Genomic DNA, 144,179 nt, shown 5'->3' on the forward strand with positions numbered 1-144,179 from the left:
ATACCACGGTTTTTCAAAAATATTAATTAAAAAATACTTCGCGGTGTTTTTCCCTATACCACGTTTTTCCCTGCCCGATGACATCATATGTCATTGCCAAACTTTCGTCTGCCTTTAAAAAACATTTTTTAAGTAAACTTTAATAAATAAACATGGTGAGTAATAATCTAAATGGTTGCTAAGGTAATGGGAAATTGTAATTTAGGGGTTTAAAGTGTTAAGGGAAGGCTTGGGATACTGTTCATAGCCAAAAATAGTGTATTTACTTCCACATCTCTACTTCGCGGAAATTCGACTTTCGCAGGCAGTCTCGGAACACATCCCCTGCGAAAATCGAGGAAACACTGTACTACCATTCATGGCGGCATTGCAAAAAAAGCAAAAAACTACTGGGAAAAAATTAAACATTGGTTAGAACAAATGTTAGAAAGAAAAACCCGGAGCTCTTTTTACTGGGAATAAGACGTGAAAGGTTTGAAAAAAGACAGATACAGTATATCTAATCTTACATATAAAAACTGCAGCAAGAATCATATTTGTGCAATACTGTATTCCATTTTCTTTACGAAAGCATCTTATAAAAGTATTAACTGACTTCCATCAAATCTCTTTTTTGTCCTAAACCTTTTCGTACCTTATATAATTTCAGTTTTAGTTTTTACTCCAAATATAGTCCTGGGAACATGTAGCCCTTATCAAAGATTAGATGTATGTAATAAGGTCCAAATCCCAGTAAACAAGTAAATCTGGGCAAATAAATAGAGGACTATATTGCAAACTGGATTGCATTGCGAGCTGTTTCATCAGAGTTGCAGATTATTATTAAATCCTGTCTCTATTGTACCAAACAGTCATGTGTTAGGTTTTGTGATCATTCCCAGCATGATGACTTGTGAAGAGAAAGCCAGCAATTTACTTATTGGGTGAAAGGTATGTATTTCAAAATAAAATAATAAAATAAAAACAACACATGCATCCCCCTTGAAAATATTATTTTCATTACGATAATGGGATTTGGAACTGACCAGCTTTATATAATTAATAAAAGAAAATAATATTAAAAGTTTACTGTTCCCACATATTAGATTAGTTTAGTTTAGATTATTAGAGTTGGAAGGGACCTTGTAGGCAGGGGCTGGCTACCAATCCCAGCCCTACCGGAATGCGCCAGGAGCGCGTCCCTGCACATGTGCCCGTGCCTGGTGCATGATTCGGCTCCTGCGCATGCACAGAAGCCAAATTTCACACAAAGACATGCACGTGTGTGATTTCCAGGTTTTTTTAACTTCCATACATGCGCGGAAGCAACAACCCCCCCCCACGGAAATTGGAGAGAAGAGTTGCTGGTCTCAAGCAGCCGGCAAAACAAGGTCAGAGCTGTCAGCCCTTGCTGCGCCTCTCGTTCCCCCCGCCGCTTACCTTGCCACGCTGCTCACCCCTGCTTACCTGCATCACCTCCTGCAGGGGCTGTGGCACAGGGAGCAGACTGGGTAGCCCCAATTCTGGCCACATGGCCTGTTCTGTGCTCTCCTGCGCCACAGGCATCTCTCCTGTGGTCCGGGAGATCAAAGAGCAGGCCACACGGCCGGAGCTGGGGCAGGCTGCTTTTGCTGCTGGCGCCACTGCCGCTCGAGGCGTGGCAGTGAGATTTGGCTGCCACACATGTGCAGCAGCCGAAATCTTTTTCTGGCAGCAAAAATTGCCATTTTCTTTGCTTCCATGCATGTGCTACGCACTCCCTTATTGTCAACAGAACAGTGTTCCCGCCATTCCGCTTTGTAGCCCACCCCTGCTTGTAGGTCATCTAATCCAACCCCCAACCCCCCACTCAAACAGAAGTCCTTACACCATTTTGGACAAATGGCAGTCCAATCTCCGCAGGCAAGCTGTTCCACTAGTTGATCGCTCTCACCACCAGAAAAGTTCATCCTTATTTCCAGGTTGAATCTCTCTTGGGTCAGCTTCCATCCTGCCTTCTAATGCTTTGGAAAACAGCCCGACTCCCTCTTCTCTGTGGCAGCCCCTCAAGTATTGGAACACTGTTATTATTCACAGAGCCTCTAAATCTAATTAAAAGGAAAATTATATTAAAAGTAGTTTTTAAATTAAAAAATAATTTTAAAAAATGAACTATTGCTTGATGGGGTATGAAAACATCTTCATTTGTGGGAAAGTTCAAAACAAACAAAAGGAAACAAGGAATTGAATTTCCTAACTTAAAGCATTTCTAAGACTATTAAGTGTGACAAAGATATATTTTACCTCCAAAGGTACTTAACTCAATGTCTAGTTTATTATTATTATTATTTATTGGATTTGTATGCCGCCCCTCTCTGCAGACTCGGGGCGGCTAACAACAGCAGTAAAACAGTACAACAAAATCCAATACTAAAAAGCAGTTAAAAACCCATTATATAAAAACCAATCATACATACAAACATACCATACATAAAATTGTGAAGGCCTAGGGGGAAAGTGTATCTTAGTTCCCCCATGCCTGGCGGCAGAGGTGGGCTTTAAGCAGCTTATGAAAGGCAAGGAGGGTGGGGTCAATTCTAATCTCTGGGGGGAGTTGGTTCCAGAGGGTCGGGGCCGCCACAGAGAAGGCTCTTCCTCTGGGTCCCGCCAAGCGACATTGTTTGGTTGACGGGACCTGGAGAAGACCCACTCTGTGGGACCTAACTGGTCGCTGGTATTCGTGCGGCAGAAGGCAGTCCCTGAGATATAGTTCTTATGCTCTCCACACTGTCTCATACTGAGGGAATGTCAGAACAACTGCAATAAACAGTAATGGTGGAAAAAATTCAGGTAATTATTTATAATGATTAGTCCTTACTTTGAAGACTCCTTAAGCCAGGGATAGGCTTCTGGACACATTTGGATGTCTAACAGCATTTTTAGGTGTTCTCAAGCGGAAAATATTTTTATTCCGAAAGTGGCCCTCACTAAAGATTTGGCAAAATACAAAAATGCCAATTTATAAAAGGCTTTCTGGTACCTACTCACTACTCTGCTATTCTGAGTTCTCCCCATATACTTTACATTATGTCTTTATTTTTTATTCTTCATAGAGGGATCCAGTTTCAAACAATTTTCTAAAAATATCTATAAGGTCTATATGAAAACCAGCAGCATCTTAATAAAAAAAGATTATGCTATATATTGATCATTTGCAGCTCTCTATTTTCAAATTATTTACTTTTTAATTGCTATGTTTCAAAAAGCCATTTAAATTACTCGCTGTCTGCTCCCAAACATTTCAGCTGTCTTGTCTATATCCAATTCTATCCTATGTTACAGTTAAATATCTTGTTAAAATAAATTTTAAGTATAAAATAAATCAATTATGAAGAACTACAAGATAAATAAACAATCAAGTTGCAGTTGAATTCCAAAACCTCCATGATTGTATTTGTTGTGGATATTTCATTAGGACTTTTTGAAGATGTACAATAAATACGTATAGAAAAGGGTTTGGGTTGTATATTTTCTCCTAAATCAATGTTCTATGGATTACTTCTCGTAAACAACTACTTTTAATACCATAGAGAAGTTTTCTTTGCCAATCACGCCTTAGTATTTTTTAAAAGTACTCCTGCGTCCTTCTAAAGGAGGAGACTTCTGATATTCCATCATGTTAAAATTCAGAAAGGTCAGAGGAAGAACACACATTTGTTAGATTACTGCAACACTCTCTACATGGGGCTACCTTTGAAGAGTGTTCGGAAACTTCAGATCGTGCAGAATGTGGCCGCAAGAGCAATCGTGGGCCTCCCCAGATATGCCCATGTTTCAACAACACTCCGCAGCCTGCACTGGCTGCCGATCAATTTCCGGTCACAATTCAAAATGTTAGTTATGACCTACATGGCATCGGACCAGAATACCTCTGAGACCGCCTGCTGCCACATGAATCCCAGTGGCCGATTAGGTCCCACAGCGTTGGCCTTCTCCAGGTCCCATCAACTAAACAATGTCGTCTAGCAGGATCCAGGGGGAGAGTCTTCTCTGTGGTGGCCCCGGCCCTCTGAAACCAACTCTTCCCAGAGATTAGGACTGCCCCCACCCTCCTCGCCTTTCGTAAATTATTAAAAACTCATCGGTATCGCCAGATATGGGGAAACTAACACACACACCAATTGTCAAGGCTGGTGTATGGTTTGACTGGTTGTGTGATTATTTTATTTTATTATAAGTGTTTTAAATTGCATTTTAAAATTGGATTTGTACACTGTTTATGTTGTTGTGAGCCGCCCCGAGTCCTCGGAGAGGGGCGGCATACAAATCTAATAAATTATTATTATTATTATTATTATTATTATTATTATTATTATTATTATTATCATCATCATCATCATCTTTTTGGCCTCAACAGAGACAGCAAATGTTTTAAATAGAGGGCTTATTCTTGACAGATCAATGTAGAAAGCAAGTTGCCACTGGTTTGTGCCAAAAATCATACCTGATAATATACTGTAAGCAGGAGTACCTCAGAAGAGAAAGGAAAAGAAATTAATTGCTGGCTCAAACAACTAGAGCTTTTTGGAAATTCTATGGCTAAGCTAAAAACACTGAGCAGAAACCATTTTGAGAACAAGACTTCTCTAATCAGCTACTTTAAAGACTGAACTGAACCCTGACACAATACCCCACCCTGCAGAAGCACAAAATACTTCATATTTTTTTACTGTGACTGCAACTTTAAGAACAGTTTTTAACCATACTATGTAATTGGAAATACAACACACATTACTGGTTGACTCTTTTGTCCTGAGCATATCTGCATACTATTTAATGTGAATTAACGAAAAGTTGAAAAAAAAACCATCCTGGAAGAAAGAAGTAAACTACTATTACCAATATATTATTGCCATATTACTAGGAGTTTGAAACTACTGATCAAGAAGTAAATTGTTATTTTTATGTTTGTATATATAGCACAATGCAGATCTGGTTCAATTAAAGATGCTTAATGAAAAAACTGCAGGCAGAATCAATTGAAATGATCCACTTTATAGTATACCATACATCTCTCTTTATGTATGATTAATATTAATTAGATCAGTTGGGTTAATTTGCATACTCATTATGTATTCTGGAAAATAAAAAGTGACTGGGAGTAATAAGGAATTTGGACTTTGTGTGACCAGCTCAAACAATGGCATAAAATGTGATTCACTGGGATAATTTGTGAATTGTAGTGAGTCACACAATTTGGACTCAGTATATACTGCAAAGAAGCTGGAATTTATGTAATCGGCTGAAACTAGTCTAAAGTTAAGTTAATAAAACTAGTTCCTAGGTTGCTTGAGTAATTTGATAAGTAATTGTAATTACTATGGATGTTGGTTCGTGATGTGTTTTAGTTTTCATAAGGCATGTTTAATCTAATATATAGGTTTTCCTGTGGAGGTAGAAATAATTTTAAGAAATGTTCGTGAAATTTTCAATGATAAGGTCTTAGTATGGAAAGTCCATATATTGTAGTATGCTAGCAAGTTATACTTCACAGGTAGTATTCTGCTTTTTAAAATGATCTGCATGATGATGAATTTGATGAAATTTGTGAAAGATGCAAAATTGGGACGTCTAGTCAACAATATGTAGGATGATAGAATGAGATTGCAATGTTGTCTGCATAAATTGGAAGGCTACTGAGAATACAAGCCCATAGCTTGGAAACATCTGAGAAAGTTTTGGCTATGATCATTGCAAAGTTTTAACATGAGTCATCATAAGGGCTATTACAGTTTTGGCTGCATCAGAAGAAGCATTACATCAAGACACATATACCCGTTAGGCTTCTCTATATAGTGCTGGTGAGAACATACTTGGGACTGTTTTGTGCAGGTATGGAAACCACATTTCCAGAAAATTAGGGTTCAAAGGCATCTACAAAGATAAGTGAAGACATGCCCTAGGACAGGGGTCCTCAAAACTTTTTAAACAAAGGGCCAATTGATGGTACCCGACTGTTGGAGGAGCTGGACCGGTTGGGTGGGGCATAGCTAGATGGTCATGTGACTAGGTGGGCACGGCCAATTTAAGAGCCCATTAACTAATACACACAAATTAAACTTTAATTTATTTTGCTCAGGTGGTTTATTTGCTTTTCTGCATATTGCTCTTTTGTTGACTTTTCTTTTTATTACATCATTTTTTCAGTTGTTTAGGACAGTGATTTTCAACCTTTTATGAGCCGTGGCACATTTTTTACATTTACAAAATCCTGGGGCACACCACCAACCAAAATGACACTCTAACACAGTACATATTATACATATAGTACTATGTATAATAACTATATTATGGTTTCTAAATGTATCGATACTCACTTAGTGTGAAACCTGAACACAAAAGGGATGTCCTGGCAGGAATGGTAGTTTGGGGACCCATGTTTAATTTCCCCACGGCACACCTGACCATGTCTCACGGCATGCTAGTGTGCCATGGCACACTGGTTGAAAAACAGTGGTTTAGGAGTCTAGTGGTCCATTTCAGAAAACTCCGTTTTGCAACAATTCTTCTCAGTCTCAAGGAGCTTGAGAAATCAATCTCTCTCTCAGTCCCCCTCTGTCTCTTTTTCTCCCCCCCTCTAGCTTCTGGAGGGGGGGAGGTGAAAAGGTGTTTTTGTCCATTTTGGTATCTTTACGCACCACTTTTAACCTGCCCTACCTCCAGCAGCATCCTGCAGGCCAAAAACAGGCAAAAACAGCCTTACCTTTCGATTCCAGCCTGTGGGCCTTGCAAACTAAGTCTTGCACTCGGCAATGTAGATAGGGCAGCCCCGTAATTCTGCACAGGCCGGATTAATGGCTTCGGCAGGCCACATGCGATCCGTGGGCCATAGTTTGAGGACCCATGCCCTAAGAGGATAGCTGAAGGATCTTGGTATATTTTTAATTTGATGGAAAGCACCCATCTCTCATGTACAGATTTAACTGTTTTACCTATACATTGCCAAGAACTAAATCAGATGATCCATGCAGAATCATCCACCTTCACTATTCTGCCAGTTTTCTATAATTGTAAACTGTGGAAAATTTAGTTTTTTCTAGAATAGTTGCTAAAGATTCAACTAGAACAAAAAAGCCAATGTTTATTACTTATAAGCTAGAATCAAAGAAACTTAAAACCAGAATGGACTATTTCAGCTCAAACTCAAATGCAATCCTATGCCTGCTTAATGAGCCCTAATAAATCCAGAAGCCATGCCCACATGGTCCTACGCATTTTAATAGTAAGTTACTACCACTATATACTTTTATTAAATAAGCCCCTAGATGTTACTCAGCTGAACTTAGTTGATTTAAAAAAGACAAAAGAGCCAAACCTGGTTGGATGAGAAATACCAAGGGATGCTAAAATTGTAAGCTAAAACCAATCACATTTTAAAAGGCATTTTTCCAGAACATTTTTGCTAAGAAAAATAGAGTAGGAGTAGGAAGACCTAGGTTCTAAGACCTACATTTGAGACCTACATTCTCAAACATGGCACCTACTGGCTAACTTTTAGCCAGACAGCTCACTCCTCTTAGCCTACTCTACACCTTCTAGAATGGTTGATAAGAGCAGTGTTCCCTCTAATTTTTTGGGGGGGTGGGCGGAAAAGTATAGTGTCTGAGCGGCAGTCCCTTCGGGACTGGGCGGCACAGAAATAATAAATAAATAAATAAATAGATAGATAGATGAATGAATAGATAGATAGATAGATAGATAAACAAACAAACAAAAACCGCACCCTGTTTTGCCTCAGAGAATTTCAAAATAAAATACTGTAGTGTGTGTCTATAACAGCGATCTCATAATAGGGCAACTCTATCAATATCAAAATGCCACTTAAATAGTTGAGCTAGTTTCAAACTAGATTTTGATTTTCTTTCTCTTTTCCTTCCTCTCTTTTTTCTATCTGTTTCTCTCTCTTCCTCTCTCTCTCCTTCCCTCTCACTCTTTCCCTCTCGGTTTCTGGGCAGGTTTGGAAAACTCTGAGTTGATGATGATTTTTAAGTGAGCGATTGCTCACTGCTCAGCTTAGAGGGAACTATGGATAAGAGTTAAAAAGAAAAGTAGTATGCATGTGCTTTGAGCTCTGGGAATGAAAGGCACAATGTAAATAAAGCAAACTAAACACATGCTTGAAGTCCCAAGGAGCAGAGGTAAACTTGGGGGGATTGTATCTTAAGTTCTTACAACAGCATTGTCTACTTTCAAATAAACCATGTTCCTTGTTGTTCTAGCTGCAACTCAACTATACAAGCATTTCCTATTAGGATGCTCAACCGGGCATGACTTTGCCATCCATTTGCAAACACTACATGTTCAGGAGTTTTTTTAACACGCTTTTCCAAGGATCTCAAGGCTGTTACAAAGGGTTGCAAACATTTTTCTCTCTCTGCCTCTGCAAGGAGCCTTCTGCTGCATGGCGAGGGCCCAACCCAGAAACCCAAAAATAAAATAAAATAAAAATAATGTTGCTCCGCAAAAATGTTAGCACTTTAATTGAAAACACCATGAAGCACTGCAAAACTAAACTGTTTGTTGGGAATGAAAACTACGGATTTGTCAACATCAAAAAAGGATTTTTCCAACGAGACTCATTGTCACCATTGCTTTTTATCATTGCCATGATCCAAGATTGCAAACAATCTTACAAAAAACAAACCTTGGCTATCAAACATCCAAGAAATCTTGTTCGACTTGTGATATTGTGATACGAAATCCATCATATAAGCCTCATTTGCTGTGCATTCCTTTTTTTGTGAATAATAATAATAATAATAATAATAATAATAATAATAATAATAGTAATAAAAAAATTGTCAGTTGCACAAGGCCACTGTGCTCAGATCTGCGCAAATCATACAAAAATACATCACAGTCCTAGGCGCTTGGGAAGTATGCGACTTGTGATATTGTGATACGAAATCCATCATATAAATCTTGTTTGCTGTGCATTACTGTTTTTTGTGAATAATAAAAATAATGATAATGATGATAATAATAATAATAATAATAATAATAATAATAATAATAATAATAATAAATATGTCAGTTGCACAAGGCCACTGTACTCTGGATCTGTGCGCATCATACGTAAATACATCCCACAGTCCTAGAGGCTTGGGAAGTGTGTGGTTTGTAATATTGTGCTACAATATCCAGCATATAAATCTTGTTTGCCTTGCATTACTGTTTTTTGTTAATAATAATAATAATAATAATAATAATAATAATAATAATAATAATAATAAATCTGTCAGTTGTACAAGGCCACTGTACTCGGATCTGTGCGCATCATGCGAAATTACACCACACAGTCCTAGACACTTGGGAAGTGTGCGGCTTGTGATATTGTGATACGAAATCCAGCATATAAATCTTGTTTGCCTTGCATTACTGTTTTTTTGTTAATAATAATAATAATAATAATAATAATAATAATAATAATAATAATAAATCTGTCAGTTGTACAAGGCCACTGTACTCGGATCTGTGCGCATCATGCGAAATTACATCACACAGTCCTAGACACTTGGGAAGTGTGCGGCTTGTGATATTGTGATACGAAATCCAGCATATAAATCTTGTTTGCCTTGCATTACTGTTTTTTTGATAATAATAATAATAATAATAATAATAATAATAATAATAATGATGATGATGATGATGATGATGATGATGATGATAACAAGAACAATAATAATATAGGGTGCATTCGCTGCTTTCCCGACAAACTTCCTCCTCCGATTTCTCAAGAAAGCGAAGTCTTTAACACGAAATCACGAGAGGAGGGCGAAGTTTGCTCCCAGCAGTCGGCTACGCGGCTCTCTCGCGAGACGTGGCTGGCGGGTCTGTCTGTCGGTCGAGTGCGTGGCTTCCCTGCATAAATTGCCCGGGGCGGCAACGGAGCTGTGACAGTCTTTCGAGAGTTTAAAGTGCTGCGAGTGAGCTTGCTTGTGTACAGGTTTTGCTAGCTGCTCTGGTTTTTCCCAGGTGAGTAACTTACTTTGGGGAGGGAGAGGGGGGAAGGTGTCTGTTTTAAGTAAGCCGTGGGGAGGAGGGACTTTTCCGTTGTTTCCTCGGAGCGGAGGAGGTAGAGTAGAGAGATGAATTGACTCTACTCCTCGGTGGAAAGAACCGTTTGCTCTGCAAACGGGATTTCTCGTCCCATCAATTGGGAAAAGAGTGTTTTTCCCCCATAGGTTTTCTTGCATGCCCGTGCAAGAAAAAAAAAGAGGGGACTGTACACCTAACTTTACATTTGTAGAATTTTAGTACCTTTTGTTTCTCTTGGACTCGGCTTTAAAGCATCTCGGGTAAGAGGAGGTGTGTGTATTTGTGTGTGCGCGCAAAGGCTAAATAAATGCTTGGGTGACTTTACAGATGCGTCTTCCCCATAAATAATATATGGTAATACATTATAATGATATAAATAATATAGTAATATAAATAATATGTGGTGCATAAGCGTCCTACTATATATATTATATTATATTAAATAATATAAAAATAATATAAATAATATATGATGCATAAGCGTCCTACTATATATATTATATTGTATTAAATAATATAATAATATAAATAATATATGGTGCTTAAGCGTCCTATTGTCCTCTTTTATCGTTAGTTTTTACTTAGGATTATACAAACTACTACTACTATCCTATACATGTTTGAAAACTAAATAGATGCAGTTGTGTGATTGCAGAGGCTTCGTTTTGACACACCCCCTTAAAAAAACCCCCAAAATTAAACTCCGTGAATAAATGCACGGTGCAAAAGGATTGCGTTTGCCCTCGAGAGAAAACTTTGCAAGCGGTAGAAACGTTGCCAGGGAAAACTAATTCCCCTGCCTTCTCGATCAATGAAATTTGAGGGCTGCTGGAAAAAAAACCCCTGTTCAATCTCTTGCAGGTTTTTTTTTTTTTTTAGGATCAGGATGTAATTCTAGTCGGTGTTGAGTATTGGCCGCTAGCTGAAGCATTAGAAATACTTAACTGATGTACAGTACTGCCTTTGATTAAAAGCAAAAGCAAAAAAACCCCTCCCATCGAATCAACCCTTTTTCAGAATCGTAACAAAGCTCCTGCTACGGAAAAGAGACGGAAAAGTTTAAATATATGCATTTAAAAGCATGGCGGTCCTATTTATATTTATATATTTATAAGTAGAACTTGTTTCCTCGCTTACTTGAAAGCTCTCAATGTTTCAATTTGCTACAGGTCTTCTGTCCCAGGTATCTTTAAATATCCTATTGAAATACATAGTGAATACCCTAATCCGGTGTTTCCCAACCTTGGCAACTTGAAGATATTTGGACTTCAACTCCCAGAATTCCCCAGCCAGTGAATGCTGGCTGGGGAATTCTGGGAGTTGAAGTCCAAATATCTTCAAATTGCCATGGTTGGGAAACACTGCGGCCTAATCTACATCTAATTCTGAACCTTTAAAAATCCTGATATTTAATTTAAGATGGGTGAGGAACAACATGCATTGAGTCACAAGGTTCACTGCAATAGTGGGGTAGATCTATAGGGGTGAAGTATAAGTCATTTTTGACTCTTGGGATTGCCTGAATCCCTGCAATTTTATTGTAACCTTTTGAGAAGTGGGTTGCCATTGCCTCCTTCCTAGGGCTCAGACAGAGTGACTGGTCCAGCTACCAGCTGGTTTTGTGCTTTAACCACTAGACTACCCTGGTCTTTTTAGTCACTTAATTACATAGTAGTGACTGAAATTGGTGGAATATTGAATGGAATGTGTTTGAAGTTTCTTGAAAGGCAAAGCACAATATTCTCTATGCATACATTTCATAGAATAAATAATGCTGTTTTTTATATAACCTTGCCCCACTAAAAAAAGACTCTGGTAATAGTGAAGTTTGCACAATCCAGTGGGCCATTTTCATTGACCCTAATAAAAGATTACCAATAATGCTTGTTTGTCCTTTGTTTCATTAAGGATGTAAATGTTCTATCAATATTATTGGATAGTTTTGAGCTTCAATCATTTTGCTAATTGTATGGCCTTCAGATAAGTTCTTTTAAAAATGCTGGTTAGAATAGAAGGTAAATCTCATTTGTATATGCAAAGAAAGCCTGCTGTTGTATGCATAGTAGTCAAATGAATTAAAGCAGAAATTGACAGTTTTTTATGACTATACTCAAAATAATCTTTTCATAAACTAGGGTGATAATTTTAGAACATTTTAGTAAGATACATGCTGTTGTCATATCATGGTTTCAGAAGAATACTGCCACACCCAGCAGTGTTGAAGTCGAAAGTCAAATTGTCTTGAAATTATAACATACACTGAAATTATTTTATCAAAACCTTCTAGATGTTTTATGCCTTTTTCATGCTGTACTGAGTGTTGCTTAAAAAGCCTACATTTTGGCACTTTTGCACACTGTCCTGAAATATCTAGAAAATAGGTGATTTCCAATATTCAGACTTACAACATTCCCCTGAACAAAAAACATGTTTAGGAATTAATAAAAGGTATCAAATAGTTTGCCGTTGACAAAAGATTAATATTTATTTTAAAAATAATTCTTATTACAGTACTTCTAATCCTCTACCAGACTCTAAAACATTCAAGGCAAAAAGATGGCAGAGGTGTCGGCTGATGCCCAGCAGGTATGTCTCAATTAAATAAAGAATATTAGAGCACTTTTGAAGAAGAATTGTGAGTAAATCCTCTTGTGTTTCATATGTTTTTGCAGAACGTAGTTTCCAGGGTTGCTAGTTTGCCCCTGGTGAGTTCCACCTACGATATGGTCTCTTCTGCTTATGTCAACACAAAAGATAATTACCCTTATCTGAAATCTGTCTGTGAGATGGCAGAGAAAGGAGTGAAGACTATTACTGCTGTGGCCCTGACCAGTGCCCAACCCATCATTCAAAAGTTGGAGCCGCAAAGTAAGCCATAATACTACTTCTCCCCATCTTTTTGGACCTTCAGGAATTTAGTGTGGTTTTTGGGGGGGGGAGGGGGTGTTCTGTTTTTTAGCCTGAAAAGCATTTTCAACATCTTTTGCTTGTATTATACTCTTACATCAGAGGTGGATTACGCCCAGTTTGCACCGGTTCTATAGAATTGGTAGTAAAGCAGTGGTGACATCGCGGAGCTGATTCTGTTGGTTCTGGGCCGTGGATGCTGCCATCTTTTTATTTATTTATTAGAAATTTGCTTGTTTTTGCTTCCACGCATATGCCAAAGCTGAGGTTTTGGCACTGTACACGCACCACCATCTTGTTCACGTCCTTTTTCAAAAAATGCTTGTTTTTGTTTCTGCACATGCACAGAAGTTGAGTTTTCAGCACTGTGCATGTTTGCGCATGGCCACGCCGCATAGCAGGAAGTAAACCTGCGGATAGGTAATTAGAACCCACCCCTGCCTTACATCTCTGATATTCTGTAGTTCCTTAAAAGAATTTTAACAAAACTTGACACTGGAGTTTTGACAGCTTGAAAAGGGGTGTGAAAGGGGGTGGAATTAGAGATTACCGGTAAGTGAGATGAAGTGGCAGGAGGTCAGTTCCTCCTTTAAAAAAAAAATAAATTTTTTTTTCAGTTATTTACATTGAAAAAAAACAACAAACATAGACAAACATACAAACAAACCAAACAAAAGAATAACATTACATAATAAAGCATTGTGCTTTATTCAATAATTTACATTGGTATCAGAACTTAACAGCTATTTAGATGGACCTTGTTGTTTATTATTATTATTTTAATTATTATTTATAAGATTTGTATGCCGCCCCTCTCCGTGGACTGGGGTGGCTCACAACAATAACAAAGACAATGTAAGAACAAATCTAATAATTTAAAAAACACTAAAAACCCCATTATTAAAAGCAAGCATACACACAAACATACCATGTATAAACTGTATAGGCCCGGGGGAGATGTCTCAGTTCCCTCATGCCTGACGGCAGAGATGGGTTTTAAGAACTTTACGAGAGGCAAGGAGGATGGGGGCAGTTCTGATCTCCGGGGGGGAGCTGGTTCCAGAGGGTCGGGGCCGCCACAGAGAAGGCTCTTCTCCTGGGTCCCGCCAAACGACATTGTTTAGTCGACGGGACCCAGAGAAGGCCAACTCTGTGGGACCTAACCGGTCGCTGGGATTCGTACGGCAGAAGGCAGTCTTGGAGATATTCTGGTTTACAGCTTATTCATTTTCACCCATTTCATTTGCTAGTCTTTTTAAATTGTCTTATTTCTATCTCTCTATACTTCTTTTCCTTCCGTTGTGTTTATTCTGTGGATTAACGGTTCGTTATAAGAGGTCAGTTCCTCCTAATATGTTATATGCTGTTTGCTGCATATTATTTCCCTTTCTTTGAATGTGAGTGTGTCACTGGCTCCAACACCAGGGCCGAAATGTGTGCGTTCAAACACAACGTTTTCTCAACATGTCATTTGCTGGACCTACTTCAAATAATTCTTTAGAGAATGTTTACTAATGTCTGCAGCAAATCTAAGAGCTGCCATGGGTAAAGTTCCAGTTTTTAAAATTAAATAGGTTTAACCTCCAAGATTAAAATTCTAGTGACTTATGTGTCAGGAACTTGAAAGAACTTTGATTCATAAGCTGACACATAAATAAATATCTATTGCTCAAGCTTTCTCTGTCTTCGCTCTTCACCCACTTCCACCCAATGATTACCTTTCACCTACTTTCTAAATGCCTCAATGTCAGAAACTACAGTTTATATTTCATACTGTACTCTGTTGTGTGTGGGTGGTGACTCAGGGAAAATCTAATTTTGCAAAGTGGAAGCAGGCTGGGAAATACTTGGTCATTTTTTAAGACGGCTCTTTCAGCTTGCTATGGGGAACGCTACGCTCAACTTTGGCCTTAAAAGAGGAATTCAGCAGGGTTCCTGTTTTATGATGGCAAAAAAAAAAAAGCTGAACTAGCTTTTGATACTTCCTTAATTCGGAGGAGCCTGTTGGATCAGGCCAAAGGCCATTTCCATCATCGGTTGCCTTGGGTGAAAGTCAAAAACCAAGGCTGTTTTAATGTCCTTTCACTCCTGCTTGTAAAGAAGTCATAAATAATCTGTACTAACGACCCTTTCATGAATCTGTCCAGTTTTGTTTTAAAGAAACAAAACCACAGAACAGTTATTTGATGAAGAGCTTTGGCTGTTCCACATGCGGGTAGCAAATTCAGTTGTTTAACGATGCACTGGCACAGCCAGTTTGGTGCAGCAGTTAAGGCACTCAGGGCTAGAGACCAGAATATTAGGTTCTAGTCCCATGTTGGACACAGAGCCAGCTGGATTATTTTAGCCAACCATTCATTCTTAGCTTTAGGAAGAAAGCAATAGCCAATCACTTCCACAGGTCCTGTCAAGGTAACAGTTAGGGCTTGTATAGGCAACTGCCAAAGATCAAGGCTGATGTGAAGGGACCAATTTATGGTATTTACTGGGTGTGTATAAAAAAGTTTTCCCTACATTGGTTCTGAACCTGCATTTAGTTCCAGTAAAAGATCTTGATTTTTCATCATCCTATGAAAAGGGAGGAAAAACGTACCTCTTACCCACAATGTTAAAATACATTGTGTGTATGTTGTGTAACATATACCGTATTTTTTCAGAGTATAAGATGCATATAGGAAAATAGGGGGGGAAATCTGTTTACCAGATTTTCTTCTGGATAGCATCCTTAGTCTGGTCAGCTCCAGCACATTATCCCCTGGTTAGGGCTTATTAAAATCTTATTCGGAGCGAGTAACAGTGAAAGAGCTTTTGCAAGGCAGTAAGAGCTGAGAACATGGTTAGCACCAGGTTAGGGCTGGAAAGAAACATTTGGAGCAAGTGGAGCAATGAAAAAAAGCCTGCAGAGACAGGGTTTGGAAAACATTCTTTGGAGAGAGTAACAATGAAAGAGCTTACAAGGTAAGAGCTGGGAAGATCATTAGCACCTAGTTAGGGCTGGGGGAACAATATTTATTTTAAATAAAGAAATAAATAAATATAAAAGCTACACTCAGAGTATAAAACACATCCAAATTTTCAGCCTCTTGGAGAGAAAAAAGGTGCGTCTTACACTCCGAAAAAATACGGTACTTCTGCCATAGCTTTTCTTACACAGTTTAGCAGTCAGTTTAGTAGGCTACCATTACTCGCTTCAAAGAACAGCTATTTCTTTCAAGGAAAGTTTCATAAGAACTCCAATTTTATAGTATATCCAGATACTCGGAACATTTAGAAATAGAAGCAGGTTGATAGTATTTATTGCCACTGTCTGATCTAAAATCTTTACTTCTACAAAGCTAAGCATATGCATACCTATTTAGAAGTAAGTTGCAGAGGAATTTACCTCATTACAGATAGCCCTTGAGTTACAACCATTCATTCAGCAATGATTTAAGTTAACAATTGACAGTGCTGAACAAAGAGACTTTGAAATTCCAACCACACTCCTTGTATCTTCTTTCTTTGGCCTCTCTATCCTCGTGCATACACATGTACCCCACGTGCTTTTTCTCCTACTTCCCTGCACTCATACCCCCCCCTTTTTTTGGTCTCCCTATGCACACACACTCATGCACCCTGCACCCCCTTTCCCTAGTGTCCCTGAGCTCACACAAATGAATAGTGCCCTTTTTCCTTGCACTCGCCTGCAAATCTCTTTCCTGCCTTTCTGCATTTGCATGCACACACTTTGTGCCCTCTTGAACCACATGCACTTGCATGTACAGTGGTACCTCGACCTAAGAACGCCTCTACTTAAGAACTTTTCTGGCTAAGAACTGTGATTTTTTTGCCTCTTCTTAAGAACCATTTTCTACTTAAGAACCTGAGCCTGGAAAATTTTCCCCATGAAATTTGAGAGCGGCACGAAAGCCCAGCCAGTTTCGTGCCACTCCCCCTTTAATCCCGGCCATCTCGGGCTTTTCTGGGCTGCCAGAGGAATAAACCTCTGCCAGCACCCAGAGAAAAGAAACTCTCCCTTCGCTCTGGGCAGCCCAGAGCGAACGGAGCATTTCCCTTTCTCTGGGCGCTTGGAGAGGGAATAAACCACTTCGCTGTAGTGACTTCCTTGCGCTGCTTCCCATAAACCTGTCGCAAGGTTGCCTTCCGGAGTGTCTGGGTGCGGAAAGGGAAAAGGGGGCGCTTCGCCCCGGACGGATCGTCTCGGCTTCAGCCAAACTGAGGAGTCACCGCAGTGAAGGAAAGGCACCGGCTACAAAGTGAGCGAGTGAGAGGAAGGGGAAAGAACAGGTAGCAGCAGCAGGAGCGGGAGATTCCCCCTTCTCATCCGCCTGGGTTTCTCTCTCGGGCGCAGTGTATGGGAGGCAGCCTCGCATCAGGTGTATGGGAGGCGCGTGCTCCTCCTCTCCGCCTCAGAATCCCTCTTTCTTTTTTTAAGCCTTAAAAGTTTTGGATTTTTTTGATTCCCCTCACCTCACCTTCTTCCTTCGGCAGGGACTGTCCTCCTCCTCTTCTTCCTCCTCCTCCTCCTACCTAAATTCCGAGCTTTTATTTCTTTCCTAATGGGTTTGCACGCATTATTTGCTTTTACATTGATCCCTATGGGAAAAATTGCTTCTACTTCTAATAAACTTTTCTACTTAAGAACCTGGTCACGGAACAAATTAAGTTCTTAAGTAGAGGTACCACTGTATATACTCACCCTGTGCCCTTCTCCGTGCCCCCCACCGGCCTCCCTTTGCTCACATATAGAGTACCCCATGCTCTATTTCCTCAGCCTGCCTCAGCTCATGCCACACCCCCTCCCTACTCGTATGAAGCCTGATTGCACATATTTTGACATTTTAATCACAACCTCTGGTGTTTTTCCACTTGAAAGTCTTTACCTCATCCAGTTTACCTAGGCCAGTGTTTCCCAACCTTGGCAACTTGAAGATATCTGGACTTCAACTCCAGAATTCCCCAGCCAGCATTTGCTGGCTGGGGAATTCTGGGTGTTGAAGTCCAAATATCTTCAAGTTGCCACGGTTGGGAAAAACTGACTTAGGCATCATCTCTTGTTTTGAAAACCATATCTTACTGAATTTTTTTAAAAAGAAATCTCCATTGTGGTATTTTTCCATATGCTGTGGGTCTCATGCCATATTTGTCCATTCATAGCTTCACACATAAATCTTGTGCAGTGACACGTCTGTATTGCATATGTACACAAATGCACATGCCAAACATCTACAAATGTTTATTTTACTGTTTATTTAATTTTATTTCTATGCTGCCCAACTCCCTAGGGACTCAGGGCAGCTCACAACAAAAATAAAGACAGATCAATCTAAAAACAGTTAAAACAGTGACCAGTAAAAACAGTTCAATTTAATATAACTATAAAATAATAAAATAGTGTAGTACATCTGCGTATAGTAGCCCCACAGAGAGATAGATACAAACAAATAAATGACACTCCACAATCATATAATAATATTACTTGCTCTTATGGTACTTTTTCAAATATTGCAATATCAAATTATCTTACTTAAAGTGCCAGATCCACAACTATACACCATAGAATTGTGCAAAGGCATATCAACAATATCTGAACTCTGTCCTTAATTGTTGCAGTTGCAGTGGCTAATAACTATGCTTGTATGGGATTGGACAAAGTTGAAGAAAAATTGCCTATACTCTATCAACCAACTGGGAAGGTAGGTTGCTCGTGCATTTTAAAAAAAATGCTTTTAATCCCATTATCTTGTAATAGGGCTATGTTCAAATGATCTGGATTAGTACTTGTCATTTAGAGGGGTGATTAAATTGGATTAGATTTAAATCAATTTCTGGAATAGAATAGAATAGAATAGAATAGAATAGAATAGAATTTTATTGGCCAAGTGTGATTGGACACACAAGGAATTTGTCTTGGTGCATATGCTCTCAGCATCCATAAAAGAAAAAGATACATTTGTCAAGAATCATGTGGTACAACACTTAATGATTGTCATAATGTGCAATAAACCTGATGGTCTGACTATGATGTTGATTTAAAAAAAATAGGTTCGTTCATGAATTTGGCATCTATTGTTTCGTGTATAGATTAATTCAAAATCTCACACATAAAATATATAATCTTTCTAGGATAGGAGGTTTCATTTGTCAATAAAGCCTGTTTACACCTGGGGAATGTTCTATACTGTATAATCCCCGTAAATAAGTAAGGCACAAAATATTTGTACAGGTAGACCTTGACCAGGCAGGGTTTGCTACTTACCGCCACAACCAGTGCGCTTCATGTGGAGCTTTGCCTCCCCGGCACGTGTGCACATGTGTCTGTGTGAGATTTTGCTTCTGCGCGTGCGCAGGAAGCAAAATCTCATGAGGGGATGCGAGAGAGAGATTTTGGTGTTTTTTTTTGTTTCTGCGCATGCACAGAAGCAAAAAATTGCCAAAATCTTGCATGTACGCATCCCCTTGAAAGATTATGCTTCCTGCGCATGTGCAGAAGCAAAATTTCACTCGGATGTGCACACGCGCCAGGGACGCGGAGCTGCGCACACAGCTCCATTTTCCCTACCGGAGATATAGTGTGGCCCAGGGATCCCCAAACTTGGCAAGTTTAAGACTTGTGGACTTCAACTCCCAGAATTCTCCAGCCAGCTATGATGGCTGGAGAATCCTGGGAGTTGAAGTCCACAAGTCTTAAACTTGCCAAGTTTGGAGACCTCTGGTGTGGCCCATAGCGGCTACTGACCTTTACGTAGCGCAGTTCATTTATGGACCATTCAAAGTTACAACATCATTGAAAAATTGACTTAGGGCCATTTTCAACATGACCATTGTCAGCATCTCCACAGTCACGTTTTACATTTGGATGCTTGACAACTGACATTGATGATGATTGCAAGGTCATGGAGTCATGTGATCCCCTTTGGTGACCTTCTGACACCCAAAAGTCAATTGAGACACCAGATTTACCGTATTACTAATTTAACAACGGTAGTGATTCACTTGACAAATTTGGCATGAAAAGTCGTAAAATGGGGCAAACTTTCCTCACTTAGCAAGATAAATTTTGGGCTCATTTGTGGTTGAGGATCACCTGTACCTCTTTTTGGAGTTGCTTCAAATCACCTCCGCTAGCATCTAGAATGCAATTCATTTAGACCTGGAGACCTGAATGTATTTAGATTATCTTAACTTCTTTCAACAATGATGGCCAAGGGAGCTTTTGTTTTCTTCTAAGATAAGGCAGACATGAAGTACAAGTTTATACATTCTGCTTCTTCAATCCACATATTTTTTCCTTTACAACAAACCTACAACTTCTTTTTGATGTATCTGATACCTCTTGACACCACTGATCATTAAAGCAAATAGACTGTATGTTCTTTGAGCCCTTGGAGAAACACCTCTTAACTTCTTTTAGGTGGTTGCCAATGCTGTGGATGCAGTTGTTGGTGCAAAGGATGCCATAACAACCACTGTGACTGGTGCCAAGGATACAGTCACGCACACCCTGAGTGAAGTTGTTGACAAGACAAAGGGGGTGGTTCTGGACAGCGTGGAGCTCACTAAATACGCAGTCCACGGCAGCATTAACACTGTTCTGCAGAGTCGGATGGTGTGCCTAGTGGTCGTTGGGGTGGACACCGCACTCAGCAAGTCTGAAACGCTGGTTGATCAGTACCTTCCACATACCACAGAAGAGCTGGGTAAGCATCTGCTGCAAGATCCATGTTTCCTCGAAAATAAGACCTTTTCTTTTCTGTAATTTTTGCCACCAAAAAAATCACCAGGTCGTATTTTCAGGGGTGGGTGGGAGGGAATGTCGTCCACTGACTTGCCTCACTTGGCACGTCGACCACGGCCTCTTTTTCACTGTTGGAGGCCTTCAGGAAGTTTTTCGGTGGCCAGCAAGGCTTTCCTGAAGGTCTTCACAACCAATAACAGATGGCTCTTTTATTGGCTACAGACACCTTCAGGAATGCCTTGCCAGCTGTGGAAGAAATGGGCCAGCAAGGCAGGTTTCGGGGTGTCAGGCCTGGCTACAACTAGATAAGTAGTCCCAGACAGTCTCAAAATGGGTGAGCAGTGTGGTCGGGCAGTAGGAAAAGCAAGTAGGATGCTTGGCTGCATAGCTAGAGGTAAAACAAGCAGGAAGAGGGAGATTGTGATCCCCTTATATAGAGCGCTGGTGGGACCACATTTGGAATACTGTGTTCAGTTCTGGAGATCTCACCTACAAAAAGATATTGACAAAATTGAACGGGTCCAAAGACGGGCTACAAAAATGGTGGAAGGTCTTAAGCATAAAACGTATCAGGAAAGACTTAATGAACTCAATCTGTATAGTCTGGAGGACAGAAGTAAAAGGGGGGGACATGATCGAAACATTTAAATATGTTAAAGGGTTAAATAAGGTTCAGGAGGGAAGTGTTTTTAATAGGAAAGTGAACACAAGAACAAGGGGACACAATCTGAAGTTAGTTGGGGGAAAGATCAAAAGCAACGTGAGGAAATATTATTTCACTGAAAGAGAAGTAGGTCCTTGGAACAAACTTCCAGCAGATGTGGTTGGTAAATCCACAGTAACTGAATTTAAGCATGCCTGGGATAAATATATATCCATCCTAAGATAAAATACAGGAAATAGTATAAGGGCAGACTAGATGGACCATGAGGTCTTTTTCTGCCGTCAGTCTTCTATGTTTCTATGTTTCTAGTAGGGTACCTCCACCCCTCCCATCCCCAACCTAGCTGAATTTTTACCCGTGTACCCTGGAGTGGGTGGAGTCTAAGGGATTATTTTTTGGGGGGGGGGGTAGGGCTTATATTGGGAGGAGGTATGTTAAGCTAGGTCATATTTTCGGGGAAACACGGTAATACACGTGTGGGATTAGAAAGCTTACTGTTTTGATTTTATTAGTAGCTTTTGTTGCAGTGAGGAAGGTTCAATTTTTGCTTTATGCCAATGTTTATCCACCTTAGTAGTGTTAAAACGTCAAGTCCCAGAATTCTCCAACCAGCAATTCCTTATACTTTATTTATTTGGCCAAGTGTGGTTAGGCACACAATTTTTCTCCATTATAGAAGCACTTGGTGTACTTGCAAAACAAAATAACAACAACAACAACAATAAAATGTATAGCCAATAAAAGAGGGAAGTAAGAATTAATAAAGGGGATAATTCTGAGAACTGAAATCTGCATATCTTAAAATTGTCATAGATGAGACATTTGGCTGTATATAAATGCTGGTTTAGAGATTAGTTCTGATTGTACGTTTTCTAACGATAAAGGTCAGCTTGCAGTCCTCAACTGTCATGATTTTTTTCAAATAATTCATTTTTTTGCAACTATAAACTTTATTGTGTGATGACAGTAATTTTTCCTGACTTGAACCAGCCAATTTATCATTAAGGGGTAGTATGGACTTTTGGGATATGCATATTGTATGGCCCTTATGATAAGACTAATAGGTTTGTATTTTGACTCTGCAGAGAAAGAAGCTACCAACATTGAAGGATTTGAAACTGGAGACCAGAAGCTAAGTTACTATGTTAGATTAGGTTCTTTGTCTACAAAGTTCCGATCACGTGCCTATCAACAGGCTCTAAATGCATTTAGGGATGCTAAGCTCAGAAGTCAAGAGACAATTTCTCAGCTCAATTATACAGTTAACCTGGTAAGTATGACATTTTTCTTAAGTAGGTCATATATGTAATATTGTGGTCTCCTGAAGCAGGGATCTCCAACCATGGTAACTTTAACCCTGGAGGACTTTAACTCCCAGAATTCCCCAGCTGACTAGGGAATTCTGGGAGTTGAAGTCCTCCAGGCTTAAAGTTGCCAAGGTTGGAAACCATTGTCCTGAAGCATATGTTATTTTCTTTGCTCTTCCGAGCCTCTCCTGAAACCTTAAAAATTGAGGTGTTTAACTATCACCTGTGACTAGAGAATAAAGTAAGATGACCTGTCACAACATGTTTTTAATACAAAGGTGGTAATTTAAAAAGAAACCATGCTTGAGATATCTTCAAGCATCAATTCTGTTCCTTCCTCCAAAGGATTGTAGAACAAGTATCCCAAATGAAGCCTAGTTAATGATGATAGCAAGATTATGGAACATGCAAACTCCTTCAAGACTTTGCAACAAATTTAATCACTGCTTCAATTCTCCATGGATGTTTTAAAATCATGGTGGTTTAGACTTCATTGCTGAATTGGTTTTGTTACCAGGATCAGAGATGTGATACATGAAACAAGAGTCTAGAGCAGTGCTGGCGAACCTTTTTTTCTTCGGGTGCCGAAAGACTGTGGGCGTGCACTATCATGCATGTGCGAGTACCTAAACCCATAATTCAATGCCTAGGGAAGGCGAAACAGCTTCCTCTGCCCCCTGGAGGCCCTCAGAAGGCCAGCCTGTTTCCTAACTTCTGGTGGGCCCAGTAGGCTTGTGTTTTGCCCTCCACAGGCTCCAAAGGCTTCCTCGGAGCCAGAGGAGGGTAAAAACGCCCACCGCCACCCCCCCTGGAGGCTCTCTGGAAGCCAAAAATGCCCTCCCAGAGCCTCTGTGTAAGCCAAAAATCAGCTGGACAGCACATACCTGCATGTTGGAGCTGAGCTAGGGCAACAGCTCGCATGCCAGCAGATATGGCTCCGCATGCCATCTGTGGCACCTGTGCCATTGGTTAGCCATCACTGGCCTAGCACTTAAACAAAATACTTACCTTACACATGGGACACATTTTGCACATCACCCTAAGCTTGGCTTACTTTAACCACAAGTTGTTGAACATAACTATAGTGTCCTGCTTTCATGCAACACAAAGGCATAAATCGGATTTTACAAATCACAGTACAAAATGTGCTAAGCTGAATGGACATGTCTTCTTCATGCAGGGTGGGAATTGAATTCGGTAGCCAGTTCACAAAGCATCAGCTAGCAAGGATCACTATTGCTTCTTCTGAGCCAGATGGTCCAAAAGAGACCAAAGTTCCTTTTTTTAAAAGCACAGATATATCAGATTCTTAACATCATTCCCCCCTCCCTTTGAGGGCCAGTAGTTATAAATGATACATAAAGAAATGTTTGTCTAATTTTTTGGGAGTCATTTTTTTTGTCTTTATTTTAAAATAAAAAAAAATAGAGAGGTGTGTACGCTTTTGTAAAATTGGATATGTTGTGCATTCTAGCTGGAATATGCCAAAAAGAACATGACTAATGCTAACATGAAACTTCAAGATGCCCAACAGAAGTTATATAATTCCTGGGCAGAATGGAAGAAAAACGTGAGCCCAAATGGCGAGGTTGCTTCACACAGTGCTGAGGTAAGTAGAAAGGAATGCATGCTAAGGATACATCAACAAAGAACTAACTCCACTTAAAAGTGGTATCTTCCTGATTTATATTGCGTTAACAAGTTTTTCAATGTGTAATATAGGCAGCAGCATTTACAATTAAACCAGAAACATTGTAGTCAGGAGGTGACATCAGGTATATGACTTTGCTATCGCTGGATGACAGATTTTGCTTCCTGAATATTTTGAGGCTTATGTTATTGATTTATGGCTGCTAATCACAAAAATAACCTGTAATTTAACCTATCACACACTGTTCTAAAGAAACTTCCATTTTTAACACAATTCAATTCAATGCAATTTATTAGATTTGTATGCCGCCCCTCTCCGAAGACTCGGGGTGGCTCACAACAGTAATAAAAACAGTATAACAATGAAACAAATCTAATAATAAAATATATAAAAACCTCAACAATTAAAAACCATACAGCACATACACATCAAACATGAAATATAAGAAAGCCTGGGGGAGATGTCTTAGTTCCCCCATGCCTGGCGATATAGGTGGGTCTTAAGTAACTTGCGAAAGACAAGGAGGGTGGGGGCCGTTCTAATCTCCGGGGGGAGTTGATTCCAGAGGGCCGGGGTCGCCGCAGAGAAGGCTCTTCCCTGGGGCCTGCCAGACATTGTTTGTTCAACGGGACCCGGAGAAGGCCAACTCTGTGGGACCTTATTGGCCGCTGGGATTTGTGCAGTAGAAGGCGGTTCCGGAGGTATTCTGGTCCAATGCCATGTAGGGCTTTAAAGGTCATTACCTACACTTTGAATTGTGACCGGAAACTGATCGGCAGCCAGTGCAGGCCACGGAGTGTTGTAGAAACGTGGGTGAATCTAGGAAGCCCCACAATGGCTCTCGCGGCCGCATTCTGCACGATCTGAAGTTTCCGAACACTTTTCAAAGGTAGCCCCATGTAGAGAGCATTGCAGTAATCGAACCTCGAGGTGATACGGGCATGAGCGACTGTGAGCAATGACCCCCTGTCCAAGTAGGGCCGCAACTGATGCACCAGGCGAACCTGGGCAAACGTCCTCCTCGCCACAGCTGAGAGATGGGGTAAGGCAATAATATATGTATATTATTTTGAGCTGTACAGTCCATTGGAATTGGGCGGCATATAAATTTTACTAAATAAATAAACAAACAAATAAATAAATAAATATCCTTCAGTAACTGTTGGCATTATTGCACACATAAAAAAAGCATACGAAAACATGAAAATGTTGTTGAAGCACATTCAGTACACCAGGTCTGTGGAGATCTAAAAGTGTAGTGGTTGTGCTGCTTGGAATATACCAGTAGCTCAGATATACCAAGTCTTGCTCAGATCATATCACTGTTACTTATACAAATGGGACAACTCTGCAAAGGAGTGATTTTAATTAAAAAGATACAGCTATTCCAAAAGGACTTGATTCCAAGGCAAAAAAAGTCTGGCACATGAACCATTTTGACAAAAAAATGTCACATTTTCTGTCACATGAACCATTTGACAGGAAAAACTTTTCTGTCAAAAGATATTTTTGACTCCGCTTCACATACAACTCAAGATTGATGAAAAATGTTGTGAAAGCAATGAACAAGTAAGGTGAAGGTTTTTGTTATTTGAGACAGATGTTTCCAAGATTAATTGATGCCAAGATTAAGAAAGGCATTTTTGTTGGTCCACAAATTAGATATGTTATCAATGACAAAGCAGTTCAAAGATCTGTTAGTGGAACCAGACAAAATTGCCTGGAAAGCATTCAAGGATGTGTTGAGAATTTTCTTGGCAATTACAAAGCACTAAACTACATTCAGCTGCTTGGCAAACTTCTTACAGTGTGATGGACTACGAAGTGCAATATGTCACTTAAGATTCATTGTCTGCATTCACATTTGGCCTTCTTTCCCCAAAAGTCAGAGACTGTCAGAGACCCCTATGGTGGAAGGTTTCACCAGGACATTGCTATAATGGAATAATAGTGTGAGGTAAATTGAAATCCATCACTACTGTCTGACTATAGTTAGATATTAGAACGAAATGCATTTGATGCTGTGTATAAATGAAAATCAGCAGTAAAATGCTTTGGGCCCAGTATTAAGTTTAAGTTTAAGTTTAATCAGATTTGTATGCCGCCCCTCTCCGCGGACTCGGGGCGGCTCACAGCAATAGCAATACAATGTAAGACAAATCCAATATTTAAATTAATTTTTAAAACAAACACACCAAAAAACACCAAAAAAACCCACCCAAAAAAACACCAAAAAACCCCACCAAAAGTATTACAGTATTGGAAACATGCAGTGAAATCCTTAGAATTATTAAAAGTTAGTTTCGTATTTCTCAAGATCCCTAAGTGATAGTCATTCTGAAATTATATTTGCCTTCAATGTGAAGGGATCTTATCACAATCGCCTAAAGTTTTTCAGGGAGCAAAACTTTTGAAAAAACTTTTGAATCTCATAAAGAAACTAATGAAGAAATTGATGTAAGTAGACTAGAACACGAGGAAATCAACTGCTTCATTTCAATGCTGCATACTCAGACAATAGCAGTGTCTCCATTGCATTGATTATTTTGTCAGTAATTACTTTTTGTTTGGCTTCTATTTTCAAATGCTGAGTATCCCCAAAGCACTTAACAATAAAACGCCCCGAAAATTTCCTTAAAACTACTGCTATTATATTGTATTTAGGGATTAAATCACTCGCTTAAATTTTGTTCTTGTTTCTACTGTGCAGTAATCGCTTCCAAAAAGCTTTTATAGAAAATAATGAGCTATAAATGCAGTATTCCCCCCCTCCTTAAAAAGCTTTACAGGATACAAGCCAGCATAAGGGTCGGTGGAGTATAGCTGAAGTGTTCAGAACGCTAGATATTAAAAAAATATGAAGTGAAGAATGCAAGGGAGACTTTTAAAAAATCAATTCTACCATCGTTACAAATTCCCCTCCTGTTCTAGAGGATTGAAGACTTTCTTATACAGCATGAACATTTACGCTGCAGGTGGAAAGAAGGATTGGAAAACTATTTTGATTCTTGCTGCATCCTACAGGAGTGAAAATGGATCCATTCCATATTGTGTGGGTTAAAATCGGGTGAAATGCTCCCTGTTTGCTGATACCTTTCGTTTGTTGGACAGCTCGTTTGTCGGAGGCAACATGAGGCTCCCCCCCTGCCTCGACCCCACCATTTGGATTCTTTTACCCTCTGCACATGCACAAAGTGTTCTGAGCATGCGCAGAGGTTAAAAGAACTAAAATGGCAGTGTCAGGGTGGGTGGGTGGAGCCTCGTATTGTCTTCATGACCAGCTCTCCAACAACCAAATATGCCCATGTTACACCAACACTCCGCAGTCTGCATTGGTTGCCGATCAGTTTCCGGTCACAATTCAAAGTGGTGGTTATGACCTATAAAGCCCTTCATGGCACCGGACCAGATTATCTCAGGGACCGCCTTCTGCTGCACGAATCCCAGCAACCAGTTAGGTCCCACAGAGTGGGTCTTCTCCAGGTCCCGTCAACTAAACAATGTCGCTTGGTGGGACCCAGGGGAAGAGCCTTCTCTGTGGCGGCCCTGGCCCTCTGGAACCAACTCCCCCTAGAGATTAGAATTGCCCCCACCCTCCTTGCCTTTCATAAGCTGCTTAAAACCCACCTCTGCCGCCAGGCATGGGGGAATTGAGATACTCTTTCCCCTAGGTGTCTACAATTTTATGCATGGTATATCTGTATGTATGTTTGAATCTGAAGTTAGTTGGGGGAAAGATCAAAAGCAACGTGAGAAAATATTATTTCACTGAAAGAGTAGTAGATCCTTGGAACAAACTTCCAGCAGACGTTGTTGGTAAATCCACAGTAACTGAATTTAAACATGCCTGGGATAAACATATATCCATCCTAAGATAAAACACAGGAAATAGTATAAGGGCAGACTAGATGGACAATGAGGTCTTTTTCTGCCGTCAGTCTTCTATGTTTCTATGTTTGGTTTTTATAATAATGGGTTTTGAACTGTTTTTAGTATTGGATTATTATATGCTGTTTTATTACTGTTGTTAGCCGCCCCGAGTCTGCGGAGAGGGGCAGCATATAAATCCAATAAATAAATAAACCAATAGGCACGAACAAACTGAGCATTTCACCCCTGGTTGAAATAGCAGTAACATTTAGGTTTCTATACCACCCCATAATGCTTTAAAGGCACACTCTAGGCAGTATACAATGTAGAAGTGTTATTTGCATAATGCCCCCAATAATCTGAGTCCTCCTCTTACTGATCTCGGAACAATAGAAGGCTAAGTTAATTTTGAGCCCAAGTCAGAAAGAGTTTGCCTGCGATATTGCACTTTAACCACTGTGACACCAGGGTTCATAAATAAAGGTGGGATTTGATAAAATCATATTACAATGTCTCCGATAAATCCAATTTCGCTTTCAAAGTTGGGTATGTCCATGTGGGGAAGCACTTCCTCACATTATATCCCGGGGGTGAAATGCTACTGGATCGGCCTGGTTCGGGTGTACCGGCGCTGGCAGCAGGCACCAATGGTTTGGAGAACCAATAGCGGCGGCAACGTGAGGCTCTGCCCACCCACCTGGACGTCACCATTTTCTTGTTTTTAACCCTCTACCCAAAGCCTTCTGCACATGCACAGAAGGTAAAAACCCACATGCTTCCGAACCAGTAGGGAAAGTAAGTAGATTTCACTGCTGTTGTGACCTACTTAATAGGTTTTCCTACGTCCTTCACTAATGAAACATTGCAAAGTCACTGCGGAGTCTTCGGAGAGGGGCGGCATACAAATCTAATAAACAAACAAACAAACAAACAAACAAACAAACAAACAAAACTAATAAATAAACAAATAAATAAATAAAGATACTGTTTTAATTTGTGAAATTTAAAACACTGCAAAAGAACCATTCCTCTACTAAGAGCTGTTTTCTTTTTCAGCACATTGAATCACGCACTCTAACAATTGCACAGAACTTGAGTCAGCAGCTTCAGACAACCTGCCTCACGCTCGTGTCCAGCATACAGGGTTTGCCCCAGAACATTCAGGACCAGGTTCACCACGTTGGGGAAATGGCAGGAGACGTGTACAAGAGCTTCCGGTCAGCTACATCTTTCAGAGAAGTGTCTGACAACCTCCTTACCTCTAGCAAAGGGCAGCTGAAGAAAATGAAAGAATCGTTGGATGACGTGATGGATTATCTTGTTAACAACACGCCCCTCAACTGGCTGGTAGGTCCCTTTTACCCACAGTTGGCTGCCTCTCACAATGCGGAGCAGAAAGGTGAAGGGGATAAAAAAGCCAACCAGGAGAACAGACGGCCAGAAGAAAAGGAAGAATAAATTGCGGCGGGCAGATGTACACTTAGTGCCCTAACTAACCCGGTGGCTTAGCCAGTAGCAGAATTTTGTCCTATTTCCATTAGAGTTTTCTCTGTCGCGATGAAATAGTGTTGCATGTTTAAGTTGAATTGTATGTCCTTTACTTAAATGGACTGAAAAATGTGGGTGCCTTATGACTTCTAAACCTAAGCTGATTACATTGGAGACCACACCTTGTTCAACTGTTTAGCTACGAAGCTCCATCTTCATACGTTTAAGACAAAGCTTTTCAATGCATATTAGAAAACAAGGCAAACCACTTAATTGGGGGGGGGGGGGGGAACACTCTTGAAAAAATACACTTGAGTAGTGATGGCTAACCTTTTTCTCATAGGGTACCGAAAGCACGCACATGTGCCGGCACCTAATAATGCAATGCATGCGCAACAGTCCCCCCTGCACGCTCTGTCCCTTGTGCGCGCACACATGATCCCCCATGCTCAACCCACCCTCACATGTGCTCAGGTGCTCCACCTATCCCCGTGCATGCGTGTGAAACCCTCGGGCCTAGGAGGCTTCCCTGCAGCCTCCTGGGACTAAAAATAGGCTCCTCCAACCCCGTGCATGCGCACTCAACCCCCCCATACATGTCTTCCGCATGTGTCCCCCTTCCGCACATGCATGGCAGGCACCCCAAAATAAGCTGGCCAGTGGGAGGCGTGCACGCATGCGCAGTGGAGCTGAGCTGGGCAATGGCTTGCATGCCCGCAGACAGGGCCCAGCATGCCACAGGTTCACCATCACAGCATTAGGGTAATCAGAATATTGGTGCCTTTGCATTAATGCTATTTCTTAAAAACATTAAGCTCAATACTAAAAGAGCACTCTGATCAACTTCCCTGCTCTGTTTGAATGAAGTTTACGACTAACCGTTTCTCAGAGTTCCTTGTGTGTTGTCAACATTTATAGTATTTAACTTTCTAAGACTTTGTACCACTTAATCACTCCACCGGAAGCATTATGCACTCGGTTGAATTCATGCTCTGTGCAGACGGGTGTGTAGCTTGTCTTCAGTAGCACTTTGCCTTGTAATTCTCCATGTATACTCTTCAAGTAATAAATGCTTCAGCAGCCAAAGTCTGTCTCTTGAATTGTGTAAGCAACTATGGTTATAAATATTCTATATTGTGACTCAAATATTATTGAGCTGGGTTATATATTAAAACTGGGTGAATATAAACTGGTCCCTTAATCGGCATTTTACGCATTACATCTAAATTAGATGGGCTCAATGTTGCTGCCGCATTTGTTCCCTTCTGTGGTTCCCCATCCAGCTTTACTAACTATCTGCTGCTTTAAGCTTTAGTATTTCAGATTAATCTGAACGTACTTTCTGTTGCTTGATAGGGCTCTTTTTTTTTAAGCTACTGGGGTCCAGTTCAGACCACCTGTGGTCTTGGACAATCCATTGGATTGTGTAATAGTCCTTGACTCTTATAATTGAGAACTCATGAATATGAAAACATGTTTATCCCAAGCAGACATGTATGTCTTTTGTTTTATTGCTTGGTTGTATTAGACTAGCCGTTTCCAAAACTTCCAAAACACTGTGTGATAATAGTTTTGTCCAAATATAGAAGAAGTAGGCTGTAGAATGAGAGATGATATGTTCTCCCATATCTAAGAGTCTATTCAAGTTGATAAAATAGAATAAAACAGCAAGGGAGCTGTTTCTAGGTAACAGCAAATCACGAGTTAAGTGTGTTACTAAATTTCCTTCCTTAATGAAGTTACTGAACAGTGCTAATTAACTTTTCCGTAGCTTATTTTGGGTATATCACTTTAAACGGAATGTTTATTTCAGCAGCAATCTAACAAAATAATGCTGCTTAAGTTGCAGTGTGTTATCTCAATGACACAGAAAGGTAATTTAACCCATAAATTTGAGAACACCTGCTTGGATAGATGTGCATAACTGTTTTCTTCAGGCTGCACAATTCTATCACTGTGCATTGATTTCCTGCAGTAAAATAAAATGGCACAAGATATTCTAAATCATTTTGAAGATCAGACCTAAAAGCTAATTCTAGAATGAGGAGTATTCCTGTTTTGAATATGGGAAATTGATTTGGCGCACAATTTTGGCATTATATGAAAACAGCAAAGCACGCAGTTTTTTAACTTGGTTCAATTGTATGGACAAAAACACTCATAATATTCTTGGTTAGTATCATTGGCTTTCATAAAATAGTAAGGGCTGGTTTAAAAAAACATAGCAGACCCAAACTTGGTTTGAAGAAACAGTGGCAAGCAACCTTTCCCAGATCCAATTATATATTAGTAAGGCGGAATGAAAATTAAAGTAGAACCCTTAGAAACATATCATATGGCTGCCTTTCAAGAGCAAATTGAGATAGGGCATACTTCTGTGTAAACGAACTGCTAGAGCTTCAGGTTGTACATTACTTTGTGCAACCGGCTTAAGGTTTTCTCAAGGCTTCCATCCTTCCTTGATGGGTAAAATGAAAACCCAGATTGTTGGGGGCAATATGCTGACTCTGAAATTCACTTAGAGAGGGCTTTAAAGCACTATAAAAAGACGTATAAGTCTAACTGCTATTGCTCTAATGTACACTCCTCTGGTTACACTTTCTTGTACAAAAACATTTAATAGCTTATCTAAGCTCAGAAGACTATTTATTTGGATTTATATGCCGCCCTTCTCTGAGAACTCCGGGCGGCTTACAACATATGAAAAACAATGCAACATCCTAATCCAATTAATTTAAAACTAGTTAATTTAAAATCTCAATAGCATTAAAATCAATCACTGACATTCATACAACAAACATACATTAGTCGGGCAGGGCCTAGAGCTTAATGGCCCCAAGCCTGGCGGCATAGATCAAGGGAATGGAGCATCTCTCTTATGAAACCAGGTTGCAACGCCTTGGTCTCTTCAGCCTTGAAAGACGGTGTTTAAGGGGTGACTTGATTGAAGTGCATAAAATCATGCATGGGATAGAAAAGGTGGATAGAGAAAAATTCTTTTCTCTATCACACAATACTAGGACAAGGGGGCACTCCCTAAAGCTCATAGGTAAGAAAGTGAGGACAAATCAAGGGAAATATTTCTTCACCCAGAGGGTCGTTGGTTTATGGAATTTACTTCCAGAAGAGGTCGTGACAGCTGTCAGCCTTGATAGCTTCAAGGCAGGATTAGACAGATTCATGGATGCCAAGTGTATCGGTGGTTATTGAAACGGATGTCCATGTGCCGCCTCTATGTTGGTTGAGGCAGGCAGGATTCCCTTGAGTACCATTTGTTGGGGGTCAGGGGAAAGGGAGGGTCTTGCCTTCTCCTTCTGCTCAAGATCCCCAAGGACAATTGGTTGGCCACTGTGTGACGTAGAATGCTGGACTCGATGGGCTTTGGCCTGATTCAGCATGGCTCTTCTTATGTTCTTATAGATGAGTCTTGAAACTCCTGCAGAAGGTGAGGAGAGTGGGGGCAGTGTGAATCTCTGGGGGAAGCTGATTCCAGAGGGCCGGAGCCGCCATTTTCATAAAACGTCAGTAATAATCTTTCTCCAGCTACTAGACTAGGGTTGCTCCTGGTTCGGTCTGGTTCCATGAATCAGTAGGGGCGGTCAGTGTTCCCTCTAATTTTTTTTTGGGGGGGGGGGCGGAAAAGTATAGTGTCTGAGCGGCAGTCCCTTCGGGACTGGGCGGCACAGAAATAATAAATAAATAAACAAACAAACAAACAAACAAATTAAAAAACCCTGTTTTGCCTCAGAGAATTTCAAAATAAAATACTGTACTGTGTGTCTATAACAGTGAGCTCATAATAGGGCAACTCTATCAATATCAAAATGCCACTTAAATAGTTGAGCTAGTTTCAAACTAGATTTTGATTTTCTTTCTCTCTTCCTCACTCCCATTCTTTTTCTTTCTCTTTTCCTTCCTCTCTTTTTTCTATCTGTTTCTCTTCCTCTCTCCCTCTCTCTCTCCTTCCCTCTCACTCTTTCCCTCTCGGTTTCTGGGCAGGTTTGGAAAACTCTGAGTTGATGATGATTTTTAAGTGAGCGATTGTTCACTGCTCAGCTTAGAGGGAACTATGGTGGCGGTGGTGGGTGGCTCCGCCAACCCACCCAGGACACTTCTGAGCAGAAGTGTCATGCGCGTATGAGTGAACCAGTAGCAATGGGATTTATTACTGTACTAGACTCACTATAAAATACAGAAACAATGGTCAATGCTGTTTTCGAAAATAAAACCATCATCTGCTGTCTCAAAGATCAGAGGCCAGATTTTACAATTTGGGAAGTTTCATAAAATTAAATTAAGGACTCTGCCGTGTCAGTTCTTATTTTTTCCTATAAGAGAGCTGGAAGAAAGGTGATGGGGACTGACAATAGATTGGTTCTTTCATGAAGTAACGTTAGTGGTTTAAATACTCTACACTGCAGAGGACGTGATCTAGTTGATGCTGGCCTTGCAACAAACTTTGCAAAGGAAGTTTCAGAATATTTATCAGATTAAACAAAACTACAAATGATAAAAATAAATTAACATTTATTTATTAAATTTAAAGCTGCCTATTTGACTCTGCAAAATGGTTCTGGGTGACTTAAAATGAACATTAGGTACACAATAAAAAACAAGGCAGGAATGGTACATTTGTGACATCTTCCCTATTAAGTCAATTAACCCCTTCTAATAGAGTGCTCCCCATCAATACTTCCAAGCCATTGCCATTCCTTCCTAAAAGATATAAATAACAACTATAACAACTTCAGTATAGAAAATCTCAATTATATTTATTGTTTCCCAAATTGCATTGCAGGCCTGAGCCATGCAATCATATATTAATATGATTATCTTTGAAAATAACTTCATAGACCAAAATGCTTTGGCTTAAAAAAAAAATCTATCCCCAATTCAAACATGTACTAGCTGATTGGTAATGATGCTAGTAATATTTAAAGGCTGGAAGACTGGTAGTCTTCAAAAGCATTCTGAGATGCTTTGGCACAAAGTTGGATAATAGAGTAATTCCTTAAAGCACATGGTATCTCTACACAGTGCTTAGACAACAATGCTGAAAATATAAGTAAACACCTAAACATAAATAACATACACAAAAATAAACTTATAGACAGAAATGTCAATTGGTACCCGGCACTAATGTCAATTATTACTTGGTGCCCGGTAAGAAAGTGCCCTTAACTTCTGATCTGGTGAAGGATGCGCGTCACACAGCCCAGCCCCCCCCCCCCAACCTGCCATCCCCAAATTGCACCACTGCAAGATGTGCATCCTATCTGACACTTGTACTGGTACTTTCATCGTGTTCCTCGCCATTGTGCTCAAGGCAGCCAGTTCTAAAAGAAAATGTCTTGCGAGTTCGATAAGTTTGATTGAACTGGTGAGACATTTTCTTTAGATGTCGAGGAACGCAATGAAGGTACCGGTACAAGTGTCAGGACCCATGCCTCGCAGTGGGATGCAATTTGGAAGTGGCAGGTTGGGTTGGGTGGGGCAGGCCGCGAGATGGGCATCCTACCTGACACTTGTACCGTATCTCCGTCACGTTCCTTGATTTGTGTCCAGGGCAGCCCGTTCTAACAGAAAACATTTTGCAAGTTCAAACTCGTGAGATGTTTCCTTTTAGAACGGGCTGCCCTGGACACAACATTAAGGAATGTGACGGAGTTACCGGTATTAGCAGTGGTGGGCTATGAGCCAGAAGGCTAAATTTCACTCACTGCCATGGCTCGTAAGTTCTTGTGGGGCCAGCGTGATTTTGCTGCTGCACCTGTGGAGGAAGCAAAATTGTGCACGGAGCCGCAGGTGCGCCCGTGTTTTGGCATGCGCGGAAGCAAACAAACCTCGCCGAAACACGGGTGCACCTGCGGTTCTGTGTGCGATTTTGCTTCCTCCACAGATGCAGCAACAGAATCACGCTGGCCCTGCAAGAACCTACAAGCCACTGTGGCAAGCGAAATTTAGCGTTCCGGCTTGTACCCCTCCCCTGGGTATAAGTATCAGGTAGGATGCACGTCTCGTGGTGGGGTGCAATTTGGGGATTCTTTATAGTTGTAGCAAAGAGTTAAGGTGCAAAATGTTTACTTCTTCCGGGGTGTGGGTGTGTGCGTAACAGAAAGTAATTGAGAACAACTGCTTTAAAGAAAGAAGTACAACAGGGCAAAGCTGGCTGAGGAACTCTGGGACTTGAAGTCCACAAGTTGCCAATGTTGGAGACTCCTGCAACAGGGTATAAATTTTGGGCAAAAAGTTTTAAAACAAATTCATCTTTAAAATGCTGAAGCAGCATGTTTTTAGCCCTGTGCCTCTTTTCCAGGGACCCACATGAAGTATCATGTATTGGCCCAAGACCACTGATGTTGGGGATTTTTAAAAAAGGAAGCTTTGACAGGAACTGCAAATTACTGCAAAGTCTTTATGAATCACAGTCAGTGGTACTACCGGTTTGGATCGGTTTGCGTGAGCCAGTGGCAGGAATTTGGCCCCGTTCGCCAAACCGGTATTGATGGCCAGCTTGCCATGCCCCCAAAACGGTTCCCCGGTCGCCATTGCTTGAAAGCAGCTAGCAAATAATCCTCTGTGCATGCACAAAGACTTCTTTGATGTAACATGCACTTTCAACGCGATGTGCATACTTCTGAACTGGTAGGTAAGATAAGAGAAACCCACCTCTGATCCCAGTAGCATATAAGACCTAATCATTTCAATAAAATATTGCAAAGAAAGCTACAATACCAATTAGGAACGAAAATAATTATACAGAGGGAAAGGTTCTAACAACTTAATAAGCTATTAACTTAGAGGCTTAAAAGTAGGTATACAGTGATCCCCCGTTTATTGCGTCCCCAACCATTGCGAACAGGGTACTTCGCTATTTTTCAACCCGGAAGTCAAAATACCATCTACGCATGCGTGTATGGGCACGCATGCGTAGATGGCAACCGGGAGATCAGCTGCTGGGCGGCTTCCCTGAGTCTTCCCCCTCTTGCTGGCGTCAGCGAGGAGTTTCCCCACCGCCCACGCAAACTCCTCGCTGCCGCCCGCCCTTCGCCCGCCCACGCCGTTCATTCTCGCCGCTTTTGAGCTGAGTCCGGGAGCGAATTCGCTCCCGGACTCAGCTCAAAAGCGCCGATAGCAAGCGGCAAGGAACGGCTTGTCTCGGCGCTTTCGAGCTGAGTCCGGTCAGCTCGAAAGCGCCGAGACAAGCCGTTCCTTGCCGCTTGCTATCGGCGGTTTTGAGCTGAGTCCGGAAGCGAATTCGCTTCCGGACTCAGCTCAAAACCGCCGATAGCAAGCGGCAAGGAACGGCTTGTCTCGGCGCTTTCGAGCCAGCGCCCCCCGGACCCCCAACCCGGGTTTGGGGGGCTGCTAGGAAGCCCTCCATGCCGGCGGCAAACAGCCGCCCCGCCCCCAATCTTCGGCTCCTCGCTAGCGCTGTGGGAGTAAAAACACCATCTGCACATGCGCAGATGGTGTTTTTACTTCCGCAGCGCTACTTCGCGAAAACCCGCTCGTTGCGGGGGGTCCTGGAACGGAACCCTCGCAACGAGCGGGGGTCTACTGTATATCATTTAACTTAATTAGCAAAAAAAAATGATTTCAATATAAGCATGACATCTCCCAAAGATCCTAGGACTTCTAACCTTAATGAAATGTTGCATACACCCTTGCAGTCACATGACTATATTTTGGATACTTGGCAATAGATTCCCATTTATGTCTGGTTGTAGCAGGGGTGGGCTGCTGCCCAGATGGTGGGGGAACGCAGTGGGGTAGTGAAAATGGAGTTCCACCCCAGAGCACCCAATTTGCACTGAAAGATGTTGAAAGAAAATGCAGGGCGTCCTACATAAGCCACGCTCACAGTGTGGTAGTAAAAATTTTGGTAGCCCTTCACTGGGTTGTAGCATCCTAAAGTCATACAACAACGATTTGCAAATATTTTTTCTGATTTCTGCTGTTTTGTCCTGATTTCTGCAGTTTTCATTTAAAAAAACCTCTACCCCATTCTGAAGAATAAATTCAGACTTGAAATCATGCGATTCACTTAACAATTCCCATAAAAACAGTTGTAAAATCAGATGGTTATGTGGGTGCTTCGTCTTACACCCTTCATGATTTACAAATGAAATCCCAATCCTAAATACGAAGGGCTACCTGTAATTTCTTGTTCAGTTACTGATGTCCCCAATTTATGTAACAGTGTAAAAACACATAAAACCAGTGAATAGATTCTGAGTAAGTAAATAACTATTCATTGTTGACCTGAATAGGAACTTTTGTTGTTTTTAATAACCAAACAACAAATTACAGGTAGCCCTCTGCAATTAGGATTGGGATGTAAGGATGTAAGATGAGGCACCTGTGTGACTACACCTGATTTTACAACTGTTTTTTATGTGAGTCATTAAGTGAATCAGATGGTTGTACGTCTGAATCCATTCTCCAGAATGGGCTCTTCGCTCATCCTCCATAGTTTTGGATAGACATTTCAAAGGACAAAATATTGTGAAAACAGTTGCCTCGGTTTAAATCTTGGGGGCTCTAATTACTTAAGAATACATCTCTGGGATTTCTGGCAGGTGACAGAAGGAAATCTTTAATCATTTTTCCTCCTCTATAAAATCAGAATTTCTATATATTTTTTTCTTTTTGCTGATACAACTCTGATATCAACTACCCAGCTGGGTTGGGCCAGGGGTAGGCAAAATTGGCTCGTCTATGATTTGTGGACTTCAACTCCCAGAATTCCTGAGCCAATCATGTTAGCTCAGGAATTCTGGGAGTTGAAGTCCACATGTCATAGAAGAGGCAACTTTGCCTACCCATGGGTTGGGCCAAAAAGGCATCTCTCAACTCTGTCATTTACAGGGGTGGGATTCAGCTGGTTCGGACCGGTTCAGGTGAACTAGTACTTGCGACCTGTGGATTGGCCCGGCCACCTGTCCGGGTACAAACTCATCCTATATCACTGTGATTTTTGAGGCCGCATTGCATGTGCGGAGGGTGCACAAAGGAAATTGCTGTTTTTGACATAGTGTGCATGTGTGCAAGGCACGTGAGCGCGCTCACATTTTCAATTCTGGGTGGACCGCTTGATAAATTATGTGAAGCTCACCTCTGCTCTCTTGGTTTATACCAGCAATGACGAACCTTTTTTGTGTGTGTACCAAAAGGGTGTGTATGCATGTGCTAGCATGCACACACATGCCCACACCCATTCCCTCTCCATGCATGTGCATCCCTTCTCCCTGCACATGCTCACAGGCCTCACTGAGGCCTGGGACGGTGAAAAAACAGCCAAACAGGCAAACTTTAAATTTGGGAAAACAGACTTCTGGTTTGCACGTTGGGCTCTTTATCACACGCCAGGGCCTCAGTAAGTTTCCTTGAAACCTCTGGAGTGCAAAAAAACGGCAAAATGGGCAAACCGGAAGTCTATTTTTCCGAACTTCCAGTTTTCCCATTGGGTGGTTTTTTGCACTCCGGAGCTTCAGGGAGCTTCCCTGAAGTCTCTGGAGGGCGAAATGACCTTCCTCAAGGCCCAAAGTCAGCACACTGAAGCTGACATAGGACAACGCCTCATGTGCCCTCCGATATGTCTCCGTGTGCCACCTGTGGCACGTGTTATTATTATTATTATTATTATTATTATTTATTGGATTTGTATGCCGCCCCTCTCTGGAGACTCAAGGCGGCTAACAACAATAATAAGACAGCGTACAATAATAATCCAATACTAAAAATGATTAAAAACCCATTAATATAAAAACCAAACAAAAATACAGACATACCATGCATAAAATTGTAAAGGCCTAGGGGAAAAGAGCATCTCAATTCCCCCATGCCTGGCGGCAGAGGTGGGTTTTAAGTAGCTTATGAAAGGCAAGGAGGAAATTCTAATTTCTGGGGGGAGTTGGTTCCAGAGGGCTGGGGCCGCCACAGAGAAGGCTCTTCCCCTGGGTCCCGCCAAGCGACATTGTTTAGTTGACGGGACCCGGAGAAGACCCACTCTGTGGGACCTAACTGGTCGCTGGGATTCGTGCAGCAGAAGGCGGTCCCGGAGATAATCTGGTCCGGTGCCATGAAGGGCTTTATAGGTCATAACCAACACTTTGAATTGTGACCGGAAACTGATCGGCAACCAATGCAGACTGGTGTTGGTGTAACATGGGCATATTTGGAAAAGCCCATGATTGCTCTCGCAGCTGCATTCTGCACCATCTGAAGTTTCCAAACACTTTTCAAAGGTAGCCCCATGTAGAGAGCATTACAGTAGTCGAGCCTCGAGGTGATGAGGGCATGAGTGACTGTGAGCAGTGATTCCTGGTCCAAATAGGGCTGCAACTGGCGCACCAGGCGAACCTGGGCGAATGCCCCCCTCGCCACAGCTGAAAGATGGTTCTCTAATGTGAGCTGTGGATCGAGGAGGACACCCAAGTTGCGAACCCTCTCTGAGGGGGTCAATGATTCTCCCCCCAGGGTAATGGACGGACAGATGGGATTGTCCTTGGGAGGCAATACCTACAGCCACTCCGTCTTGTCTTGTGCCAATGAAGGGCTACTACCACACGGTGACTTATGTAGAACGCCCTGCATTTTCTTTCAACATCTTTCAGTGCAAATTGGGTGCTCTGGGGTAGAGTTCCATTTTCGCTATCCTACTGTGTCCCCCGCCCCCCCAATCCGGGCAGCAGCCCACCTCTGACGTGTGCCATAGGTTCGGCATCACGGGTTTATACAATTGGATGCTCTCGAACAGGAGATGAAAACATCCTTCTTTATTGTTGTTTCCTTGCAAGTAGTGTTAGGAGGCATGCCAACTGAAAAAAACTGTCTCCCATTTATTTATCCAACTCCCAGGCTAGTGATATCACCATGTTTTATAATAAGGATTCCACAAATTGATTAGGCACTAGCTGAAAAAGTACAGGTGGTCCTCGATGTATAAGCCCAAAATTTCTTTTGCTAAGTGAAACACTTATTAAGTCTATTTTGCCCATTTTGCGACCTTTCTTGCCACAGTGGATAAGTAAATCGCTGCAGTTCATAAATTAGTAACATGGTTGTTAATTAAGTCTGATTTCCCCGTTGCCTTTGCTTGCCAGTAGGTCACAAAAGATGATCACTTGACCCAAGGGCACTGCAACCATCATAAATAAGAATAAGTTACCAAGCATCTTAATATTGATCAGAGTCATGGGGATTTATTTATTTATTTATTTATTAGATTTGTATGCCGCCCCTCTCCGCAGACTCGGGGAACAATAATAGTGAAACAACATATAACAAACAACATATAGTGAAACAACATATAACAAATCTAAAATTTAAAAAGTTTTAAAACCCTAATTTAAAAAACCAATGCTGCAAAGATTGAAATTGTGGGAAAACTCGTTATCTGTGCAATTGTAACTTTGATCGGTCACTAAACTAACCTCCTATGCTTAATGCTGGAATAAACAATTGCTGCCAATCTGCCTTCCATTGAGGACCCTTATACTGCACGACTCAAAAAGAGGGCGGGTAAAATATTTACTGACCCCTCACATCCTGGACACAAATTGTTTCAACTCCTACCCTCAAAACGTCGCTACAGAGCACTGCACACCAAGACAACTAGACACAAGAACAGTTTTTCCCCGAACGCCATCACTCTACTAAACAAATAATTCCCTCAACACTGTCAGACTTTCTACTAAATCTGCACTTCTATTCTGCTAGTTTTTCTCATCACTCCTATCACCCATTTCCTCCCATGTTGACTGTATGACTGTAACTTGTTGCGTATATCCTAAGATTTTTATTAATATTGCTTCTTCATTGCTTATTTGACCTCTATGACAATCATTAAGTGTTGTATCACATGATTCTTGACAAATGTATATTTTATTTTATGTACGTTGAGAGCATATGCACCAAGACAAATTCCTTGTGTGTCCAATCACACTTGGCTAATAAAAATTATATTCTATAAGGTGGGGGAGGAGGGTGTATAGAATTCAAATGTTGCCTTCAAATTTATTTGAGCTTATTTTTTCTATAGATTCCAGATTTCACTATCACAGAGTTGTCTTCAGAATCTGATGAGATACCAGACATCTCGGATTTGGATGAAGGACTGCCTGACTATTCTCATGCAAATGGACCAATCACCATGGAGCAAATAGTGGAAGCATAAAAAAACTGTTCCTTTAATGCAATGTATTTGTGTGCTGTGTGTTTGTGCATGCATGTGTGTGTGTGCATCTACATGCCTATAGATACAGATGCAGTGCATATGCACATCTAATAACAATTCTGCTTTAATTACAATAGATGATAGCTATGGGAGAGGGCATCTTTGTTTAATTTAGATCAGCCAACATTCAGCTTCTTGATTCGTTGTTATAGAACACAGGCAAGGATTTTAGGATAAGCCATAGACGCTTTAGGTGATAAATGTAGTGAAATAGTCTTAAACCTCCTTTGAAACTTAATCACAATTGCGCCAATAATGGCTTTTGAAGCAACAGCCTTACCAGGTCACCTGAAATGTGGCCTATGAGATGATTTGCTCTCTTAAGCTTCTTTCCTTTCTTAGAAAAGCACTTACGTTTAGCAACATATCTATCTTTTAATCTGTCGCAAAAATTTCAAACTGAAATAATACATTGCTCAATTCTCCATGATTGTTCAATTCTCTGTAATTGTGTGATTAGGTGTATTAAGCTTTTGAAACAATTTTCTTATATTCTTTAGCCCTACCCAAATACATTGGGAATGCAATTTCCAAATGGCAAGGCAAACAATCCCATCACATTTGGGAGATCCATAGTTGATAAAGGCTGCTTTAATGCAATGAAAGTATCCAGTGTTTCTTTAAAGTATAAGATTCTTGTCCAATATGTCAATGCTTCAACAACATATCAACCAAGATTATTGAAGTAAAAAACCTATATTCTGGCTGTGGATTCACATAACGTGATACTGCTCCCTAAAATCCATTGCAGATAGAAAACTGAAGCTATATAGAGGAAATATTATTTTTATTTTAAGTAATTATTTTAAATAATTGGGTTAAAGCATGCAATTCCCTGTTAGATTTTACATTTATATAAGAATTAAGTTTAAGATTTAAATGAGTCTGAAAGTAAATAATGTACACACTCAAAAAGAAAATTACCTTCTAAAACAGGAGTTTGGAGGAAAAAACAATAAAAATACAATGACTACACATGATGGCAAAAATATGAGAAAAGGAAATTTATCCTGCAGATTCTGCTCATTGTAGATTCCTGCTAAACATACAATTTCAACAACAACACTTAAGCCTATATTTCATAATGGATGTGGGGAGTTTCATAGTTTCTGACCTAAAACCATAAAAGAAATAGAAATGTGGTTGTTATCATTTGTTGTCATCACCATTTCTTTCTTATGCCACTGGAACTTTGTCTCTTTTTGTTGTGGGAATGATTACATTTCTTGGTGCTAATTTAGTAGGTTCCATACAGCTAGGATTAAGTAATTTACTTCCTTTGTAATGTAAGGTGAGTGTCTTTAATATGAGATCTAGTATGCAAGTTGTAAGAAATATTTACTGAAATGCCTTGGAAATAAAGTTTGAACTGATATTTGATTACTGCATGAATGTTTTGCCTTTTTTCACTCCTTTCCCTATTAATTAAATATATGGTCATATAAGGTTACAGTACCTTTGGTAATATGACATAGTGCTAGAGCTGAGAAAATGGTTATTCATCACCCTTATTTATATTGATTTAAAAAACAAATGATTTCTATGAACAACACAATATGCTTCTGTCTTTGATTCCCCCAAAAAATACTTGAAGAAATAGTGGTTGCTTATGTAGTCATGGCTGAAAAAGAAAGTGAACATTCAAACTTTGTTCTTACACAGAGTTTAATGAACCCTTATCTTTAACTCCCATTGTTTTAGTAAATGATAATTCGAGTAATGCTACATTCTAGAAGCTTATAAATCCTATGTAGCCTTTGGATCTGTTTGATATAAGATTACAAGAGTTGGCACTGTGTATCAGCTTCTCATCAGATGATAGATGTGCAAAAGGTTTACAATTTATTTATTTTAAAATTCATTCTTCAATCATCGGCATCTCTTTTCCTTCCCAGTGCTTAGCAAGTACAATCCTCGCAGGGGTTGCAATGTAAAAAAATAGTGTCCCAACTTGTTTTTTAGTTGTTTTATCCATAATATCTAAAAGAAAAGCTTTCGGTTTTATAAATATTTGTATCATGTATTTTCTGCATTATCATTATGTTTATCCAGAGTGTTTTCATATACAGGGGTACCTCTACTTAAGAACTTAATTTGTTCAGTGACCAGGCACGTAAGTAGAAAAATTTGTAAGTAAAAGCAATTTTTCCCATAGAAATCAATGTAAAAGCAAATAATGCGTGCAAACCCATCAGGAAAGAAATAAAAGCTCGGAATTTGGGTGGGAGGAGGAAGAAGAAGAGGAGGACAGTTGCTGTCAAAGGAAGAAGGTGAAGTGAGGGGAATAAAAAAAATCCAAAACTTTAAGACTTAAAAAAAAAAGAGGGACTCTGAGGCAGCAAAGAGGAGTACTGTACTCACCTTCCTTGCACCCGGCACAAGGCTGCCTCCCATACATTGCGCCAGAGAGAAAAACCCAGGCGGGCGAGAGGGGGGAACTTCCCGCTCCTTTGACCAAAAGGTGACTGCTGCTGCTGCTACCTGCTTCCTCTTCCTTCCCATGCTGAAGGGCTCCCCTCTCCTCTCACTCACTCTGTAGCTGGCGCCTTTTCTTCACTCTGGTGATTCCTTGGTTTGGCTGAAGCCGAGTTGATCTGGCCGGGGCGAAGTGCCCCCTTTTGCTTTTTTGTGCCCAAACACTCTGGGAGGCAACCTCACACTGGGTGTATGAGGCAGCGTGAGGGAGTCACCACAGTGAAGTGGTTTATTCCCTCTCCCAATGCCCAGAGAAAGGAAAACGTTTCGTTCACTCTGGACTGCCAAAGCCTTCTTAAGCGCCACCAATAGATTCATCTGGCAGTCCAGAAAAGCCCGAGATGTTCGGGATTAAAGGGGGAATGGCAGGACACTGGCTGGGCCTTCGTGCCACTCTCAAATTTCCTGGGAAATTTTTCCAGGCTCGAGTTCTTAAGTAGAAAATGGTTCTTAAGAAGTAGAAAATGGTTCTTAAGAAGAGGCAAAAAAATCTTGAACACCCGGTTCTTATCTAGAAAAGTTCTTAAGTAGAGGTGTTCTTAGGTAGAGGAACCCACTGTACTTGCAAGATGACTACATATGAACTGCATACATAGAACTGCAGAAAAAACAATTGCTGCTAACCTGCCTTCCATTGAGGACTTGTATACTGCATGAGTAAAAAAGAGGACGGGGAAAATATTTACTGACCCCTTGCATCCTCTACACAAACTGTTTCAACTTCTACCCTCAAAACGTCACTACAGAGCACTGCACACCAAGACAACTAGACACAAGAACAGTTTTTCCCCGAATACCGTCACTCTACTAAACAAATAATTCCCTCAACACTGTCAGGCTCATCATTCCTATCATCCTTTTCATCCCACTTAGGACTGTATGACTGTAACTTGTTTGTATCCTAAGATTTTTATTAATATTGATTGTTTCTTCATTGCTTATTTGACCTCTATGACAATCATTAAGTGTTGTACTACATGATTCTTGACAAATGTATCTTTTTTAATGTACGCTGAGTGCATATGCACCAAGACAAATTCCTTGTGTGTCCAATCACACTTGGCCAATAAAATTCTATTCTATTCTATATGATAAAAAGTACCTGAATTTTCATTACATTTCCAAAACTTGTTAGAAGTCCTTCTATACATTTCTACAACTGGAGTCAAACACCAACAATAAATCATCTTTTTGCAAACTATAATTCAAAGTAAATTTTAATCCGTTAGCCTATACATTTTCCACTTTATCTAGCATTATATTATACCTAAATCGTTTTGACCATTTTACCAGGCAGTCTTTTACATATTTGTCCTCCAGGTTTATCTTGAATAACATTTTATATACTTTAGCAATTAAATGATAATCTCCAGAACATAAACTGATCTAATTCAGGTTTAAGTCATATGAAAACAAAAAATATATATTAACTAATCATTAAAAAATTCTATAATAATTAAATCAGTCACAAACAAAATATTATTATTAATTAACCTTATTAATTATGCACAATGTTGTCATCTTTGGTTTGTTTTAACTCTGTTAGTAATAATTTAAACTTTTTATGAGATTTTTCATTCATCCTTTGTAGCATTTCATGTAACATAGATATCCTTTTCTCAAATACTTCCATAAGAAACGTGGCACTGTGTTTTTCTCACTCAGAGCTAGAAACCTTTATTTTTCTCTTAGGAGGCATTTTAGAAATGTACAGAATTCCTTTCTTACAGTCAGTTCTGGCAGCAGAGAAGCAAACAAGAATCCACAGTTCTTTTTTCAAGGCCAGAGGAACAATTCAAGAGCAAAGCAGCTGGCAAGGAAAATAATGTTGATTTGCAAATTGAAGTGCAGAGGGGGGAAAATGGAGAGTTATATACAGAACACAACAATGAAGATATAAAATATTTTCAAATTGATAATACAGCACGTAGTCTTTTTGGTAAAAGTTCAATATGAATAGGTCATTAAATCATTTCCTCAGTAACTGAAGATGACTAGTTGCCATTTGCCTCTTCCATACAGGGAGAGCTATTTAACTCACACCTCTACTACTATTAGTAGTAGTATTTATTACTATTAAATCAATATTAAGAGTCCACGAGGAGGCAAAGTATCAAAATTCCAACATACAGCCAGCAATTAATAATAATAATAATAATAATAATAATAATAATAATTGGAACACTCAAAAAGGAGACAGAAAGACTAATACTGGCGGCACAAGAACAGTCCATTAGAACAAATGCTGTCAAAGCCAGAATTGAAAAATCAACAGACGATCCAAAGTGCAGACTCTGTAAAGAAACAGATGAAACAATCGATCACATACTCAGCTGCTGCAAAAAGATTACACAGACAGACTACAAGCATAGACATGATGCTGTGGCACAGATGATCCACTGGAACTTGTGCCGGAACTACCATTTCCCAGTGGCAAAGAACTGGTGGGATCATAAGCCCGAAAAAGTGGTCGAAAATGAGCAAGCAAAACTACTGTGGGACTTCCGACTTCAGACTGACTGAATTGTGAAGCATAACACACCAGACATCCTGATTGTGGAGAAAAAGAAAGTATGGATCATTGACATCGCAATCCCAGGGGACAGCAGAATTGAGAAGCAGCTAGAGAAATTAGTGAAATACGAAGATCTAAAAATCGAGCGGCAACGACTCTGGCATAAGCCAGTGAAAGTGAGCCCAGTGGTACTTGGCACGCTGGGCGCAGTACCAAAGGATCTCAGCGGACATTTGAAAACCATCAGAATTGACAAAATCTCCATCTGTCAATTGCAAAAGGCTGCTTTACTGGGATCGGCAAACATAATTCGCCGCTACATCATGCAGTCCTAGGTGCTTGGGAAGCGCCCGACTGGTGATGAAATACGAAATCCAGCATATTGATCTCGTTTGCTGTGTTGTACTGACATTAATAATAATAATAATAATAATAATAATAATAATAATAATTTATTAGATTTGTATGCCGCCCCTTAAAAGCAGAGGTATCCTTGTAAAACAAAGACTGGGCAGATAGGATGTGAACCCCTCCTTTGGTTGAGATTAATAAGGAAGTGAAACCCTCCGAATCTCATCTCCAAGTTTTTTGTACACTTGTGTAATTTGATGCGGTGCAACAAGTCAACACTAGTGAAACACCCTACAACAAAATTGTAAGAGGAGATCCATTAGTCTATATACTATCCATAAATAAAAATAAGTAAATAAGGCATCTGGTAACATTCTAGCCTATTTTATTAAAAAATACAAACTTTTAAATAACTTGCTGGCAGGAAAAGATGCTGCCAGACCTTTTCTCTATTGAAAATAAATAGGAAAATATTGCTCGAGCTATGGCTTGGAAAAGCAAATCTCATAGAAAAGAGAAACCTGTTATTATTATTTTTAAAGATAAATATGCTTTCAATTACAACCGCAGCAACCACCTCCTAGTGTCCGATCCCATCCTTTTTATAGCTTTAGGTCTGTTTCCGCCTTCGTGCGGGACTCCGCCGCGGTGCATCCTGGGAAATCCTTCCTTTCTTTTGGATTGGTCGAGAACGCGCCGATGACGTGAAAGGGACTTGGCTCCTGAGGATTTGGATTGGGTAATCTTTTCCCCGTGATTCATAAAAAGCCTGTCCACTTTCGATTAACAATTTGGCGGGTTAAACAAAATGGCGGCTGTGCCGTTAACAAGGAGAACGTGAAGGCGGCGGTGAGGAGGGGGGGGGGAGAGAATGTGAAGGCGGGGGTGAGGAGTGTTGGCCATGAGACGAGCGTGTGGAACTCCGTCAGTCGCTTACTCGCTGAGTCGTCCTTCCGTAGGTGTTGGGAAGTCTGGCGGCGCCGGGAAGATGAGCAGCCCGTTCTCGCCTCCTGTTTGGGAGAAAGAGCACCTGTGGCACTTCCTCTTGGCTCTGGGCTTCGATCCCGTGGTGAATGCCGCTGCCGGGAAGTTGTCGACTCACCTTCGACTGGGCGTGTAAGTGGAGAGGCGACGGGACGCTCTTTTATTTCTTTTTCAGCATCTATCATCTATATCAGGGGTCTCTCCACCCTTGGCAACTTGTAAGACTTGTGGACTTCAACTCCCAGAATTCCTCAGCCTGTTAATTTTTTTAGTTTTTTAAAACAATATTGGTAATTATTTTAGATGTATGTTGTTTTAGCCTCACACTCTGCCTAGAATCGCTTGCTTGTGAGATGGGTGTCTATATAAATTAGATAAATAAAACTCAGGCTACATTTGCTGGGAGCTAATCATTCAGCCCTGAATAATATTGCACGGCCACCAGCTTCATCATCTTCAGAACGAGGGACTGGTGTGGAGCTGGCATGGGGGCCTGGAAAGATTAACTGTCCATCATTTATTGATTGATTGCTGAAAGAGTAGTAGATGTTTGGAACAAACTTCCAGCAGACGTGGTTGGTAAATGCACAGTAACTGAATTTAAACATGCCTGGGATAAACATATATCCATCCTAAGATAAAATACAAGAAATAGTATAAGGGCAGACAGGATGGACCATGGGGTCTTTTTCTGCCATGAGTCTTCTATGTTTCTATGATTGATTTGATTTCTATGCTGCCCTTCTCGAAGTGATTTATTGACAACCTGTTAACCCCCAGCCATTTTACCAGATATGGATAATCCCATTGACCCTTGGGAATTAATATTAACCACATTGGGGGACCTTTATCAAAACCATCCCTGCTGTTATTTATTTTGAGTGATATCGTTTCCACGTTTAAAACAAATCCTGATGTTGTAATATTAGTGTTGCAGAATTTATTTTAAACGACAAATCTGAGAATGAATGTTTACTTAAAAATGGTATTGCTTTGGGAATTAATATTAGCCAAACCTTGTTGATATTGGAGTATGATTGGCAATTCTTTGTATGATTGGATGTGTTAATTATACATGGTATGCTTGTGTGTGTGTTTGCTATTACATGGGGTTATCTTAAATCGTTAAATATTTTAATTAATTGGATTGTTGTGACTGTTTTTACTTGTTGTGAGCCGCCCCGAGTCTCCGGAGAGGGGCGGCATACAAGTCCAACTAATAAATAAAATAAATAAATAAATTCTGTGTTAGCAAAAACTTCAGAAGAGAAGGATTTAGGGGTAGTGATTTCTGACAGTCTCAAAATGGGTGAACAGTGTGGTCAAAAAGCAAGTAGAATGCTTGGCTGCATAGCTAGAGGTATATCAGGATTCAGGCCCGGCTACAGCACGGAAACTGCTTTGGTCGCGTTGATGGATGATCTCTGGCGGGCCCGGGACAGGAGTTTATCCTCTGTCCTGGTGCTTCTCGACCTCTCAGTGGCTTTCGATACCATCGACCATGGTATCCTTCTGCGCCGACTGGAGGGGTTGGGAGTGGGAGGCACTGTTCTACAGTGGGTCTCCTCCTACCTCTCCGGTTGGTCGCAGTTGATGTTAGTGGGGGGTCAGAGGTTCTACCTCTAGGTCTCTCCCTTGTGGGGTGCCTCAGGGGTCGGTCCTCTCCCCCCTGTTATTTAATATCTACATGAAACCGCTGGGCGAGATCATCCAAAGGCATGGGGTGAGGTATCACCATTATGCGGATGATACCCAGTTATACATCTCCATCCCATGTCCAGTCAACGAAGCAGTGGATGTGATGTGCCGGTGCCTGGAGGCTGTTGGGGTCTGGATGGGTGTCAACAGACTCAAACTCAACCCTGATAAGATGGAGTGGCTGTGGGTTTTGCCTCCCAAGGACAATTCCATCTGTCCGTCCATTGAATTACATTGTGATGTAATTATAAAAGAACTTAGATGTCACTGTGCATGAATGAACTGCAATTTTAGTCAAATCTGGAAAATATGAGCAGTTTTTAGACTCTGTAAGTTTAAGGCTCTAGAGTGTTTATAGAAACCTAATTCAGGATCAAGTGCCATTTGGCAGAGCCTTTAAGCTGGTACCCTTTTATATTAATCTGTGATGCATAGTAAGATGCAGTCATGCTCTTCCAAAGAAACCAATCTTTGTTAAGACTGTGTGTGTAGAGTTGTAAATGCAGCATACTGAATTTTTTATGTGTGATAATATTATAGCAGGAATATCACTAGGGAAAAAAGAAGTTGGTCCAATTAATTATCCTACACTTGCATACAGAGTAATTATCTTTTAATTATTTTTTTAAGGAGCATGTTTGATAAACCAAACAAAGATGCATTTCATGTTGTTGCATGGTTCTTGTTTTCAAAGCTGGACCAGTCACATTGTAATGAGGTTTTTAGGTGAGTGTATTTATTTATTTATTATTTGGATTTATATGTAACATGTAACATTTAATAAAATATGCTTTATTACTTAGTCTTTCTTAAAAGTTACTTACCAAGTCCAAAAAAATATAAAATTATGATTATTGGGACTTAAGCAATATTGTTGTACTACTCTCCTCATTGGAGGAGGTTATAATATTATCTTATATTTATATGTCATTCTCATACCATGATGCCTCCTCCTTCCCCCAAAAGATTAATATTTACAGTGCCACCCTAATCTATAACTTGTATTGAAGTGGAACTGAAAGTGCAAAAGTATGTTGTAATGTTGAAGATCCTTTTGCTGCTCAAAGAAAGCAAAGAACTATGATCAGAAGGAGGAGCTCCACTCTAATGCTGGAAATATTACTGGAAGCCTTTATTCAAGAAGTATTCTGTATCAATGATCCAGCCTTGTTAGAACTATTTTGGAACTACAGCACAATGATGTATTAAGTATTTTTCTTCTTGATAAACTTTTACAATAAAAACTAAGTCAATATGCAATAACGCAAATAAAAATATAGTTAAACTTTGTCAGGAATATTTTGTATTGCTCAGCTATCTTAAAACTATGTTTGGTTCCTTGCACGTTTGTTGAAATAGTTCTCTTTCTTTTCCTTTGGAATGGAAAGATTTTGCTATCCTCCCATAGACAAAAAGGCAGACTCTGAATTCAGGAAGCAGTGCTATGAATGGCTAAAAAGGATATCGGTAAGTATTGGTAAGAATGAAACGGTGTCCATATACTTGCCTTACATGTTTTAATATATATTTTTGTATGAGGTAGTCTTTGAAAGACTATCTGTAAAATTTGTCATTGATGTTGCTTGATGAGAGATTTCTTGCTGCTATTACTGTTGTTTCTTAGGCAACATGATGTCTTCTAGACATTTTAGATTAAAGTTCTTATTAGTCTCAGAACAAACGACATCAAGGATTCTGAAAGCGATAGCTAGAGATTACAGTGATCCCTCGATTTTCGCGATCTCGATCTTCGCGAAACGCTATATCGCGATTTTTCCCACCCGATGATGTCACTCTCTTCCTTTCTCATCTTTCTTTCTCTCTTTCTCTATCTTGCTTCTTCCTCTCTCACACCCTCTTCCTCCCTCTCTCATATCTTTCTTTTCTTCTCTCTCTTTCTCTATCTCTCCCCCTCTTGCTCTTGAGCGGTGGGCGGCGGGCGGGCGAGCGGCGGGCAGCAGCGAGGAGCCGAAGATCGGGGTTTCCCCTTTGCGTGGGCGGCGGGGAAGACCCAGGGAAGGTTTCTTCGGCCGCCCAGCAGCTGATCTGCTCGGCAGCGCCGCAGCAGCGAGGAGCCGAAGATCGGGGTTTCCCCTTTGCGTGGGCGGCGGGGAAACCCCGATCTTCGGCTCCTCAGCTGCTGAGCAGCCGAAGAAACCTTCCCTGGGTCTTCCCCGCCGCCCACGCAAAGGGGAAACCCCGATCTTCGGCTCCTCGCTGCTGCGGCGCTGCTGAGCAGATCAGCTGCTGGGCGGCCGAAGAAACCTTCCCTGGGTCTTCCCCGCCGCCCACGCAAACTCCACCATCTGCGCATGCGCGGCCATGGAAAAAAGGGCGCGCATGCGCAGATGGTGTTTTTACTTCCGCACCACTATATCGCGAAAAATCGAGTATCGCGAGGGGTCTTGGAATGTAACCCTCGCGATACTCGAGGGATCACTGTAGTAGTTTCTTCTTCTTTCCAAAACTTTTTCAAGTATAGCATTATGCAAATAATAACCTGAAAAAATTAACTCAAACAGAAATTGAAATAACATTCAAAGGAGAGAAATGTCTTGCAAGAACATAGAACAGAGTATGAAGTAGGGAAGGGTCTCCTCTTCGTTTGATTCTTTTTAAAGATCTTATCTCCTCAGATCTGAAGATAGTTGATCCTATTATCCAGGATCAATCCTTAATATCTTTTTATAGTTATCTTGAGACTCATTTTTGTTCTGTTAAATGCAATATTATATTCAGATCTTGTTAGATAATAATAGTAACCAATGAATTCAAACTACCAGAGTATAAGATACACCTTCTCTCTCCCCCCCCCAAAAAAGTGGGAGAAAATTTAGGTGCGTCTTATAGACCGAACATGGGGGTGAAGTCCCAAAATAGGCCCATTTTTGCCGAAAACCGGATGTGCTGAGCACTGCAGGGTGTTTCTGGCAGCTGGAGACGGCAAAAACATGACGTGCAGGGGCCAAAAACTATTTTTTTCTTGTTTTCCTCCTGTAAATGTAGGTCCATTTCATAGTCCAAAAGATACAGTAATTGGATTTGAGCAAAACTAAATCTATTATTTTAGCATGTCAGGCAGTTAAGATAATAGGAAAAGAATTTATGAAACATATTTGTGAAACATCCCTTTTGGCCCAAGGATGCTTATTTAGTTGCTTTAAGGTATGCAAGCCTCTCATGTCTAACAAGGTAATAATCATAATTGTTTGCAACATCTCACTGTGCTGGATCTCTTGCTTAAAGAGAATTCTAATTTTTTTGAACTTAATGGTAGTAGATCCTATCAATTACAGTTCACCTGTGCATTTTTAAATCCCTAGGATGAATGTGGAAACAATTTCCCTTCGGTTGTTGCATCGTTATTTCTTTCTCCTGGTGGATTCAAATTCATTCATCTAATGTTCCACTTTGCAAGATATGTTATAATCCATCATATTAAAGTAGACTCTCTGAGTAAGCAATCATGATTTACTATATTGTTTTGTGGGGAAACAAAATTTTGGAATTTACCTTTTTTATGGGAAGTTCATGCTAGTGAGGAACTTTCTCACATAAAGCCACCTACTTCAGAGGATTTTAAATAAACTGAAAGATCGTTGCAAGCAAAGTGTTTGGTGGCAATCATCCAGCATTCTGTTGTAAGTACAAGATAACAACAACAACGAGTTGGAAGGGTCCTTGGAGATCATCTAGTCCAACCTCCTGCTTAGGCAGGAAACCCTATACTACTTCAGACAGATGTTATCTAACATCTTCTTTAAAACTTCCAGTATTGGAGCATTCACAACTTCTGGAGGCAAGCTGTTCCAATGATTAATTGTTCTAACTGTCAGGAAATTTCTCCTTAGTTCTAAGTTACTTCTCGGCTTGTTTAGTTTCCATCCATTACTTCTTGTTCTACCCTCAGGTGCTTTGGACAATAGGTTGACTCCTTCTTTGTGGCAACCCCTGAGATATTGGAACATTGCTATCATGTCTCCCCTGGTCCTTCTTTTCATTAAACTAGCCATGCCCAGTTCCTGCAACCGTTCTTCATATGTTTTAGCCTTCAGTCTCCTAATCATTTTTGTTTCTCTTCTCTGCACTCTTTCTAGAATCTCAACATCGTGGCGACCAAAAATGAATGCATTATTCCAAGTGTGGCCTTACCAAGGCCTTATAAAGTGGTATTAACACTTCACGTGATCTTGATTCTATCCCTCTGTTAATGCAGCCTAGAACTGTGTTGGCTTTTTTGGCAGCTGCTACACACTGCTGGCTCATATTTAAATGGTTGTCCACTAGGACTCCAAGATCCCTTTCACAATTACTACTGTTGAGCAATGTACCACATATACTGTACCTGTGCATTTTGTTTTTCTTGCCTAAATGTAGAACCTTACTTTTTTCACCATTGAATTTCATTTTGTTAGATAGCGCCTGTTGTTCAAGTTTGTCAAGATCCTGTTGTATTTTTCACCTATCTTATGGAGTGTTGGCTATTCCTGCCAGTTTGGTGTCATCTGCAAATTTGATTAGTTTCCCATCTATCCCCTTGTCCAAGTCATTGATGAAGATGTTGAAGAGTACTGGGCCTAAAACAGAGCCTTGAGGTACTCCATTGCATAGATCCCTCCGTTTAGATGTGGTTCCATTGAGCACTACATGTTGAGTGTGGTTGGTTAGCTAGTTTTGAATCCATCTGGTTGTGTTGCTGTCCATCCCACATTTTTCTATTTTATTTAGTAGTAGGTTATGGTCTACTTTGTCAAAAGCCTTACTGAAGTTCAAGTAAACCACATTAACAGCATTCCCCTAGTCCACTAATTTTGTCACTTTGTCAAAGAATGCTATAAGATTAGTCTAGCATGATCTGTTTTTGACAAACCCATCTGGCTTTTGGTTATTACTTTGTTTGTTTCTAGGTGTTTGTTGATTCATTGTTTGATTATCTTTTCCAAAATCTTCCATGGCATTGAGGTCAGGTTGATAGGTCTCTAGTTTACTGGATCTGGTTTTTTTCCTTTCTTGAAGATGGGAACTACATCAGCTCTTTTAAAGTCCTCTGGCTGTTTCCTGGTGCTCCAGGATCTTTGAAAGATATAGTTCAGTGGTTCTGAGATCTTGTCTGGATGTTGGGGATCATCAGCAGTGATGAAAAAGTTTCTTCTCAGCATTTTCATTTTTCATTTACTTAAATACTAAACTCAATTTCAAATTTGCTCCGGATGGTTCACAGTGTAATAATAAACAATAAAAACAGAGAACAAGCTGATCACTTTATTTAAAAAAAATAACAATAAAATTATAATTAAATTTATTAATTAAAATACTAATAAATTACCACCTTATAAGTCAAATTTAAAGTTTTGGTTATGACCTTTAAAACTCTTATGTTACATAGGTCCAGCTTACTTATAGAACTATCTTCACCCATTACATCAATCTGTCTCATCCATTCAAGTAGGGAAAGTATGTTTTGAACCCCATCAGTTGAAGAATTTCAACTGGCAGGGAAATTTTCTCCCCAGAGGCAAGGCTGGCACTCCATTCTTCTGGCCTTTCTGAAATGTCTAAGGACCTAGTTTTGCCCCCTTGTACAGAGGAACACAAGATAAGGAGTCTAGTTAGCACCCCGGAGGCCCTCACCCTGCCTTATAATTAACTTTTAATGTTGAATTTTAATTATATTTGTCTCTTATCTAAATTTTAGACATTGTTTTGGGTTTTAAAATTTCACTTTTACCATCCAGAGCCTTTGTGAGGAGATGTGTGGTTTCCAAATTTGATAAATAAAATGAAATAAGAGTGAAAATATATTGGTGTTTTTCTATGTTTACTACAAGATATAGTGGTACCTCTACTTAAGAACTTAATTTGTTCCGTGACCAGGTTCATAGAAGCAATTTTCCCATAGGAATCAATGTAAAAGTAAATAATGTGTGCAAACCCATTAGGAAAGAAATAAAAGCTTGGAATTTGGGTGGGAGGAGGAGGAGGAAGAAGAAGAAGAGGAGGAGGAGAGTCGCTGCCGAAGGAAGAAGTTGAGGTAAGAGGAATAAAAAACCCCCAAAACTTTAAGGCTTAAAAAAAAAAGAGGGACTCTGAGGCAGCGAGGAGGAGCACGCACCTCCAATACACCTGCCTCCCATACACTGCCTCCCATATACTGGCTGCTGCTGCTGCTACCTGCTGCCTCTTCCTTCCCATGTTGAAGGGCTCTCCTCTCCTTTTGCTCACTCGCTTTGTAGCCAGCACCTTTCCTTCACTGTGGTGACTCCTCAGCTGCCCAGAGCGAAGGGAACATTTCTTTTCCCTGGGAGCTGGCAGAGGTTTATTCCCTGTCCAAGCGTCTAGAGAAAGGAAAATGCTTTGTTTGCTCTGGACTGCCAAAGCCTCCTTAAGCGCCACCAAAAGACTCCTGGCAGCCCAGATGGCCGGGATTAAAGGAAGAATGGCAGGAAACTGGCCGGGTCTTCCTGCCGCTCTCAAATTTCCTGGGAAATTTTTCCGGGCTCGGGTTCTAAAGTAGAAAATGGTTCTTAAATAGAGTCCTTGGAGAGGGATGGCATACAATCTAATAAATTATTATTATTATTAATTATTAATTATTATTATTGAACACCTGGTTCTTATCTAGAAAAGTTCTTAAGTAGAGGTACCACTGTAGTTCCAGATGTCAGCTTTTGCCTATATTCGTTCAGGGTAGTGATGAGTCCTTCCTTCAATGATGCTTCAGGTGTCTCCTCTGACACTTGATTTTTCTGAGTTCCTAGTAATTTGTCAGCTTTAGCTTTGTATTATCTAAGGAATTATCCTGGACAACAGATTATTCTCATGGATTCCTTGCAGGAAATGTTCAGAAGTGGGACAAAATATAAAAGGATTTTAAAAATTGGAAATGAAAATTATTCATTGAAGTAGTCCTGGATACATTCTTAAATTATCACACCACGTAGATAGATATGGTTGTCCTGATATCATGCTTTCACCATAGTCATTCTTCCACCCTACCTTTCAACCTCTTACTTGATTGAGAGGCTTGGATAGAATAGAATAGAATAGAATAGAATTTTATTGGCCAAGTGTGATTGGACAAGGAATTTGTCTTTGGTGCATATGCTCTCAGTGTGCATAAAATAAAAGATTTGTTCATCAAAAACCATAAGGTATAATACTTAATGAAAGTCTGGGAACCAATAAGCAATCAAATCATTAAGAACCAGTCAATATAAATTGTAAGGATACAAGCAACAAAGTTACAGTCGTACAATCATTTGTGGGAGATGATGGGAACGATAAGAAGATTTAATAGTAGTGCAGACTTAATAAATAGTTTGACAGAGTTGGGGGAATTATTTATTTAGCAGTACTGCTGTCTTTTGGTGGTGGTTGAGTTCATATTTCCCAATGTAGATTTTGGAATCATTTTGTGTAGGTGCTGGCATACCCTACTCAGAAGCGGTGTACTCAAAATCCCCAGACTTGCATATGGCTGTTGCAAAATATCAAGTGGCACAAAACAGATTTTGTCAGTGTCTACAGAAGGAAGAGTTGATTATTCAAGAAATTCAGAAGAAAGCACTGTAAGTAAAGTAGTTAGAAATGTGATCTGTAATACTTTGTCCAAATGGTTGGATTGGTAATATATAAACAAGCCAACACTGTATGGTTGTATGGATTGATGTAATATAGCTTTAAAATGTATGCTATGTTCTGCTTGGCCGTAGTATTGCAGGTTGCCATAAGAGGGAGCTAGAGATTATGGCTTATTCTCTCTATTGTTTCATTCTGATTGACTCTTTTCCTTGATAGTGATTTCTGTATTATGCTCTGTTATTCTCTTTGATATTCTGATGCGTTTGTAAGCTGTAATATCTTTGTTGAATGTATACGACAAAGATAAACTTGTAAGAAGATTATTATACTTCCAGAGATTGACTGATTTGAACGTGTATGACCTGGTTGCTCTGCACATACCTTAACACTGTAGCACTGTAAGTAAAGTAGCTACAAATGTGATCTGTAGATTATAAAGTTGTAGGAAAGATGTTGAATGTTATAAAGCTGGATACTTTGGTAGGTAAGTATAGATCGTTCTTTTACTTGCTGATATTGAAAAAAGATCTATTTATTTATTAGATTTGTATGCCGCCTATTTTGGAGACACTCAGGGCGGCTTACAGCAAGAATAAAAATAATATAAAATGATTAAATATAACAATAAAACATAAATCCCTTAAATATTATCCCAACTATCATGCCGTCAAACATCACCAATCAAATCATATCTAGGTCAGAATTAAAAGATATCAGTTCTCACGGCCCCCAGAGCCAGGTTTTCAAGGCCTTTTGGAAAGCCAGTAAGGTGGGGGCAGTACGGACCACGGGGGACAGTTGAATCCAAAGAGCTGGGGCTGCCACAAAGAAGGCCCTCCCCTGTGGACCTGCCGACCAACAATGCTTAGTTCATGGGACCTGGAGAAGGCCAACCCTGTGGGCTATGATCATTTGCTGAGAGGTATGCAGCAGAAGATCATCCCGTAAATAGTCTGGTCCTAAGCCCAGGGATGGGCAGGAAGTGGAACGGCATGGAATGCTGTTCCATTGGCGGAAATGGACCTGCGTGTGCAGGTCCACTATGGCTAGTCGCGCATGCACCGTGCACACGAAGTTCGGCTTCTGCGCATGTGCAGAAGCCAAATCTTACCACCCCAGCTAGCAGCAACAGCCGCGCCCTCCTAAGGAGCCGCAGGAGTCCAGGGAGGTCATGCCAGGGCAATTTCCACGAAGGAAAAGTTCCACAGCCTTTCCTGGGGCAACACCTATCTGGCAACGGGGACAGGAAGAACAGGAAGGGGATCTGAAACTTTGTAGTGGAATGCTGAGTGGAGCGGGGCTGCCTCTACCTCCTTAAAATGAAATGGGCGGTTTAAGAAGTCGGGGGCAGCCTGGATCCGCTCAGCATCCCCTTCCCATTCTTCCTGCCCCCGTTGCCAGATCAGCGTTGCTGCGGGAAAGGCCGCGGAGCTTTTCCTGCATGGAAATTGCCCTGGCATGACCTCCCTGGATTCCTGCAGCTCCTTAGGCATTTAGGCATTTTTGCCCCGTCCACACAATTTAATTGTGGCTTCCTTTTTCTCTTCACAGGCATTTTACTAAGAAAATAAGAGATTTAAGATATGAAACTGCGGAACTGGACAAACAATTGCAAAAGTAAGTAATATTTTATTAGAAATGCTTCTTATAGCTTATTTACAATTGTGTCATTTTCCTGTTTTCTTAAACAGAAATAATATTTAGACTTATATATTGTTTTATATATTAGTGCTTTACATCACTTTCTGGGTGGGTTACAATGTCAGCATTATATGCATATTGTATCCAACTATCTGCATCCTCGTTTTATTGACCTTGAAAGAATGAGTCAATCTTGAGCCCTGTTAAGAACAAACTCCAGACTGTGGGCAGAGAATGCCTACAATAACTGCACTTAACCATTGTGCCAACAGTACTTAGTAAAATATTTGGAATGCAATTCCTATAAGATAAATATAACAGTATGGCTAACAGAAGTTTTCAATGTGATTCTCTATTTAAATACTTGGTATTGCTGTTCTATTAATTATCAGAAAAATAAGAACAGTTACAATATAAACATTGATATCTTTAATAACTTTTTTTTTGTTTCTCACTGTTTGGGTAGAATGGAGAAAAAAGGTGGCCAGAAAAATGTCACAGAAAAAATGGAAAAGGTGAGTATCAACATATTTGCAATAATCTCCATCTAACACTTATTTAATTGCACCTTTTTTCCCCTCCTGTTTGCTGAAAAATCTTTTCTTCCCCTCCAAAGGTTCGCTATTTATGGGCAACAATAATGGAAACGTTGACATTTTTGCAAAAAGAAAAAGAAATAGTGGATTCAGTACTAAAAGGTCATCAGTATACATTAGATGGCACAAGTGTTTCTGTTAGCATTCCACAGCCTCTGCTTCAAAAAATAGAAAAAGAAATGTATAAAGTAAGTTTCTTGGTATCTGTACTTCTGTTCAGATAGTCAATATTTCTGGAATATTGTTCTGCTTCTTGCTGCACCTTGATTAATTCGTCGCAATTGATGGGCGATGATTTATGATTGGTTAAAAATTAGGGAGATTGAGACATTGTTGGATTATAATAATAATTAAAAAAACCTTGAATACTTCCCAGATAGTATATTGTAGGCTATTGCAACTAATCCAAAATAAGTTCATTTTGACTCCTATAAAATTAAAAGATTTAGGAATATTTCATCTGTTTGTATAAACAACATATATGTTCTTTGAAACTATTTATTTTATTTATTTTATTTTTATGCCGCCCTTCTCCTTAGACTCAGGGCGGCTTACAACATATTAGTGTTAGCACTTTTTAACAGAGCCAGCATATTGCTCCCACAATCCAGGTCCTCATTTTACCCACCTCGAAAGGATGGAAGGCTGAGTCAATCTTGAGCCATTGATGAGGTTTGAACTGCTAACCTACAGATCTACAGTCAGCTTCAGTGGCCTGCAATACAGCACTCTACCTGCTGTGCCACCCTGGCTCTTTTTGGACACAAAAGGGAATTTTCAAGGACAAAAGTTTAAATCCAGAGACCAATTTCTTATAACAAATAACATAGACAAATAGCATAAAAACAGTATGGTTAAATTTGGTTTTAAAAAATCTTTTAATGAGAAAATGTACCAAGTGCATTTTATTTGGCTTGTAACAGACCTTTTCAGAAGATACTTTTTAAAAGGTAAGATTTCCTGGCTCACTGTAATTTATTTATTTATTTATTTATTCAATTTTTATGCCGCCCTTCTCCTTAGACTCAGGGCAGCTTACAACATGTTAACAATAGCACCTTTTAACAGAGCCAGCATATTGCCCCCACAATCCGGGTCCTCATTTTACCCACCTCGGAAGGATGGAAGGCTGAGTCAACCTTGAGCTGGTGATGAGATTTGAAACACTGACCTTCAGATCTACAATCAGCCTCAGTGGCCTGCAGTACAGCACTCTACCTGCTGCGCCACCCCGGCTCATCTTATAGTTTCGGTGCAAATATAGGAATTAACATATAAGAATGACAACAATCACCAGATTTGCTTACTTTTACCTTAAAGCTAAAACTATTCAAACAGGCATTACAAAAGCAATGATTTTTGAGAAGTAGACAAAGCAAAACTTAAGCTAATAGGCAAAATACCAAATAAAGCATTTATTTGCCTAACCAGTACTTTTTTTGTCATTCTGGAATTTTGCTCAAGTTCCAGCAGAAGTGCAAATACAAGTAACAAAAGTAACAAAAAAAATCATGGGGCATTTGTGAGAACAATGCCAATTAGTGTATCCAACTTTATGCTCTGGGCAAGATATTACACAACTCTATTGTGCTCAGTATATGATAACCAACTAACCCCCCCTTCCCCCCCCCCTAAAGTTTCCTGTAGGGAATGTATATGAAGAAGGAAAACTGAACATGTTAACCATTATCCAATTACTAACCAAAGCCATGGAGTTATTGTCGCATGAGCGTCGGAATGTTGACAAGAAAGGATTCAGAGTAGACCTTCAGGATCTTGAAGCAATCACCAAATGCCAGAATGAGGGTGTGTTGGGGCTAAAGTCACTGAGGTAAGTTCAGAGGTCCCCGTTCTGTCAATTCAGAAGCCTTCCAAACAAACCTTTTAATAAAGATATTATGGAATAATATAAAATTACATATCTAGTTAAGATGTGACAATTTGGTTTGTTTGTTTATTATTTATTTATTTATTGATTTGATTTGATTTGTATGCCGCCCCTCTCCGTGGACTCGGGGCGGCTAACAACAGTGACAAAAACAGAATGTAAAAATCCAATACTATAATATCTAAAAACCCTTGTTATAAAAACCAATCATACATACAAACATACCATGCATAAATTGTAGAAGCCTAGGGGAAAAATTATATTAGTTCCCCCATGCCTGACGACAGAGGTGGGTTTTGAGGAGCTTACGAAAGGCAAGGAGGGTGGGGGCAATTCTGATCTCTGGGGAGAGTTGGTTCCAGAGGGTCGGGGCTGCCACAGAGAATGCTCTTCCCCTGGGCCCCACCAACTGACATTGTTTAGTTGACGGGACCCGGAGAAGGCCCACTCTGTGGGACCTAACTGGTCGCTTGGATTCGTGCAGCAGAAGGCGGTCCCTGAGATAATCTGGTCCGGTGCCATGAAGGGCTTTATAGAAACATAGAAACATAGAAGTCTGACGGCAGAAAAAGACCTCATGGTCCATCTAGTCTGCCCTTATACTATTTTCTGTATTTTATCTTAGGATGGATATATGTTTATCCCAGGCATGTTTAAATTCAGTTACTGTGGATTTATCTACCACATCTGCTGGAAGTTTGTTCCAAGGATCTACTACTCTTTCAGTAAAATAATATTTTCTCATGTTGCTTTTGATCTTTCCCCCAACTAACTTCAGATTGTGTCCCCTTGTTCTTGTGTTCACTTTCCTATTAAAAACACTTCCCTCCTGGACCTTATTTAACCCTTTAATATATTTAAATGTTTCGATCATGTCCCCCCTTTTCCTTCTGTCCTCCAGACTATACAGATTGAGTTCATTAAGTCTTTCCTGATACGTTTTATGCTTAAGACCTTCCACCATTCTTGTAGCCCGTCTTTGGACCCGTTCAATTTTGTCAATATCTTTTTGTAGGTGAGGTCTCCAGAACTGAACACAGTATTCCAAATGTGGTCTCACCATCATTCTATATAGTGGGATCATAATCTCCCTCTTCCTGCTTGTTATACCTCCAGCTATGCAGCCAAGCATCCTACTTGCTTTCCCTACCGCCTGACTGCACTGTTCACCCATTTTGAGACTGTCAGAAATCACTACCCCTAAATCCTTTTCTTTTGAAGTATTTGCCAACACTGAACTGCCAATACAATACTCAGATTGAGGATTCCTTTTCCCCAAGTGCATTATTTTACATTTGGAAACATTAAACTGCAGTTTCCATTGCTTAGACCATTTATCTAGTAAAGCTAAATCATTTACTATATTACAGACGCCTCCAGGAATATCAACCCTATTGCACACTTTAGAGTCATCGGCAAATAGGCAAACCTTCCCTACCAAACCTTCCCCTATGTCACTCACAAATATATTAAAAAGAATAGGACCCAGAACAGATCCTTGTGGCACACCGCTTGTAACCTGACTCTGCTCAGAATACTCGCCATTAACAATAACTCTCTGATGTCTACGCTTCAGCCAGCTGCAAATCCATTGAACTATCCAGGGATTAAGTCCAATCTTCACTAATTTATCTATCAGCTCTTTATGTGGAACCGTATCAAAGGCTTTGCTGAAGTCCAGGTAGGCAATATCCACGGCACCACCTTCATCCAACACCTTTGTGACATAGTCAAAGAAATCAATGAGATTAGTCTGACATGATTTGCCTTCAGTAAAGCCATGCTGATTTGGGTCTAATAAGTTATTGTTTTTTAGGTGCTGATTTATCCTCTTTTTGAGTAGAGTCTCCATCATTTTAACTACAACTGATGTCAAGCTAACTGGCCTGTAGTTACCAGCTTCTTCTCTACTGCCCTTCTTGTGAATAGGCACAACACTGGCCATTCTCCAATCCTCAGGAACTTCTCCTGTTAACAAGGATTGGTTAAACAAATCAGTCAGGGGGGTAGCAATGACAGATCTGAGTTCTTTAAGAACTCTGGGGTGGATGCCATCTGGACCCATTGCCTTATTTATCTTTAATCGTTCAAGTTCTTCTAAGACATCGGCTTCTAAGATCACTGGAGCTGAATCCGTACAGCTGGAAGCAATGCTATATCCCTCTATAGTATTATTTTGTAAGGTGTCTTTTGAGAAAACTGAACAGAAGTAGCTATTGAAATGGTCAGCGATCTCCTTATTCCCATTAATGCATGTATTATTCCCGGTACTAAGCTTCGTGATGCCGCAGTTTTTCTTCTTCTTATCATTAATATATCTGAAGAAGGTTTTATCCCCCTTCTTTACAGATTTGGCAATTTCTTCCTCTTTTGAGGCTTTAGCAGCATATATTATCTGTTTCGCCTCCTTCTGTCTCATTTTATATACCTCCCTATCAGCTATACTTCCAGACTCTTTATACCTCCTATAGGCAGCCTTTTTTTCATTGACTATAGCCCTTACATCATTGCTAAACCATAGCGGTTTCTTCTTCCTTTTACCTTTAGTTATTTGTCTTACATACAGTCCAGTGGCTTTTAAGATGGCCTTTTTTAATACAGTCCACTGGATGCTCGCTCCTGCCATTTTATCCCTCCCCTTTAATTCATTATCTAAATATTCTCCCATTGCATTAAAATTTGTTTTTCTGAAATCCAATACTTTGGTTGCATTATAGGATTGCTCACAATGAGTTTTTACATCAAACCACAAACATAGATGGTCACTGCAACCTAAATTTTCTCCCACCTTGACATCTGAAACCCAATTCCCATTCGTAAAAACTAAATCTAGAATATTCTCCCCTCTAGTTGGTGTCTTAACCAGCTGTGCCAGAGCTGCTCCTGTAAAGGCCTCTACTATATTCTTACTTTTGCATGTAAGGGCACTGGGGATATTCCAGTCAACATCAGGCATGTTGAAATCACCCATAACCACAATATCTCCCTTTACTGCCATTTGGGTAATTTCATCCACCATCTTGTTGTCATATTCCTCGGATTGCCCTGGAGGCCTATAGATCACCCCAATTCTAATGACAGAACCTTCTTTATTTTGCATGCAAATCCAGAGAGTCTCTAGATCTTGACACGTATTTTGAATTAGTGTTGTTTTTAGACTTTCTTTAATATAAATGGCTACTCCACCTCCCCTTCTCTCTATTCTATCCTTCCTATACAGTGTATATCCTGGTATGGATATTTCCCATTCATTAGAATCCTTAAACCATGTCTCAGTTATGGCAACCAGGTCCAAATTATCTCTAGATATTATGGCCATTAATTCACAGAGCTTGTTGCTCAAGCTTCGAGCATTTGTGCACATTACCCGAAGAACATTATTTTCGTTATTAGTTTGCCCCTTATCATCAACAACTACAGTACATCTATATTATTTGCAGCTCCCTTTTCATAAGCTTCCAAAAACTGCTTTATCCTCATTGGTCGGGGACAGAAATCACCCACATCAGTTACATCTCTGTCCCCTTTACCTAGTTTAAATGCCTGTCCAAAAAAGTTCTGAATTCCTCACCGAGCACCTGGGTACCTCTGTATGATGGATGCAAACCATCCCTCTTAAACAACTCCCTATTAGACCACCTACTGACATCATGACTTACATAGCCAAAACCTTCAGCTTTACACCACTGCCTTAACCACACATTAAACTCCCTGATAAACGTTGTTTTATCCTCTTGGCCACAAACCGGTAACACCTCTGAGAAAGTCACTGAATCAGTTATTTTACCCAGCTCCACACTTAGACATTGAAAATCTCTTTTTACTACATTAACATTTCTCTGGGACAAATCATTTGTGCCAAGATGCACCACCACATCAACGTTATTACCTTTACTCACAGTCTTAACAATGTTTGTAATCCGCCTCCTGTCCCTGCTGGCAGTGGCCCCTGGGAGACACCTCAGCACCTTAACCACATCCTTGCTCTGTCCCAAATCAACACCCTAACGGTCGAATCACCCACAAGAGGTCATAACCAACACTTTGACTTGTGACCGGAAACTGATCGGCAACCAATGCAGACTGCGGAGTGTTGGTGTGACATGGGCATATTTAGGGAAGCCCATGATTGCTCTCGCAGCTACATTCTGCACGATCTGAAGTTTGATCAACCATTAGGTTTCTGCAGTATGCGTTTAGTCTATGTTGGATAATTTAACATAAATAATACCTAAATCTAATCCAAGTAAATTATCCATAATTTATTGATCCTAGTTTATTGAGCATCAGCTGCCTGATGTCAACATTAGAGAAAAACTTATCCTTTAACACTCTTTGTAAGTTTAAGATTGTGTTGGAAGAAAGAAAAGACCATGTGGATATATTACTCATTTTAATCTGATTGTATAAACAAAACCTTAGAATTCTCTCACTTGTATATTATGGCAAGTTGTTCATAACATCCATATGAAGAAACCCCAAGAACTATTGGCAGATTTACATTATTAAAGTGCAGTTAACTCTAATAAACACACTCTTCAATTGCCAGTTTGTGAGAAATATTGTCAAATTTTTGTCAGGGAAAAAAATCTTGTGATCTTTAATGGATTATTAAATATATTTAAGGACAAGCTTTGCTGGTTGCCATGTAGAATCTTTACAGCATTTATTAATGAATGGAATACTAGGTGCAATATGTATCCTGTGGTTTTCTTTTTCCTGGGAAACACAGTTTGTGGCAATGTTGTAACTACAATAATTTTTAAAAAAAACTTGTCAAAAGCAATTGTTTGTGTGATATGTAAAATACTGCAGGTATATCAGAGTACATAAATTTTGTCTCTCTGTTGTAACTAAATATTGTAATTCTAGATATGCTGTTTTTCAATCTCAGGAACTTTAAGGCACAGTATGTAAGGTTCTGGCAGATGTCCAGACTTATAGGAGTTAAAATCCTCAGATTTTAAAGTTACTGAGGTTGAGAAGCACTGCTGAACCATGGTTAGAAACTGGAGGTGATTTAGAGCACATACAGATTTTTGAAAATTCCATCACAGAAATAATGTCACTTTCTTAATACTAAATGCAACCTATTATGCTTTTATAATGAAACAAATGTATTTGAGCAAGTGCTTTCATTTGTAAAATTTTTGATTCAGATAAAATGTTCTAATGTTCTTGTTAAATAATTTTTCCATAGGCAAAAATTAAAATGTGATCAAATTTCAGTAACTCAATCAATTGCTGAAAAACAACTGGAATGGCAGTTGAAGTGGAAAAATAGTCTTGGTCAGTCACCTTTTCGTTTAATTAAGGATCCAAACCCTGTAAGTATATGCTTGTTAGGTAGGTAATGTATTGAGCGAGAAGGAATATATTCATTTTGAGGATATTTATTTATTTATTTATTTATTTATTTATTTATTTATGTATTTATTTATGTATGTATGTATTTATTTATTTATTTATTTATTTATTTATTTATTTATTTATTTATTTATTTATTTATTTATTAGATTTGTATGCCGCCCCTTTCCGTAGAGTCGGGGCGGCTCACAACACAATAAAACAGTTCATAACAAATCTAATAATTTACAATTTAAAATATTTAAAAACCCCATTATTTAAGCAAACATACATACGAGCATACCATACATAAATTGAATTGAATAGGTCCGGGGGAGATGTCTCAGTTCCCCCATGCCTGACGACAAAGGTGGGTTTTAAGGACTTTACGAAAGGCAAGGAGGGTAGGGGCAGTTCTAATCTCTGGGGGGAGCTGGTTCCAAAGAGTCGGGGCCGCCACAAGAAGGCTCTTCCCCTGGGGTCTGCCAACCGACATTGTTTAGTTGAAGGGACCCGGAGAAGGCCCACTCTGTGGGACCTAATCGGTCGCTGGGATTCATGCGGCAGAAGGCGGTCTTGGAGATATTCTGGTCCGATGCCATAAAGGGCTTTAAAGGTCATAACCAACACTTTGAATTGTGACCGGAAATTGATCGGCAAGTGTATAATCTGCAAAAAGACTTTAAAAGTCCCAGTAGGCATGTCCCGGTGCTCTGTATGAAGTGTTTGTTAAGGTAAACACATTTCTGAGGTCTTTAATACTAAAATTATTTATTTTATGTTATACATTAATTAATTAATTATGGTATTAAAGAGACCATAATTAGAAGTTAAAACTTGTGTCATCTGGTATATGACATCTTAAAATTGGTTAAAAGCATAACAATGAAGGAACTAAAGACAAAACACAGATATCCAAATCAAAATAACAAGAGGCTGACCATTTCATATTACATTCATGAACTTTTATTTGTGGATAGACTAACCCGATGCCCTCACTCAGTGCTCGGGAAAAAAATAGATTTTCGAGTCCTTATGAACAGTCAGTCTCACGGGAATATTGTTGCATAGGGCAGACACTGCAAAAGAGAAGTGATGCACCCCACCAGATGGCACAATTTCATCCAGAAGCCAAATTTATTATCCCCTAATCATATACATTTCTAAAATAAATAAATGAAAATAAATCCTATCAATTGTTTTTACCTGTAAACTTAAAGGACAACCTTTTGAACTTAGAATACGTTTGCTCTGTACTTTATTTGCACCATGTGTATTTGAATTACAAACATTTCAATATATTATTATTTTTAAAGGCACTTGATTTGTTACCCGCTATGTCTCCTCTTTCTTTTACACCGGCTTCTGAGGAAGCTTATAAAAGGAGTGTCTTCTGTCAATATCCTGCATTAATTCCAGGTAAATATTAAGATTCTTTACAAACCTATCCCTATGATCTTTAGTAAATAAATATTATATTCGGCTTTTCTGACATAGCACTATGTTAATTTAAAGAATAGGTAGCCTTCAGCTTACAATCAGGCTTTCAAACAATGATTTGAAGTTATGATAGCCACAGATGGGGTGATTTATGAACCATTAAGCACTTCTGGCATCATAAAATGTTACACCCTTCTTCCCTTGGTCACATGATTATATTTCAGACACATTTATGTTCACATTTATGACCAGCTACCAAGGGCACTGAGATCATGTGGTCACCCTTTGCAATCCTACTTCATTTTTTTAAGATTAACAATAGAGACCCAGAGCCGATCCTGTTGACATTCCATACTTGGAATTTCAAAAGACCCCTGACAAAGGTTCCCATCAAATTTAGCAATTGTGGGTTAAAAGTACCTGCCATTTTATGAATTAGTAACAGTAACAGCAAAACCCAAAAAATAGAAAAATGTGAACAAAGAAATGGAAGCCCCTTAAAGATGTGGGGTTGGGGCTGTTTCATTTTCCATTGTTTGTGATTTTGCTTAAAGATAAGGAATAAATTTGCTGAGTTTGTGGATTAAGGCAAACCACTCGGGGGCATAACAAGTTCCAGAATGATTTCTTTAAACAAGGAAAACAGTGGCAAACATATAATTCAATTTAAGTATGAAATGATATATATCGCAGCACCTCCTCTTAACTTCACATATACAGTGGTACCTCGGTTCTCGACCACAATTCGTTCCAGAAGTGTGGTCGAGAACCGATTTGGTCGAGTACCGAATTAATTTATCCCATAGGAAATAATGGAAATGGGTTTAATTGGTTTCCAGCCCCTATTTCCTTTATTTCCTATGGGATAAAGATCTGAGGTCTAAGCACTCCAAGCTGTAGTAAGGGTGGGGGCAGCTGCAATACCGGCAGTTTCGGGGGGGGGGCTCCTTTCCTCAGTGGTTCGTCTTCTTCCCTTTAAGCAGTTACACCAACTTTCTCCTTCCCGGCGTTGGCGACGGCGGCTTTCCTTAGAGCAGCAGCAGCAGCGCCGGGAATGTGACATGAGAAAGGGAAGCCGCTGATGTTCCCGGCGCTGCTGCTGCTCAAAGGAAAGCCGCTGCTGCCGTCAGGAAGGAGAAAGTTGGTGTAGCTGCTTAAAGGGAAGACAAACCACTGAGGAAAGGAGCCCCCCCGAAACTGCCGGTATTGCAGCTGCCCCCACCCTTCCTACACCTTTCCGCTCCAAGCTGTTGGAAGGGTGGGCGCAGCTGCAATACCAGCAGCTTTGGGGGGCCTCCTTTCCTCAGTGGTTCGTCTTCCCTTTAAGCAGCTACACCAACTTTCTCCTTCTCGGTGGTGGCGGCGGTGGGTTTCCTTCAAGCAGCAGCAGCGCCGGGAACATCACATGAGAAAGGGAAGCCGCTGATGTTCTCGGCGCTGCTGCTGCTCGAAGGAAAGCCGTCGCCATCGTCGGGAAGGAGAAAGTTGGTGTAGCTGCTTAAAGGGAACAAGACGAACTACTGAGGAAAGGAGCCCCCTCCCCGAAACTGCCGGTATTGTAGCCGCCCCCACCCTTCCTACAGCCTTCCGCTCCAAGCTGTAGGAAGGGTGGGGGCAGCTGCAATACCGGCAGTTTCGGGGAGGGGGCTCCTTTCCTCAGTGTTTCGTCTTGTAGTTGTAGGCAGCTACACCAACTTTCTCCTTCTCGGCAAGGGCGGCGGCTTTCCTTCAAGCAGCAGCAGCGCTGGGAACGTGACATGAGAAAGGGAAGCCGCTGACGTTCCCGGCGCTGCTTCTGCTCGAAGGAAAGCCTCTGCCGCCGTTGGGAAGGAGAAAGTTGGTGTAGCTGCTTAAAGGGAACAAGACCAACCACTGAGGAAAGGAGGCCCCCCGAAACTGCCGGTATTGCAGCCGCCCCCTTCCTACAGCTTGGAGCACGACTGGGAAGCTGTTTAGTGGGCGGCCAGGATGGGCGTGTCGGATTCCGACTCCCATTCCTTCTCACCCGTCCCCTCATTTTGGATAATAAACAAAATTTTCTGTGGCTGTTCGGTATCCGAATTTTTGTTCAGATACCGAAGCAAATTTTTGCCGAAAATTTTGTTCGGTATCCGAAATGTACGAGAACCAAAGCGTTCGAGTACCGAGGTACCACTGTACTCATGTTTTGCCCTCCCCAGGCTCCAAAGGCTTCTCTGGAGCTGGGGAAGGGTGAAAACGCTCTCCCCCATCCCCTCGGAGGTTTTCTGAAAGCAAAAAACGCCCTCCCCCCAAAACCTCTGTGTGAACCAAAAATCAGCTGGCTGGCACGTACATGCACGTTGGAGCTGAGCTAGCGCAACAGCTCGTGTGCCAGCAGATATGGCTCCGCGTGCCACCTGTGGCACCTGTGCCATAGGTTCGCCATCCCTGACCTAGAACTTCTCTATATCTAGTATCTTTGAAAGTGATAGCTTTAGTTTGGCAAGATTGTGTCTATTAGTGTACGCAAATAAAGGATTTGATTGAATTGGATTTCACTGTCTCATCTCTGGTCTTGTGTCCGATAAGACTAACGGTAAATACAACATTTCCTTAGAACTAGTGATAAGGTAAATGTTGATATTATTAACTAAACACAATTATTGATTTACTTTTGAAAAATGTATTTAGATTCGAGCAAAAAGAATGTTCAGGCGGAAGAATTTGTAACAGTTGGGAAGACATTGGGAAATGAGGATTGTTCAACAAAAACAGTCACAGAAAGGTATGATTTTAATATGTCCTTGTATAGAATAGTAGCATATATTAACATTGTATAAATAACATGGGACCATGCCTTAAAAAGAATCAGAATGCAGATTTAAATTATATGTGATTCTCTGAACCAGTGGTTCTCAACCTGGGGGTCGGGACCTCTTTGGGGGTCGAACGACTGTTTCACAGGGGTCACCTAAGACCATGGAAAAAGACAAATTTCCCATGGTGTTAGGCACTAAAGCTTCTATTGTGGAGCCTTGGAACATATTTTTACAATCCGATCAATCAGGCGTTTACAGTGGGGTGTCTCTCTGACCTTCCTGCCAATCAGCTTAAAGCTCTGTTGGGAGAATTGGTGCTAGACATATGGTTGGGGATCACCACAATGAGAAACTGTATTAAAGGGTTGAGAACCACTGCTCTAAATGGAAACATAGCTAGATGCATCTGTATCAGAAGATAAAACTAGAATTTGAAGTGTACCTCTGAAAATATGTTGCAAAGTGTTAAAACTAGATATTGGTTTTATTTATTTTTTCCTTCATATTTTCTCTTGGGTCCAAGAGATGTAAATCTTTATTTCTCGTTAACTCTGATAAGTTATCATTGTCACCATAGTTTTGATATATTGTGTGCAGGAATCATTGCTAACACATTTTTTTTCTATGCTTATATTCCTGATATATGCACATAACTTGCATGCATGGGAGGCTGATACCCAAGTAGAGAAAAGCTTTGCTCTAATTGTCACAAGCTCTCCCTATAACAAAATTGCCTTTTGATGACCGGGATGAATTGAGAGAAATTATAACGGACAGATACGGGGCACACAGATTTCAGCAGCTGAACAACTACGTGATTTTAATAGTGTACATCTATTAATAAGTATTTCTTGTATTTTTAGGCCCTTGAAATCTCCTACACATTCTGAAAAGGTAACACACCATTTTCATTGGTCCCAATGGAGTCTTATATTAATGGTTAACCAATCTTTTATTTATATCCATGAATACTAGATATGCAATAAAAATTAAAATGAAATTGTTACAAATATAAAATATTGGTGTACCCCTGCAAGCTCAACTTTTTTTTTCTCCCTCAGACATCATCCCTCAAATATCATTCCATAGAAACTCCCAAGAGGACTGATAATTCATGGTTTCAAATCTTAGAGAATAAAGAAAGAAATTCTGGACAAATAGAAAGTGGGAAGAAAAGACGAGCATCAGCTAAAAAAGGAGATCCTTTAAAGAAGGCCCAAGAACAGCTGGCTAAAGAGGTAAAGGAGTATGTTAAAGGAGATCATACTTTATCAGACTCATTTACATAAAAAGCAGAAATAGCTTGAGTGGCTATAAGTAAAAATTAAAAATCCAATGTTTTGATTAGACAAGTCAATGCAATAAGGATAACATCTTTATGTAATTAAAATATTAAAATATTTAGTGCTGGTTAACTACTTTCAGAACAATCTGCTGGAGAAAAATACAGTGATACCTCGTCTTACAAACGCCTCGTCATACAATCTTTTCGAGATACAAACCCGGGGTTTAAGATTTTTTTGCCTCTTCTTACAAACTATTTTCACCTTACAAACCCACCGCCACTGCTGGGATGCCCCGCCTCCGGACTTCTATTGCCAGCGAAGCACCCATTTTTGTGCTGCTGGGATTCCCCTGAGGCTCCCCTCCATGGGAAACACCACCTCCGGACTTCCGTGTTTTTGTGATGCTGCAGGGGAATCCCAGCAGTGCAAAAACAGGTGCTTCGCTGGTCCGGAGGTGGGGTTTCCCAGTGAGGGGAGCCTCAGTGAAATCGCAGAATTGCAAAAACACAGAGGCCCGGAGGTGGGGTTTTGAGGACTTCGGTGTTTTTGCAATGCTGCGATTTCACTGATGCTCCCTTCGCTGGGAAACCCCACCTCCGGACTTCCGTTGCCAGCGTAGCTCTCGTTTTTGCAATGCTGGGATTCCCCTGCAGCATTGCAAAAACACAGAAGTCCAGAGGTGGGGTTTCCCATGGAGGGGAGCCTCAGGGGAATCCCAGCAGCGCAAAAACGGGAGCTTCGGCTGGCAAAAGGGGTGAATTTTGGGCTTGCACGCATTAATCGCTTTTCCATTGATTCCTATGGGAAACATTGTTTTTGTCTTACAAACTTTTCACCTTAAGAACCTTGTCCCAGAACCAATTAAGTTTGTAAGACAAGGTATCACTGTACTTTCCCTGGCATCTCACATCCTCTTTCAGAGGATTGAAACAGCCCAGAAATATTTGAGGGTTCAAGTAAAAATCCTTTTTCATGCAGAATCTGGTAATGCCATAATGCGTATTGCTTGTCGTCTCTTTTAAGTTGTACTGGTTTGATTTACGTTGACTGTAATGCTTAATTTTCCTTCTGTTTTCATGTCATTTTTAAAATGATGCATTATCTAGTTGCTCTATAAATATAACAGGTTCTGAAATTAAGAGAAACTCAGGATAGGCATAGTAGATGCCAAAAAAAGGGGGCAAAGCTAGGTTAATTTCCAAGAGTAGTGTCATACCCTGGGAAAATAGTAAGATTAAGCAGTTTAAAATGAATATAACAATGTATTGCAAGCTTAAGCTCTACAAGAATCTGACCAACTGATTGTTAAGGGAAATGGGCAGGAAGCAAGAGAGGCATTCAAGGTGGGCTGGACTTAGATTTCTTGCAGGTGCAAAGGGACTCATGGCTTAGGACGCCTTTGACACCTCCACCTTTGGGATCAGCCTGGTCATCTCCTACAGGTAGCATGTTTTAGCAGTGTAGCTGGAGCTCAACTCTTAAGTATATTATATTTTCTTGCAGGTGGCAGAAATAGTAATATCTGATTCACCCCAGAACACCAGGAAGGATGTAGGGGACATGATCAGTACCTTATTCTCAAATCCTTTCTTAACAAAGAAACAGATTCCACGGACTCCAGAAAATCTGAGTGAGTATTCCTTAATCATACGTTGCAGTACATCCAATCATCTTGGAATTGATATAGCTTTACAGTTTCTGAGGTTATGATTTTGTTTGTGGTAATGGAACTTGCTATATCTTCAAACAATACAGGCACAGTAAAGCTCAGAATGAAGGTCCCGAATAACCACTTCTGAAACTGGTTTAGTTCTACTGCCTATGCCGTTTCACATTTTGGTTATTTATTTTTACGGTTAACTTTTGTGAACTACTCTGTTTTTCTGTTTTTCTCTTTCTTTGCTTATTGCTGTTGACTAACTAGTGTCAGCAATACATCTATTTGTACGATAAGCTTCTTATAGATCCTCTATATCCATGATGACGAACCTATGACATGCATGCCACAAGTAGCACACAGCGCCATTTCAGTCACATGAGTTTAGGTCTGGCACACATACGTGCGCCAACCAGCTGGTTTTTGGGCTTTCTGGGTCCACTGGGAGTGGGGAAACAGGCTGTTTTCAGCCTCCAGAAGGGGTGGGGAAGGTCCATTTTTGCTCTCCCCAAGTTCCAGAGCCTTTCTAGGAACCTGGGGAGGGTGAAAACAGTCTTCCCAACCCCCTGGAGGTCCTCCCTAGCAGTGTTTACCATCCTTGGCAACTTGAAGATATCTGGACTTTAACTCCCAAAATTCCCCAGCCAGCATTTGCTGGCTGGGGAATTCTGGGAGTTGAAGTCCAGGTATCTTTAAGTTGCCAAGGTGGGGAAACACTGCTCCAGAGGTTGGAAACATTCTATTTGCCGACTTCCAGTTGGACCAGAAGTTCCGGGTTTTTTTGCTCTCCCCAGACTTCAGAGTCTGCTCCACCACCACTCCACCTCTCCACTGGAAGCCCTCTGGAGGCCCATCATGTGCCAGGAAGGGGCGGGAAGGTGTCATGGGCGCATGCGTGCCCCCCCCGTATGGGTATATGGGGATGGGCATGTGCGTACACACTCCCCCCGTGCTCCCCCGTTTTGGCACGAGAACCCAAAAAGGTTCGACATTACTGCCCTATATGCTAGCTATTGTTATATTGCTGGTGTAAGTGGACTCCCCAAAACATAAAACGATAGGCTAAGCAACTTCTTCTAATGCACAGATGTCATGTTGCCGTCATGTGACGTTTCATAATGTTTTTCCCTTTTCAGGGAGCTGGGGTGGCCATGGACTGTGTGTGATGCATCTGGCCGGCAGGCCGCCAGTTTGACACCTCTGTTCTAGTGGTTGAGGGAAGGCTGTTCAATTCCAATATAGATGGACTTATCCCGGTTTAAATCAAGGGATTCTCCTTATCCAGATTATCCAAAAGATTTATATTCTATCCACGTTACAGTGCTCTTTTAAAACATACATACATACATGCATCTATCCTAGTCTCCCTTAATTTTCAAATTCAGCAAAAACATGTGCCACACATACACATGCACACATATATATGTGTGTGTGTGTGTTTTCTCTTTGCATAGTTTCAAAGACAGTGTGTAGAATGAAGTATATTTTTAGAAGGAAAATTACAGTATTGTACTTAATCTTTTTATCATTCATTTTCAGTCACTGAAAGTAGAAGCTCAGAGGAAACCGAACCACCTTCAAGGGAAGCATTGCATCACTCCAAAGCCACAGAACAATTACTGCAGGATACAGTTTGTGATTTTAGGCACCGTTTAAGTTCAGATTTGGCACTATTTATGTCACCCTGTATATCCGATAAAACAGAACTTCCCTATTTAGGTGTGGAGCCCCCTGGTAGTTTCCAGCAAGGGATTACTGATGAATTGCTGAGTCACCAAGAGCCTCTTGGGCCACTGGGTGAAATGATTTGCAAGAAAGAGTTCTCCCTTGCTGCTCCATCCCAAGTGGAAAACCCAGGACTAGTCTCCCAGACTTTAAATGGAACTGTGCATGAGGTGAGCTGTGGCTCTGGCAACGATACCGGATCAGAGACTTTGTTACACACAGTGGGTCAGAATTCTTCAAAGTGTACAACTTTGTTGTGGGATACTTCTCACACCCTTAGAAGTATCGGTTTGGATAACCATGACGGTATGCAGCTAGGTATACTTCAAGAAACTCTCCCAGAAGAAGAAGGATCTATCAGTCTTAATAGCGTCCACGATTTGGACTTGGAGGAAGAAAACGCTAGAGACAGCAAATCTGTGACAGATTATCTGTTGGGAAACGAGTGCACATTATCTTTCCAGTCCCTTCTCAATCGGTATGAAGCACTGAAAGAGACTTTACCTTATCACCTGTCGGACTCTGGAAAGAGAATGCCAAGGTGCAGATCAGCGTTTAATCTCAGTCCAACGAGCCTGGAAACGAAGGATGTGCTTAACCCTTTGGGAAAACCTTACGCATCTGATGCAGAACTTGTCAAGAAATCACCATACCCGAGTTATCTTGAAAGAAGGAACAGTTTCTCCCCTTCAACGGCATTTTCTCTGCTGCAGCTGAGAGAAGGGAGAGACAGGCCGGACCGAGGGGATGTATTTAACAAACGGAAAGGTTAGTCCATCTCTCAAACAGAAGGTCGGAATACAACCCAAATTCTGTGCGTTGGGGAAACAGCTGCACTTTTTAATGGGTGACTTAGAACGCCCTCTTAAGAGGAAAGAGATGCTGCTACTGCAGAATACAGTGGTGCAGTTGTCAATGAATAAAAACCCCCGAATAGTTATTTTGCAAAATAGCCTACGTTCAAAGTGGAGTGGAGGAGCTGCCTGTATAACTGATCATGCCTAAGTAGCTTCTGGTTTATACTACTGCCCAAATCCATGCATCACAGTGTTTAAGTTAAGAATGGGTTATTGTTTCATGCTGACTACTTTATAGTAAAGGGGTTGCTATATTGTTGTTTCTTAAAGTTTGTCTTTTAAAGTTTATTTATGGGATACAGTTTTTAACAGAATAACAGAATTGGAAAAGGCAGTCTCCTAGTCCAGCCGCCTGCTTGGCGGACTCCTAGTCCAATCCCCTGCTCAAGCAGGAGACCCTATACCATGGGTATTGTTCTGTCGAGCTCTCTGGTAGAATCCTCCCAAAAATGCACAGATACAATTTCCGACACACACACGTTTGAAAATTCAAAACAATGTTCTTTATACCGAAAATGCAAATAAACAGAGCACTCTTTTTGTATAGCAAAGAGCACTTGTCTCCAAACAAATTGGTAATTTGTACAAGTCCCTTATCAGTTCTGTGATACTTAGCTTGCAGCTGAGAGGCAATTCACAGTCCTTCTTTCACTTTGAAACACACTTTGCTCTGGTTTAGTTTCAAAGCAGGGAAAAATCAGCACACAAAGATCAAAGTCAGCAAAGCAGTCATGAAACACAACGATCAGATAATCCTCCACAATGGCCAAACCCACAGGCTGCTATTTATAGCAGCCTCACTAATTACCACAGTCCCACCCAACCACAGGTGGCCTCATTTTCTTTGATAATAATCTCTCAGTTGTTGTTGTCTGCATGCGTGGCTGTATCATTAACTCTTGTTCTGAATCCAAGGAGGAGCTAGATAATTGATCTCCTTCTGAGCTGTCTGCCACACTCTCCTCCTCCCTGTCACTCATGTCTTCTTGGTCAGAGGAGCCTTCATCAGATTCCACCGGGGGCAAAACAGGCCTGCAGCATGTGGATGTCTCCCCCACATCCACAGTCCTTGGGGCAGGAGCTAGGCCAGAGCTAACCACAACAGGTATCAAACTCGATTTCACTGAGGGTTTCATTTCACATCAGGGTCGTGCTTGACCTCAGGGCAGGCATGGCCAGCACAACATCTCTCGTGTCGGGGGCACCTGTAGTAGCTCGAGTGCTCTGCCAGTAAAAACGGACTCATAATCTCCATTTTCACCTATCATGGCCTTCTGCAACCTTCTGCCAGCGAAAAAAGCTTGCGAGGGCTGCCCTGGTAGAGGCACCTCAGGTTGGTCCTTCGCTGTTTTCAGGAGGGCCCCATGGGCCAGATCTAAGCATTCAACGGGCCAGATTCTGTTCCAGTGCCTTGAATTTGACACCCCTACCCTATACCATTCTAGATAAATGGCTGTCCAATCTCTACTTAAAAACCTGCAATGTTGGAGCAACCCTCCATTTCTGAAGGCAAGTCATTCCACTGATTGTTCTTACTGTCAGGAAATTTCTCCTAAATTCTAAGTTATTTTTTTCCTTGATTAGTTTCCATCCATTGCTTCTTGTACTGCCTTCAGGTGCTTTGGAGAATCTGTTGAACTCTCCTTTTTGGCAGCTCCTTAGATATTAGAACACTGCTATCATGTATCCCCTTAGTCCTTCTTTTCACTAGACTAGTGAATTGTATCATATTTAGTTAGGGCTCTGGCATGAAATGCTTCTTAAGGGACATGGTTTATAAATGGAGAAGCCTATCCCTAAATTTAAAATACATTTTTAGATAGTGGCTATATTGCCCTTCATAAAATTAAAATTCTAACCCCTACAGTGTCTGTGAAAATAATCTGTCTGTATTTGATGGTTGGAGATTTCCATGGAGGTTTTGTTTAAAATAAGATTTTTACCCTGTGCACAACCTCGGTACCTAGCTAAAAGACAACGTTTTAAAAATAGGTTTTAAAAATGATATGTTTCTCTTTCAGAAAAATAATTTGAAGATGGATACAAAAGAACCTTCAACTGCAAAGATGAAGCCATTCCGTGGTTTTCTAATCATAATGCACTGACCTGAATAGAATACTTCATGAGATAAAAGTGTTTTTGCAAACCTCAACCTTTAATGGTAGTATTAGCTAATCCTCACTATAGGCTTCTTGCACAGCTCTATTAACTTTTGTACTAATTTTGTAATATCGGTGATCAAAACAATGCAGATAAATTGAGGTCTTTTAAGGACCTCAAGAGAACTTTAGTCACAGTCACAGAGAGCTTTACATTAAAGCAGGGGTCCCCAAACATGGCAACTGTTGGAGAATTCTGGGAATTAAAGTCCGAAAATCTTAAAGTTGCCAAATTTGAAGATCTCTGTGTTAAAGAAACAGCAATAAAATGTCTCATCTAAGTTTAAGATACCATATTTTGTTTAGATTTTGGAAGATGACTTCTCAGGAAGCCTACAGATGACGTGCCTTGGTAAACAATTGAGTAAATCAAATCATATTTTCTCCTGAAAATTAAGAAATGTTTCAGGAATAAATTGAATGGTTGGTGAAGACCAGCTGCCTTATAGATTGTTTCTGTCCACTTTGCAATGGAAGAGAGAGAGAGAGCAGACTAGTGAAATGATGAATTATTCTTTGTGTAATCCCCACATCTATTCTGTACAGTATTTCTCAACTTTACCAACTTTAAGATGGGTGCATTTGAACAAGCTGGCTGGGGAATTCTGGGAGTTAAAGTCCACCCATCTTAAAATCGCCAAGGTTAAAAAACCACTGCTGTAGAACCTAGTTGGATGCACATGTAAGGAGAAGGCGAAGTATGGGAGAAATAAATCTTGCAAGGTATTTTAAAAGAAATAGTCATAGAAAATAAAAATGTAATATTACTTATCAGTCACCCATGTGAATATGTCTTAACTCTATAATCCAGTAACATGGGGAAAAGGTACATATGAAGATGCTGGATTTTAGTTTTTACTTGAATCCCAAGTATTAGATATTAGTTGATGGAAAACAGAAGCAAAAAAGTAGAATAACTGGATTTTTAAAGACTTAAAGTTAGGAATGAAGAAGGGATAATGTTGGAATTCAAGCATCTGAACATAAGTTCTGATAGTCTTTAAAACTAATGTTTGTCTTAAATATTTATTTAAAACAATACTATAATAAACTTTCCTTGGCAAAATCCTCTGATGGTATCTTTATTTTCCCTGCTTCAGTTCTTTATATCAGTTTGCTTATTTCGTTCCTCATGAAAAATCGTCCTTATGTGATGTACTGCCTGAGTGAACCAGCATCAATTTCCTATTACAGTGATACCTTGTCTTACAAACTTAATTGGTTCTGGTGAAAAGTTTGTAAGACGAAACAATGTTTCCCATAGGAATCAATGGAAAAGCGATTAATGCGTGCAAGCCCAAAATTCACCCCTTTTGCCAGCCGAAGCTCCCGTTTTTGCGCTGCTGGGATTCCCCTGAGGCTCCCCTCCATGGGAAACCCCACCTCTGGACTTCTGTGTTTTTGCAATGCTGCAGGGGAATCCCAGCATTGCAAAAACGAGAGCTACGCTGGCAACGGAAGTCCGGAGGTGGGGTTTCCCAGCGAAGGGAGCATCAGTGAAATCGCAGCATTGCAAAAACACCAAAGTCCTCAAAACCCCACCTCCGGACCTCTGTGTTTTTGCAATGCTGCGATTTCACAGAGGCTCCCCTCACTGGGAAACCCCACCTCCGGACCAGCGAAGCACCCGTTTTTGCACTGCTGGGATTCCCCTGCAGCATCACAAAAACACGGAAGTCCGGAGGTGGTGTTTCCCATGGAGGGGAGCCTCAGGGGAATCCCAGCAGCACAAAAATGGGTGCTTTGCTGGCAATAGAAATCCGGAGGGCATCCCAGCAGTGGCGGTGGGTTTGTAAGGTGAAAATAGTTTGTAAGAAGAGGCAAAAAAATCTTAAACCCCGGGTTTGTATCTCGAAAAGTTTGTATGACGAGGCGTTTGTAAGACGAGGTATCACTGTATTGGGAAACTATTTTTAGGAATTTCTATCAGTTTGCTTGTAAGATGATTCTGTTTAATCTGTTCACTTATTCTGCAGTACAAGAAATTTTGGACTTGCTATTCTACATAGACAATCAGGGCTTAATGGCTTTATCACATCATGCACTTTGGTTCTAATTACAGTGAGCCCTGTTGATGCAAGTTCAGAGAAAAATAAATCTGAAGGGATGTAGCCAATATATTTCAAAACACTCATTTTATGACTTGCAAATCTGAATATTTGCAACTCCACTAAATCATAATTTTGGATGAAAATGTGGGAACTCTGTCCAGAAAGCTGGAAATACATCTTGAGTTTACCAGGGTTATGACCCTGGCAAAAGCTTTTTGCCAAGAAAGATTTAAAAAAGACAAAAAATTCCTTATAAAACATCTTTAACTGTTCATTCATTTTGGTAACACAATGAATTTTTGGGGAATGTGGCAACAGTGAGAGGATTGCTATGGGAAAAATAGGAGGCAGAGCCATTAAGTATGTACATTCCCTTGAGTTGACTGAAAATAAAAACAGGCTAATAAATATATAGGGCAAGAACTATAGCAAGACCTTGTGATGTGTCCCAGAATTATTGCTCTGGTTTCAGTAAATTTTCTGCATGAGCCCAAGTTTAGATTTATTTTGATTAGTAACCAAGAAAAATGCAGGTCATAATACGGTATACAGTGATCCCTCGATTTTCGTGGGGGTTGCGTTCCCAGACTGCCTGCGAAAGTCGAATTTCCGCAAAGTAGAGATGCGGAAGTAAAAACAATATTTTTGGCTATGGACAGCCAAAAACTACCCCCACGCACCCTTTTCCAAGGCCGCGCAAGGAGCCGGGCTTGAAGTTGGGGGCGGGGAGCGATGAAAGTGCAGAGGTCGGCAAAGATTGTTTTGAATGTCGTCTGCCCCCGCCCCCCCAGCACCTCCGGCCCCCTCGCCACTACCCCCCGCCCGCCCGATCCGCCCCTCTCACCGGCTTTCTTGGGACACGGGTCCTCCTGCAGCAGCGCTGGCGGCTACGGCTTCTCATCCTCCTCATTTGGCCGCTAGCTGCTCTGAGCGCTTTGAGAATGCCCGTCCCGCCCCTCTCACAGTCCCTTAGCTGAGAGCACTTTCGTCCTGGCTATCAGCGAGGGGGCTGCAGGAGAGGCGGTGCAGGTGTTCTCACAGAGAGGGAGAGAGAGAGAGAGAACAATAGAGGGAGAGTGGAAGGTAGAGAGAGAGAAATGATAGAAAAAGGGAGAAAAAAGAAATGAGAAAATGATTGAAGCAGAGAATGACAGGAAAGAATGAGAAAGAGAAGTGACTCTTGGTGATGACGTATGACGTCATCGGCTGGGAAAAACCGTGGTATAGAAAAGAAAACCGTGGAGTATTTTTTAATATTTTTGGAAAAAACGTGGTATAGTCGTTTCGATAAGTTTGAACCCGCGAAAATCGAGGGATCACTGTATATCAGTGATGGTGAACCTTTTTTGACTTGGGTGCCAAAGGGTGCAAAGTGTATATGATAGTGCACCCATAATGCAATGCTCTCCCCCTTCAGTGCCTCCTGTGCATGTGCACAACCCCTGCACAGCTCCCTGCACATGCGGACAACTCCCTCCTGCTGCCCCCACTGCATCTGCACAGGTCTCTGAAGCCTCGGGACTTCCGGTAGGCCTCTTGGGTTATTTTACATAGAAACATAGAAGACTGATGGCAGAAAAAGACCTCATGATCCATCTAGTCTGCCCTTATACTATTTCCTGTATTTTATCTTACAATGGATATATGTTTATCCCAGGCATGTTTAGATTCAGTTACTGTGGATTTACCAACCTCTGCTGGAAGTTTGTTCCAAGGATCTACTACTCTTTCTGTAAAATAATATTTTCTCATGTTGCTTTTGATCTTTCCCCCAGCTAACATCAGATTGTGTCCCCTTGTTCTTGTGTTCACTTTCCTATTAAAAACACTTCTCTCCTGAACCTTATTTAACCTTTTGACATATTTAAATGTTTCGATCATGTCCCCCATCCCCAGCCTTCAAGAGGCTTTCCTGAAAACAGTGAAACAGGCCAACCGCAGGTTTGTTCCTGAACTTCCAGTTGGCCCATTGGGCTGTTTTTTACCATCCCTAGGTTTCAGGAAGCTTTCCTGAATCTTGGAGAGAACGAAAATGGCCAAAAAGAAGCCCAAAAATCAGCTGGCACGGTACAACTGACATAGGACAATGCCTCATGTACCCTTAGTTATGGCTCCACTTGCCACCTGTGGCACTGTGCCATAGGTTCTCCATCACTGGTATTATCTTTTGGACATATTGGACAGTCCTGAAATTATATCTTTTTAGCTATCACAAATACTTGAAATGAGAAACATAACCGACTTGCAAAAATGTTTGGTTGCTATGCGATTAACTTCTGAAGCTGAATTTGCTGTATAATTGCTGTACTCTATTCTTTCAGCAGTGTCTCTAATGCGACCCCTTCCACTTTTAATTGTTTGCCCACAGTTGGGGTAAACGTATCAGTTCCCAAACCTAAATGGAGCACCTCTATATTTGGATGTGAATCACTCTTCAATTCTGGGAGCAGATACTCTGTTTTGGCAGTATTATTGCTTGCAAAGCCAAATCTACCTGGTGACTTCACAAAGGATCTCCAGGTGACTACTAAACAAGTTGTTATGTGTCCCCTGCACCTTTTACAGGCCAGGTGAAGACTTCATTAGTTTTCAGCAGTAGTTACTTTTAAGGTGGAAGAGAATTTGCACTGCCGATTAGCTGGGATGAGCTCGCAACAGTCTCCTACCGTTCCTTACAGCAGTGGAATCCGCAAGAGCTAGCTAACCGGTTTCACCAGGACTGCAACCACCCCATCTTTCCAAAATGGCTCCGCTACAATCTCAAACCTCTGGCAAATGTATCTGTGAGATCTGTGACTGTGGGTATGTAACGTGTGATGGTTTTCAAGGTTACATTTTAGAGCACGGGTGTCAAACATGCGGCGTCACATTGCCCTCACTTGATGCATCGTGACTTTCCCTTCGTGGAGCTGGGGTGGGCGTGGCCTATGTGTGACGCATCTGGCTTGCGGGCTGCCAGTTTGACACCCCTGTTTTAGAGGTACTGCTACATGACATTCCTGTTACATAAGGTTATTGATACGAAGACAATGTTTTTTCATATTCTCTATTTTAGTGATTATAAGCACAAATGGCCAATTACTAAAATTAATCCCATATCATTTTCTGTAGTGTTACCCAAGCACATCCTAGAATATTCTTATTTTTGAACAATATATGAGCAGAAATATTGTATTTTCTCTTAACAATGAGCAGCTCAATAATTTAGGCTAAACTTGGTATAAGGGTGTAAGGCAGGGGAGGAGTCTATGGAGAGGGGCGGCATACAAATCTAATTAACAATAATAATAAAGTTAGACCCCCCCCAATCCTGAGATTTAGATTTGTCATTCTCTAATACCCAAAAGCAGCAGTGGGCTACGAGCCGGAACCCTAAATTGCGCTCACCGCCACAGCTTGTAAGTTCTTGCGGGGCCAGCGTGATTTTATTGCTGCACCAGCGGAGGTAGCAAAATCACGAATGGAGCTGCAGGTGCACCATATTTCGGCATGCGGGATGCAAAGAAACCTCACTGAAACACGGGCGCACCTGCAGCTTCGTGCGCAATGTCGCTACCTTCACAGGTGCAGCAGCAAAATCGCACTGATCCCGCAAGAATTTAGGAGCCGTGGCGGCGAGCACAATTTAGTGTTCCGACTAGTAGCCCACCGTTGCCTAAAAGTGAGTTAAGAAAAGATGGGAAACAGGAAAGTAGTTTCAAAATAAATGGAGACAATTCCCTGATTATGGTTAAGAGCTTTCCTGATGGTAGAAATTGTATCATAAACATTACTGGGAATGTTCAACTGTTTATTAAAAGTAGTTCTGGCCATTAGTAAATCTGCATTGTAATACAATTAAATTTTCTTTTGTTGCTATGGTCTCAATGGCAGTCTCTCACAAAGCAGTGGTACATGTATGTAGTGCAGTGTGTTTCATGAGTGGAGTTGAAGCCAAGTTTCCAAATTTGGAAAGCACCGATCTAGTGTTTAGGAGAGCAGATTTTGCTGCTTTGCAGATTGTGGTCCCTTGTGGGTGCTTGTAGGACTTAACATTAGAAGAGCTCCCATCCTGACGCTATGACCGTTGGTTGTAATACATGAAGTTGTGGTACAACACATCCAGAGACCCTGAGATTGTGGAAAGTTGCCTTAAGGCAGCTGTATGTGTGTGTGTGTGTGTGTGTGTGAGAGAGAGAGAGAGAGAGAGAGAACGCAATGTGACTAAAGTCTGAGAAACTCAGTTATTCTAGTTCTCATGAGTGCAAACCCAAATGTCAACACGCAATGTTGTGGTTAATTGTTTTTTACTTGTTAATGTTAATCTCTTGTAATATGTCCCTGGCTTTAGTATTATCCTTAGTCACGCCTCCTTGGGGCTTAAAATTTCAGGCTTTGGAAATAGCCCAGGTATCCTGGGAGGTGAATAACTATCAGCATTAAATGACACTTTTCTCGAGCCTCCAAGTAAAGATCCTCTCATCTGCAAGAGGCTATTTAGCTGGGAAGTTTCTGTCTGGAGCAATGTGTGTGGCCTGTCGCTGGATTTGGTGGATTTGGCAGTGAAGAGAACTGCTAGTACTGTACATCTGTGTCTTTTTATTTGGGGCATAGGAACACTTCTTCCTAGCCTTTAACATCTGTTGCTGTTTTTCCGTGGGACTGACAGTGGTTTTCAATGTATTTATAAAAGGAGTCACAGTGGTGCTGAATTTGCTCCGCCTTTGTCTTAATCCTCCAATTATGGAGACGGCTGCCTCCTCCAAGTGGTCTACATTTCAGTGGTTAGCACCAGGGACGCCATGCCGGGATGTTTGAGGAGCTGGCTTTTTCAGCACAGCGTGCGACAAAATAATATTATTCTACAATTATTTGTGTTTGTGGTGTGGCATTTTGTTTGCCTGACATAATTCAAGACAATATTTCTTTTCCCACTTCTAAACAGCACTGAGTGTTGACAGCAATGTGTGCCACGCAATTAGAAAAAGCCGTCTGGAGGGCGATGAGCCTACGAACCGGGACAGTAGCATAACGTAGATCTAGAAAAGGCCTGAAAGCCTGAAAGAAGTAGAGTGCTAAAAGTAGTGTCCATTTATTTATTTATTTATTATTTGGATTTGTATGCCGCCCCTCTCCGAAGACTCGGGGCGGCTCACAACAAGTGTAAAACAAATCATAAATAATTCAATTAATTAAAATATTTAAAGATTTAAAAAACCCCATATACTAACAGACACACACACAGGCATACCATGTATAAATTAAATGTGCCCAGGGGGAGATGTTTAGTTCCCCCATGCAGCATATGGTATATCAGTGATGGCGAACCTTTTTTTCCTTGGGTGCCGAAAGCCCACACCCATAATTCAATGCCTGGGGAGGATGAAAACAGCTTCCCTCCCCCCCCCAGGAGGCCCTCTGCCAAAAACAGCCTGTTTCCCAACTTCTGGTGGGCCCGCTACACTCGTGTTTCGCCTTCCACAGGCTCTAAAGGCTTTTCTGGAGCTGAGGGAGGGTAAAAACGCCCTCCCCCCCCACAGGCTCAGTTGAAGTAACTTAAGTTTTTCTGCATTATTTGAAGTAACTTCATCAACAGCCATAATATTCCATAAGGCTTGTTCTTGTCCGTCCAAACAGCTAGTCTTGTGGTTAATAGCATTTTTCCCCTAATTTGTTATTCCAGATTAAAATTTCTTGTTGAATGAGACAGAAAAGTGATGTGTGATCAGGCCAAGGGGGCTTTTAATGATGATACACTTTCAGCATTGAGACTGTTTCTCACAAGACTTACTTTTGTAGCTAATTGGTCACCTCGTGATTACATTTTAGCTAATATTTTTGCTAAACATCTGATTTGCTCTAGCTCTCTTTAGAAATGTCTTAAGTAGTATATTTCCAGAAGTTTGTTTTCTATCTCAAGGTTGACTCAGCCTTCCATCCTTCAGAGGTGGGTAAAATGAGGTCCCGGGTTGTGGGGGCAATATGCTGGCTCTGTTAAAAAGTGCTATTGCTAACATGTTGTAAGCCGCCCTGAGTCTAAGGAGAAGGGTGCCATAAAAATCGAATAAATAAAATCTGCAGCTTGTAGACTCTCTCTGGACTTATATATCTCAAACAAACACTGCTAGATCTGTTTAAATCAGTGGTTCTCAACGTGGGGGTTGGGACCCTTTCGGGGGTCAAACTACCATTTCACAGGGGTCGCCTAAGACAAATGGGAAAAGACAAATTCCCTTGGTGTTAGGAACTAAAGCTTCTATTCTGGTGCCTTGGAAAGTGTTTTTACAATCCGACCAATCAAATGTTTACAGTGGGGGTGTCCCTCTAACCTTCCTGCTTAAAGCTCTGTTTAGAGAATTAGCGCTAGACTTATGATTGGGGGTCACCACAACACGAGGAACTGTATTAAGGGGTCATGGCATTAGAAAGGTTGAGAACCACTGGTTTAAATGGAAGTAGCACACATGGTCAACCCAATTACTTTGCTACCTTTGATGACAAACAATATGATAGAAACATAGAAACATAGAAACATAGAAGTCTGACGGCAGAAAAAGACCTCATGGTCCATCTAGTCTGCCCTTATACTGTTTTCTGTATTTTATCTTAGGATGGATATATGTTTATCCCAGGCATGTTTAAATTCAGTTACTGTGGATTTATCTACCACGTCTGCTGGAAGTTTGTTCCAAGGATCTACTACTCTTTCAGTAAAATAATATTTTCTCATGTTGCTTTTGATCTTTCCCCCAACTAACCTCAGATTGTGTCCCCCTCAGATGATGCCCATTTCTATTAGCATTGGTGGTATTGCTACATTCCTGAAGCAGTTGGCTAACCTAGAGGGTCATAGGATGTCCAGAAGTTAGCTATGACCTCCTAGAACAGTGATGGCATACCTTTTTGTCGTCACATGATGAAAGCACACGCACCCATAATGCAATACGTGCACAACTCTGCTGTGTGCACCTGCCCGTGTATGTGCCCATACCCACATGCATGTCTGTGTAACCACTGTGCATCCTACCCCATGTATGCATTCATGAACCCTGCATGTGCCCCGCCCAACCACATGCATGGGTGTCTCCTGCATGCACCATGCCCCCACATGCATGCTCAACAAAGACTCAAAACTAGCTGGCCGGCGGGAGACCCACATGCGTGTGCAGTGGAGGTTAGCTGGGGTGATGGCTCATGTGTCCGTAGAGAAGGCTCTATATGACACTTGTGGCACATGTGCCATAGGTTTGCCATCACGATTCCAGAACCTGTCACTTGAAGCAATAGTTCCACTTTTTCTAGTGTGTGAATTTTCTAATTCTGAAATGCCAAGTATCAAAGGAACCTCCAGTGAGTGGAGCATGTTTTTTAATCAACATAGCTAAAGTGATATCTGGATTTTCCTATAGCTCTAAGGATAATGTGCTGAATTATTCTCATCCTATAGCTCCAAGCAATGTGCTGAAAGCAGATCCAAGAGTAGTTCTCCAATAGTGCAGAACCTCATAAAAAATTTAAAGTAGAAAAGAGATACATTTTAATTATTTAACAAGCAAACATTAGTGTTCTGCCTGACTGGCTCAGGCAATGCGTAACAGTCCAAGGAAAAGAAATCAAACACACACGTGCTCTGCTAATCAGCAAACTTGTATTAAATAAACAAAAAAGGGTTACTCAAAACAGTTCTTAGTGTCCGAAAACAATGAGAGTGCAAGGCTTACTTCAGCCGCATACAAAAACACAGGAAAAAACAAACAAAGACAACCTGGAATGAGCAAAGACATTTCAGGAGTCCTTTTGAATCTTTGGAGCAAACAGCAAGTCCCAGTGTTTTCACCTCCCACTTGTCTGAAAAAGCTGGGTTGAAAACTCCAACGGCACGGAACAGAAACTTCAGAGCAGAAACCACAAAATAACACAGATAAATAGCCACAGTTTGCCTTGGCCTTTGTTCCCTTTTATCCCTTTAGCCCTCATTAAAGGAACCACACCCAGCCCTCAGTATAAGAACCACACCCAGCCCAGGTGCTCCTATAATGACTTGTAATACTCCTTAAAGCGATCCCTTCTTTGCATAGCTCTTCGGCTATGCAGATCAATATATTTAGCTGCAGAAGAACCCAGAGACGAAAGACTGTCTGAGGGACTGCATGCCAAATCCCCTGGGCTGTCTGCTGAATCCTGCGTCCCAGTGGCCTCGTCCTCCTGGCTGTCTGCCGCGTCTTCCTGTCTGTCTGCCACATCTTCCTGGCTGTTAGCCAGGCTTTCGCATTCACTTTGTGCTGCGTTTCTCCCATCTGTGGGAGCAACAGCTGGCCCAGCCCAAACACAACAATTAGTACACCCATATTTCTCATATTAATTGGCAGGCTTAAAATAAAAAGGATATAAGCGATAAGCGCATCCTCTTACCTGCATATTTTCCCATACACACGGAGGGAATTTATGACTGGTAGACTGCTTAACTTTGTGTACCAACTTGGGTTTTCTATTTCTTTTATCCTTCTAGAGTCTCATGTGCCAGGCATCCCAATTAACTGGTTGATATTGCCCAGTGAAAAAATAAAAATCTACTGCATAATTTAATAATAATAATAATAATAATAATAATAATAATAATAATAATAATAACAATAATAATAATTTATTAGATTTGTATGGTGCCCCTCTCTGAGGACTCGGAGCGGCTCACTTGTGAGGTTGATCGCTGCAGTGTTTAACATAAAAGGAACTTTACATCTATCAGCAAATTTCTATTTAGTCTATGCTTTAACCTTGCTAAGAATATCCGTCAGGACTGCCTAGAGGGGCTGGAAAGCTTGTATGTCAACAGGGAACTCTATCTTCTTATGCTTTGGGTCTCCTGAAGAATGGGGTAGTATGCATTGCTGGATTACTTTGGAGTGTGACTGAAAGATTTAACAGCGTGGGAATTGACTGCTCATCTCAATGCTTTTTGGAAAAAAAGCATGCGGTGCTCTTTCACTTCATGCTTATGCAAACATATATCAACACAGAGTTGAAAAAAATGTGTAAAATGTTTGTAAGGACGGGTTGCATTTTAAAAGGCTATTTAAGGCCTTTGGCCTGCACCTGAATACACAAATACAGGAAGCTATTGCTGTAATTCTTAAGTCAAAAGTAGTGTTTCTCCCATGGCCGCAGTGCACGACAATGTCTGAAGATTAGTTTTAAATGTGTTGGTAAGACATTTGCAATCGGATATGATAATTAATGTAGTGTCTCTGTTATGTAAAGAACCTTAGTTGATTCCTGAGTTCGGATTCCATGAATTCATTTGGTGATTTCAGTAACTAATAATAATAATAATAATAATAATAATAATAATAATAATAATAATAATAATAATAATAATAATAATTTATTAGATTTGTATGCTGCCCCTCTCCAAGGACTTGGAGCAGCTCACAACAACAATAAATACAATAGAATACAAATCCAATATAAACTACAAACCCATTATTATTAAAAACTAGCAATTCTAAAACAATCACACCAATCTCATATGTTGAGTCAGGAAAGGTGAGCGGAGAAATCAATCCCCCCATGCCTGATGGTATAGATGGGTCTTCAACATCTTATGGAAGGCAAGGAGAGTGGGGGCAATTTGAATCTCGGGGGAGTTGATTCCAGAGGGTCGGGGCCGCCACAGAGAAGGTTCTTCCTCTAGATCCCGCCAGACAACATTGTTTAGTCGACGGGACCCGGAGAAGGCCAACTGTGGAACCTAATTGGCCGCTGGGATTTGTGCGGCAGAAGGTGGTCCCATAGATATTCTGGTCCGATGCCATGTAGGGCTTTATAGGTCATTACCAACACTGAATTGTGACGGGAAACTGAATGACAGCCAATGCAAGCCGCGGAGTGTTGACGAGACATGGGCGTACCTAGGGAGGCCCCTGATAGCTTGCGTGGCCCCATTCTGCATGATCTGAAGTTTCTGAACACTTTTCAAAGGTAGCCCCATGTAGAGAGTGTTGCAGTAGTCAAACCTCGAGGTGAGGAGTGCATGGGTGAATGTGAGCAAAGACTCCCTGTCCAAATAGGGCTGCAACTGGTGCACCAGGCGAACCTGGGCAAACACCCTCCCCGCCACAGCCGAAAGGTGATGTTCTAATGTCAGCTGTGGATTGAGGGGGACGCCCAAGTTGCGGACCCTCTCCAAGGGGGTCAATAATTGTCCCCCCCCAGAGTAATGGACAGACAGATGGGATTTTCCTTGGGAGGCAAAACCCACAGCCACTCCGTCTTGTCAGGGTTGAGTTTGAGCCTGTTGACACCCATCCAGGCCCCAACAGCCTCCAAGCACCGACACATCACTTCCACTGCTTCGCTGACTGGACATGAGGTGGAGATGTACAACTGGTTGTCATCAGCGTACTGATGACACCTCACCCCATGCCCTTGGATGATCTCACCTTATTTGACAGATTTGAAAAATCTGGAAAAGACGTTCTTGTCCCTTGAAGGGACAAAAAAGTAATACCATTTCCCTCAAAATAAGACATCCCCTGATAATAAACCCAATCAGGCTTTTGAGTGCATAGCAATAAGGCCAAGCACTTATTTTAGGATTAAAAAAATAAATAAAACAGCATCTTATTTTAGTGGAAACACAGGTAAATAAATATCAAGATGGAATTATTATGTTTCGATTGGGTCTCAGGCAAGGTTTATTCATGGAAGACTTCTGACGGTTTACTAGCCATAGTTCTATTTCTTCTTTATTTCTAAGACAGCACCTTAGGTTCCAATTTTCTTTTGCTAACTTGGACAGTAGTACTTATAATTCCCAACCGTCTGAAAATCACAAGAGATGTAGCCCAAATATTTGGGGAGCACTGAATTGCCTAAAGTTCTTAAACACTGATACATCTCTTGGGCATGGAGAGAAACAACTTTATTGAAGTAAATTGAATTAGAAATTTGCAAATTACCACCATAACAGATGAAGGATGACCTGTGCACAGATTTCAGCATGTGGACAGCTCTTCTGCAAATTGAGTGTAAATTGAATTTGGTGATAGGAATACTAGCTTTTATTCAGAGAAACACAGCTTTATTATCAAGTTCAGAAAAAGAAAAAAAAGTGACTTCATACCATGTTCTTCCTCTTCTGAGTTTGAGCTTAAAGCTAACTATCCAGAATAACGCAATTGTTTATTTATTTATTTATTTATTTATTTATTTATTTAGTTAGTTAGTTAGTTAGTTAGTTAGTTAGTTAGTTAGTTAGTTAGTTAGTTAGTCAGTCAGTCCAATATAAATTAAAAGTTAAAGAGAATAAAAACATGTAGTAGTAAATATCAGGGAAAGGATAGAAGAAAAGATATGAGAATAGAATACGTCAATGGAGAATAGAGGAAAAGATATATGAATGGAAGAAAAGATATATAAAATATAGGAGGGGCAATTGGACAGGGGACGGAAGGCACACTAGTGCACTTATGCTCGCCCCTTACTGACCTCTAACGAACCTGGTGAGGTCAATCATGGATAGTCTAAGGGAAAAATGTTGGGGATTGGGGGTTGACACCACGGAGTCTTTGATGTGCTCTCTGGCTTGATTGTTTTCTTGCAGACATTTCATCACCAAACTAGGTAACATAATCAGTGCTAGAGTCTGTGGATGGTGAAAAATGGATCCAGCGGGCCTACTGAAAGTTCAGAAATGAACTTCCTGTGGGCCCGTTGGGTCTGTTTTTCACCTTCCTCAGCTTCGGGAAGCTTTCCTGAAGCCTGGGGAGGGCTAAAAACAGCCTAATGGGCCTACCAGAAGTCCAGAAGCTTCAGTGAGGCCTGCGTACACACGGGAGGGGGGACAGCATGGGGGAGGGGTTGTGCACACATGCATGAGGATGAGGGCATTGTATTATGGATGTGGGCATGGGCATGTACCCTTTTGTCACCCGAGCAAAAAAAGGTTCACCATCACAGATTCAGGACAAACTTGTACAAGTAGCTTTATTGTGCACATACATTAAAAGTGTAAAGCTTTTATTTTATCTTCTGTGCCTTTATTATTGTTTATAAATGACACAAGATGGCGAACATACTTAATACTACCGTAGTTCCTTTTGCTATATTTCTCCACAATTCTGTGAGCTTGGTGGAGTTAAGGAAGAGTGACAAGACCAAGGCCACCCAGCTGTTTTTCATGCCTGATGTGAGACTAGAACTCAGAGTCTCCTGGTTTCTAGCTTGATGCCTGAACCACTAGACCAAACCAGTTCATCTTCATGCTTTTAGGAGGAAATGCAACAGCTTCTCACAGATTCTGCTATCTAAGGAATGATTTCTTCGCTTAGCCTAAGAGTTGGCTTGTATTAAATTAAGTACAGTGGTACCTCATCTTACGAAAATGATTCGTTCCTTGACGAGGTTCATAAGTAGAAAATTTCATAAGATGAAACAATGTTTCCCATAGGAATCAGTGTAAAAATGGATAATGCATGCAAATCCTTTAGGAAAATCCCAAACTTTAGAAGGGAGGCGAACGGAGGGTGGGGAGGAGCAGCAAAAGGGGGCGGGTGGAGGAAGCAAGACAAGGGGGCGCCCCTCCCTTTTCTTTCTTCAAACACACCCTTTCAGTGCCTCTCCAAGCACTCCGTTCTCCTTGCTTCATTCACACAAACCCTGGCAACGGAAGTCCAGAGGTGGGGCATCCCAGTGGCGGCAACTTGGGTTCGTAAGGTGAAAATAGTTCAGAAGAAGAGGCAAAAAAATTGTAAACACTGCGTTCGAAAAGTTAGTTAGAAGAGGCGTTCATAAGACAAGGTACCACTGTACTGTTGTAAACCTAAAGCAATGGTAGATATAATATCAAAGAGTCAATGCCGATCAGTTTTGCACTTGTATTGGCCATAAGTAGGTTGAAAAGGTTTTAGTGAGAACCATGTAGAGATTAGCAGGTTCCAAAGCGGCACATACATGTAGTTCTTGACTTATGAAATCTGTTTAGGGCAGCGAACCTTTTTTGGCTTGGGTGCCAAAAGGGTGCGTATACACGCGATAGCATGTGCGTGCGTGCCCACACCCATAATGCAGTGCCCTATCCCTGCAATGCCCCCAGCGCATGCGTACAGGCCTCACAGAAGCCTCTGAATTTCCAGTAGGCCTCTTAGGCTGTTTTTCGCCATCCCCAGGCTTCAGGAGACTTTCTTGAACTTTGGGGATGATGAAAAACAGCCAAAAGGGCCAACTGGAAGTTTATTTCTGAACTTCCGGTTGGCCAATTGGGCTATTTTTCACCACCCTCAGGTTCCAGGAAGCTTTCCTGAAGTCTGAGGGGACCAAAAATGGCCAAAAAGAAGGCTGAAAATCAGTTGGCACACTGGAACTGACAGGGCAATGCCTCACGTGCCCTCAGATATGGCTCCACATGCCACCTGTGACACATGCCATAGGTTCACCATCACTGGTTTAGGGCCCATTCAAAGCCACAATGCTGAAATGTAACTTAAGACCATTCCTCCCACTAATGACTATCACAGCTTCCTCACAAATACGTGATCAACATTTTGATGCTTGGCCACCATTGACGGTTATCTCACCCTGGAATCATTTAATCGCCATTTCTGATTTTCATAGCCAGGTTCTGACAAGCAAAGTGAAAGAGGAAATCTAACAACTGCCTGGCTCACTTAACCAACTACATCGCTTAGCAATGGAAATTCTATTTCAAATTTTGATCATAAGTCAGGGCTATTTGTCGTGAAAAATTGCAGGATATTGAAGATTATGCAATAGAAAGGATGAGATCCTGGGTATTTTAAAGGTTTATTTTCTGGTTATTACACCTACTTTATCACCGTGATGAACCCTGATCTGGGTTCTCTTTCATGTTCCAATTTATATAAACGAGAAGGTTGATCAGTGGTGTTTTTAAGCTCTGTAATTCTTGTCCCACAAAGCAAACCTAACACCTTACCATTTTGGAGATAATTCTTCTGGGGCCTTTCATTATTGGCTTTGTTCTACTGCAGTAGATATATTTTAATAAATTGCATTTTTGTGGCTTTAGTTTTGTTCTGCTTCATGGCTGCTTAAGTAAAGTTTTAGCACTATGCATGGTTTTAGTTGAGGTGTTGAATTTTTAAAAGCATTGATCAATCTTAGACATTTGATTTGGGGGCGGGGGTGGTGACACATATGGGATTGTTTTTGCTTGTTTCTCTTTTTTCTGCTTTCCTTTTGCTTTCTCTCTCTCTCTCTCCCTCTCCGTCTTTCTCTCTTTTGCTTTCTCTATTTTTTTAAATAAAAAAACAAGCCTTTGTTTTTGCTAGTTCACAGAAGCCAATTTTTCTGGATCTTCCAATTTACTTTTCCCTCTGATCTCCACAAGGTGGCAACCTATACTTGAGAATATCAGAATTGAAAGAGGACCTTATGCAGATGTTTGCCTGGATTAAATCCTGCTGTGCTTTTATGATCAGATATATGTAACTAGAGGAATGAACAATGGAGCTAGATTTGAAACTGCTTGACAATTGACACTTAAATTGGCTTCTGTATGAGTAGGAGAACCTTCCATGGCATTTCTCTTTGGTAGATCTATTGATGGCAACATTTGGAGGGGGGGAAATTATTGAATTGATAAAAGCTGTAACTTCCTATTCAGATCCAATCTCCTCTAGGCTGTTTGTAATTACTTCTTTCGCCAAAGAATAAAAGATAGTTTAATAGCATAAATAAGCTTAGCTGTAAACAAAGACGCCAAAGTTGAACATTTACAGGAGGCGGGTGATGGGTAATGCAACTCTTTGTTCTACCTACAGATTCTTATATCTGCTATTACATCTGTGTTGACCGAGGAAATGAAGATCTGAGACTTCGTAATAGATATAAGTCACTTACCTGGGCTACAGGCAGTCATAAAAACACTGTGGTCATATGGTGCTCTCTTGTCTTTACCAAAGGCTCACATACTCCAACGTTCCTAATGTCCATCAAATGATTGTTCCATCATCAATCAGATATACTATGTCAGAATGTTTTGTGGAAAAATTCCCAGCATGCCCCATCTGACCATAGTGGTTAGCAGAGCCAATGACCCATAATGAGATACCCAGGAGGCTCATAAATCCATCATCCAGCGGCAGTAGTGGAAGTTTTTCTTTGACACTCTAGCCCTGAAATAAGCCAGCTCCCTAAACCAGGAATCTCCAACCTTGGCAACTTTAAGCCTTCAACTCCCAGAATTCTTCAGCCAGCAAAGCTATGGAGTTGAAGGACACAAGTCTTAAAGTTGTCGAGGTTGGAGACTCCCTGCCTTAAACAAAACAATATAATAATAATCTAGGCTTCATTTCTAGCCGTGATAACAAAACAAACTTCTCTTGCATCGTTGTAATCACATGTGGGAATAACTATGGAGATTCTCAGTCATCCAAGTCATACTTGTCCCAAAGGTGTTTTTGGGGGCTTCCTCTGATTTTCCTTGAAGATGTTTTGCTTTTCCTCCTGAACTGAGGAAGCTTTTTGGTTGAGAAGCGAAAGGTTTTCAAGGAAAAACGAAAGAAAAACAACTTGTCTCTTTTTTAAAAATCCCTCATACTTTTGGGAGATTTGCAAGATGTTTACTGTGAGGTTATATTAAATAAAATCTTGCAAGACTGAAAGTATTTCTTGCTTCTCTTTTTAGATTCCAAAAACTAGAGAAGGTCCATTTTGAGAGGTTTCCTATTCCCCCACCACCACCTACGAACCGAGCTGCCTTTTATCAGGCTACTACCTAGACTTCCTTTTGCTTCATAAGCCTCTGAGTTTTCCCTGATCTATGGCTTACTTCCTTTGGGAAAGGACTTTCTTAGATTTAATTCCACAAAACAGAGGAAGATCCTCCGAGAGGGGCGGCATACAAATCTAATAAATTATGATGATGATGATGATGATGATGATGATGATGATGATTTTTATTATTTTTATTTATTTATTATTATTATTATTATTTAATTGTTTATTTATTTATTATTTAGATTTGTATGCCGCCCCTCTCCGCAGACTTGGGATGGCTCACAAGTGAAAAAACAATCTACAACAAATCTAAATTACTGTTTAAAAATATTTAAAAGACCCCATATTCTAAACACACATACATACAAACAAACATACCATTCATAAATTGTATCTGCCCGGGAGAGATGTTTCAGTTCCCCCATGCCTGACGACAGAGGTGGGTCTTAAGGAGTTTACGAAAGGCAAGGAGAGTAGGGGTAGTTCTAATCTCCGGGGGGAGTTGATTCCAGAGGGCTGGGGCCGCCACAGAAAAGGCTCTTCCCCTGGGGCCCGCCAACCGACATTGTTTAGTTGACGGGACCCGGAGAAGGCCCACTCTGTGGGACCTAATCGGTCGCTGGGATTCGTGCGGCAGCAGGCGGTCTCGGAGATATTCTGGTCCAGTGCCATGAAGGGCTTTAAAGGTCATAACCAACACTTTGAATTGTGACCAGAAGTTGATCGGCAACCAATGCAGACTGCGGAGTGTTGGTGAAACATTATGTCAATACAACACAGCAAATGAGATCACTATGCTGGATTTCGTATTTCATTACCAGTCGGGCACTTCCCAAGCACCTAGGACTGCGTGATGTAGCGACGAATTATGTTTGCCGATCCCAGTAAAGTGGCCTTTGCAATTGACAGATGGAGATTTTGTCAATTCCGATGGTTTTCAAATGTCTGCTAAGATCCTTTGGCACTGCGGCCAGCGTGCTAAGTACCACTGGGACCACTTTCACTGGCTTATGCCAGAGTCGTTGCAGCTCGATTTTTAGATCTTCGTATCTCACTAATTTCTCTAGCTGCTTCTCCTCAATTCTGTTGTCCCCTGGGATTGTGATGTTGATGATCCATACTTTCTTTTTCTCCACAATCAGGATGTCTGGTGTGTTATGCTTCAGAATTCCGTCAGTCTGAAGTCGGAAGTCCCACAGTAGTTTTGCTTGCTCATTTTCGGCCACTTTTTCGGGCTTATGATCCCACCAGTTCTTTGCCACTGGTAAATGATAGTTCCGGCACAAGTTCCAGTGGATCATCTGTGCCACAGCATCATGTCTATGCTTGTAGTCAGTCTGTGCGATCTTTTTGCAGCAGCTGAGTATGTGATCAATTGTTTCATCTGTTTCTTTACAGAGTCTGCACTTTGGATCGTCTATTATTATTATTATTATTATTATTATTATTATTATTATTATTATTATTATTACTATTACTATTACTATTACTACTACTATAATAATTATTATTATCATTACTATTACCATTACTATTACTATTACTATCACTACTACTACTACTATTATTATTATTATTATTATTATTATTATTATTATTATTATTAAAGTGAATCTGGTTTCCCCATTGACTTTGCTTATCAGAAGATCGGCAAAGGGATCTCCCCAGGATATTGCAACCTTCATAAATACGAACCAGTTTGCCCAGCATTTTGATCATGTGACCATGGGGACAGGGGCAGATTGCCATTACCGCCACTCCTGGTGTGCTGCGTGCACAGCTTCCGTTGTGTCCCTAGCGTGTTTTTGCTTCTGCATATACACAGGAAGCAAAAATGCACTGAAATCTCACGAGGGGACGCACACGACAGAGAGATTTCTGCAATTTTTTTTGCTTTCATGCATGCGCAGAAGCAAAAATAATCACCAAAATCTCATACACACGCGCACACGCTCACAAGATTTGCTTCTGCACATGCGCACGAAGCAAAAAATATGAAAAATTGAAAAAAAAAGAGATGGCGGTGGCCATAGGACTGCCCCCGGAGCGGGTGTGTGTAAATTGCACAATCTGGTGGCCGCTACTGGGGCACAGTCACTATCACACCGGTAGCAAACCATTTCTGCATGGGGATGCTACAATGGACGTAAGTGTGGAAACAGGCCACAAGTTACCTTTTTCAGGGCTGTTCTAACTTTGAATGGTTGTAAGCTAAGGACAATCTGTAATGTTATTACAAACTGCCCCCTGCACATGGTTTTAAACACAGCAGTGGAACATAGGCTGTTCTCGGGATGAATAAATAACAGACATCTTCCAGAGATATATAAAAATGAGACCAAGCAAACGATCTGGTTATAATCCTTGATCTCAGACTAAGAGTCAGTGTTTTATGTTTTATTCAAGTCCCTAACAACAGCTCAGCATCGCCTCTGAAATATTGAGACCTGCAGATGTGCGCATGGATTGTATTAGTCTGAAAGATGGCCAGCTTTCCTAGTGAACCCTTAATTATGGGAGGGCAGGAAGAGGTTTAACTGTCAAGAGTGCAAGGCTCCGAGCATGACATTTTGGAAAAAAGGTTTTGGACTGAATTCTCCTGCGCGGTCATCAGCTCCGAACCTTCACATTTCTGCTTTCCCAACAGAGCAGTTGCTTTTTATTGTGCTAGGTTTTATGTCTAAAACATTCAACATCTAAGAGCAAAGTGTTCTTGTTTCCATATGGCTCTCTGTCTACAGTGTTATTTCCCACCCCCTTCGTTTTCATAATATGATCCACATCAAATAGTTTATGGTGCCATATTCAAATGCATTGCACATGGGTGATTTTCTTCCTTAACTGCCTGTATCTCTAAGTTAACCCATCCTTCATCTGTTCCTTCCCTCCTCCTTCTCCTCCTCTATCTGCGAGGTGCAGATATGAGACAGGGGGGAAGATGGCTGAGATGTTTACACCTGGAGGTAGGAGTCTCCAAATGTTGGTAGCATGCTATGGACACTCTCATCAAATAACCACTAATGATGTGCGTGAACAAAGGTCTATTTATCAGGAGGCCAGCTAAACATGTTTTCCCTCTAACCTTCCAGGAAACTTTCTATCAAGCCACGATTGTCTTTTTCTGGGCTTGCTTCCAAAGTGCTGGACTGCAGCCAACCACCATTTTTATTTCCCGAGGATCTCTTTCTTTCTCTCTCTCTCTCTTTCTCAACAGGTGAAACCACCTGGCCAATGTCTGCTTTGGAAAAATAAGCAGGGGTTGAACCTAATTAGCACTTGGAGGGAGGCCTTCAGGAAATAGCAGAATTATAGGTTGCTGGTAAGATCTCTTTCTCTCTCTCTCTGTCTGTCTGTCTTTTTTTCTCTCTCTCCCGCCCTCCCTCTCTCTTTATATCTCTAGCCATCCATCCATGCTCGAAGAAGACAGTAACAAATCACTTCCACACTGGTTCCTCAAACCTTCATGAAATCTCTAAACATCAAGTTCAGCTTGAAAGAAGCTTGTATATATCTATACGGCAGTGGTTCTAAACCTTTCCAATGCTGTGGCCCCTTAATACAATTCCTCATGTTGTGGTGACCCCCAACCATGTCTAGCACCAATTCTCCCAACAGAGCTTTAAGCTGATTGGCAGAAAGGTCAGAGGGACACCTCCACTGTAAACGCCTGATTGGTCGGATTGAATAGGCGCCAGAATAGAAGCTTTGGTTTCTAACACCATGGGAAATTTGTCTTTTCCCATGGTCTTAGGTGACCCCTGTGAAATGATCATTCGACCCCGAAAGGAGTCCACAACCCCAGCTTGAGAATCACTGCTATACAGTCTATAGATCATTTGATGGAAATGCTAGGCTGACTGTTGAAATTAAATGAATCTAAATAAATGAGTCAAAGACTAGCGCCAGAATAGGGAATTTGCCTGTAAGAATTCTGAAGCCCATGAATACTAAAATGTAGTCTATTTGTTATATTCATAGTTATATACTGTGAAGCGGTAAATGCTATTGCTACTGCTATTATTCTGACTTAGCTCCCCAAACATGACAAACCCTGTGAAGCTCCAAGATTCATTTAATGCTGGTAGCCCTGTCAAAAGGTTTCTCAATGCATACGAACAAGTCCGTCCACCAGGAAGATGAATAGTTGTCTGCCACATCTATTCATCTTCTCCCCCTGCCTTTTATCCTCACAGCCAGCCTGAGGTTTTGTTAGCAGCAGTGGCACTTTCTTATCAAGGATCGGCCCATGGATTTCCACTGCTCACCTCTTCTCTGTCTTCTATGCATCAGGCACTAGACCCAGCTGTTCCTTTTTACCCTCATCAGACATCTCCAGATCTGGGGGTTGTTGATTCTCCATCTGAGGGCTGAAAGATGATTCTCTCTCTCATTCTCTCTCTCTCTCTCTCTTCCAACTCCATTCCCTCTTCCCCCTCGGAGCTCTCTGGTTGCCTTGATGCTAACTCACACACCGCCTCCTCCTCCTCTGGCTACAGGAGGGGCCAGTCACCAACCTTATTAAAAGCTTTGTCCTCTCAGCTTAGCCTCATCCCATATACTTCTTAATGTTTTCTGCTGATTCGTTGAGTAGAATAATTATGAGAGATCATGGGACATGGGAAATTTTGATCTGTTCTGGTATGTTCTTAGTCATCTGTCGGATTCTAGGAAGTCGCTGGAAATTAGGAAAACAAACCTATTTATTTATTTATTTATTTATTTATTAGATTTGTATGCCACCCCTCTCCGAGGACTCGGAGCGGCTCACAACAAATAAAACATCATATACAAATCCAATGTTAAAAACAGTTTTAAAAGACCCCTATTAAAAGCAGTCATACAACCCAAACATACCATACATAAAGTCAAGGCAGCTGAGGATATATCAATTCCTCCATGCCTGGCGACATAGATGAGTTTTCAAAAGTTTGTGAAAGGCAAGGAGGGTGGGGGCAGTCCTAATCTCCGGGGGGAGCTGATTCCAGAGGGCTGGGGCTGCCACAGAGAAGGCTCTTCCCCTAAGTCCCGCTAGACGGCATTGTTTTGTTGACGGGACCTGGAGAAGGCCCACTCTATGGAGGGATAGAATTGTCAAATTGGTTTTGCTAATGGAACTCACTACCTGACTCTGTAGTTTCATCACCAAACTCCCAAAATTTCACCCTTAGTCTATCCACTGTTGACCTCACCTGATTCCTAAGAGGTCAGCAAGGGTCATACATAAATGCACTAGTGTGCCTACCATCCCTGTTCTAATGTTTCCCTCTTATTAGTACCCATCTCATGTATATAAACAACGTTATATCTATGTATGCTACCAATATGTACTTGACAAAATAAAACAATAAAAAATAAAAAATTACATAATTAAAAAATTACGAATTAAAAATTAAAACATTAAAATAGAGAAACATGGTTCTACAGCCTGGAAGGTGCCATAGCTTACCTCCAAATGTTTGGAGATACTTCTGACTTCTGTTACCACGGCTAGTCTTTGTTGTCTGGAGAAAGCATTTCTTGTTTATGTCAATGGTTTGCTTCATATATTCAATTTCTGGCTGGGTTTACACATTTCTCTAAGTCATGGCTTGGTTAAACAATGGTCTGTTGGATAAACTGGATCTGTATATTATACAGAGTCTTAAACCATGGGAACCAAGCACCAATGTCCAGGTGCTTACCAGATATTCAGCCTAAATGGGGTGGGGGGAAGCTATATAATGTTTTATACTAACACAATATATAATAGCAATTGACTGGATCCATACAAGGAATGTTGTTTATTTCTGTTGGTTTGTTCTTATTTCTCTCCTGGAGTTCTCATAAACAAGCCCTTGATCTGTTTCATAGGCAAATTGACAGTGTTGCTATCTACCTCATTTGGGCTACCTTGGCTAGTAACGCTGGATGGGGGATTTGGCAAAGTTGGTAGGAATTCTTGCAGCTCACTTTGGGTTACAACAGAGCTGTTCATAAAAGCAAGCAGGGAGCACTCATCACAACCTATGTCTGGATCTTCAAGCATTGTAAAGAAATTTTATACAGTTCAGAGAGTTAGTGAGGATCTCAGCACCATCTTGGGCTCCAAAAAAAAAGAAAAGACTTGGAACTCGCAGTGAGATCCCTCGTTGTTCAAATAAGAAAGTGTAGCAACCCTCCTAATTCTTCAACATCCTTTATTAACAAGGATTATCTATGGCAGTGGTCTCAAACAGTGTTCCCTCTAATTTTTTGGGGGGTGGGCGGAAAAGTATAGTGTCTGAGCGGCAGTCCCTTCGGGACTGGGCGGCACAGAAATAATAAACAAACAAACAAACAAACAAAAAACAAACAAACAAACAAACAAATAAAAAACCCACCCTGTTTTGCCTCAGAGAATTTCAAAATAAAATACTGTACTGTGTGTTTATAACAGTGAGCTCATAATAGGGCAACTCTATCAATATCAAAATGCCACTTAAATAGTTGAGCTAGTTTCAAACTAGATTTTGATTTTCTTTCTCCCTTCCTTACTCCCATTCTTTTTCATTCTCTTTTCCTTCCTCTCTTTTTTTATCTGTTTCTCTCTCTTCCTCTCTCTCTCCTTCCCTCTCACTCCTTCCCTCTCGGCTTCTGGGCAGGTTTGGAAAACTCTGAGTTGATGATGATTTTTAAGTGAGCGACTGCTCACTGCTCAGCTTAGAGGGAACTATGGTCTCAAAGCTTTCTGGTTTTTCTGATCGGTGGCAGTGTGGGACATGATGGCATTGGCTCCGAAGCTGGCAAAAAGTGCAGGGAGCCCTCAACTTACCACAATTCATTTAGTGACTGTTCAAAGTTCCAATGGCGTTGAAAAAAAAGTGATGTATGGCCATTTTTCATAGTTATGACTGTTGTAGTATCCCTTTGGTCATAGGATGTACATTCAGACACGTAACCACTAGGTAAGGGTTCCCCGTCGCCAGTGCTCCCAGTGACCAGAGCGGTTGCGTGTGTATCCGGTGGGTGAGTGCATGCGCATCAGTGCGAGATTCAGCTTTTGCACATGGACAGGAAGCCAAATCTCATGCGGGGATGCTCACGTGTGAGAGATTTCACCGATTTTCGGCGATTTCTTTGCTTCCGCGCACACTGAAAATCAGGGAAATCACATGTGCGCAAACAACCTCACATGAGATTTGGCTTCCTGCACATGCGCAGAAGCCAAATCTCACGTGGGCACGTGCACCCACCCGCCAATCACTCCGAGCTGCGAGCACAGCTCCATTTTTGCTACCACTCTATAGAGTGGCCGGAACAGGTTGGAACCCATTACTGTTTAGACTCATAATAATAATAATAATAATAATAATAATAATAATAATAATAATAATAATAATAATAATAATTTATTAGATTTGTATGCCACCCCTCTCCGAGGACTCAGAGCGGCTCACAAAAACAATATACAATGTACAAATCTAATGTTAAAGACAAGTTTAAAAAAACTTATTATAAAAAATAATCACGCAACCTAACAAACCATACATAAAAAACCATAGTAGCTAAGGAGTATATCAGTTTCCCCATACCTGGCGACATAGGTGGGTTTTCAGGAGCTTTTGAAAGGCAAGGAGGGTGGGGGCAGTCCTAATCTCCAGGGGGAGCTGATTCCAGAGGGCTGGGGCCGCCAAAGAGAAGGCTCTTCCCCTGAGTCCCGCTAGACGGCATTGTTTTGTTGACGGGACCTGGAGAATGCCCACTCTATGGAGGGATAGAATTGTCAAATTGGTTTTGCTAATGGAACTCACTAAGTAAACTTTAATTCAGGTTGGTATATCTGTGTGTGGCTGAGTAGTTATTCACAACTAATCTCAATCTAAACGTTTCTGTGTGTGCACAACCTTGGTAAACCAGGATTATTCTGCTCATGCATTAACAATAGTTGTGATGGTTGCAGTCCCCTGGGGCTATGTGATCTCCTTTTTGTGATATTCTGACAAGCAAAGTCATGGGGAAGCCAGATTCACTTAACAACTGGATTACAAACTTAACAACGGCAGTGATCCACTTAACAAGCAGGGCAAGAAGAGTCATAAAAGGGGTCCCAATTCACTGAACAACTGTCTCGCTTAGTGTTCTGTCGGGCTCTCTGGTAGACTCCTCCCAAAAATTCACAGGTACAAATTTCAGACACACACCCGTTTGAAAATTCAAAACAATGTTCTTTATAATGAAAATTCGCTTAAACCAAGCCCTCTTTTGGTATAGCAAAGAGCACTCATCTCCAAACAAACTGGTAATTTGTACAAGTCCCTTATCAGTTCTGTGATACTTATCTTGCAGCTGTGAGGCAATTCACAGTCCTTCTTCTTTCACAAAGTGAAACACACTTTGCTCTGGTTTAGTTTCAAAGTGGGGGAAAAATCAGCACACAAAAGGTCAAAGTCAGTAAAGCAGTCACAAAACACAATGATCAGATAATCCTCCACAATGGCCAAACCCACAGGCTGCTATTTATAGCAGCCTCACTAATTACCACAGCCCCACCCAACCACAGGTGGCCTCATTTTCTTTGATAATAATCTCTCAGTTGTTGTTGCCTATGCATCGCTCTCCGCATGCGTGGCTGTATCATTAACTCTTGTTCCGAATCCAAGGAGGAGCTAGATAATTGATCTCCTTCTGAGCTGTCTGCCACACTCTCCTCCTCCCTGTCACTCATGTCTTCTTGGTCAGAGGAGCCTTCATCATCAGATTCCACAAAACAGGCCTGCAGCATGTGGATGTCTCCCCCAGATCCACAGTCCTTGGGGCAGGAGCTGGACCAGAGCTAACCACAACACTTAGCAACAGAAAATTTGGGGCTCAATTGCGGTCGTAAGTCGAGGCCTGCCTGAAGTCCTGATCCCACTTCGGGGATTAACGTTGAGCACTCGAGGAGTTGCACACCAATTGAACGATCTTTTCATCATCTGCTTGAACTTGGAAATGCATTTTCATAGAGATGATGTCATGCTTTAGGCAGCCCTGACAGCATAAGCCATGATAAATACAGAACGTGTGACTTCTTGCTCTCTCTATGCTAATTGTATATTCAGCTGGCAAATTAGGCCAGAGTAATTACAGTCATTATACAATTCACGTCTGTAGAGTAGAAAGCCTCGGTGGACCCAACGATTCTTCTAAACAGATGCACGTGGAATTGGACTCTTTATTCCACCTGAAAAGTTGCTCCTTATTTTGACTGATCAGGCACCTAATTAAAGCAATTGCTTGTAATATTGCTTTTTTTCTCCTGAGGGTAGAATCGGATTGCCACCTTACAATGTTTCTGTTTCTGCATTCTGTGAATTTAATAGCAGCCTGATGTCTCCTTGTTTTGTTTGTTTCTAGGCTTATCCGTACTGGGAAAAAAAATCCTGTTAGGTAGCTGTGGGTTAAGTCTTTAAAAAAAAATCTAAAATCAAACGCAGGATGAGAACAGCGGCCAAAGTAAAAAATGGAAACATCGGGGAAACTCCAAAAGAGTTCAGTTTTCTAAGGATTACAGATTTCATTGTGTTAAATCTGTAGGATAGGATACTGCAAAAAATGTTCAGTCTTCAACACAGTCATGTATAGGTTATCCTTAATTTACAACAATTTGTTTAGCAACTGTTCAAAGTTACAATGGTGCTGAAAAACAGGACCGGTGATCGTTTTTCACAGCTACGATGACCTTCGCAACATCCGCAGGATCACGTGATCAAAATTCAGATGCTTGGCAACTGGTTCATATTTATGGCTGCTGTGGTGTCTCGAGGTCTTGTGATTACATTTTGCAAACTTCTGACTAGCAAAATCAATGGGGAGCCAGATATATTTTATTTATTTATTTATTTATTAGAGTTGTATGCCGCCCCTCTCCTTAGACTCGGGGCGGCTAACAATAGTAATAAACAGCATGTAACAAATCTAATGTTTAAAATAATTTTAAAAACCCTTATTAAAACCAAACATACACACACACAAACATACCATGCATAAATTGTATAGGCCTAGGGGAAAAAGTGTAGTTCAGTTCCCCCATGCCTGACGACAGAGGTGGGTTTTGAGGAGCTTACAAAAGGCAAGGAGGGTGGGGGCAATTCTGATCTCTGGGGGGGAGCTGATTCCAGAGGGTCGGGGCCACCACAGAGAAGGCTTTTCTCCTGGGTCCCGCCAGACGACATTGTTTAGTTGACGGGACCCGAAGAAGACCGACTGTGGGACCTAACCGGTCACTGGGATTTGTGCGGCAGAAGGTGGACCCGGATGTATTTAAGAAATGGATTACTAATTTATCAGTAATCTGGTTCTTAAGAACCGTGGTAGTGCAGTGGTTAAAATGCAGCAGTGCAGGCTACTTCTGCTAGATTGCTGGCTGCTTGCAGTTTGGCAGTTCAAGTCTCACCAGACTCAAGGTTGACTCAGCCTTCCATCCTTCTGAGTTGGGTAAAATGACGACCCAGGTTGTTGGGGGCAATAGGCTGACTTTGTGAAACGTTTAGAGAGAGCTGTAAAACACTGTGAAGTACTATATAAGCTTAAGTGCGATAGCTATTGCTATCAACTGCCGTGATTCACTTAACAACTGTGGCAAGAAAGCTCATAAAATGGAACAAAACTCAATTAACAAATGTTTCACTTAATAACAGAAACTTTGGCCTCAATTGTGGTCGTAGGTCAAAAATTACCTGTGTTCCCCAATTTCCAATGTGGTTAATTGGCAGTAATGGGTTGTTGCCCCCACGGGGGGGGGGATCCAGTGGGGGTAATAAATTTGTGCGTTATTTATTGAATACTTAATACTTTTTTTATTGTCTTTCCTTTTCTAGTACCTTAGTATGATTCTTAATTACTTTTAAAATAGGAAATGATTAAATAGTATGTTTTTACCCATAAACGCCTTTAATAATTTTAATTATTATCTAGAACTGAACTTTTATAGCAATTAAAGAAAGTTGAGTTACTTGCCTAATCTGTTATCATTCTGAACCTTGTGGGCTCAGTACAAAACCTTTAAATGTTACTGTGCTCAACAAGACATGCTGTCTATCATTTGTCCTTTTTGTGGTTATTCAAATAATGTGACTTTATCAACTGAAAAAGAGTCCAAGCATTTATTTGAAAACTTATCTTGGTCGTTAAGCCACTACCCAGTCACATGACCTTTAAGCCACCCCCGGTCATATGATTATCAAGCCACTCCCACCTGGTCACATGGCCGGCAAGCATCTCCTATCCGCTCACATGACCATCAAGCCACACCCACACAATAAGCCACATCCTCTTTGTGGTAGTAAAAATGTTTGCAGCCCTCCACTGTTAATCGGACAACTGCCCCGAAACGTAGTTATCTTCGCTTGAAGCAACAAGCAACATCAAAGATGTTTCTACAATCACACTGAATGTATTGTGGTTATGCACAGCTGTAGTGGTTGCATTATGTTCACCCTTCTTCCATTTCACTTTTTTTTCCTGCCTTCTCATTGTGGTTTGGCTGCAAACACCTAATGTCTTACAAATTGACTTCTAACCGTACATACTGAACGCCAATTAAACAGTTTCTCCCTGATGAAGAATTAAATACAGTATAATTTCCTACTAGGTAGGAAATCTGTACCTTTCCAGATGTCACTTGACACTACCTCTACTTAGCCTTATTCCAGATGGCAAGTCATTAGGGATTGTGGAACAGTAGCCCAATGTTTTCCTGAATTGTATAGATGTTATCTCCGTTCCCTCTTCTACTTCAAGATGAAGTAGAAAGGAGAGATTTTCATCAATCAGGGCTAAACACTTGGCATTTGCAGGATGTCTCTGTGTTATAATTTGAATCAAAATTGCACCAAGAAAAGAGTCCTGAACAAATTTTTTAATTCATCTAGGAATGCTTCGGTTTATTTCCAATTATGTCCTCTGGCGAGATTCCACATTTTAAAATTCAAAGGGAACCTTGTTTCTGTATACATGTTGGTGGGTCAAAGCAAGTTGTACATTGAATTTTAATCCAGAAAGCACAGGTTTGTTTCTAGGTTCAGTTGCTGAGTTTAATTTCATTTGTGGGTTCCACAGGCACTGCAGGGGCCTCTATCTCTGCCTCTCCAGCACTTTCAGCTTCCGTCTCTCCTTCCTCCTCACTGTCTGGGCCCTCCGAGAGGCACACAGGTCTCCGGTGCTCCGACGAACCCGGCTCCTCTGGTTCAAAATCTGCCACCAGAGGAGCTGGCCATGAGCCAACGCCAACATAAACCAATGTTTTTGATAAGGGAATCTGAATAATTGGAATACAAAATAGAATCCCCCCACCCTCCTTGCCTTTCGTAAAGTTCTTAAGACCCATCTCTGCCGTCAGGCATGGGCGAACTGAGATATCTCCCCCGGGCCTATATGGTTCATACATGGTATGTTTGTGTGTATGCTTGCTTTTAATAATGGGGTTTTAGTGTTTTTTAAATTAGAAACATAGAAACATAGAAGTCTGACGGCAGAAAAAGACCTCATGGTCCATCTAGTCTGCCCTTATACTATTTTCTGTATTTTATCTTAGGATGGATATATGTTTATCCCAGGCATGTTTAAATTCAGTTACTGTGGATTTATCTACCACGTCTGCTGGAAGTTTGTTCCAAGGATCTACTACTCTTTCAGTAAAATAATATTTTCTCATGTTGCTTTTGATCTTTCCCCCAACTAACTTCAGATTGTGTCCCCTTGTTCTTGTGTTCACTTTCCTATTAAAAACACTTCCCTCCTGAACCTTATTTAACCCTTTAATATATTTAAATGTTTCGATCATTATTAGATTTGTTCTTACATTGTCTTTGTTATTGTTGTGAGCCGCCCTGAGTCTATGGAGAGGGGCGGCATACAAATCTAATAAATAATAATAATAATAATAATAATAATAATAATAATCATCATCATCATCATCATCATGAAATGATGTTATAGACTTCATTAATAAACTAAAAATTAACATATTTTCTTGGTTAAGATAATGTATTACAGAATGTTTTAAGGACTACATTTATTAAATGAAATTATTAATTTATTGCATTTATATCCCATCTTTCCTCTAAGAATTGAAGACAGTGTGCACAGAGTATCCTCCTCTATTTTTTTTAAAAAAATGTCATTCTAGTTAAGGTTTCTCAGTTGTTTCTGAAATCAGTCAATTTACTTTCAAGTTCAGGAAAAACAGGAATAATGCGGTGGCTCCGCAGTTGCTGGGCTTGTCAGCTGGAAAACTGATGGTTCAAGACTGAGCACCACATGATGGGATGAGCTCCTGTCCTTGTCCAAGCTCCTTTTCAACTAACAGTTCAAAAGCATGCAAATGCAAGTAGATAAATAGGTACCACTTAGAATGGGATGGAATGAAGTGGAGTGGAGTGGAGAGGAGAGGAGTGGAGTGGAGTGGAGTAGAGTAGAATAGAGTAGAGTAGAGTAGAGTAGAGTAGAACTGAACAGAACAGAACAGAATAGAATAGAATAGAATAGAATAGAATAGAATTGGCCAAGTGTTACTGGACACACAAGGAATTTGTCTTGGTGCATGTGCTCTCAGTATACATAAAAGAAAAGATAAATTTGTCAAGGACCCTGGGGTACAACACTTAATGATTGTCATAGGATATAAATAAGCAACCAAATCATTTTAGGATCCAGTCAATATAAATTGTAAGGATACGAGCAACAAAGTTAGTCATACAGTCATTTGTTTGAGGAGATGGGTGATGTGAACAATGAGAAGATTAATAGTACAGAGATAAATAGTTTGACAGTGTGGAGGGAAATAGAATGATGGCATTTGGGGGGAAAACTGTTCTTGTGTCTAGTTGTTCTGATGTGTGGTGCTCTATAGCATCGTTTTGAGGGTAGGAGTCGAAGCAGTTTGTTATCAGGATGTGAAGGGTCTGTAAATACTTTCACAGCCCTCTTTTTGACTCATGCAGTATACAGGTCCTCAACAGCAGGCAGGTTTGGTAGCAATAGTTTTCTGCAGTTCTGATTATTCTCTGAAGTCTGTGTCTGTCTTGTTGGGTTGCAGAACCAAACCAGGCACTTATAGAGGTGCAGATGACAGACTCAATTATTCCTCTGTAGAACTGTATCAGTAGCTCCTTGGGCAGTTTGAGCTTTCTGAATTGGTGCAGAAAGAACATTCTTTGTTGTGCTTTTTTGATGTTTTTGATGTCAGGTATCCATTTTAGATCTTGCAATATGGTCGAACCTAGAAATTTGAAGGTCTCTACTGTTCATACTGTGTAGTCTAGTATTGTAAGAGGTGGTGGGATGGGAGGGTTTCTCCTAAAGTCTACCACCATTTCTATGGTTTTGAGCATATTTAGTTCCAGAGTGTTCCAGTTGCCCCACAAGGTTAGTTGTTCAACCTCCTGTCTGTATGGGTATTCAACATTGTCTTGAATGAGTCCAATCACTGGTGGGAAGAAAACAGCACTCCGCAATGTCATACTGGCCACATGAACACGGAAATGTCTTTGGACAGCCATGGGCTCCATGGCCTTGAAACAGAAATGGGCACCACACCCTATAGTCAGCAACGACCAGTGGAATAAAATTCGCAGGGACTCCTTGGAAAAAACAACCAGATGGAGAAAGGCAAGTACTGTATTGGCTGCCCAATTTAATATCTATACATTTACAAAGCAAGATCCAAGTTGCTATAGTAATTATGACAAAACATGAGAGATTCCTACTAATGTGCATCTTAGTGAAGCCCAATAATTATTTTCTTTCTTCAACAGACGCCATCATTGTCCTCATCTACCGACCAAGATCTTTGGCACAAATGAGAAGCCATGTCTCCTGTCTGAGTATATGGAAAAATACCCCCTTTATGCCAACACCCAACCCAGGGAATCATGCAAGCCCAGCACGGAGTACAAGAAGCAACTAGTGCCAATGGAAGCTCTTTCAACAACCAAGTAAGGAAACAGGAATGGATTTTTCCTAAATACCTCCTCCTCTTAGGAAAATTATAGAAAGTGCAGAGCTGGACATGATGACGAGGTGGTTGAATAATCAAGAAGAATCAGAATTTTATAAAATTTGGCAGAGGGTCTACATGGTTGAATTAAAAAAAATGCTTGATGATGTTAAAATAATAATTAAATTTATTAGATTGAAATTTTCATAGATAGAGTTTTGTAATAGATGTGTTTATTTCTCTGAACTGATCTAACCTATAATAGTTTTTCCTTTTTGTATTAAGAAGACTTCTATTCTGAGCGGAGCAATTGTAGCTCCTTTTTATGTTATGCATTTTGTCTGATCCTTTCATGTTTGTTCGTAATGTTTTTCATTTGAAAATAATAAAAAACACTTTTAAAAGAAAACAGAAATGGAAGCAAAGGGTGGGCTATCAGATCTATCCTGATGTGTTGAGAACTACCAGAACAATCCAAATGACCGCCAGGTGGGAGCAAATAGTGTTCTCTGTGTAATGGCTTTCATCTGAGTTGCAGAACTAGTAGCCCCAAAACAAGAACTGTTAAAGGCCAACGATTGTGGACTTGAATTCACATTTTCTGTATATTGGTGTGTGCGATAATGTTGCAATGCATCCTTCTTTTCCGAGATCTGGATGATAACAGTCGATTTCATTATTATCTGGATGCTTCTGGATGTGGTCTTAAACTGTATATTTGGGCAGATGACTTCATGAAATATGAAGAATGAATTGCAGATGTAATTGCCTCTCACTTTGTAAACCAATTGGATTTTCCTACTGTTTCTTTGCCAAAAGGAAAGAAAAGTTGAATGATTACACAAATCCATTTAGTTGGGATTGCCCAGCTGAAAGAATTCCTTCCTCAATGGGAAAACCAGAACTGAGGAATAGCCAAGTCCACCCTCTTTCTTATAACTTTGTTGCTATTGTCCCTATAGCCTTTCAAGCCAATCTCCTGTGCTACCTGCTGAGTATATTTGGATGTCTCACAACTGAGGCACGCAGAACAGGTTTATGTGCTAGCTTTATACATCAGTGGCATAAACATCTATAAGTAGCATGAGTGCTTTTTCATGCAATGTTTTTATAATGTATTGTTTTTGTAGTTTATTGTTAACTCAGTAAACAAATATTTAAACGCCGTATCTCCATTGAGTTAAAGCATTTTATAAGGAAGTACAGTGTTCCCTCGATTTTCGCGGGTTCGAACTTTACAAAAAGTCTATACCACGGTTTTTCAAAAATATTAATTAAAAAATACTTTGCGGGTTTTTCCCCTATACCACGGTTTTTCCCACCCGATGACGTCATATGTCATCGCCAAACTTTAATCGGACTTTAATAAATATTTTTTTAAATAAACTTTAATAAATAAACATGGTGAGTAATGATCTAAATGGTTGCTAAGGGAATGGGGAATTGCACTTTAGGGGTTTAAAGTGTTAAGGGAAAGCTTGTGATACTGTTCATAGCCAAAAATAGTGTATTTACTTCCGCATCTCTACTTCGCGGAAATTCGACTTTCGCGGGCAGTCTCGGAATGCATCCCCCGTGAAAATCGAGGGAACACTGTACTTTCATTCACTACTGTCAATTTTAAAAAATTGACAATAGATCTTGAAGGGGAAAAAAGTTAATCTGTCCCTCACAAAACCCTGTGATCTTTAAATTGACTAAGAAACAATTAGCTAAATAAAAAGGCTTTAAAAATTATTAAGTATTATGCCAGCATAAGTTGATCAGTGGAGTATAGTAAAAGTTGTATCAACACAATTCAAGAAATACTCTCTGCACCTTTGCTCTATTGTACATTTGCTTAAAAGCTTCCTACAATACAGAAAGTATCCATTGGTAGATTCTGCTGCTCAGTTTTCCCAAACTGGAATGATTTTGTACTCTTATGTCACAATTTTTTTTAAAGTGTCTGTAAGAAATAATATAACAATCTAAACGCTAAAAGTATCTCCAAATCTCTGATGAGCAAAAAGAAAATTAACAGTGGGAACTTTTTCAGTATAATTTATGCGGGGTTTATGTGAATTTAATAAGCAACATTCTGGGAGATCTAGATTTAGTTTTGCTTAAATTAGAGTCATTAAAATCTATGGGATGTCTTGGAAACATGTCAAATTGTTTTCAATAGGATTGTTTTAAGCACGTCTATCTGTATACTACAAGCTATTCACTTAATGAGAGTCGTTGATTTTTACAGGAGAGATTATATCCCGCACGAAGTCTTCCGTGTTATACACAAACCTCCTGATCAATATGTCAAGAGTAATGAATGTATGGACTTACAGACTACATATAGACATGACTATAACCCATACTCTGTATCTCGAGTGGGTCTTTGTGTGCCCCAGGAACAAAGCTATTCTTCTGGCGAGAAGATGGAAACAATGCCGACATATAAAAGTAAGAACTGAAAGAATAATTAGAAATATTTTAAATGTGTTAGGCGTTAGCCATTTTTCTCAATAACCTCCCAAATGAAAATAATTTGTTCACCATGCAAGCTGATATGTTTTAAGGGGTGCTTATAGGTGCCTTGATGAATCTTTTTGCCTCTTGAAATTTTCTGGAAATTTTGATCTTGTCCTTTTTCAGAGTCTCCAAGGAAGTGTAAATATTTAAGACCCTTACACAGATCACATGTGCTAGTTTCCCCCCTATCTCTCTCTTTGGTGTTTTATGGTGTACAACCTTTTATGGTGGGTACTTTGGAAGAGATGTGAGTGAAATGATGGGGAGTTGCCTATGGATGATCGAAGCAGACCTACATCAACGATTAAGGAGGAAACAAAATTATTCTTGTAGGCCAATCATCAAGATGTAATCAGACTCATTTGATAGGTCTTAGTCACAAGAAGATTGTCTACTAGTTAAGACCCGTAGCAAGTATGAAAGGGAAAGATGGATCTTATAAAACCATTTCCTCATTCAGCAGAACCAGGAGTCTGTCAATCCTTCCACATGACAACTTTATCCAAGCAATTGGATCCTAGTGAGGTCACATGGACGCTGTCACTCTTCCTTTACAATGACAAAAAAATTACATTAAGCAACTCCTGTTCTCCCTCAACGTGTCTCAGATACATGTAACATCTGGACAGTCTTACTTATTATCTCAAATGTGCGGATTGACATGAATTGATTTCTCTATCAGTGGGTTTTCATGATATGATATGAGCCATATGTAAGTCTCGGTCAAAGGTCTGTGCTATCTAGAGCAGCCTTCAGCTGAGGATTATTTGAAGAGCTCTGGTAAAATGCAGGTTCACCACATTTGGTTGCAATTTGCAAGATTTTTCAAAATACCCTGCAAACGGAAATCTTCTTCAAATAATTGGTTCCACGATCTTATCCATATTGTAGTGATTCGTCCTTTAAGGTCCGAAGCTCACCAGCTTTCAAGGGGATGACAAAGCCAGCAATCTTTCATATCCAGCCAATTGGACTGGAGAACCAGATCTTCCTTAAAATACATTTAAGGTATATAGTATATTAATGCATGAGTAGCTTTCTCCTGGGGCAATTGCTCCCATGAACACATGAGCATCCATTGAAATGAATGTGAACGGACAACCAAGAGACCACAAGGCCAGTGGTCAGAGGGAACATGATATAGAAACTGTGTACTGTGTACTGTTCAAAATGATATTTTAAGTTGCATACACACAATGGTGGCATCCCCAAGTAGGGATACATTAGAAATTTGAAAAGAAAATATATTGCATTGAGTGGACCACAACTTTAGAGCATTATAATTCCTTTAGTTTACTCTTCTGAGGTCACAGGGGAGGTGGGTGCATGCGACGGCAGCCTCAGACAGAGCCAGAGAAGCCGGAGGTTTCTCCCCTGCCGACAGCTTGGGAGGGGCGGATCAGCTGTCAGTTGGGGAGAAACCGCGCCGGCTCCACGCCAGCTTGGAAAACTCTGGGCTGTCCTTAGGATTTGCCTGCACTCCAGCATGCTACGCAGCTTAGAGGGAACTATGTAAGACAGTACACATAATATAATATAATAAATACAAAATGCAATACAATAGGAAATACAGTACAATACAAAACAATAGGAAATACAGTACAATACAATGCAGCAAGAATAAGGGTAGTGTTAAAAAAAAATAACCATAAAATTAATCTAAGAATATTAAACATGATCAACTAACTACTAAGCAGGATAGGTGCCTATAAGTGATATGATAAAATATCTGAATTCTTTGCAAGTTTTGTTTTAGTTTTTTTCATTAACTCTGAGCTACAATATTTTCTCCAGATACAAAGATAATTTTAGTGTTCCTTTGCCAATGCTGATGACTGCCTGAGCCATGTCACGCATGGTTTCACTTCAATGTTTTGCTTTGCTCTGTGATGCCCTAATTTTTTTTCAAAATCCTGGTACACATGAAGCCATTGTTACTTCCTGCAGAAGACTTTTAAAAGACACTAAATTCACAAACTTCACTTTCTAATCAGTTTCGGAACCTGCTCATTAACGACATCTAAGCTATTAGAGACCTTGAACTGACAATTTTGAAAATGCCAGGTGAGTCTACCTTCAATCCTCAATGGAATAACATTTTAATCATAATGTTCATAATTTACAGAATCTAAAATGAACAGCAAAAAATTAAATAAGTCTTGATCTTAGAGAGCTAGAAAGAAATTTAGGATCCAGATAAAATTGGAGTATTAAAAATTTTACAATAAGATTTTGGAATTACTGTAATTGTGAAGAACAAAACTCATGAAAAATAGATTCTGTTTTGGTTTTTACAAGACAGCAAAGATAAATAATTTCATGAATTCAAAGATGATATAAGAGGGAATTAAAGTTTTTAAGTAGAGAAAAATGCTAAATACAAAGAATAACTTTTACCTGAAAAGATGAGATAGTATCAAAAGAGGTCTACACTAAAAGGTCAAGAGAATCACCTAGAAAAGAGTTACACTAGATAACTCTAGGGGAAAAAACCTGGCTGAGGTTTTAAAATGAAAAAGCGAAATACAAATGACAGACCAGGAAAGTAACCTATTTTTCCTAGTGGATTTACCAAAAGAAGCTTCTAAAACCTTGAAGAATTTTGTGCAATAGGAGAAAGAAGAAATTAAAAGAAATCAAATTCTCTGACAGTATTTGAATAAACTGAAGATTAAAACTATTAGAAGTAATAATAAGGAATATAAAATTGTTTTATTTGATCAAGTTTAAAACAAGATATGAGGTTATTACTGTTAACCCTTTATGGATTTTCTGTGGACATCAGGATTGAAAAAAGAAGTTTGTATGGATTTGTTCATAGTTAAGAAAAAGGATGTGGGATGAAGAGATAAATATTTGTATCCTTAAAGGGAGTGGAGTCAGTAAATTTGTTTACATTCGTGGTAAAGGCTAGAAATCTATTTATTCTCTCTTTATTATATTTTTATTCTTCTTTTTCTTTATTCTTGAATTTTTTACTTCTTTCTGTTCTCTTTTTAAAAGTTGAGCTCATGTTAGATTTATAACTGAAATCCAAATTCTTAATAAAATTATATAGGAGGAAAAAGATTTCAATTGACATCAAAATCAAGAGGAATTTAAAATTTGAATTCCATGTTTGAAGTAGTAAACAAGAAATCAACTGTCTCTGACTTTTGCAACTTATTTATAAAAGTTTGTATTAACTTTCAGTTCAATGTTTAAGAAGAAGAAATGTCATCATCTTTATAAGTTAGAAAGGCCCAGAGAACCTTGTGAGATATTTCCTTGATTTCATGCGCAGAGAGCACCTGGCAAAACCATTGTGCATGCTATTACGCAATTGGAGGGTTCCTACTGGAATGGAGCGCCAGGGCGCACCAATAGGAACCCACCATTGGTGCCATCCATTCTACCTGTAGATCAGTGGTGTGTTTCAAAAAATTTTGCTGCATTCTGTGGGTGTGGTTTGGTGGGTATGGTGTGGTTCAGTGAGTATGGCTTGAGAATGATACTGTAAAATCTCTATTCCCTCCTCACTTCAGGAGAAGGATACTACAAAACCTGATTCCCTCCTCACTCCTGGGGGATGGTTACTGCAAAATCCCTATTCTCTCCTCATTCCTGATGGAAGGATACTGCAAAATCCACATTTCCTCCTTATCAGCTGGGACTTGGGAAGCAGAGAATAGATGGGGGCAGAGCCAGTCAGAGATGGTATTTACTGGTACTCTGAACTACTCAAAATTTCCACTACTGGTTCCCCAGAACTGGTCAGAACCTGCTGAATCCCACCTCTGTTGCAGATGCTTGGTGGAACTTTACTCACATCTTACTTCTATGCTAGCAATGGGATTTTTCAGGATTATCTCCAAATTGGTGTTGCTACCTGGCCACTCCCTGGAAAATCCTGTGCAGGGTTTTTGAGAAGTGGTTCACCATTGCCTGCTTCCTAGAGCTCAGAGAGAGAGAGAGAGACTGCCCTAAAATCAGCAGGCTGACTGTATACCTATGATAGGACTAGGACTTAGGGCAGGAGTGTCAAACTCACATCATCACAGTGGTGTCATGTGATGTTGCTAAACTGGGCATGGGAGTGGCCAGCGCTTGACATATCCGGTCCATGGGTTGGGAGTTTGTCAGCCTTGATATAGGACAGTGATGGTGAACCTTTTTTCCCTTGGGTGCCAAAAGAGCATGGACACATGCTATTGCAGATGCGCGAGTGCCGACACCCATAATTCAATGCCTAGGGAGGGCGAAAACAGCTTCTCCTGGTCCCTGGAGGCCCTCTGGTGGCTGGAAATGGCCTGTTTCCCAAATTCCGGTGGGTCCAGTAGGCTCGTGTTTTGCCCTCCCTAGGCTCCAAAGGCTCCCCTGGAGACAAGGGAGGGTAAAAATGCCCTCCCCCATTCCTCCGGAGGCTCTCTGAAAGCAAAAAATGCCCACCCAGAGCCTCTGTGCGAGCCAAAAATCAACTGGCCAGCACACACATGCATGCTGGAGCTCAGTAGGACAATGGCTTGAGTGCCAGCAGATATGGCTCTGTGTGCCACCTGTGGCACCTGTGCCATAGGTTCACAATCACTGATATAGGGTTTAACAGTTTCTAGCTGACGTCTTAACAGCTTTACCAAAGTGACTGTCTGGCAATGGGATCAATGCTCCAAAATTAGAAATAACAAAATGATGTAACTAGAGTTGCCCGATTCCATATTCATTCCATTAACCATTCCCATGACTCCGCCTTTATGTGGTTTACTGCTAAATAGACATTTGACATTCTAATATAAAAAGAACCAGTTTCATTCTTTTTCCTGTCTTATTGTTTGCTTGAATGCGGTAAAATTGCAATTTATTAGCATGGAGGCAGGAATGTTTGAGAGTAATGATATCCTCTTTAATCACATCTGCTTACATTTCAGCTGATTACGTGGCATGGAATCAGCCGAAAAGAGAGATGATTAAACCAGATAAGATTTACTATCCACCAGAAAGCAAATTTGATCACAGGACCACTAACCAGGATGCTTACCAATACAAAGGGCTGGTGACCACCACTAGCTATAAGCCTAAAAGGCCTCTGCACATGTCAAAGGTCCCCTTGGACAGCATGACTAATTATAAGTTGAATTATGTGCCTCACCGCCTCCCAGAACGCTTCGTCCATACACAAGAGCCATTCAAGAGCTCTGATGTTCCATTTGATGGCCTCACCACCCACAATCTTTCTTATAAAGGGTTAGCAGGAGAGCCAGCAAAGTCCATGAAACCAGTTTATGTCAAACCAGATGTGGGAAATTTTGTAGGCACTACTGAATTCAAAGAGAAGTTCTTACCGTGGCCAGTAGGTACCCGCATCAGCAGGAAGCCAGTGGTTTATACTCCCCCTAAAGAGAAGATGGATCTCCGGACAACAGCACAGATCCACTATGGAGATCCTCATGGCCGCCCGGCAACCTCGTGTAAACCTGTGGTCCAGGTTGTTGAAAACAAAGAACCCTTTGCCCACTGCTCCACTATGAAGCAAGACTTCCAGCATTGGAAGTCTGAAAGACCCAAGCCCATCGTGCCACATACCGAGATCACCTTGCCCACCGAGCCCATGGACCTGCTAACCTCCTTCCAAACCCATTACATCCCTCACCCTCTCCCTTCCATTAAGAGCTTCCGGCCCCGCTTGCCAGTGGCCAGATCTCATGTGCCGTTCGCTGAGACCACCACCTATGGCACAAGTTACACCGCAAAGGAGGTGCGTATATGCCCTGCCTCTTTCAAAGAGCCTCCTGGTTATGTTTTTGATAAGGTTGATGAAGGTGGCCACAGGCGATTCCGACCGTCAACTGTGATGCAATCCCGACGTGCGTCAAACTCAAGGCTAGCTGATTACAGAAGCCTCTCTAGCAGCCGGCTAAATCAAAACATAGAGGTGAAATCTTGAAGGGTTCACGGCCTGCTTTGGATCAGACTGATGGTTCTATTCTGTAATGAATGTGATTAATATAATACTCATTTCCTTGGGACTGACCCTTTCTCAGGGAACTGGAAAAAAAATAATGTTCTAGAAAAGCAAAATTGAGCGTCTGGTTGTGTTATTGAGAGCTCTTTTTGTTTAAAAAATATTTTAATCATTTGGGTGATGTGGAAGGTATTCTTCTGGCATGCCAAAAATGGGAGTGTCTGTGTACTCTAGAGCAGTGATGGTGAACCTATGGCACGGGTGCCACAGGTGGCACGTGGAGCCATATCTGCTGGCACATGAGTCGTTGCCCTAGCTCAGCTCCAACATGTATGTGTGCGCTGGCCAGCTGATTTTTGGCTCACCTAGAGGCTCTGGGAGGGCACTTTTGACTTCCAGAGAACCTCCAGGGAGATGGGGGAGGGCATTTTTATCCTCCCAACTCCAGGGAAGCCTTTGGAGTCTGGGGAAAGTGAAACAGGAGCCTACTGGGCCTATCAGAAGTTGGGAAACAGGCTGTTTCCAGCCTCCAGAGGGCCTCTTGGGGGGGGGAGCTGTTTTCACCCTCCCCAAGCATTGAATTATAAGTGTGGGCACTTGCATATGTGGGGGTAGCGCATGCGCACACTCTTTTGGCCCCTGAGGAAAAAAAGTTTCATCATCACTGCTCTAGAGTGTCTGTATGCAAGCACACAATTCCCCCCCACATGCATGTCATACTGAGCATGCGCCCATGCCCATGGACTCCCTGTTGGGCTGCTTGTCACCTTCAGGTTTCCCTGAAACCTCTGGAGTGCGAAAAGTGGCCCAATTGGCAAACCGGAAGTTCAGAAAAATGGGACATTTGGGACGTTTTTAATACTCTGGAGGTTTCAAGGAAGCCTCCTGAAGCCTGGAGAGGGCGAAAATGGCCCTCCCCAAGGCTGAAAATCAGCTGGCCAGCATGTGCATTGGAACTGACATAGGCCAATGCCTTGTGTGCCCTCAGATATGGTGGTGGCACAAGTGCCATAGGTTCACCATCATAACCTATGACAGTGATGGCAAACCTTTTTTTCCTCGGGTGCTGAAAGCACATGAACATGTGCTATTGCGCATGCGTGAGTGCCCACACCCATGATTCAATGCCTGGAGACATTCAAAATGGCCCCCCCTGCCCCCCCAGAGGCCCTCTGGAGGCCTGAAACAGCTGATTTCCCAAACTGGTGGGCCCAGTAGGTCCGTTTTTTGCCCTCCTCAGGCTCTAGAGCAGGGGTCCTCAAACCTGGCAATTTTAAGACTTGTAGACTTCAACTCCCAGAATTCTCCAGCCAGCTGTGTTGGCTGGAGAATTCTGGGAGTTGAAGTCCACAAATCTTAAAGTTGCCAAGTTTGAGGACCCCTGCTCCAGAGCAAAAATGCCCTCCCCCATTCCCTCGGAGACTCTCCAGAAGTCAAAAATGCCCCCCCAGAGCCTCCAGGTGAGCCAAACATCATCTGGCCTGTAAGCACATGCACATTGGAGCTGAGTTAGTATAATGGCTCACGTGCCAGCAGATATGGCTCCACGTGTCACCTGTGGTACCTGTGCCATAGATTCACCATCACTAGTGCAGGACAAGGTATTATGAACCCAAGGTAACTTAAATAGGCTAACCTACAAACTGTTGGGAGTCATGACTATTTTGGGAATGAAAGTTGGGGAAATTGTGGGGCAGCACTGCTGTCACAATTATGTTAAGAGCCGGAGTGGCGCAGTGGTTAGAGTGCAGAACTGCAGGCTACTTCAGCTAACTGCTAGCTGTAGTTCAGCAGTTCAAATCTCACCACTGGCTCAAGATTGTCTAGGCCTTCCATCCTTCCGAGGTGAGTAAAATGAGGACCCAGATTGTTGGAGACAATATATGCGGATTCTGTAAACCGCTTAGAGAGGGCTGTAAAAGCAGGGAAGATGGCAAATTGCTCAGGTATGTCTCCCCTAGCCATGCAACGTCCCCCAGTCTCTCTGTGCTTTCACTGGCCACTTGCACATTCCCTTGCTCTCTCCCCTATCTATCTGGCTGCCAGTCACTTACTTGCCTGCTGGCTTTGGGCTTGGAACCATCTGCTGGCTTTGTGATCCTTAAGTCAATGGAACCTGATGTGGCAGGAAGGTGGAGGGAGGGAGAAAGAAAAGGGAAATGAAGAGGGAAGGAAGGTGTTCTGTCGGGCTCTCTGGTAGACTCCTCCCGAAAATTCATAGGTACAAATTTCAGACACACACACGTTTGAAAATGGAAAACAATTCTTTATAATGAAAATTCACTTAAACTAAGCCCTTTTTTATATAGCAAAGAGCCCTCGTCTCCAAACAAACTGGTAATTTCAGTTCTGTGATACTTAGCTTGCAGCTGTGAAGCAATTCCCAGTCCTTCTTCTTTCACAAAGTGAAACACACTTTGCTCTGGTTTAGTTTCAAAGCAGGGAAAAAATCAGCACACAAAAGGTCAAAGTCAGCAAAGCAGGCACAAAACACAATGATCAGATAATCCTCCACAATGGCCAAACGCACAGGCTGCTATTTATAGCAGCCTCACTAACCACAGGGGCCTCATTTTCTTTGGTAATAATCTGTCAGTTGTTGCTGCCTATGCATCGCTCTCCGCATGCGTGGCTGTATCATTAACTCTTGTTCTGAATCCAAGGAGAAGCTAGATAATTGATATCCTTCTGAGCTGCCTGCCACACTCTCCTCCTCCTTGTCACTCATGTCTTCTTGGTCAGAGGAGCCTTCATCAGCAGATTCCACCAGGGGCAAAACAGGCCTGCAGCATGTGGATGTCTCCCCCACATCCACAGTCCTTGAGGCAGGAGCTGGGCCAGAGCTAACCACAACAGAAGGAAGGAAGGAGGGGAAGAAAGGGGGGAAGGAAGTGAAAGAAGGAAGTAATGAACAAGAGGGATGGATGGATGGATGGATGGATGATGGATGCATGGATGCATGGATGCATGGAGGGGCAGAGGGCTGGATGAGTGAATGGAGTGAACAGAGGGAGGGAAGGAGGGAGGGAGGGTGGGAGAAAGAAAGGAAGGAAGGAAGGAAAGAAGGAAGGAAGAAAAAAGATTTTGACCCAATGTTGCCAACTTCTCACAAGGAAACTCAAAGAGGAAGTCAAGAGGAAGCCACTCCCACTGATTTTTTTTGCCCACCTATGACCATTCTGTTTCTTTGTTTGGATATATAAATAACTCTGAACAATAACTCAATGGTTAATGGTTTGTCTAGTTCGAAAGGCTTTAAAAGCACACCTTTGCCAGCAGGCCTGGAGCCGTTGAGCATGAACTCTCTGCTCCAGCTGTTAGTATGATTGTGCTATTGGATGAATTTTTGGTTGAATGATCTTTTAATGTTTGGTGTTTTAAAATTTTGTAATCGTTTTTATCTTGTATGCCACCCTAAGTCCACTGGAGCAGGGTGGCTTATAAATGTGAATGAATGAATGAATGAATAGTATTAGTTACAGATGGAATTGTGGCCTTTATACTGATTTCTCCCATCTGTTGGAATAATCTGCTAAGTAAGTGCGGACAACAAGTAATTCCTTTTTAAGGAACATTTAAGGAGTTGATTCCTGCTGAGATCAAATCAAAATTGATCACTATGAACAGAGGTCATTCATGGCTGCTAAGGCAGGCAGGATCTTGCCAGCTATTTTATTCTTTTGAGTTTCTAAATGAGATTTTAATTATGGTTTTCATTATACATAGAAACATAGAAACATAGAAGACTGACGGCAGAAAAAGACCTCATGGTCCATCTAGTCTGCCCTTATATTATTACCTGTGTTTTATCTTACAATGGATATATGTTTATCCCAGGCATGTTTAAATTCAGTTACTGTGGATTTACCAACCATGTCTGCTGGATGTTTGTTCCAAGGATCTACTACTCTTTCAGTGAAATAATATTTTCTCATGTTGCCTTTGATCTTTCCCCCAACTAACTTCAGATTGTGTCCCCTTGTTCTTGTGTTCACTTTCCTATTAAAAACACTTCCCTCCTGAACCTTATTTAACCCTTTAACATATTTAAATGTCTCGATCATGTCCCCCCTTTTCCTTCTGTCCTCCAGACTATACAGATTGAGTTCATTAAGTCTTTCCTGATACGTTTTATGCTTAAGACCTTCCACCATTCTTGTAGCCCGTCTTTGGACCCGTTCAATTTTGTCAATATCTTTTTGTAGGTGAGGTCTCCAGAACTGAACACAGTATTCCAAATTTGGTCTCACCAGTGCTCTATATAAGGGGATCACAATCTCCTTTAATTTAATTTCTATATCGATTTTACTTTTGCGGTAAGTCATTTTGTGCCTCTTTTCGGGGGCAGTAGATAAGCTCACTAATAAATAAACACGCCCCACATGGGTACGTGGATAAATATTTAGAGGCTTCTTGGCTGGAAACATCAGTGGCCTTGTTGAAACCACAGCAAAGAAGATTGAAAGAAACTCTCCTATCCCAATGGCACAGAGTGCTTACAGTTCCTGAAAGGCCTCTTTCAACTTGCAAATTTGCAATGGCTTTTTCTTGATTAGAAAAAGCGACAACAACCACCCTCCTTTTTTCTTGATTAGAAAAAACCCCCAACAACAATGGCGTGTTGTTAGGGGGAACTCAAAGCTAGCAAGCCCCTAAATGTTTCACTAATCAAAGTGTTATAAATACCTGGTAATCTCACAGGATGTTTCCCTCAAACTAACAATATGGGCTTCATATTGACAAAATGGAACGGGTCCAAAGACGGGCTACAAGAATGGTGGAAGGTCTTAAGCATAAAATGTATCAGGAAAGACTTAATGAACTCAATCTGTATAGTCTGGAGCAGTGTTTCCCAACCTTTTTTGAGCCGCGGCACATTATTCACATTTACAAAATCCTGTGGAACATTGAGCGGGGGGGGGGTGTTAAAAAGTTTGTACAAAAAAAATCTCTCTTCCTCTCTTTCGCTCTATTTCTTTCTCTCCCTCTTTCTCTCTCTTCCTTTCTCTTTCTTTCCCTCTCTCTCTCCATCCCTCTTTGTTTCTCCCTTCGTTCCTATCTTTTTTGCTCTCTTTCTCTCTCCCTCCTTCCCTCCATCTATGTCTTTCCATCACCCTCCTTCCCCCCTCTTTCTCTCTATCTCTTGCTTTCTCTCTCTCTCTCTTGCTGTCTTTCTCTCTCTTTCTCTCTCCCCCTCTTCACACTCTCAGAAGCTGAGCTTCCTTCTTTGCGGCACACCTGACCATGTCTCGCGGCACACTAGTGTGCCGCGGCACACTGGTTGGGAAACACTGGTCTGGAGGACAGAAGGAAAAGGGGAGACATGATTGAAACATTTAAATATGTTAAAGGGTTAAATAAGGTCCAGGAGGGAAGTGTTTTTAATAGGAAAGTGAACACAAGAACAAGGGGACACAGTCTGAAGTTAGTTGGGGGAAAGATCAAAAGCAACATGAGAAAATATTATTTTACTGAAAGAGTAGTAGATCCTTGGAACAAACATCCACCAGACGTGGTTGGTAAATCCACAGCAACTGAATTTAAACATGCCTGGGATAAACATATATCCATCCTAAAATAAAATACAGAAAATAGTATAAGGGCAGACTAGATGGACCATGAGGTCTTTTTCTGCCATCTATGTTTCTATGTTTCATAAATTGCCATCTATGTCATCTATGCCATCTATGTTTCTATGTTTCATAAATTGCTTGGAGTAAGGATCAGAGGAAATGTCAGATTTTTGGGGACATCCAGCCAGGGGCAGGTTCCTCTTACCTGTTCCTACCAGTGTACATTATGACATTTCAACATTAGATGGCATCCCTTAGCGTGATTTTGCTTCCACGCATGCACAGAGGGACGGTTTTACTTCTGTGCATGCTCAGAGAGCTGAAAAATTGCCAAAAAGTAGAAAAAAGATGACGACATGCGCAGAGTGGTTAAGACAGCACCAAAGCTGTCGCGCCAAAATTGCATCATCAGTGGGTTCCTACCAGTGTGCACCGGATCACACTGGTAGGAACCCACCTCTGATCCAGCCCCCCTCCCAATCCTTAAGCCAAGTATGGGAAGACCCCCTGCCTATCAAGGACAAATGCACCTTCCTTTTATTAGCAATCAAACGAACTGCAGTTTCTCTGCGCACTTGGCATTCCTGGATCTCGACTGTGGGGTGGGGCTTGAGGTCAAGCCCAGTTCTCGGGGAATCTCCCAGCAACAGGCCATTTTATAGGATTGGGAGTGGGCATGAGAAATGTGTCTCTCCATCCCCAGGTGAGTTGAAGGCCAACATTTCTCCATTGCAGTGTGTGCAACCGAGATCAGCTCTCCAGCCCCAAGCAGGCGCATTAAATCATTGTCGTCCGACGTTTAGTTCCTTCTCAGCCAGACATCTTTACTGCACGATGACTGCTAGTTTATATCGGATCAGCTCTTCCGGGCTCCAGTAATGCTGAGCTCTTTAAATCAGCCTGAAGCTGCTTCCTTGAAAACCAAGCCCAATTAAATACACCGGGGGTTATATTTGAGTTAAAAAAAAACACTCCTTGACTTAGCTGGCTGTTATATCAAACTACAACGAAAGGGAGAGGGATGTTTTAAACTGAAAATAAAACTTGGTTTTCCATGAAGTTTGGAGATTAATCTACTATATAAGTGTTCTGTCTGGGTCCCTCCAGAGGCAAACACCAACCCAAAAAGAGAAGCCAGACACACTGGTAAAAATCAAAGGCAGTTTATAGAATTCAAAGCAAACACAGGTAACAGAAAATGTCCTTACAAACAGGAACACACTGAAACTTCAAAGATGTTTCATGAAGGCCATAAAGTAAAACAGGATTCTTGCTGTCAAAAACAACGCTGGAGATAACAAACATACGCCTCCCCCAAGTCTTCCAGTCTTCTAGGCCACAAGCCAAGATCAGAGACGCCGAGAAGCAAAGCAGGGTCACAGAACTTCCAGTTGATAACGCTCCACATGGCTGAAAAGGCTTGCCTGTCTTTTAAACCCTGCTGAGGAGAACCACACCCAAACCCAGCTGTTGCCAATTCAGTGATGCCAATACCTTTCTAATTGGTCCCGTCTCTGAGCTGCATGTCGCTGTCTCATGTCCATTATAGCCTGTGCTTCCTCATCCAATGAGGCCAGGCTACTGGCTGGGGAGAGGCCCCCCCCGGGGGTCTCAGGCTGCTCCCCCTCATCCTCTTCCTGACTTTCCTCTCCCCCATCTGCCTGGTCCTCCCCCTCCTGTTCACTGTCCTCCTCCTCCGGGCCTGGATCCAGCAGAGACGCAGCCGGTCCCTGAGCAGCCTCAGGCTGAATCACAACAATAAGCATTTGCTTTCCAGCCTTACAGGGCATGTATGAGTTCAGCAATGGTTTACGGAGAAGATAACATGATGATGGCTGCGAGTTTTTGATCTGAAACTCCCACAAACCCTAGAGATTAGGAATTTGGGGAGTTGTGTCCAAGCCTGTGATTGGTAACCTCAAATTTAAAGATGGCACTGAAAAATTCAGGCTCTGAATTTTTGCCTCTTTTGTCAGATGAATGGGGCTGCCATATTATGCCAAAAATAGGTTTCTAGCCATGTTGTTCTTAAATATTTTTATTCTTTCTTACAGGTTGATGTTTCTCAAGATTTCTAATGTAAGCGGCTGAATGAACAGCAGGGTCAGAGATGTCCCCATTCAAACCATGCAGTCAAGACCCAGTTTTGACCTTCTGTCTCATGGTTGTGGCCCCTAAGCTTGACTCTTTTGGCCTCTTTGTGGACACCCCTAGGAGAACTGGGTGAGAATGTCTAAAATGGTTCCCTACAATAATAACTGAAATTTCATTTCATTTCATTAGGCTTTCTGCAGGCTCTTAATCGAAGTTGAAAGAGAAAAATCATGCCAAAAGTTTTTACAAGAGATCTCTATATGACATTAATCCTGTCCCCATCCCGTCTGTGATAAACCAAGGCAGGAGGCCACATTATTAAACAGGGTGTCAGTGTTCCGAGCAATGCACTCATTCAAAGCAGAACTTCGAGGCCAGTAGATTCCTCTAAAAACATGTTTATTGGATACATCATATCGGCACAGTTGGCGAAAAACAACTCTGAAAGTTTCCACGGTTTTCACCTAATTAAAAGAATGAAACTTTCCCCCTTCCCAGGGTCATCAGTCAGATGGCCCAATGAATACAGCTGTCAGGCTCGTCTCCTCCTTCAGCCACCTGTTATGACCTTGATTCCCACACAAAAACTTTTTATTATGACTGTAAGTGGGCTATATACTCCTCCCCCTTCTTTCTCAGGCTTTGTGGCAACTTTGAGGCAGCTCAAGATGGCTTCAGCCAGAGTTGACAGAGATTTCAGCACAAGATGGCTTCGCTTCAGAGTTGACACAGGGATGTCAGAAAGCCAAGATGTGGGCTAACCTGGTCTGATCAAAGCATCACCTCTTTTATACTCATAAAATAGGTAGAGCTTTGATTGCTTATGCAGAAGACTGCTCCCTCCTCCTTTAGATGTTTTTGAACTAGCCTCTGAGATTATTTCTGATAACAGGCAATGGAAAGCCCAGAGAATCTTGCTATCATTGGCTATTAGTCAATAGATCTGATTTTTTAAATTTTTTTGCAAAAGAGTGAAAGCCATTAGCAGAACATGGTTTTGTTGTGAGTGGTCCATGACTGGGTCAGTTAATTACAGTTTTTGAGGAGGATGAAGCGGGTCCATCTTGGTTCCCTAGTCCAGTGTTCTTGACGACTGAGTCAGATAGTGAAAGTGAGGGAGAGTTGGAAACTGGGGAACCTCCAGAGACTGTAGAAACCCCAAAGATGGTAATGCCTGAGTCAAAGGAGGAGGGAGACATGGGAGATCAGGAGCTATTAGATGACAGGGTCAGCAGGTCATGAAGCAGACAGGAATATCTTTATGGGAAAAAGTTCAGAAGATGAGTCTATGAAAGAAAGTCTAGACAGTTATATCTCTAGGACACAGTTGACCACACCCAGACAGTATATAAAGGAGGATTTCTGGGTAAAAGGGGTGTGGTGTTCCAACGTTCGTAATGATGGCAGTTCTAGACTTTGGGTTCCAGAAATGCCTCACTATGCAGAAAGGCCAGAGCAGAACAGGTTTTGCTTTAATAAATGAATAAACTTTGTTTATTCATGCCCTAATTGTGGGCTAATCCAAGACGAACAGCATCTACTTTGAGGTGTGGGAATTAAGGATTCTTTGCTGAGGGGCAGTAAATGATTTTGGTTGAAAAATTGTTTCCAACCAGAAATTATCCTCAAGACCAAAAATACTGCTTGTTTTCCATGTCAATTCAAATTATTTACAACCAGAAATGTATTATTTCTGGTTGTAAATAATTTGAATTGACATGGAAAACAAGCAGTGTTTTTGGTCTTGAGGATTGCCAAACATGATATTGGATAGCAAATGGGCAAAACAGTGAAATGATGAAAATGAAACTATGAATATGCAGAACAAGGAAATGATTGGATTGGCTGCCTTGTTCTAATAGGTATAGAGATAATGGGAGTCAGGCTGCATACAAATTAAACAAACAAACAAACAAACAAACAAACAAACAAATAAATAAGCAAGGCATCTGGAAGCCAATGGCTCAAGTTAGTTACACCAAATGTGATTGGACGGATGTGGTTGGACAGCTGTGCTTCCTATGCTAAACTGAATACAGTCTTCGGGCCTTTTCCCTTTGAAATTAAGAAAATGTGCACACTATAACTGAAGTTTATTTTCTAGGTCTTTTACTATGATCAGACACAGTCTTACCTTGAATCCCAAGTTGGAAAGAACTTTGCAGATCAATTAGTCATATTCCCTATTCAATATGGGATCCATTAGATCCATGACAAATGACCATCCAGACCCTACTTGAAGATCTCCAGTGAAAGAAAACTCCATCTGCCCCCAATTCGTGCAGCGGCCAATTCTATTTTGCTGATCCTACAGGTCACGCTTCCAGAAGGTTTTACCTGAGATCTAGACTGAATCTCCTTCCTTATTATTTCAATCCATTGTTCTGGTCCTGCCCTCTCAGGCAACAGAGAATAAACTTAAAATTGACATGACAATCCTTCAGATGTTTGAAATATGCCATTATCTCATCTCTCAGCAACCTCCCCTGTAGGCCATACATAGCCAGAGTCTTCAACATGCTTCGGTTTCCAGATCCCTGAACATCTTGACAGTCTGTCTTTGAACTTGATGCAGTTTTTAAAATGTCTTTTTTCAATTGTGATCCGTAGAACTGGACACATAATTACCAATGAGGTCTGACAAGGGCAGAGTACAAGGGAACTATTACCTCTTGTGGTTTGGATTCAAATTCCTATTAATGTGGCCCAAGCTATCATTTACTTTTTCAGCAATTGCATCCCACTGCTGGCTCACGATTCATCCATAGCCAACTCCTCTTTTCACGAACTCTTACCAAGCCAGAAAACTTTCATTCTGTATTTGGGCTTATTTTTCCCCCCTTGCTAAATGCAAAACTTAGCCTTTCAGTAATGAAATACCATTCCTTTTATTTGGATAAACTCATTAACCAGTAGTCTTTGGGTGCAGTCATGGAGTGAATTGTGAGTCCCTCTAACAGAAGCATCATATAACTCATTATTTTATCATTTTAGTAAGAACAACAGGTTGAAGTCTTGCCAAAGGTCTTAGGTATACAGTGTGTTACATTCCTTGATCAATTGAGTTAGAACATGCATTCTGGTAGCTATTTTTAAACTGAGAGAATTTTGAACCAAGGCCTATGGCAGTGAAGGCGAACCTTTCCCCCCCCGGGTGCCGAAAGAACATGCGTGCATGCTATCGCACATGTGTGATTGCTGGCACCCATAATTCAATGCCCGAGAAAGGAAAAAACACCTTCCCCCTCCCCCCGGGACCCTCTGGAGGCTGAAAACTGCCTGTTTCCCAACTTTTGGTGGGCCCAGTAGACTCATGTTTTGCCTCCCCAGGTTCCAAAGACTTCTGGGGAAGGGTAAAAATGCCCTCCATCTTCCTGGAGGCTCTCTGGAAGCCAAAAAACACCCTCTTTAGAACCTCTGTGTGAGCCAAAAATTAGCTGGCCGGCACACACATGTACGTTGGAGCTGAGCTAGGCCACGGCTCGCATGCCAGCAAATATGGCTCTGTGTGCCACCTGTGTCACCTGTGCCATAGGTTGGCCATCACTGGCCTATAGAAAGCAGAGTTTGCTGATAAAATAGGACAGTTATGAAGTCATCATTACTTCATTACATTTCACCAGATGTTCAGGTTGACAAATTGTTAGGCTACTTGTAGGAAACTTGTAGATCAGATCTTTGCTCACTTACAGAGGTATGTATGCACCACTTGCAAGATTCATTTTTGTAAGTCCACCAGTTAGGATTCTGAAGCAGGCAATTCTGTTCTGATCACACCTTTTATATAAAAGCCATAGCAAATCTATGTTTTTACAATGTGGAAAGTTTCTTATCTTGTTTCATGAATGCCTGTTGTAAGTAACTGTTTATGAAATTATTCTTCAGATGAAAAGCATTTGGCAAAATTATTGCCTCAAGGAATTTCATGAGCAGCCAAATTAGGTAACCAGCTTCCTTATCTCTAGTCTCGTAGAAGATCTGGAAGGTACTTTTCAAAAGAGTAGGTATGATTATGGCTTTGTTCTATGCAACATCTAGGTATAATATACTTTGTTTCTAAATCTGGGGGTTGATGCAAATGATGAACTTACTCTGACTGAGAAATTCTCCAAATTCTAGCATCGCTCTCGATTAAACACCTGATATTTATTGTACCCAGGTCAAATCCAGAGAGTTTTGTGTAAGAGATAACTGATAACTGGGTAACTGGTTTTAGTTGCTCTCCCTTTGCCTTATAAAAGCTAAGCAGCGCTAGATCTGGCTAATACTTGGATGGGAGATCATCATTCTCAGGTCTGTAGACTAGACTTGGAAGTTGGAAAAACATTCTGTAAGAAATCAGAGGCAAACCACTTCCTAATCCCAGCCAAGAAAACTATACCAAGGGAGTCTTTACTTTTATTGGCTCTTTAGAGTGTGGGAAGTATTTAGCAAGTTTCAGGAAATGTTCTAGCTTATATATGTTGCGTGTTTTTCTTTTAAAATTAAAACACAATCAGGTATGAACCTTGCAGGACAAAATCATACCATTCATTTCCACAGCAGTAATTCTTTAAGAATAGTCTGCCATAAACTCTGAAGGTAGTTTATATGGCAGTTGGCCCAACTCTTTTAAATCCAGTTCAACCAGAGTAGGAGCTAGAAGGAAGCTCCCAATGACCAGCCATTACCTGGGAATTATGGGTTGGACGTGTCCAACGAGCCAACTTTCTGCTACAGTGCGAATAAAAACACAATGTTTTCTAATCACAAGCAGATGGGTCAGCGCACAACCCCCACAGTCTAACAAAGTATTTGAGTTATCTGAATTCATTCTGATATGCAAAGATTCCAAAGCCTTAGACTTATATGCAGTGAAGGGCTGCTTGTCTTCGGTGCTATTGGCACGCCCTCTGAGGCTGTTGCTGGCACATGGGCACATGTTGGTGCAAAATTTGGCTTCTGTGCATGAACAGCAAGCAAAATCTTGTGTTTGGAAGCACTTGAGAGCGGGATTACTGCAATTTTCACTGATATTTTTGCTTCTGTGCATGAGCAGATGCAAAAATTTGGCAAAAATGGCCGAAATCTTCCTTGCGTGAGCATCCTCATACAATATTTCGCTTGCAACGCCTTGCTCTTTTCAGCCTTGAAAGATGGTGTTTAAGGGGTGACTTGATCAAAGTGTATAAAATCATGCATGGGATAGAAAAGGTGGATAGAGAAAAAATATTTTCTCCATCACACAATACTAGGATGAGGGGGCATTCCCTAACGCTCATAGGTAAGAAAGTGAGGACAAATCAAGGGAAATATTTCTTCACCCAGCGGGTCGTTGGTTTGTGGAATTTGCTTCCAGAAGAGTTTGTGACAGCTCTTGATAGCCTTGATAGCTTCAAGGCAGGATTAGACAGATTCATGGATGCCAAATGTATCGGTGGTTATTGAAATGGATATTCAAGTCCTGCCTCTATGTTGGTTGAGGCAAGCAGGATTCCCTTGAGTACCATTTGTTGGGGGTCACAGGAAAGGGAGGGTCTTGCCTTCTCTTTCTGCTCAAGATCTCCATGTACAATTGGTGGGCCACTGTGTGACACAGAATGCTAAACTCGATGGGCTTTGGCCTGATTCAGCATGGCTCTTCTTATGTTCTTATATATGTTTTTATGCTGGGCAAAATCCGGGAAGCACATACAACTGCACGTCGCCAAATGTTCACATGTGCCCCCTGCAAGATTTGGCTTCTGAGCATGCTCAGGAAGAGAAATATTGCGTGAGGATGCTCGCGTGAGCAAGTTTTTGGTGGGTCTGCCAATTTCTTTGCTTCTGTGCATGCGTGCGCTTCCCGGAATTTCCTACCGGGATGGAGCATTGGACTGTATAAGCAGCTGCCAATCACTGCTTCTATGCTTATATTTTGTCTGTGATCTACAAATAGCTAGCTATACTAACCCCTAAGTCAGGGATGGGTTCCTATCAGTGCAGTCTAGTGCGGGTGATCTGGTACCAACCTGCTGCTGATGCAATTTAGGTGTGATGGCTCTGGTACCATCTTTCCCAGTCTGTACGCGCTGCCATTTTAAAAATAATTTTCAGTGCTTTTTTCCTTGTTTGGATGGCTTCTCCTCATCCTGTGCTTTGGAAAAAAGCCCTTCTGCTCACCCCCATGTTAATACCAACCTTTATTTCTTCATCCAAAGCACAGCTGAGAAACATCACAATGTGCACTGGCAACGAAAGGTAAGCGGAACCCACCCCTGCCCTAAATGTCATTGCCAATCAAAATCTTTTGATATTTCTAAAGATCAGGACGTGTTGAACACAATTTTGCTGATTTATGAGATATGCCTTTAGGAACAAATATTTACAGATTAATACACTAATGACACAGGTACTCTATTATTTCAGATTAGGAGGTTTTTGGACAGCCTGTTTTTGTATCATGCTGATTTCTTCATTGAGACTCAGCTACACTTTCCTGCATCCTGAAATGTTTCGTTTCAATCAAATGAGAAGCAGCACCAGTTGTAGCAATTGTGGGTTCTTGGAATATAATGTGTAGAGACATTGTAATTTGTGAGGCTGAATGCTTTCTTGCTTATACCATGTGACATTTAAAACAGCTACCTCCTTTTGTTGGAAGTATGAGTGGAAACTGTAAGTCTGTTAAACTTTAATCTTAAAAAAAAACATGTAAAAGTACTTTATTTTACTAACAGTAACCATAGATTATAACCCTTCTAGATCTCTGTGGTTTTGTTTTTCAGCAATTGGTTGGCCGTGGAGTTTCTTCAGCTTGATAAGGCCACAAACAACAATAGAGGGAGGGCAGCTCGGGTCTCGCAGTGTTCGCCTGGGAGCGGGGACGGAGGCACCGGCCTGAGGATGGCGAGTGGGACCTCCTTCCTGGAACCATGTTTAATGGCTTTCCAAAATTGGATATTCCCAAGCTCAGAAAAGGACATTGGCAAAAATTGGGGGAGATGGGAGATAATTCCAGTGTTAAGTTTTTTAGGTTTTTTTTAGTGTTTCTGGCTTTACTATATTTCATGGTCCATGGTCCATTTCAGGGTCCATGGACTCTCTCCATGTCCTCAGAGATTTAGTGTTTTTCTTCAGACAGAAGATAGAAAAGGAATTCTGAATATTTGCAATTCCCAGAACTCCAGAGGAAAGGATAAAGAACCAGTCTGACAAGAAAGTAAATAAATAAGATGCATTATTTGTACAAAAAATATATAAACAAGTTTTTTTTAAAAGAGGGGAGGGGAGCTGCCTCCTGTTATCAACCTTAACAAGAGATTTACATGGATGCTGCCAAGTCACAATTCATGAAACATTTGTAATTACATTCATAGGCCGCAAGCCTTAGCAGAGTTACAGACATGCCCGTTGTTGGAGGGATTCGACTCAGAGGATCCTGGCTTGGGTTTGTAAATGGGTCCGAACAACTAGCCAGCTCCTGGGGGTGGATAGGTGGGGGGCAGGGGAAGGCAACCCAGAGTTGGATAAAGCTTGACTGAAGTCAGAACTGGATTATACGCCTTTGCTTCAATTCAGGTCTCTGGATTGCAAGAGCATCAAGTGGCACTGACCAGTGGTGAGTTCCTACCGGGGCAGTAGGTGACTCCATTCTGGTAGCGACTACCAGATTGCGCAAATTGCATGCGACCGGTCTGGTGCCAGGCGGTGCCATCTTTTTTCTTGAATTTTTCAGCTTTTTTGTTTTCTGTGCATTACTGTTTTTTTTGCTTACGTGCATGTGTGGAAGCAAAAAATTGTCAAAATCCCACAAGCATCCCCTTGCAAGATTTTGGTGCATTTTTGCTTCCTGCACATGTGTGGAAGAAAAATCGTGCAAGGGATGCATGTGTGGCTCGTGCCCCCGAATCAAGGGGATGCGTATGCAGGTAAGTGCAACCCGCCTCTGGTACTAGCACACCTTGAGTTTGTGCTGAAATAAACAGGGAATCCATCTTTTTCGGGAACCTCATTTGCATCTATATAAGGGCACCCCCCAAAACCCCCAAAACGTTGCACCCATTTGAATGCTGTCCCCTGGATTTATTTCACAGAGAATTTCCAAAAGGCCACCATCTAAAAGAGTTTAGCTACTGATGCCTGATGTTCTAACAAAAATCTATTTGTTTTTCTATTGAGGAAAAAAAAAACTAGCCACATTACTGCTAAGGAACAGGGACCTTTTGTTTGCAGAATATAACCTTCCTCTCCATCCTGCCCCCTCTCCCCCAATGCCCTGCACCCCCATTGTGGTTTTCTCTGTATGAAATGAATGGGGTCAAAGTTAAATACAAAAATAAGGACAGACAATACATTGTCACCGGTATTACAAAAACATTGCAGATGTATTACAAAAGAATCTCTTCTCCCTCCCTGCCCGCCTCCCCTCCCAATAGTTTCATTTGGACAAAATAATGTACAATTATTCATATTGCACTTTTTATACAAGAAATTCTAATAAATACACACACATGATACATTTACATAAGATAGAAAGAAATGTACTCTCTCTCTCCCTCTTTTTTAAAATAAATGTTGCATTTGATTCATAGCAACACAGTAACTTAGAGACCCATCTGAAAAAGAGAGTGACTTCTCTGCCAGATACTTTTTGGAAAGCCCAAAACAGAAGGCAATTTAAATCTGGCGGACCTGACATTGACCTCATCCGAGAACTTCCAGACTGTGTTTTAAAGTATACAGGTAATAAAAAGCTGCAACCTATCAATGCTACCTTCAGCACACATTTTACAGTTAAGTACAAGCCAAGAATCCTCTGCAAACACACCCAAGCCGCAGCTCTGGCCTTTTATTGTGCTTGTGCTCAACTGAACCCCCAGAACTGAAGAGTCGACCTACCCTCTCTGAAGACGTTTGGGGATTCAAAAATCATCACCTCCTTTTAATGATCCCATAATCCCTTGCGGGGTGGAGTCAGGGCAACTGAATGGAGCAGAGTGCTTACTGGCCGGATGCCCTTCCTGTCACCAAAGTGGAATTTTATTCAATGGATAAATTCTCGTTGTGCCCAGAGATAAATATCTGCCTCTACCTAGGATCGAACTCACAAGCTCCACATGCTGAGGCGAGAGCGCCACTTCTAGGCCACCGCACCATTCGCTAGGGGCACAAAAATGATCTGGTTTGAAAGCCCTTCCTTCTGCTGCAAATTCAAAATAACCATTGATTTACCAATGCTCAATCCTTCCTCTAGCCCAGCTTTGGATAGTTATTAGAGATGTGCAGTCACTGTACTATAAAAACCATCACACCTGCCAAAGCAAGACCAACCAACCACACACTTCTTTTATCATTACTGTGTCAGGGTTGGTGGGAAGCAGTTCATTCATTTGCTTTTGGCCTGGGCTCTAAAAGGTGTAAAGGACACTGTAGATCTGATGGCTGCCATATAGACTGTCGATTGTTTACTCTTTGTAAACTGCTTAGAGAGGGTTGTAAAGCACTGTGAAACGGTATATAAGTCTAAATGCTATTTTCATCTCCTTTAATAGTGTTGTATTTGGGCTTGGGCCAGCCGTTGCTCCCACAGATGGGAGAGATGTGGCACAAAGTAAGTGCGAAAGCCTGGCTGACAGCCAGGAAGACATGGCAGACAGCCATGAGGATGAGGCCACTGGTTCAGAGGAGTTGGCAGACAGCACGCAGGACCCAGCAGACAGCCCAGGGGATTTGGCAGGCAGTCACTCAGACAGTCTATCTTCCTTGGATTCCTCTGCAGACCAGCTCATAGACATGCATAGCTGGAGAGCCATGCAAAGGATGGCTCAATTAAAGGCTTATTACCGGTGATCATAGTAGCACCTGGGCTGGGTGTGGTTCTTATACTGAGGGCTGGGTGTGGTTCCCTTAATGAGGGCTAAGGTATAAAAGGGAACAGAGGCAAAAGGCAAACTGTGTCTGTTTATCTGTGTGACTTGGTGGTTCCTGCTCTGAAGCTTCTATTCCGTGCCTTTGGATTTCAACCCAGCCTTTTCAGGCACGTGGGAGGTGAAACCTCTGAGCCTAGCTGTTTGCTCTTGAGACTCCAAGATCCAAAGGACTCCTGAAACATTTCTGCTCCGTGCAGGTTGTCTTTGTTTGCTTTTTCCTGTGCTTTGTATTTGGCTGAGTTAAGCCTTGCACTATAGTTTATTCCTGACAACAAGGACTGTTTTGGTTAACCCTTTTTTGTTTGTTTAATACAAGTTTGCTGATTAGAAAAGCACGAGTGTGTTTGATTTCTTTTCCTTGGACTGTTACTAATCGCCTGAGCCCAGTCAGGCAGAACAAATAGCAGGCAGGAAATATAGTATGTTAACCTGTTTGAGTTGTGTCACGGGGAAACCCACAGGCCCGTGTTTGTTCCCAAATGGCCTCTCACTGTTCATTAAACCAGCCCATCATTTTGCGAATTCCATCACATTAAGGAATTGATTTGCAATTCTACAGGTAGCTACCACAGTAGGTTTTTTTCCCTTTTAAAGGCTTATGTGGTATCTGTAGGGGTGGGGGGAAAAGGATGAACTTAATGAACAGCAGAGATCTGGGAGCCTGTGTGAGCTCTGAACCATTTCTTAAAGGCACTCGGCCCCATTTGACAATATCCAGAAAGCAAACAGCCATGGATTTATTCCTAAGTGAAGGAAGCTAAATGGAGGGGCATTTATAAGATGGCTGTAACAGCCTGTCAATCAGAGCTTCTATTCTTCCAAAGAAGTGTATTTTGGCCGTGTTTTAACTCAAAGCAGTTCAGCACAGTTTCTGAATTTCATCCTGCTTTATTAAAAAAAGACACCCCCCATTTTTTAAAAAAGGGATCATGAAATGGGAAGCACCTACATTGATTGTCTTTCTCTGAGTCATCCACATCAGGTGAGAAAACAGTTCAGTTAGTATATTTCATCAGTTCTGAGAGGATGTTGATAATTGACCTCTGCACTGTTCCACAAAGTGGGCATCACAGTATTGAGGATTAATAGGATTACTCCGCACCAGCAATCCATTTTAAACATGATCTAATGTCACGGAACCTCTAATTTCAATGTAGAAAATCTATACACAATTGTATAGACTATGTTGTTCTTCCATAGTAGAGAAGGGGTGAAGCTGAACAGGTGTGGCCTCATACTTTCTCTTTTATTTTCGCAAAATATTTGTGGGGTGGTTTTTTTTACACTCACTCTAAAGCACATGGACTATATAATCTTCTATCCCAATTTCTTCTGATTCTTTTAAGTTTCTTTTTATTCCTTTCCAACTTCGTTTCTAATAACAAAAGCCAATAGAAACATGCGATGGAAACCTCTTATTTCCCTCCGCTTTCATCCGATGCAATATTTATCAAGAGCAATCAGGATAAACCTGCACGCAATATATTTAGCTAGGCATTTTAAAAATAATAAAAATAATAATAATGAAATAAATTAAAAAAAGAATTCCAAGCTCTCAGTAAGTGAAGGAGAGATTGGAATCTGGACCGCGAGGAATGAAAATGAACTGTGAGAGTTAATCTTTGGCATTGCTCCCTTTGCGTTTCAGCCAGATTATTAGAAAATTCAATTTACTCTACTGCAGCATTCTGAGAGTTAAACTGTAGCACCTGAGGATCACAAAACCAAAACCCCCTCAAATTGTTGCATAAGAAAAGACGTATAGCTATGATACTCATTATGGATACAGACAATCCATCACTTCTTTAAATGTACAAACAACCTCTTGGGAATTACTGAGTTAAACAGCAACGGCTTTACTTACTCCCCCTTATTTCTAATTACGTTTCCCTCAATTTAATGGCCTCTGGGTTTGGGTGGTATGGGTAATCCCCATCCCCATTGCCAATTCCCAGCCCCAAAAGGAGATCTGTTCTCGCTGCGGCAAAATGCCAAGGAGTCACAAGTAGAACACTGCACGCTACCAGGTTCCCGGGTGGTGATAGTGAGCTCACCATAATAAATCTCTATTTGGGAAGAGGATATACCGTAAGCATGCCAGAGTCAGTTCCAACGTTTGCAGGGTGGCAATCGTCCATTTTAATCTCTGCTTTCTGTATCTGTCGAGCCCCATTTCGATTCACGTAGCAGTAATCCAGTTGGGTGTCTGGTCTCCAGTTGCTTCCATGCCATTCCTTCAGTCCGTCAAGGGGCCCCGGTGATGTTTTGTGGACGGTTCCATTTCCAACATGCTTTCTCTCTCTCTCTCTTTCTCCCTCTCTCGGCCTCCACCCTCATCATGAACTGTGACTCGCTGCATGTGTTTCTCATCATTAGGAGAGAAACCTTGTCAATGTCATTTTTTTTTTTGTATTTAGAAAGAACAAATGACTCTGTTAAAAGAGATTTCTTAACAAGGGGAAAAAAAAGAGAGAGGGGAGAGAAAGGAAAAAAATAAATAAATAACGAGGCAACCGCGTTTCCAATTTTCCTTCTCTCAAGCAGCTCTTCTCAGCAGCAGAGCAGAGCAAGGCCATCGGTTGCTAAATTCACTTTCTTTCTCTTTCTTTCTGTCTTTCTTTCTTTCTTTCTTTGGCTGCTGCCTTCATGCTTTTCCACACGTCCCGCAGCAGCGTGACTTGAACTGTGCCAGTTGGCAGAGCTTTAACTGCTTCACCTTCTCACAATACCTGGTGGTATCTCTGCACTCAACTAGGAAAAAGGGGATGAGAATAGTAAAAAAAAAAAAAAAAAAGTGGGGAGAGGGGAGAGAGATGACAAATCTCATCTTGAATCTTGCTGGCTGGCTAACTTTAGAACATCTGCAGTTACTCAGATGAAAGATGATCCTGAACTTATGACATTCCCACCTCCAGAAGGCAAAGCGAACAGGAAAAGAAATGTAAACATGGACAAAAAGTCCAATAAAATGCCAAGGTGTCCTAGCCTGATGACCTGGGGCTGTCAGTTCCAGCTGAAACCAGTCCTAGCCATCTCTCCCTCCTAATAAACCTTTGCAGAGCCAAAGCTAATTAGCTAACAAAATTAGTAGGTATGAATTGAATTTGTACACAAAAATTAAGCATTTGAACCCTGTTCTGTTTTATACCAAGCATTTGGTATAAGACAATCATTATGTGTTGTACCTATGTGCAACATATTTTGTATTTATGTATAATGTGCTATACCTATGTATCTATGTGTTGTACCCTATGACAATCATTAAGTGTTGTACCTCATGATTCTTGACAAATGTATCTTGTCTTTTATGTACATTGAGAGCATATGCACCAATGACAAATTCCTTATGTATCCAATCATACTTGGTCAATAAAGAATTCTATTCTATTCTATTCTATCCATTTTCTCTTGCATACACGAATCCCTTTTGAACACTGAAACATGTGAGGACCGAAATGTTCACTTCCCTCTTTCTTTCCAGCAGGATGGAGGTAGGATAAGTGGAAGGGATAGAGGTAGGGAATGGGAGAATTTGCCATAGCTAACTCACTGCATCCAACTCACCATGGCCAACTTGCTGAGGGACAATACTGCAAGTTGTGGTCACACATGATATGCTTGAGGATCATGGGTAGAACTAATGTTAAGCTGGGCACAGTCATGTACCCAACTTAATAGTCCCAACCAGTGTTCCCTCTAATTTTTTTTTGGGGTGGGCGGAAAAGTATAGTGTCTGAGCGGCAGTCCCTTTGGGACTGGGCGGCACAGAAATAATAAATAAATAAATAAATAAATAAATAAACAAACAAACAAACAAACAAATAAAAAACCCACCCTGTTTTGCCTCAGAGAATTTCAAAATAAAATACTGTACTGTGTGTCTATAACAGTGAGCTCATAATAGGGCAACTCTATCAATATCAAAATGCCACTTAAATAGTTGAGCTAGTTTCAAACTAGATTTTGATTTTCTTTCTCTCTTCCTTACTCCCATTCTTTTTCTTTCTCTTTTTCTTTCTCTTTTCCTTCCTCTCTTTTTTCTATCCGTTTCTCTCTCTTCCTCTCTCTCTCCTTCCCTCTCACTCTTTCCCTCTCGGCTTCTGGGCAGGTTTGGAAAACTCTGAGTTGATGATGATTTTTAAGTGAGCGATTGCTCACTGCTCAGCTTAGAGGGAACTATGGTCCCAACTACAGTCATGTACCCTATGTAACTTAAACTTAATAGTCAGAATTGAATTATTTAGAGGAATTACTTAAATGGTTCACCCATGGTCATTAAGCGCGATGTCGCATGACCACAACTTGCGACATCCCTCTGGCTTCGCTATTGACTTGGCTTTTTGGAAGCTGGCTTTGAAGTTGGCAAATGGTATTCTTGTGACTGCGTTGCCAAAGGTTTACTATTAACTAGTTAAATGATGGAGTCTCTGGGCCCAATTTTGTTACTTGTGTGAGGACCGCCTATACTTGTAAGGAAGTGTGGGTTTACAGCTTGTAAGAACAGGTATATCCAGACTGCTGCATTGCCTATTGACTAGGGTGTGAAATAGTAAAAACGTACTATTTTCGCATGGAGTGATGTTACACCGCTGCCAATTAGCCGGTCTTGGTCTCCAGGTGCATAAGTGATCTTGCACAGGTTGGTTCGTATGAACACGTACGCATTCCACCCTTCTAGACTGGAAGCCGTAATTCCCACAGGTAGCGGTGCACAATGTCCACAGACTGACCCTCCAGTGTACGCCACAGGCCTCTGTCCAGCAGTTCTGAGTGCTTAAAGGCCTTTGATAGAAAAAAAAATACATAAAATGGGGAGAAAAAAACCCCATCAATATTTGCATGTACCCTTTAGGGCAGAGGTATCATTGAGACGTCGATTTCATTGAGGGCTACATCAGGGTTGAGTTTTACCTCAGGGGCTGAGATTGGCGGGACCAGGGTGGGCGGGACCAGCTCATTGTGTCACAACGGCCTCTTGCAGCTCTCTGCGCAGCCTCCATGAGCTCCCTTTTTGCTGGCAGAGGGTTGCAAGAGGCTGCTACGGCTGAAAACGGAGCTCTCTTTTCTCTGGCGGAGGACTGCAGGAAGCCGTTGCTGCCAAAAATGGAGCTCAGGAGCTGCATGTGGCTCCCCCCCCCAAACCCCCTTTTCACTGGCAGAGGCACCGTGGGCCAGTTCTTTGCTGTTTCCAGGGCTGCCCTGTGTGCCAGATGTAAGCACCCAATGGATCAGATCTGTCCTGTGGGATACCCCTACTTTAGGGAAACAGATTCAAGGTTATCCGCACAGGAGCTAGGATCAATTTCAGAGACGGCTGGAGTTTGAAGATAATCACAATCAAAAATGGCTAACAAAAGAGTATAGAGACAATCCTATGAAGTTTTATAACATGGCTATGTTGCTAGCCATGAGGCAAAACCTCAGAATTAAAACAGCTTTCCTCTGGAGCTTCAGCCATGCCTGCTCTCCGTACACAGATAATGCAAATAGATTCAAAGATTAGCAAGAGAATAGAAAAGCATGTATATTGCATAAAAGGCCGATGGTTATGATGCAGGGGAAAAAAGGAACCCTATCGTAAAGAAGGCACATGACATCTTCCTAAATCATTTGACCATGGAGGGCGCTAGAGACTTTTCATATCACCAGGCAGGCAAAAGCATTCATGGTCATTAGCAGTTATCATGTATTATTTCTGATAGCCAGAACACAGAGCTTCTAGTATTTTCATGGTGGCAGCAGGACTTACCTTGGGAGGGAACTGCACTGGTCTGAAGGCACGGAGGCCCCATCCCTGGTCTGGCAAAAAACCTGCCTGTGCTGGAGTGCCAGACGAGAGCCAACACAAGGGCCATTGCACTGTTAACAAACCAACAAACAAGACACTGGTTAGAACAGTGGTAAGAGAGAGGACTTTTGAATGCGTGGTAAACCAGAAAAGTTGTTGGACTAATTGGAGAAGCGACAATTCTAATGTTTTGAATAGACAAAAATAGGAAACTTTCAGAGAACTTGCCATACCTCCGGAACCGCCTGCTATTGCACGAATCCCAGCGACCGATAAGGTCCCATAGAGTTGGCCTTCTCCGGGTCCCGTCGACTAAACAATGTCATCTGGCGGGCCCCAAAGAAAGAGCCTTCTCTGTGGCGGGCCCGGCCCTCTGGAATCAACTCCCCCCAGAGATTAGAACTGCTCCCACCCTACTTGTCTTCCGTAAACTACTCAAGACCCACCTATACCGCCAGGCATGGGGGATTTGAGACATCTTTCCCCCAGGCTCCTTATAATTTATGTTTGGTATGTATGTGCTGTTTGGTTTTTTTAATTATGATAGGGTTTTTAGTTATTTTTAATATTAGATTTGTGCCATTATACTATTGTTTTTAATCATTGTTGTGAGCCGCTCTGAGTCTTCGGAGAGGGGCGGCATACAAATCTAATAAATTGAAATTGAATTGAATATGAATCTCCCTGAGAAAAGGTAGCAGTGCTGTGTCGTTTGCTCACTCATTCTGGTTAACTCCGAACAGAGTAGAATAGAACAGGACAGGAC

General features: G+C 41.1%; 4 protein-coding genes, 1 long non-coding RNA gene and 1 other non-coding gene across 10 annotated transcripts in view; 4 read left to right on the forward strand and 2 right to left on the reverse strand.

The window, feature by feature from the left end:
* The first annotated feature begins 9,781 nt into the window (after positions 1-9,781).
* On the forward strand, positions 9,782-43,302 carry PLIN2 (perilipin 2). 3 transcript variants are annotated; one of them, XM_070742514.1, is made up of 9 exons: positions 9,782-9,993; positions 12,588-12,642; positions 12,729-12,924; positions 18,577-18,659; positions 20,378-20,663; positions 22,451-22,635; positions 24,147-24,281; positions 29,250-29,540; positions 41,728-43,302. In XM_070742514.1, exons 2-9 carry the CDS (start codon positions 12,613-12,615, stop codon positions 41,860-41,862), a joined length of 1,341 nt encoding a protein of 446 aa, XP_070598615.1. In that variant the 5' UTR covers positions 9,782-9,993; positions 12,588-12,612; the 3' UTR covers positions 41,863-43,302. The 3 variants fall into 3 exon arrangements, with proteins under 3 accessions (XP_070598615.1, XP_070598616.1, XP_070598618.1); XM_070742515.1 differs by having other exon boundaries at positions 9,784-9,993; positions 12,568-12,642; XM_070742517.1 differs by lacking the exon at positions 41,728-43,302 and having other exon boundaries at positions 9,826-9,993; positions 12,568-12,642; positions 29,250-30,767.
* Positions 43,303-46,048: 2,746 nt separating this feature from the next.
* On the reverse strand, positions 46,049-47,983 carry LOC139162309 (uncharacterized). The gene is made up of 2 exons (XR_011558299.1): positions 47,841-47,983; positions 46,049-46,691 (listed from the first exon to the last, which is right to left on the reverse strand). It is a non-coding gene; the product is annotated as an uncharacterized lncRNA (long non-coding RNA).
* An 80-nt stretch (positions 47,984-48,063) lies between these two features.
* On the forward strand, positions 48,064-79,967 carry HAUS6 (HAUS augmin like complex subunit 6). Of its 2 annotated transcripts, XM_070742528.1 has the most exons (18): positions 48,064-48,112; positions 48,223-48,379; positions 50,576-50,671; positions 51,334-51,412; positions 53,269-53,401; positions 57,366-57,513; positions 59,078-59,143; positions 59,634-59,682; positions 59,784-59,951; positions 61,401-61,594; positions 66,852-66,978; positions 68,314-68,416; positions 71,090-71,183; positions 72,081-72,111; positions 72,279-72,455; positions 74,007-74,133; positions 75,700-76,653; positions 78,764-79,967. In XM_070742528.1, exons 2-18 carry the CDS (start codon positions 48,252-48,254, stop codon positions 78,769-78,771), a joined length of 2,682 nt encoding a protein of 893 aa, XP_070598629.1. In that variant the 5' UTR covers positions 48,064-48,112; positions 48,223-48,251; the 3' UTR covers positions 78,772-79,967. The 2 variants fall into 2 exon arrangements, with proteins under 2 accessions (XP_070598629.1, XP_070598628.1); XM_070742527.1 differs by lacking the exon at positions 48,064-48,112 and having other exon boundaries at positions 48,115-48,379.
* On the forward strand, positions 71,881-72,011 carry LOC139163336 (small Cajal body-specific RNA 8). Its single transcript, XR_011558486.1, has one exon. It is a non-coding gene; the product is annotated as a small Cajal body-specific RNA 8 (non-coding RNA).
* A 3,728-nt stretch (positions 79,968-83,695) lies between the features above and the next one.
* On the forward strand, positions 83,696-120,050 carry SAXO1 (stabilizer of axonemal microtubules 1). The gene is made up of 4 exons (XM_070742529.1): positions 83,696-83,754; positions 111,441-111,620; positions 113,859-114,061; positions 119,035-120,050. The coding sequence occupies exons 1-4, from the start codon at positions 83,696-83,698 to the stop codon at positions 120,048-120,050; spliced, it is 1,458 nt and encodes a 485-aa protein (XP_070598630.1).
* A 19,895-nt stretch (positions 120,051-139,945) lies between these two features.
* ADAMTSL1 (ADAMTS like 1) overlaps positions 139,946-144,179 on the reverse strand; it is a 637,539-nt gene continuing 633,305 nt past the window's right edge. Inside the window, exons 28-30 of one of the 2 annotated variants that reach the window (XM_070742526.1) lie at positions 143,375-143,484; positions 142,187-142,407; positions 139,946-140,073 (exon numbers count right to left, since the gene is read on the reverse strand). In XM_070742526.1, coding sequence (XP_070598627.1) covers positions 140,039-140,073; positions 142,187-142,407; positions 143,375-143,484 — 366 coding nt within the window. In that variant the 3' untranslated portion in view covers positions 139,946-140,038. Of the gene's footprint in view, positions 140,377-142,186; positions 142,408-143,374; positions 143,485-144,179 lie in introns of both variants that reach the window. The other variant, XM_070742525.1, reaches the window with a different exon arrangement.

Source organism: Erythrolamprus reginae, chromosome 2 (genome assembly GCF_031021105.1).
Source record: "Erythrolamprus reginae isolate rEryReg1 chromosome 2, rEryReg1.hap1, whole genome shotgun sequence".
Classification (NCBI taxonomy): Eukaryota; Metazoa; Chordata; class Lepidosauria; order Squamata; family Dipsadidae; genus Erythrolamprus; species Erythrolamprus reginae.

Bases quoted from the DNA above. Each gene is read 5' to 3' on its own strand.
- PLIN2 (XM_070742514.1), top strand. From the start codon at position 12,613: ATGGCAGAGGTGTCGGCTGATGCCCAGCAG. The intron at 18,660-20,377 runs GTAGGTTGCTCG...AACTTCTTTTAG, and splicing joins TCTATCAACCAACTGGGAAG to GTGGTTGCCAATGCTGTGGA. The intron at 24,282-29,249 runs GTAAGTAGAAAG...TTTCTTTTTCAG, and splicing joins TTGCTTCACACAGTGCTGAG to CACATTGAATCACGCACTCT.
- HAUS6 (XM_070742527.1), top strand. From the start codon at position 48,165: ATGAGACGAGCGTGTGGAACTCCGTCAGTCGCTTACTCGCTGAGTCGT. The intron at 51,413-53,268 runs GTAAGTATTGGT...TTAAATCCCTAG, and splicing joins AATGGCTAAAAAGGATATCG to GATGAATGTGGAAACAATTT. The intron at 72,112-72,278 runs GTAACACACCAT...TTTCTCCCTCAG, and splicing joins CTCCTACACATTCTGAAAAG to ACATCATCCCTCAAATATCA.
- SAXO1 (XM_070742529.1), top strand. From the start codon at position 83,696: ATGGCTCCGCTACAATCTCAAACCTCTGGCAAATGTATCTGTGAGATC. The intron at 111,621-113,858 runs GTAAGGAAACAG...TGATTTTTACAG, and splicing joins GAAGCTCTTTCAACAACCAA to GAGAGATTATATCCCGCACG. The intron at 114,062-119,034 runs GTAAGAACTGAA...CTTACATTTCAG, and splicing joins AACAATGCCGACATATAAAA to CTGATTACGTGGCATGGAAT.